This window comes from Gopherus evgoodei, chromosome 12 (genome assembly GCF_007399415.2).
Source record: "Gopherus evgoodei ecotype Sinaloan lineage chromosome 12, rGopEvg1_v1.p, whole genome shotgun sequence".
Taxonomy (NCBI): domain Eukaryota; kingdom Metazoa; phylum Chordata; order Testudines; family Testudinidae; genus Gopherus; species Gopherus evgoodei.
This window is the reverse complement of record NC_044333.1, coordinates 35,181,720-35,325,898: the sequence shown is the minus strand read 5'-3', so window position 1 is coordinate 35,325,898 and position 144,179 is coordinate 35,181,720. Positions and strand designations below refer to the sequence as shown.

The 144,179-nt window shown below is 41.0% G+C and overlaps 1 protein-coding gene across 2 annotated transcripts; it reads left to right on the top strand.

Annotated features, from left to right (window-relative positions):
* The first annotated feature begins 81,541 nt into the window (after window positions 1-81,541).
* MLYCD (malonyl-CoA decarboxylase) lies at window positions 81,542-134,783 on the top strand. 2 transcript variants are annotated; one of them, XM_030581539.1, is made up of 5 exons: window positions 81,542-82,020; window positions 96,528-96,640; window positions 98,903-99,059; window positions 99,784-99,933; window positions 133,976-134,783. In XM_030581539.1, exons 1-5 carry the CDS (start codon window positions 81,646-81,648, stop codon window positions 134,507-134,509), a joined length of 1,329 nt encoding a protein of 442 aa, XP_030437399.1. In that variant the 5' UTR covers window positions 81,542-81,645; the 3' UTR covers window positions 134,510-134,783. The 2 variants fall into 2 exon arrangements, with proteins under 2 accessions (XP_030437399.1, XP_030437398.1); XM_030581538.1 differs by having other exon boundaries at window positions 81,542-82,224.
* Window positions 134,784-144,179: the final 9,396 nt, after the last annotated feature.

The window sequence follows — 144,179 nt, the reverse complement described above, 5'->3', positions numbered from 1 at the left end:
TAAGCAAGACACAAGAAGTTCTGCTCTACTCTGCACTGATAAGGCCTCAGCTGGAGTATTATGTCCAGGTCTGGGCCCCACATTTCAGGAAAGATGTGGACAAGTTGGAGAAAGTCCAGAGAAGAGCAACAAAAATGATTACAGGTCTAGAAAACTTGACTTATGAGGGAAGATTGAAAAAACTGGATATGTTTAGTCTGGAGAACAGAGGTCTGAGAGGGAACATGATAGCAGTTTTCAAGTACATAAAAGGATGTTACAAGGAGGAGGAAGAAAATTTGTTCTCCTTAACCTCTGAGGATAGGACAAGAAGCAATGGGATTAAATTGCAGCAAGGGCGGTTTAGGTTGGACATTAGGAAAAACTTCCTACCTGTCAGTGTGGTTAAGCGCTGGAATTAATTGCCTAGGGAGGTTGTGAAATCTCTGACATTAGAGATTTTTAAGAGCAGGTTAAACAATCACCTGTCAGGGATGGTCTAGATAATATTTAGTCCTGCCTTGAGTGCCAGGGACTGGACTAGATGACCTCTCAACGTCCCTTCCAGTCCTTCAATTGTAAGATTCTTTAAAACACTGTCAAGCCTTTAAAAACACTGATGGCTGCTCTACATTAAAAAAATGTCCCCTCTACACTGATGTAATTGTCCCAATGTAGATGTGCTGTCTGAATGGAAGGTGGGCCCTACCCTCATGCAGTTCAAGATGGAAGTTAAATCTATGAACTCTGGTGCAAAGTGTCTTAGTGTGGACAGACCCAGAGATGGAGGTTTGATGTTCTTTAAGTGCATTTTCAATCAAATATGCGATTTGCCCAATTTACAGATCTCCCTAATCTACTCAACATCCCATTACGATTTGCATTCCAAAGTGACTTACCCAATGTAATGGATGCAAATCTCAAACAGCTGTGACCATGCCAAAAGATAAAAATAAAAGAAAGAAAAGCCTTACAGCCGGGGTGTTTCCATCTATAGCCCAGGAGATCAAAACTCCTGCTGCCAGAACATGTTGCTGCAACAGCACACTCACTATTAGCTTGAAAATGCCATGGAACAGGACAAAATGAGAGAGAGCGAGAGAAAAAGCTTTCAACAAACCCCCTTACAGAAAAAAAGCATTAAATACAACAAATTTCACAGTGTCAAATCAGCAATGCACAGCTTTTCACAGGCTCAGCATTAGTAATGGGGAAGCTGTCCAAGCCAACAGAGCATGGTATGAGAGGGATAGAAAAACAATCGCAGAATCAATACACAAGGAATTCTAGAGCCAAAGAAAATGAGAAGCAGTGGGGTGGAGATAAAACCATCACTTGGAAAGTCAGGTCTCCATTGCCAGGAGGGATATCCCTTCTCAATCAGAAAGATGACAAAAAACCAGCCTTCTCTCAAGAGGTGGCAGGATTGAGATCCTCCACTGTGTGTGCACTGGTCACAAAGAGGAAAAATGGATTGGGTTGCTCAGCCTGATGCTCTGCTTCTGTGGAGCAACTAACCCCCCTGCCACTTTGCCCTCAGATGAACTTCAGTTTTCAGTGCTGTGGTTCTCTGAAACTCTCGAAGTCTAAAGCTAGAGCTGGGCAAAATTTGTCTAAAACACAGTTTTGAGTTGTCTCCAAACTATTCATGAATTTAACACAGCTTTGCTAAATAGTTTAAACCAGATGTTTTTGAGGGGTGGGGGGAGAAGATTCACAAATTGGACAGAGAGGAAGGAGGAGGTGGTGGCTCTCTTATCACTTTTAGCCCAGTGATAAGGATGCTTACTCAGGTCGTGGGAGACCCAGGTTCAAAATCCTCATTCTGGGGCAGGGATTTGAACTCAGGTCTTTCCCTCTGAGGTAAATGCCCTAACTAATGGTCTATAGGCTATTCTGGGCTGAGTCTTTCTCAGTCCCACCTGTTGAAGCTGTTCCACCATGCATAAATAATATTCATTGGAGCAGGGACTTTAAATTGGGTCTCCTGGATAAGCGCCTTAATCACCCCATCATGTGACTCCCATAATGTAGTGCACTCTTTCCTCTGACCATGCCATGTGGTGCATCAAGGGAGAAGTAGTCCAGTCAGGGAGCCTAGCTGATAAGGGAAAATGGGAACAAGAGAAACCTGAACTACTACTACCATGAGGCAGTGCAGCACCATAAACAGATACAATTAATGTCAAACTGACTCAAAACAAAATGTTTCCAATTCGGTTCAACAAGACACAATAAAATGTTTTGATTAAGGAAATTTGAAACATTTAACTTTGATTAAAATATCAAATCAAAATGTTTTCTCATTTCCAAATTGAGATTTTTTGTTCCTCAAAATATTTTGGTATTTAAAATTTTTGTCCCGATTCAGCATGAAAACCAATGTTGAAATATCAAAATTTTCCATGGGACGGAAACTTTTATTTTTGCTTTGCTCTATTCAGAGTACAAGAGTCTCTCACACACATGCATGCACAAAACTCCCATTGACTACAGTGTAAGGCAAAGTTAGGCTAATGTAGAATGCTTTTGAAAAAAAACCTGACAGAATAGATGAACAAAAATTAGCAATGAGAGAGAAATGAAGCATTACAAAAACAATATCACAAATCACTGCAATACATAGCAAATACTTCTTCCGGTACCATAGTATAAGTCAATCTTCTATTGGTCTAGCAGAGGAAACAGATACATTGGTTGTATTTGGGAAAACTTTTCTGCTTGATATCATTAATAAAAATATGCAAAAAAGAGAAATTCACAGATATTAAATGAAAAATCCATCTTTCATAACAGAAAGTGAATATTTCTCCCATTCCTGATAATAAATGATTGATAATCACATGTGTTTTAGGAAGAGCCTTTCAGTCCATTCTCATTGCTGAAACTCAGAATATTAAGCTGAGGTGCTCCTGTAATCTTTGAGAGCAGATGATGATGTGATGAGCTAAGAATGGTCATTTTATTGCAGTGGGGATAAATAGATGGATCATAAGGGAGAAATCTTTTGTTTAAACAGTGATCATAATTGCACACTGGCATACTGGGTTCTGCTTGTCACACCAGCTCTGCAACTGAGCAGATATTTGTTTGAAATTACGTTACATGTGAAAAAATCCATCTTCTACCCCTTGTGTACAAGAGATGATCTTATAATAAAATAGAAAAAGATTTTGATAAATGATCAGGGTATGCAACCTATGACCATAGAGCCATTCAAGTGCCCAACTGTCCTTGAAGAGTCTACTCAGTAATAATATATTAAAAAAGAAATAAAAATCAGGAGAGAAAGGCTTCCACGCTATTGGTTAATCTTCTGTATTAGTTAAAAACAACCAAAATTCCTGTACATATCCAAAGCCCTCAGGAGGATCTAAAATTTCTGTTGGATTAGTTTAAAAAAAAGAGGTTGTTATCGGCAGTGAACTCTTTGGAGATCGTTGAATGAAAGTCACTGCTGAAGTGCAGAGCGTTAGTCTATTATTAAAATATATTTGCATAGACTCATCTGGTTAAATTTACCCAATGAAAGTCACATTAACTTCAGTGGCATTGTATCAGGGATGAAATTTGCCCCCAGATTTTTTCAAACATCATGTGCTGTACATATCCTGTGTCTAAAACTCAAATTATACCATTCCCTGGGCAACTTCTTGCCTAGCTCCTCCCAACCCTAAGAAAAAGAGTAAGAACAGTAGCCACAGCACAGCTTCACAAGCATTTCTGGCCACTGTGGAGAAAACCTGTTCTAGCAAAATTGGTATCTACTTGCTGCATTGGATGACATCATCTTCTGGCAGGACTCTCTTCTTCAGCATCCCCTCACCCATAAAACAAGCCAGGAGACTCTATCCTGAAGTTGTCGAACCTCTCTCCATGATCATCCAGGACACAGCAACCAAATTCCTACGCAACTTTCCCATTAAGAAACTTCATTAGGGCAGGACAAGAGGCAATGGATTCAAACTACAGTATAGCAGATTTAGATTAAATCTCAGGAAAAATTTCCTGACTGTAAGAATGGTAGGACAATGGGAACAGACTGCCTAGGAAGGTTGTGGAAGCTCCTTCACTAGAGGTTTACAAAAGGAGTCTGGATAGCCATCTGTCTTGGATGGTTTAGACACAACACATTCTGGATCTTAGTAGGGGGGTAGACTAGATGACCCTTGTGGTCTTTTCTACCCTATGGTTCTATGATTAGCTTCCTTTATTCTCTACCAGCGTGCAAAGAGAATACAGTTCAAGGTAGTCAGTGGTAAGGCACAAATGATCACTCTTTATGTGTTGAATTATGGAAGCGCCTAAAGACCCCAAGCGTGATCAGCCTCCACATTCTGCTGTCTGCTATACCAACATATTGTAAGACAATACCTACCCCAAGAGGGCTTACAATGTAAGTAGTGAGAGCAGACAAAAAGAGAGGCAGGTAAAGCAGAGAAAGATAATGTGGCCAGAGGAGGGAAGTTAAACTAACTTGACTGCTTCTGAGTCCCAATAACCAGTTTCTGTGAGTGCTTAGATCTTGTATCCAGAAAACCATCAACACAGTCCAATACAGTTTGCTCCCATCTCTTGCCTTGAAAGCGGTGTTTCAAAACTATTGCCATAGGTGTCAAAGAAATGCCCCTAGACAGACTAACTTTTGAGAGTGATGTTGCAGAGTCAGAGACATTGCCTGGTTGATGTATTTTCTTTTGTCACTATAGAAAATACTGGCTCATAATGGCAGTACTTCGGTGAATGGCCTCTTGGTGAAAGGCAGTCTCACATCCTGTATCTGATGTAACTGACAAATAAGGGAAGTAGTTTGAATATACCTTCAACTTACCTTGTCTTGAGTGTAAGCTCCTCATAGCAAAAGCCTTGTCTTCCTAATTGTCTGTAATATATTAACACATTTTGCTACTATAATTAATGTATAAAATAATATTTAGTTCACTCTCTGTGATCTTCAAAAATAACAAGGTCACATTAGCTCTTCACAAAAACAGTTAAGCCATACTGTAAGAGGAAGTGTTAAGGGTCTTGTGAATTGACAATATACTAAAATGAGTCTTTCAGACTTTCGAAAGGGTGGTTCTGCATTTGCAAGTATTAGATACATATCTAACTACACCTTCATAGCATGTAGAGCTTCTGAGTACAAAAAATAGGGGGAAATGTGTGTTAAGAAGCCTATAATTCTTATATGCAGTTAGGGTGACCATATGATCCTGATTTTGGGGTATTTTTCTTATATAGGCTCCTATTACCCCCACCCCCAGTCCCAATTTTTCACACTTGCTCTCTGGTCACCCTATATGCAGTAGCCGTTTCATTTGAATAGTAACCACTTGTGCTTGCCAATTAGGAAATAAGATGCCTTCCTAAACACAAGACTCTCTTGTCTTTCTCTTTATTTTCTGTAGTGTCACATGTTTACTTCTGGTTGTGACATTTTACACCCAATTTCAGTTCAGAAATAATTTTTCCATTAGAGTTGAGCAGTTTTTCAGGCTATAGCTAGATAAAGTAATGAGATGTTTGTAACAGTCAGATTGGCATAACCTTAAAATGATGGTGATATTAGTGGTGCCATGTATGTACGTCAGCAGCAAGAGAAGAGACATGATCATAAAAGCGCTTGTTAAAATACAATCATCTTTCAGTAATGAACATTAACAGTGAATAGAATGAACACAAACATGAAAGGTTAATGGCCTTTTTGTTAAAATGTTCCTGAAGTTTATTCCACAGTTAGAGCTTCGCCTTAGCACATGTGAAATGCTATTATTATTGTAAATAGAACTAGGCACTGAGAAATTATTATACTCAAATTGCAATTATAAGGGAAAGTATGCAACATTTTGGTTGCTTCATTTAGAGCATGCTTCGGGTTAATGATATGATTTTTATAATGAAGATATTTCCATGAATATTTAGGAGGGCTGCATTCAACTTATTTGATAATAAAATAAATTGATACACTGACAATTTCAGCATTTCATTAGGACTACTCCAGAATAAATGCCAATATTCATTAAAGTGCCCAGAGAATGCACTACCTCCAACTTCACTGCCTCCCACGTTTAATTAATAAGCCATTGTATTAAAATTAATCCTAGTAAAATGGCTAAAAATGAATATTTTGTATGATCTGAAAGCTTTTTAATGCATATATTATAAGCGATATCTACATTGTTCAAGTCTACGGCTTATAGGTTCAGCATTATCTACAGTAGTGTTTAAATACCAGGTGTAGACTCCTGCTAGTCCCTCCTAAATATTGAGCAATTTTCTCCTATAACTCCCTATGGAAATTCTGTCCTGCTCAGCAATGTGCCAAGTGATAATTTTAATCTTTCAATCCCCAGGATTGCCTTTAATCATTTCTAGAACTCCTATTTGTCAGACAAATCAAAAGGCAACTTGCTGGAATAAAACTTTGGTGCACACCAAGCAGCACAAACCCACCATCACTTCTGTAGCCTTTTAAAACAAACATCCCAGTAAAGGAGTAAATGATTTAAACCTTTAAAAATAGTTAAGTGTATTACCAAAACCATTGCCTAAATAAGTCTACTAAGATGCCACTTTATAGTACTTCATATGATAAGGCTCTGCCTAAATGATCGAGACAGCCTGTTTTGGGGAAGATCTTAATATATTCCAAAGATCTGATTGTGAAGAGGTGTCTGCTTTGAATTGGGCCTACCAGGATTCCTTGATTTAAAAGCTTGTTCACATGGGAATCTTGATGAAGCATCAAGCAACGGAAAAAGACATTAAATTTCAATGAAGTCTAAATTAAATAAACTATTCAGCCATAGAAACACAAGAAAGGGAGAATGAGTTCATTTCTATGATGTCTCTCGCAAGGCTCTTGGGGAACAAATGCTCTGACATTCTGCAAAGTACACCACAGCTTGAGTCAGCTTGCCTAGATGTTAAAATTGCCAATCCAGTTACAACAGATAGTGCCAACAAGCAGTATGTGATGAGAGTAGTAATCTACTTACTTAATATCATCATCATGTTCTCATTACGCCTCTGGCGTTTAGGGCAGCGATGAAGCTCCTCCACTCCTGTCTGTTTCTGGCAAGTCTTTCAATGCTTCCCCAGCTGTGCCCAAGGTTTTTCAGCTTGGCTTCCACAGCTCTTCACCATGTTGTTTTTGGGCAGCCTCGTTTTTGCTTGCCTTCATGTGTCCATCTTATTTCTACTCTGGTAATGGAATCAGTTTCCATCTGAAGCACATGGCCAATCCATCTCCAATGCCTCCTGGCAGTGATGGTGCTTGTATTCTCTTGGCTGCACTGTGTCACTAGATCGTGGCTTGAAATTATTCTGGATCAAAGAAATGGAGGATTTTTCTGAGGCAGGTTGAATGGAATGAAGACAGTTTGGACATGTCCTACTTTCTCATTCCCCAGCATTCTGTACTATAAAGTAATGTAGAAAGTACGCAGCTCTAATAAATCTTGAGGTTGGTTTTGGTGGTGTATTTTGATGATTTCCAGACTCTATTTAAGCTCCTGAAGGTGTTCCTGGCCTTACAGATTTTGTTCCGGATATCCTGGCTTGTTCCACCATCCTGGCTGGTGATGCTCCTCAAGTATGTGAATGTTTCTACATTGGTGGGAAAGTGATTCTCTATCTGTACTGGTGATGGTGAGGCAATATGAAAGGTCCATGATACTGTCTTATTGCAGTTGATTTTCAGTCCAATTTGCTGGCTGACTGTGTTGAGTCGAGTTGTTTTTTCTTGTATATTATGTTGGGTATGCGATAGGAGAGGGAGATATCTGTGAAGTCCAGTTCTTCAAGGGATGAGAAGAGTGTCCATTAAATGCCTCTTGGCATGTCTTCTGTTGTACGCTGCATTACCCAGTCGATGGCAATGCTGAAGAGGATTGCAGACATGACTCACCCCTGACGTACTCGTGTTTTGACTTCAAAACTGAGCTCACTGTGATCAACATTGCATGTAAAGTTTAAATAGAAGCTTTTGATGATGTTGATTATACGGAGAGGGATTCCATATGCCTGCAGAATGCGCCATAGACTGGTTCTGTGAATGCTATCAAAAGCCTTCTCAAAGTCTATAAAGTTTATGTAGAGTTGCAGTTGCCATTCTAAGCATTGTTCTATGATGTTTCATATTACTTCATATAGGCAAACTATATTTCTATCTGGCCAGTTTGACAGTAACTCACAGAACATTCTAAGCACCATTTTCCACCCATAGGAGGGGAATCAGATGGTGAAATCTTTGAATGTATTATTGTCTCATATCAGAAAGAAACATGGCTTCTTCACCTGATGCACAAGAGCAGTACAGCTAACCACATGGACTGAGATGACTGGTAGTTTAATAACCGCCCAGCTATATTTTATGGTAGGTCCTGGTGACCTAAAAGGCAGAGTCAAGCTCCTGAAACATTCAATCTAGTCCAGGAAGTTTAGCACCTTAGAGTCACACCAAAATGATAGATGCTGAGAATTTATCTTCCAGAGCAGTTCAAGCAGGTCATTTATGCTAAAGACTTTCCAAGCCATTAGTGGGTTAGGTGAGAGGAGACCTGCATTTCTGGGAAGCTTCAATATATATATATAATAAAAAATGACAGGTTTGTGATGGCTCTCCACATTTAATTGGTTGATGGGGAAAAGGATGTGCAATCAGAATACAGTGAACTATGATTTTTTAATTAAACAATAAATTAACTGTATGGAGATCGATGCTCAGTTCTGTTGGAAAATGCCATCTGAGTCCAAATGTACTAAATGTCACACAAACGGTGTATTAGCTCTCCCAGAAATAATTAGCAAAAGATGTTGCACTCCAGACTCTTAATTTGCTGCATATTTTGAAAAATGTGAGCAATTAGTTATTTTTGGTATTAGGAAATTAATAAAATGATTATTATTGATAGACCTATGATGTTAAAACAGCTTGAGAACTGGGGTTTCCAAGATGGATTCAGGTTTTGAAATGACAAATTATCATCAGTTAGATTTAAGACTGGCTGTGTGCATTTTGCTCTGGTGTTCTTTAACAGAAATTTCCAGGTGTGGTGGTGCATTTTCAAGACAGCCCCTGCCCCATGGAATTCACCCTCTCTGGAGGACCCTAGCCACTGTTAGGTGCCTGTGTTTATGCAGGACTTTGGGCAAAGAGAATGGCAGTGAAGAGAGGTCCACTGATAACAAATATAGCCGTTGGGCTTCTACATAAATGCTTACCTGACCAACTTAAGTATATAGTATTTAAAATAACGAGCATCTCCCGGATGCTACAGCAATAGGTGCCGTAGAAATAACTTTTCCTTTTGAGAATTAGGGAAATAAGACTATTAATTTAAGTGCTTCATTTCTCTGAATGACAGTGTCTGAGTGAAGTGGGCATCTGGATTAAGGACAGTAAATTCAAAACTAATCCAGGCAGGCCAAAGGCAGTGTGGAACATACTGATAAGAGACTTTCCACTGGTCAACTTTATGAGCTGCATTGCATTACTATATTGGCCTGCTAACTGCTCCTGACAACTAAGCTCATCCCCCTAAGCCCCAGGTAGAATAGCAATAGAGGGCAACTGGTGCAGTACACAGGTGTGCCTACCTTCTAATAAGGGCCAACTGGCAAGATCACATTTCACCATTGCTTCATACTACATGTTGGCTGCCAATCTAGTTTAGGGTCAACTGCAAAGTCATTGTCCTTATCTTCAAAGCCCTGAACAAGTTAGGACCAGATACTGTAAGCACTCCTCTTTCCACTTCCCTTGATGTATGCTTCACTCAAAAGCTGTCCATAGGATCTGGGGAGTATGCTCAGAGTGCAGTCAGGCCCCTCCTAGAGAACGTTCCCCAGTATAACAAAGGGAATTATGCCCTCAGAAAAAAAGTTGCTCATCATTTTAAGAGACCCTTTATATTTGGCTATATTTTAGGAGCTTGTATATTTCTGAAGCCCAAGCTAACCTAGGCAGATTCCAATTTACTCATACTCTGAAGGACTTAGCTCAGTTTGATGAATCCAAATTATCTGACATTCCCTGGGTTATTGATCAAGAAGATATTGCATTCTCCCATAAGGCTTAACAAGGGTTCTAAATGGGACTGAACACCCTGTAGAGGTTTTCTAGTGAATCAGAGGCACATCTGCCAACTCTGAAGTATCATTATCTTGGAAATGAGTAAGAGCCTGAAACTGTCAAGAAACAGATTCTCTCCACATAATTAGAGGAGCACGTATCTAGCTGGAATCGCACCTCAATATGGGAATAATAACTTAGCGATAACTCCATCATTAGTACACTGGTAGCCTGAGGCCCCAATTACATCTAATTTTTGGTAGTCTATTAAGTATTTGATGCACTGTTGAAAGGAAAGTGCAAAGAAACACACTGAGACCAACGAACAAACACAAAAACGATGCATGCATCTTTTATGAGAGCTTTTATCCCTTTACAAAGCAAAAGTCTGACCTACGACAGGATGAAAAATTGGTTTTGGTTCTGACAAAAGGCATCAGCTGCAGTGTGAAATCTAAGTGCGAGCCAGGCCAGAAGTAGATGTCTCTCTGTCTGACACCTTTGGCCGAATGTAAATACTCTTGTTCTCGCCTGGACCCTTTAATATGAAAGGATAATGCAACTCTAGGGTGGGAGAAAACAAGGGAAATGTACAGTCCCTCATCTCGGAGGAACTCACACTGACATACATACATTTATACTCTGATTTTGATTCCCACATTTGTATTTGCACAATTAGGGCCTGAAGGACAACTCACTAGAGTACCTGGGGACCTCACCAGATTGGGCCCTTAAAGCAGATCAAGCTCTTCCAAATCAAAAGGCCTGATCCTGCTCTCAGTGAAATCAGGAGCAGAAGTCCCACTGCCAGCCATGGTTACAGAATAGGCTGCAGTGAGGCCATTAATGAAATAGCTACTGACTTAAGGAATCCATGCACTTCAGACAACAGACACAATCACTTCACCAATCTCAGGTTTTCCTCAAGAAGCAGAACTAGAACATTGCTCTTTCAGTTACAGAAAACAGGCTTCTTCCACTTCCTTAGATGAGAGCAGTTGTGGATCCCATATCCTCTCTGTGGGCAGCCAAATTTCTGCATTTAAATTATAAATGAAATAAATTGCACCCGTGCAGTCAGTATGCATTGCATTACTGCTAAAGGTTGTAGTGCACAGGAATTGCATCGGGGCCATGGAGCACCACTTAAGGTGATGGTGCCCTAGATTTGCCCCATCTACCAGACCCTCCTCTTCCTCTCTCAGGCCTCTCCACCCCCACTTCTGGCAGCAACCTGACCCATCATGCTCATGAGTGTCTAAAACCCACCCACTCCAAATTTGAGTGAGTGGCTTTGTGACCTGCCACAAACCCGAGGGGTGCAGGGACCCTGTATGTCAGGTTGCAAAGCCACTCACTCAAATTTGGCCCGGCCACCTCTCCATCATCACAGAGGGGTGGCCAGCCCAAATCCGAGTGGTGCCACAACCCTGCACACCAGGTCGCAATGCTGCTCAATCAACTTTAGCCCAGACACCCCCGGAGAGATGGCCAGGCCAAATCCGAGTGCATGTCATTACAAAGTGATGTGCAAGGTTGCAGCACTACTCTGGTTTGGCTCAGCCAAAAAGTGGTCGGGCCATGGCCCAGATGGTACCCCCCAACTTCACAGCTAATGAATTGGGTAATATCCCTTTAAAGAGTTTGGGAGAGGGCCACCCTGTCTTCTATTTCAGAAGCTATCGGAACCCTGCCAGTGCAGCCGTGTGCATAGGTAGCGAAGCCTGGTATATTTGTACATAGTTTATAAACATGGTTATTTGAAATCCAGCTGTGCCAGTGTAGCATGCCCATAATTTAGTGTCTTTCATCAAAAGGATCTTATCATGCTTTAGAAACAGCCTAAGTCAGCCAAACCTTCCACTCTCACCCGCAGTCCCCAAAGACAGGTATTTTTATACCCATTTCACAGAGAGAGATACCGAGGCATGAAAAGGTAAAGAAATTAGCCAGACATCACAGCCAGTCACAGCAACAATGCTGGAACAGAATTCAAGAGCCCTAGTAAGTACAGGCATTATGCTCTAATCCAAAGACAAATCCATCCTCATTTACTAGCAGCACCAGGCAGCACATGATCGTACCAGTAAGGCTACGTCTACACTTGGAGTGAAGAGTGCGATTGCCTGCTTGCGGAGATATACTCTCTCTCACTCTCATTGAGCCAGCACACAAAAAATAGCCAGTTTGTATTCAGGGGGCCGCCATTGTCCATGCTACGGACGCTAACCTACTATTTTTAGCATGATAGCTCAATGAGCGCAAGCATGAGTATTTCTAACTCCAAAGGTTATATTCAAAAATGTGAAACATGCAACCAAGTGGACATTATTAGCTACGGAAACCACCAGCGCGTCTCTGTGTGTATTTACCGCAAAATTGTTCTTTTGTGCCATAAGCCTCGTTGAGAATTGACAGCTTGACAGAAAAACAAAATATCCCGATAAACTTTTAACCTCGGCTTTAAAAGACATTATTACAGTGTGTCCAAATGGGACATCTCAGGAGCTGAAAGTAAATGTTCCCTGAGAAGTTATAAAAAGGCATTTAAAAATGCATCAGACAGGGCCTGAAAAATTCAATGATTTATTGATGAGAATTATGCCTATCAGAAAAAACAATTACTGCCCACATGAGTCCATGGAAAAAAGTCTGAGACGCCATCTCCTGCTCTCATGCATAAGTGGATAGATCTATTTTAAATTTAAATGACTAGAGAGCCATTGAACTTATGCTAAGGTTTTTGATGTCTTCCTTAACTCGTGAAATCTCCAGCAGCTAGAAAACTGGGCTCCTCCTGTTAATGATGGGACTTCCAGTGCTGCAGCAAACGTTCAGTTGTTAACATATCAGCTCGGGGCTGGAATTGAAGCTTGGAAGCAGGACGGCATTTAATTCTGAGTGGAATAGACAGAATAGCTGAAATAATATAGCTGAAGGCTGGGCGCAGCTTTGTGGAAGCCTGCAGCTTTGCTGTAATCCCACTGCTGTTGGCGCTCCTTGTTGCTCCATGCGTCCTGAAGCTAAGGATCCTAAATAAGAGACAACTAGGGCTGGAACCACTAGATACAAAAAAAGGAAACATACAGGGATTGAATTGACTGATCACAGCTGTACTGGGTAGGCTCTTAGAACTTTAAACGCCCAGGCTGCAACATTAACCTCATAAAAGGAAAGCAAGTCTCTCACATCATCTGGGAGGAGAGATTCCTCAAGTGCACCGCATCGGTGCATAAGAGCTGTAAGTTATACCCTGTATACGCCTGAGTCTCTGAAGAGCAGGGGGGATAGATTCTATTCAGATAATTGGGAGCTTGGATAATCCAGAGGGCAGGAGCTACTTGGTCATTCAGTAGAGGCAGCAGCTTTCCCCATAACTAGGGTTTCCTCCTCCTCTTTGCAGTCCTGGCCGAGGGTCTCTGTGCTGCCCCACTCACTCACTCCTGTGACAGCGAGGCAGCAGAGGGCTCCCTGGGCTAGCCATTCACCAGCTGGGTGGCCTCCCCCGCAGCCGGGGACTCTTCTTCCTCCTCACGGTCCTGGTGGACCGTCTCTGCTCTATTATCTGAACCTCTGAACTATCCAAATCCCTTCCTTGTCCTCCAGCATGGGGACAAGGAAGGGGATTGGATAATGTTGAGGTCTGGAGAATGAGGTTTTGGATAAATCGGAGTATCTATAATAGCTAGTATTGTCTCTTTTAAAGCCATGTTTTACTATTTAGAGATTAGATTGAAATGACTATTAAAATCAATGTGTCCTTCCCCAAGTTTCTTCTATACCTGGGGGAGCACAGAAGCAGCTTTAGATAACGGTCCATAAGTAATAAGGAAAACGAATTCCTTTGTTAAATCCTACTTCCCATGTGAATCCATGAATAGCTCGCAGCAGGTCAGAACTCAGCTTTTGTAAACAATGTTTAATAATTTGGAGAGCTTTTAAATGATTCATTTTTAAACTATTTCTTGTACTTAGGCACCTGACAGGGACCTGGGCTGTATTCCCCGCTCTAGCACAGACTTCCTGCATGACTGTGGGCAAATCACTTATCTCTGCATCTCAGTTCTCCACTTGTAGAATGGAGATGGTAACATTTCCTTCCTCCAGCTCCATCTTATCTATTTAGATTGTAAACCCTTTATGGCAAGAGTTATGCCTCATTTGGAACACTTTACCAAGGATTCTAGTGGACTGTCCATCACTCTAAGTTTTTGAATCAAGACTGGATTTTGGTTTCTTAAAATATGTACTCTAGTGTCTAGTTCAAACAGGAATAATTCGGGGATGTCTTATGGCCTGATGAGGTGCAGTGGCTGAGCTTTTAAAGTGCTCAGCTACAATCCTGCAGGTTATGGGTTCCAGTCTTGCTCAATCTCACACAGAAAGGCCATCCGAGCCACAGGGTTAGGGCGGCCAAGGTGATGGTGGCCATATCCCTGTCATGTATGCTGTTGGCTATGAAACGAACGTGCCTTAACTGTATCAGCATGATGAGCCATTGGCTAGGGGGAACTTTGACTTTGATTATGGCTTATGTTAGGTAGGAGGTCAGATTGGATGATCACAGTGGTCTGTTCTGGTGTGTAACCAATGAATCTATGTGTACAGCGTCTGGCACAATTGGGCGCTGATCCCAGCTACTGTAAAGCAGATAAATCTTCTTTCATGTACATCACAAGTCAGTATCTAGATTAGTTATCTAAAAAAGGTTATGACTAAACAGATTCCATCTGGAACCACTGTAGTACTGTGAGAAATTGTCATTGATTTGTATTGTACTGCACTGGCTGAACTATACAAATAAATGATAATTTGTCACAGAATTATGATGGTTCTAGATGGCATCTTGTTATCTAAAAGGGTTTACAGGACAGAACTCCCCTTTCTTCCTATACCCACTACATTTGGGAGTCAAAAACCCTTCAGAAATTAAACTTCTCTTACCTATCTCTTCCCTCCCCGACAGCTGCCTAATTAGGGTTTGTCAGCACACAGACTCAGTAGGCACTGGCTGTGTGGTTTCTGCTACCGAACACTAAAAGTTCCGCTTGGCCAGTTAATGTGCAGCAAGCTAGCTGTGCAATAAATCTCTGCATAGACAAACCCTTAGCTGAATCATGTGAGTACATTGAACAAAATAGTAGTAGGAAACTACAGGGAATCTGGAACACTCCCAACACTTTATACTCATTTAAAATATATTCAGCCTTCCCCTTTGAAATGGCCAACTTTGCAACAAACTGCTGCACCACAGATCTGGCTAGTTGGATTTAGAGGACCCCTATTCACAACTATGTTTTCTCTAATTTGGAAGGCCGGTGAAGAATACAGAATGAAATCTTGTTGCTGAATGTGAGTGTCACTAGCAAATGAAGGCCTGTAATCCCCCAGGGAAAGTGAGCTTCCTGCTTCCTGATATTTAAATGCATATCACCATAGCAAGGGCCCCAAAGGAAACTCAAAGTAACACCAGTGTACACGAAGTGTGACAGTTCACACAGCTTTACTCCTGCTGTGGTGTTGACCCATCAGCCATTTCTCCTGACAATGGATATTCCTCTGTGGACACTAGGAATGTTCTAAAAGTTAAGAGGCTAATTCAGTCCAAGGAAAGAGTTTACGCAAAACTGCTGCAAGTAGTTTTCGATAGATCAGCTTTGTTGATTTTTATGGCTTTTTTTTTTTTTTATTGCCGTGAGCTCCGTGGCCAGGTCTTCCCAGACCCAAGGCAGTCTAGAAGGGATCTGGAAGATGCTCACTGCTTCTATTGCCTAAGCCTCTTTTTCTTCTCTATATTGGATGACCAATTATGGGGCCAGCGCAAATGATGTAAATCTGCTGATGTACACTGGCAGTTTCATTGACATTAGTTGAGCCATGCCAATTTACTGAACCTGAGAATCTCTCCCCTGTAGCTCTAAATTCAACCAGCAGAAGGATCTCAAGAAGGGAGAGATTTCTTTTTCTTCTGCAGCCCAAGAGCATCACCTTCTTGCTGTGCACATAGGTGCAGCACGATTTTCTGACTTTATCTTCTCCATGTCATAGCACACAGCACCCCCAGTGCAACATCTCCCTCTATAAAACACTTCATCTGAGAAAAGCAACGCATGCAGGGAGTCGCTGAAGGGGACACTGCTGTGTGGTGCAGTATATGGATGAGATCACTGGTTCTCACATTTGGTACTGGGGAGTGGCTACAGGGTTGCAACCAAAGGCCACAATCCTTCAATTGAATTAAGCAGGGTGGGGGAAGTCAGCCTGCCTGACGGCAGATTCTAGAACCCAGAGAAAAAGAGGAAAGAGAAGAAGATTGTCTCCTCCTCCAGGTGATGCTATGCCACTACGCGGCAAGTCTTCTCTCTCAGTGCTACACTGACTTCCAGGAGACCATATCATTTTGGGTTTGTCTACATTAGGAAATGTAGATGAGGTCAGCTGACACACTGTAGCTAACCTCCACCTTTTCCCTAGCGTAGACATAGGTTACCATCAGGGTCAACTTTAAACCACGTCTCTGTCTCCAGGTAACTGTGGTTATTCAACAAACCAAGTCTACTTTTACCCACCTCCAATCAGCAAAGCAGTTTTTTTCCGGAAGTCTCCCTTGCTGTGTACTCATGGTCTGGTATTTTGGCAAAAAATTGAGCTGCCTCTTCAGCTGTCAAACTCAATTTAATGGGTTTACCTGAAAGAATCCACAAGCTTCTATTACTGTTAAATGTGGATAAGTTACATTCAATAGCAGTTTAATCTAAGTCAAGAATATTAAACGATTTCTATTGGCAATGACCCTAAACTGAAATTCCAGCTCTCAACCCCTTGAAATTTTGGAGAAGTTTGGATTAAGCTCCAATTTTTGTGGCTCATCTCCTCTCTAGTTTTTACTGCTATTGGTTTGGTCTTATTAGTATTGCCCTTGAACTGTTATTTGGTCATTTCCATCTCAAACTTCAGAGTTTCAATGCCTTTGGTATGAGTGACCTGCAACCAAGTGAAAGGAGTTGGCGGAGAGATTAAGTCAAAGGAGAATGGGTTTGGGTCTGACCCTGATCAAAGGTTTTTGACCGTCTGTCGAGATAAAGAGTGTAGACTATTAACATTCACTGTATATCCAACATGTTTCCAACAGATCTCCTACATTTCCAATCCACCCAGAAGTCAAAAGCCACTATAACATGCAGAGAATCAAAGCCAACTATGTAAGTCATTCAGATCCCTGAAAACATTGACACTCTCCATGGGATTTCTGAGATCTTAACACTTTGCTTTACGCCTCTCCTAACACGTTGAGCCAATTATATATGAAGCATGCACTAGCTCCTGTGACTATTTTGCACATTGGCCGAGCTCACCAATGCAATTTGCCATCAAGAGCTAACATCATCTCTAGTGTTTTAAAAAGCAAATGCAGAAAAAATCCCTGGGGAGATAATTGCTGTAAGAGGATGGCCAGGTGAGATATTTCTAGGATTTACTTTTGTCTGCAAATTAGCCAGCATTGGTGGTGTTCAACACAAAGTTGCTAGTGGAAAGTGCCTGGACTGGATTCAGGTTTTTCTAACCACAACAGCCAAACAGAATGTTTATTTAAATTTCCAACTACAGTAAGTATCTTCTCATATCGAGGGATGATTTATCCAAATGTGAAAATGGATTTCAAATTAAATTCAATTCCTCAAAGCTACTTTATGTACAGCAGTCATTAGATGAATGGTGTATTGCAGGGAGATTTATTTTCTGCAATTCATGTGTTTTTGAGCTCTAGGGTTTAATGTAACGTGCATGTGGCATGGTAGATGAAATGGCCATTTTAAAAAACCTCATGTGAATTTAGGGCATGCGGAAGGTGCTGACTTGACAACCCTGGAGACTGGATTTTTCTGTTTATGCACAAATGGATATAGCACTGCCTGCAGCAGCAGAAGTATTGCTCCCACCCTGTCCTACACTAAACACCTCTAGGGTTAACACAGAAATGGGCAGCTTTCCCGTCTGTTCAAACATTTGTGTCTCTGCTGAGAGTGCCAATTAGCATTAATTGCCACAATGGCTATTGAGCAGTCATCTAGCCACTGGTAACTAGCCTGAGACTAAGAAACCCAAGACTAAACAGCCCTTAAATGGTAACTTCAGATCAGCACCAACACAGGCAGGATTTGAACCAGGAACCCTAGAAGTGAAGGCTCAAATTCTGCTTGCATTCCTCCTTGTGAGATTGAACAGATAAAACACAGCAGCATTTGGCCCGTGTGCATTATGTTGTACATGTATTTGATGGAGGAGGATTTGGGAAAGATGGATGAGCAGTATATGGTAACAGTGATGACAGCATGTCACATGCTGCATGCATAAAAGGGGAATTATTTCAACTCAATTGTTTTGTTTCTTTTAAGGTTAAATTTAAACTTTGCATTTGGAAGCTGGGTCTATAAGATACTAGGAGTGTTTGATTTTTATTTCATAAGCCTGAAACTTTAAAGCTATTACAAGTGCATGTAGTTTAATCAGCATGGTAAACTAGGAATATTTTCTACTGAAACTATAGAATCACTTCAATAGCTTTCCTTATTCAGCTAAAGTATGACATTACAGTATTACAGCTATTACAGTAATGCCATTTTGTCAATTACCCTTTCATCTTTTTTAAACATGAATCCATTTTTAAACCTACCATAGATTTTTCTGACATACTGTTATAATGTCGTTCACGCAGTTTCCACCTGATTTTTTATTTTTGTCCAGTACTCCAGAGCTACAATGATGTGTTCTATCTAACCGAAGCAAAATAAATCCCTTTTCACTAACGCAGAGGCCCCAATTTCAGTCATGCACACTCCTTATTTTATTTTACTTTGAAATGTAAATAATTTTAATGATGGAGGGAGAAGTTTGTGAGGCAGAGGGAAATTTCTGATATGATTTTTGTATTTAACATTTTAAAACGAAGAGCTGCATGCCAATGCCACAGCATTTTAGGAATTCTGTCTCTGATTCAGCAATAAGGAAATATGAGCCGAGCTGAGATTTATTTTACTGAAAAATCAGCATAGGCACCACATTACTGATGTAGCTTGACACACACCCATAAGCTGTGTGTACTATAAATACATATTAAGCTTCACTATTAAGAAAATTGATGGTTCTTCACATGAAGTCAGATTATTGGTCAGAAAAATTTTGCTTATTGCTCCTGTATGGAGAAATACTGAAACATTTTATTGCTCTTCCTAAAGCAGAAGACGGTCTCTTCCCCGCCACAAATTCCAGTGTATTCATTTTACGAGGCATTAAATTATAGGAATTATGGACAGTAGATCTGACCTTGTTGCAATTGACGTCATTGGCACCCATAGGTCAACCTTTGCAAAAACCACTAGACATTTGAGCCTATGTCCATTTTTCAAGTGAGTTATAAAATTAAATTAGTCATGAACAACTGTATTTTCTAATGCAGGTTAAAAGATAAAGTGGAAAATATACCAGAACTGGCACTGTTGAACCTAATACAATTTTAATATCCTCTTCGCGCACACATTTTTTTTTGTATTTAACTTTGAATCAATTGCTAAGGCCATGCTAACCTCAGTGGACATGCAATTATGCAACCTGATCTGAGAAACACTCACCCATTATATGAAAAAAAAAAATCTGCAAATTGGAAACTGTATTGTATAACTAAAAAAACTCTCCATGAGTGACACACTTAGATTTTACATATTGAAAGCAAAATGAAAATGCTCTAGCGCATCTTCAGAATTTGATTATGTTGGAAGTTTGGCATTTTAAAGTAAACTGTGTATGTGTTCCTATGCATCCGGGCATATGGAGACCACCTCGCCACACTTATAAATTGGGGTAACTCCAACAGAGCAAAGATTTGCATATACTGCTACCGGCATTGAACTTGGGTCCTTTTCCCTACACTGGCCTGTCTGAAATCAATGGAAAACCTTCCCTTGACTTCCATGGGCTTCACATCAGACTCATGTGTCTTATCTATACTATTGTGTGCATACAGAAGAACATAAGAATGTGCAAAAACACATCTATATCCCAAGATTTATCAATAAGCAATATTTGATTTTCCAGGGTAGAGGGGATTAGGCAGAGTGTTCAAATTAACAATTTAAACAGAGAATTTTCCCCTCATCCACCAGAATTCATGGCTCTTTTACTAGTAGTATTTCTATAGGATAAAGTATTGTTACTGCCAGGAACAGCACACACACATACACAGACAAACTATATATCCATACACACACAATCTCACTCTCTTTTATATATGAATATTGTACATATATATGTACAATATCTTCTTGATTTAGTGTTCAATTCTCTCTGAATAGATCAATTATATAAATTACCATACTCATTGCAGTGGCTACCCCAGTACCCAATAAAAATCCATATTGAAACAATTAGCACGCATGAGCTCATTACCCAGGACATTAATACCCACTGAGCAATATTCTTGCTAGGTAGCGATTACCATCATAATAATAACTTCACATCAGCAGGCAGTGGATCATAGGCTGGGGCAAACACAGGACCCCGGCGTTCCAGAAACTTCCATTTGATACCATCTTATTTCCTCTCCTCTCCTGTGCAATTCATAATAGAGGAAGTAAACTTTCCACAGACATCCGCTGGGAGCCACTCACAAGGCACATACATTTCTAGGAGCTGAATGAAAGAGTTTTCACTTGTTATTACCTCCAGCGGGGTCTGACGTATTTTTAATTTCCAGAAAGCCAATTCCCCAAGATAGAAACATCTAGGGTCATATTTTACTATTCTGAATGTTCTTTATTTACAGTGTGATGAAGGAAAGCACTGATACTATATCTGTTATGTTAACCCTCACTTTACCTGTGCTAGAATTTTGAAATCAAAAGGGATTATTCTTTGACCGTATCATGCCACTTGCTTTCTATTTTGCTAGATGTTCTTGTAAAGCATAAGCATATCAAAACTTTTCACCTCAGTACTTGATTCCAGCTCATCCTTTTATCTCTTCCCCACCAAGTTACCCTTATCCACCCAATCTTCCCTCTCCCACAACAAAATCAATGCAACTTCCTTGCACCTTCAAACTATGCAACTTCACCTCCAAGATCCCACACCCTCAGTAGTAAGGACTTGCTATGATTTTCATCTCCAAAGGTCTTACAAACACTAATGCTCACAGATCTTTGCTAAAGTATGTATTGAAATTGTACCTCATTTTATAAAAAAGGGAAAAAAGACTGGTTAAATGAATTGTCCAACACAACAAAGGATGTCTGTGTCCAAACTTACAACACAGGAGTAGTTCCTGGCTCCCAGTGCTATGCTCATACCATTAGGCAGCACCCTTATCAACATCAGGGAAAGTGAAAGTTTGAAAGAACCATAATCAATCAAGATTCCTATTGGTGAAGGAACAGATTTGATGCAAGAACCTAAGGTCCATTGACTTTCTATAGGAATTAAGCTCCTACATGCCTAGATCACTTCTGAAAATGTTAGGCAACATTCCTACTTGAGCCTGCTTTGGACTGTTCAACTGTTTCGGGAAACAAAGGGCTAATCAGTAATTTAAGATTGATCAATTTGCATGTCACCTAATGCATTATATACATTTAGCAGTTGATATGGGCCACGCTATTTGGATCGGGGCGGAGGGAAGGGAAAGAGTTCAGAACCAAGAAACGCTTTGCTTCGTAAGAACCTCTTTGCTTCACCGATATTGGATGTCCCTCTTTATTGTACACTGCAAGAAAGTGCCAATAAACAGATATACAATGTGCACAAGAGAGCAGACTGGAACCAGCTCTGCAGCAGTATGTAATGTTAATGAGAATCCGAGCATCACTACAATTTGAGGCTCCAAACATCTGTATAAGTACATCTGAGCAATCTGATGCCTCTTGATGTATCATATACATATCATATCAATAGTATTGTTCATATAAAGCCATATAATACACAAGGGCTGTTCACTTGGAAGATTTTGCTCTTCCCTGAAGCAATAAATACTAAGTGATGCTCAAGTACAGTTCAAACACCATTATTAGCATAAATAAGGAGCCACCGTGCTTACACTTAGCAAAGCAAAATTCTCCACCTGCCCAGACCTATAAACTAGAGTCAGCTTGCGACTGTGGTTGATACTTGGTCTCTGGCTGGTTTTTGTTTATTTTGGGATAAACTGATTATTACTGATGTGAGCTTTTTTCTTTTTCAAAAGGGATCCTATGAAATATTTTGAGGAAAAGAATTCAGCAGCGGGAAGGGACAAGAGAGAAACCCGGCTGCATGTACCAGGTCCGTACTCTTCAAGACTGCCCACATGGGTAAGCAGCTAGTCCTTTATATCCCTGCTCCAGGGGCATGAGGACCCCAAAATTGGAGTCCTTTGCAGCTTTTCACTGTACATGCCTTGGGCTAGCCCAGCACATAGTCACCAACAGTTTGAAGGCATATGTAACCCAGATAAAGACCCACACTATTATTAGTCCCCTGGTAGAAAAGGAACCATATGGAGGTTTAGGAGTCTGCTACTGCATTCACGCTAACAGCACTGGCCTTTTAATTCAGGTAGTAGAGGCTCCATGCTTTTAGATCCAAAAGCCTTGGGGTCAAACCCTGCGGACAAACAGTCAGGGAGTCATGTCACTGATACTGGGTACTGTCTCATATCCAAAATATCTCAGCTTCTCTGGTCTGGCATGTAAAATGCAGGTCCAGTAATCTCATGAGGACAGGCTCTCTCAATTATCTTCCCTGAATTACTTCTGGCTTTGTTCAGGCCATGTAACCTGGGAGGAATGTCTCCCATTCTACCCTGACAGTTTCATTTTGAGATTAGTCAGGCAATAGAGGCAGCAAAAACAAGGCGGGGGGAGGGGGGGGAAAGCAGAGTGAGGAGCACATGCTATCTAAACTTTTTTTAAAACTTCACATGAATTGGGATCCAATTTGATGTTTAGGCAATGGTTCAGGTCAGTACCTATTTTAAGTTTAGCCAGCATACCCAGGCCTACCACTTTACATGGAAATTCCTGATTAATGACATGTTGCCATGTCACCCTGTAGGCTTTAATGGAAAAAACTTAATTTAGTATTTCCAAGGGATCCTCAGAATATGGTATCATAAAAGCAAATGTTTCTATGATTTTTCAGAAAACTGTATGGCTGTTCAAGGAGGCAGTGAAGGATTGAAAAGATACAGCAGCCTGAGCTGAGGCATGAATGGTCAGGCCAGGGGTGGGGGGCAGTAGGTGCCTTTGTAATAAAAAACTGCAAAAATCGGGACTGTCCCTATACAATTGGGAAGTCTGGTCACCCTAGGCTAGCAATGGATGAGGATGAAAGGTCAGTGACTAGTCACTGGGACAGCTCTAGCCAAAAGAAAGATGGCCTATGGTAAAAGCCAGTTTCAAGGAGTGGCAAGTAGCCAGGCGAGCTTGCTTCTCCATTTACCAAGACTAGGGACAATAGGAGCCATGGCTCACAAAACAAAGTGCTGTGGGTTTCATATTTCTTTGGCATATTGCATGTCTATTTCATGACTCAGCGTTGCTGATGGAAATAATTTACAATAGTAAACATGAGGAATTTAATTCCGTGTGGGATGGAGGTAAATTGGGGTCTAAATTGAAGATGGCTCTTTGACTGCAGGACAATTCGGGGGTGCGCAGTAGCTCATACTGTGCAGAAAGCAAGGAGAAAGATTTGGACTTTGAAAGGAAAAACCAAGAGACAAGAGTCACAACCCAACCTCAGCTCTATATGTCAGAAATATTCAGGTATTTAGGACCAAACCTCAATTCCAAGTTTTCATAAAATTCTGAAGTGGAAGCACAGCTCTCAGAAGTATTTGAATTACATTTACATCCTGGGGGGACTTCTTCCATCAGAAAATGCCTCCGGAATGGTTTGTATGGGTCATTAGTCAACAAAAGTCAAGCAGACAAGATTTTTCACATGGGAGCAATTTTTTTCACTGCCTGGACTCTGGTGAAATGAGCCTGCAGGTAACATTTCAAGTCTTTTCCCAGGACATCAGAATGAGTTAATGTAACACTAGCAGGGTGTGCTGGAATATGAAATTAAAGCTCTCTCCTTAACTGTCATCAAAAAATCCAGAGTCACTTTCTATAAGTAAACAGTTTTAAAAATTATAACTCCTGTGAAGTTAATCGGGTAATAGAAGCATTTATTTATCATTATTCATTAAAATTCCAGGGTGAGAAAGTGTTTGCTGAAGTCCAAACTTTGCCCATATTGAATTTCCAAGAACCATCTGCTTCAGTCTGTTAGATTTGTATCGATTTGGCAGAATAACCTTTTTCTCTATCAAAAAATAGCATGTACAGTCCCTTTACAACTCTGAAATAAGGGATATCAAAGAGGAAAACCTCTTTTTTGCCACCAGTCTGTGGAAATAACATGAGATCCAAAACTTGCTGCATACTAACTCACTCCAGGGAGGAAAAAAAATAAACAAACAAAGGAGAATGTTCTCATCCATACAAAAAAGAAAGTAAAACACCATGAAAAGCTGAGACTAATTCCAGATATGAAGAATCACAAATATCACAGATGAAAAAAGAAAAAATACACAACAGATGCAGAATTCTTCAAGAAATAATGAGGGACACAAGGGACCACAAAAACAACAACCCTAAAACACAGATCTCAGTGAGGTTAGAGACTATGAAAGAGCAGCCGCCCTTTGAGGAATGAGTGATTTAGCTTTAAGAACAGAGACTCTCAACTGAGATAAAAAAAAAATTGCTGTTGTGGTTCCCATTAGCATTCCCTGAGTGTTGCTTCCAGAGTGCAATGCTTGGAGAAGTTCACTGAGCAGCAGATTATCTCCCCAAATAGTGACAGTGTAGCTTTCCATTACGCTATGTAAACTTCACTTAAAAGCTTTCTCCAAAAGTTGCATAGAGGGGGAAAAACAGCCATTTAATTTTCAAAAACATCTTCCTTGTCTTTGACAAAGGACCGATGACCTTTTGATGAGCAAACAGGCTCCCTACTTCCCCGAGAATCCTGAGAGTTTCAATGCAGATTAAAAGGGAATCCTTGCTAGGCCTCCTTATATTGACCTCCTGGACCCGCCACTACCGCACACAATCCCATTCTTTTGTGGTTGACCAATAGAGCATACAACAGCATCCGCTCTGAAACCAATTCTGCCACCCTTGTTAGATGCGAAAGTGCTATTAAAAGAAAGCAATAGCCTATCTGTATTGTCCATTAGAGATGGGGCAAGTAATGCCATTTACCCATGTTGCTAGAGCTTTGGGAAAAACTGTGAATCCAGATCTCAAAATTTTCCTGTGGTGGTTCAACCACCATTTTAAAATCATTTCTTGCTCTAGGTTTCTATGATACACTAATGCTGGGCAATAAATTAATTAATTAAATCGACTGAGTTTATTTCCTTTCTGTTCAGATTGCAATGTTTTTTGCAGACAATTTTCTCAAATTGTTGTTCAATGATTTTTTTTTCTTCCAAGTTCGTTTACTATGGCTTGCTATTCCAAATCCAAACTGTGCAGCTCATTATATGCAATATTGTAGTAGTTGTGCTGGTCCCAGCATATTAGACAGACAGGTGAGGTAATATCTTTTATTGGACCGCTGAGAGAAGACCCCCAATAAAAGATGACCTAATAAAAAATATTACCTCACTCATCTTGTAGCTCAGTTATGGTTGACGTGTAAGTCACTCATGTTATTGTTTTTATTCCCCAACTGGATGAGCATAGCTTGTCATCAGGTTGCTAGATAGAAGGCTCCAAAAAGCAAATGTAATGTTTGATTTGTATGAGTGTTTGAGCATGCCAGCTTCAAGATTCCTTTCTGGACCTGCTCCAAAGCCTATTGGTGGGAAAATCACCCATTGACTTCAATGGGTTTTGGAGCAGGCCCTCTATCAGTATTCAGACTAGTAAAACTCAGCTGCATAAGCACCAGAGGAAAGTGCTAGATGACATCTTGAGGTCCTTTCGAGTCCTATGAGTCTCTGAAAGTGAAAAGGGGTACACACATAGCTGAAGCAGAATTCACTTTCCAGTACAAATATCCACAGAACATTTTTTTCACCCACTTCTACTATACTTATGTACCCATGTATAGATGGCAGGCAAGACAGGTGATTGAACAGAGACAGGTAATACATAAATACATTATTCTTCTACCTACAAGCAATTCCTGCTTCAGAACACTTCAGGCTTCCAAGTTAAATATCAAACAGAGTAGCCTCCGCAGGTTCATGAAACATTTAGGCAGCGGTTTCTTCTTCTTGTTGTTTCTAAATACAGCTTCTCTGTTGAGTTCTCACTAGCAAAATCTTAGGCTGGAGGCCTCTGCTTTACCTATGGGGATGCCAGTGGCACTGCAGGTTCACCCACAGAACAAGTAGATGCACTGTGCTGCCATAAGTCACCTACTCAGATCAACACTGCTCATTTTTAATTATTCATCGTTAGGGTAGCACTGGCACCTCACAGCCCTAGTCATGCTAAACTCTGTGCTACAGGGGAGCATAAATCAGTTTTCCTTGTTCTCCAGGGAAACAAGGAGTCAGTCCTGGTCAGCACACTAGGCATGGTCTCACTCATTAGCAGCCTCGCCATGGTCAAATGTAGTTGCAACAGGCCAAGGGCTAGTGGTGCACCTGTGCTGCTGTAGCATGTCTGGTGAAGACTAGGGTGTCCAGACAGCAAATGGTAAAAATCAGGACATGGGGTGAGAGGTAATAGGAGCCTATATAAGAAAGAGACCCAAAAATTGGGACTGTCCCTATAAAATTGGGACATCTGGTCACCCTAGTGAAGATGCTGTATGCCAACAGAAGAGAGCTCTCCTGTTGGCTTAAGTCCACCTCTGCGAAAGGAAGTAGCTATGCCAGCGGGAGAAGCTTTTCCGCCAACATAGCACTGTCCACACCAGTGCATAGGTCGGTGTAACTTACGTTGCTCAGGAGAGTAGCTGAGCGACATCAGTTGTACAGAGTCCGACGTAAGTGGTAGAGCAGACCAAGACCAAGACTTATCTAGGAGGACAAATCCATGTTCTTCCAAAGCCATTTAAAGTAAGTGCAGAGAATCTGTTTGTTATGCTTAACGCTGAAGGAAAATGGAAGTAAATCCCATCCTCCCTCATTAGCTCAAGCTATAGTGAAATATTTACAGTAAATTCTTTAGCAGCGGAGCCTACAGATATATTTCAGTTTAATAAGACAGGGCAGAGAGAGAGAGAGAAACACCATCCCAGTCATCTACACATCCTCATACGCTTTTTGTTGGAAAGGTTTCTAAGGTCCTGGATAGAACTTCTGGTCAAAACAGCGTGGGGGGAGGAGGGAAGGAGGAGGAGAAGACAGCCACCCAAAATAGTCAATAGCCCTGTGGTTATTAGGGCTTTCACTTCAGAAGAGGGAGACCCAGGTTCAGGCTCTGCTTGATTTAGAGCAGAGACCTGAACATGAGTCTCCCTCATCCCAGGTGAGCCCCGTAATCATCATGCTGTCTCTAGCCCAGTGGATATTTAATTAAGTTATTGAAAATGAAACAGCTTCAACAAGCCAGATTAAGAGGGAGCGATTAATTCCATAACCTGGCAGAGCACTCAGGTAAGAGACCCAGGTTCAAGGCCCTGTTCTAAATAAGGCAGAGCCTGAATCTGGGTCTTCTACATCCCCAGTGAGTGCCTGCATCCCCCTGTTATTGGCTATTTTTGGACTGGGGTCCATTTAATTCCAATGTGGAATGAAAAACAAATGTCACAACCACGATAATTAAAAAGCAACAAAGCGTCCCGTGGCACCTTATAGGCTAACAGATGTATTGGAGCATGAGCTTTCGTGGGTGAACACCCACTTCGTCAGACGCATGCGAGTGCCAGAGTACCATAGGACTCTGTCACTTTTTTTAGATCCAGACTAACATAGCTACCCCTCTAATACTTGACAACCGTGATATGGAATTCTTGTTTTTCAGCCAGCTCTACTTATATACAGCATCTCTTCTAATACCAGCTAATCACACACACTTGTATTTTTTTAACATTACAAAGCAAAATTCCATAATTGTAGGATGCAGTACCCGGTATTATCATTATATAAGCACCTAGGACCAAACACCTGATGTTCTTAGGCAGGTTTTACTCATCCCATCTAATTCAATGTGATAGAACCCTACTGAGGACTTTAGGATATGCACAAGATTATTTTCTTTGTATAGCATCCTTAATACACCTTATCAATCTGACCCAAAGCCCATCAAAGTGAATGGGTGTCTCTCCATTCACTTCAAAGGGCTTTGTGTCAAGCCCTCTAGCCCAAGATGCTTTATGGAGTTAAAAATAACAAATGTAAGCAGATGAGAAAGATGCAGGCAATGAAAGAGTGCAGGTTTTAGTTCAGTTTGGAAATAGACTGATGGTACTCTGTATCACCATGTCCTTCTAGTGTTAGATGTTAATGCACAGACAAGGTGTTTACCAGTAAAAACTGTAATTTTAAAAGGCTAGTACAATAAATACTAACCCAACAATGAACTCTGATATTTATGAGGAATTTATTTGTGACATCAAAGCATGTTTTGATTGTTTCTGGGCATCGCATGGGGAAAACTATTAATTTTCTAAAGGTAACCACAGCAATTTGTTGGAAAGAGGAGGATCTTAGTTTGCTTCAGTAGAAAAAGATAGGAATAGAACTAGTAGGATAATAGAGAAAGTGATTTGAAAATAGTTTTTATGATGAAACATCGCAAACTCACCATTATTATTCACAGATTCATATAATCTGTTAGCAAATATTTGGATAGGCACTGGTTTGTCTGAAATATTCATGAATCCTGGAAATTGCACAAGTGACATTTCATCTGAAAATTCATACCAGAAGTGCATTCTTCAGCATTCGTTTATCTTCTGTGTAAAGTTTCGAAGTCACTCTGTCAAAAAGCAGAAGCAATACCTTGTGACAATTCACACAATAGATCAGACACTGCTTGCCAGCAGTGCAGAGTCTGGAATTTATTTGCAAAAGCTATTGAACACATATTTACAGATCTATCCAGATATGGAAAAGTACATGAAAGACTCGCAAGCAACAGGGGCTAAATTCACAATCAAGACTTATCAATAAAGTCAGCCTGATGTTGTCTGCTGCAGGCCTGCTCCAGAGTCTGCTCTAGATCACACAGTACATGCTGTGGCTTCCCTCCTTACAGCATACGCTCATAGCACACTTCTCTTCCTTCCACAGTACAGTGTCCTTTGCAGATCCTCTGTCAAAATTCTATTTAGGGCATTTCTGTCGAAGACTCCCATTGAATGAAGAACAATACGGTGCTTTCGAGGGTTTGGAACAAGATTAAAGGGATAAGCCACGGAGTTAAAACCAGCATGAACTGAAGTCAGTATGATCAGATTGCTCCCAGCAAATGAAAATATGACTTTAAAGAGAGCTAGTAAAAGCTTGTTTTTCCCCAGAACAAACCAGCATTATGAATCATCCAAACACACCAGATGTAGGCATGGGCAAATATTTGAGCACCTGAGCTATTTCTCCTTGCACTCGTGGATACAGCACTCCATTAGTCCAACGTGTGTTCATTTTGCTTGTCATTCATGCAGCTGGATCCATAGATATTCAGGAAAATTTGGAAGAAGTTCTGTTCATCAGTATTCACAAGAGTTTCATGTTAGCTTTCCATGAACATCTGAGCTTTACTAATGCAAATCGACATCAAATGTGAATTTTAGCACAAATGACTGAATATTTGCTAAAAGCAAATTTAAAATTGCATATTCAGTTGTAAAATTCACAATTCATGCTGCGGGGGTAATTAATGCAGAAGACACATCCCATGAATATTTGTTTGCATCTAATTATTACTTTGCTTCCCAGCATTTGTGCCATTTTCACATTTGTACAAGAGTCCATGAAATGAGTTCAAGTTTCATGAGCATGAAAAAGAGTGAGAGTGGAGAGTGAGTTTTCCATTGATCATTTGCTGAAGGAGCCTGAGGTCTGAACAGAATCCAAGAACAGAGGAATTTTTCAACAAAAAGGTGTTTTTTCATCAGAAAATGCAGATTTGTCAAAACAGAACCCTTTTTGCAGGAATGTACCAATTCCAATTAAACCTTCATTGGGAAGGTTTCTCAAGTTCAGGACAGGATTTCTGGTCAAAACCAGAGAGACAGACCCAGCCCAGAATCGCTAATAGCTCAGCCAGCTATTCTGAGATGGCGGTCTCTATTTTTCCCCACTAAAAAAAATATATATATTTAGAAAAACTCTAAGTTTCATTCTGATGCAGAATACGGAAAAAATTAAAATCTCTATAAAAAATATTTACAGGTCATAAAAACTATTTCCTGCTTAGCTCTATCCAACACCTTTCCTGTAGTTGCACTGGCTCTGCTATGCTGACACAGTCCAAGTGAGTACAAATTTCTCAGAGTTGGCAAGAGAATCCAGGAAATAAGTCATTTTTCTTCATAGGTTTGTACTGAAAGCCAGGACTGAGTTCCCCATGACACGACTTCTCCAGAGCAGGGCTACAGATGTTCATTCTGGCAAAATTTTTGACAGTTGCATCCAGTTCTCTCTTTTCACCCCTGCCCAGAACATGCAAGTGAAAATAGCAGCTCAGGCTGCTCTGCAAGTTCCCACATAAACTTCTAGCATTAAGGAATGGGACTTTCACCTGAGCATCCAGAATCCCCACTAACAGGCTACTTGAGACTTTAAAGTTTGTTCTCCAGCTGCATATTGGGCATATTACACGACATTTCTTTCCAGCAGAAAAATGGCTACAGCAGCCTTTTCACCTTTTAATATGTATGGCAATGTTACCTTCAACTGGCCAGAGACATCAAAGTACAATATCGGGAAAAGGAAAGCCATTTAACTTTCAAGTGGAAAAGAGAAAAGCTAGATATGGTTAGAATTATGTAGATGTTTCTATCCTCTTAAATAAAAACATCTGGGTTAGCTCCAGTAACCAGAGTGTGAAGTCTCATTTCACCTGGGATAAGCAGGGCAAAATAGAGGAGCAGAATTTCCTTGCAAATTTACTGGCATTTGGGTTAAAAAACATGGATTAAGTCTGGCCTGCATGTCTGTGAATGCAGTTCTGCTGGAGCAGCATACAAATGGGAACTAGAATCTGGCCTCTAGTCTCCAGTATGGTAGACCCACGACTCATTCACTTAATCACATTCTATTTCAGAATGCATATAGTTCGTTGTGCTGACACTGACCACTTGACCACACACCCCTCAAAGCCAGGAATAGAACCCCAATTTGCAATTCCCAACTGGTGTTGAGGAAGCAGTTGTATAAGTTATTGGCAAAATGTGTGCATTGCCCTGTCTAATGGTAGGGCCATATAGAGAATAACAGCCTATTGCTATCTATCACTCTATGTAAAGGTCCTAGGATATATTCTCTATGATGACCCAAACAGAAGTCAATAAGGTTCCACAGGATGGAATTTCTGCTCTTTCAGATTTTCTTTTTTTAAAGCAAACTAGAGAATTGCATACAAAAACATTCTGAAAGTATGTTACTATTGCAAAGTCAAGCATGCAAAAGTTACGAAATACCAGAATTAAGTTTGCTTAATCTTTCCCTTTGATCAAATGCATTTTGATATGGTCTTCAATTATATGATTATGTACTCTGTTGTACAGGAGCTCTGACTCATCAGCAAATAGGACAGACTGGGGTTGGCAACCTCTGGTACATGGCTCACCAGGGTAAGCACATCCCTCGCCCGCGCCTCTTTCCACTGCCCCCATTGGCCTGGGATGGTGAACCGGGGCCAGTAGGAGCCATGGTGGGCCAAACCTGTCAATGTGGCAGGTAAACAAACTGGCCCGGCCCGCCAGGGTGCTTACCCTGGCGAGCCGCGTGCCAGAGGTTGCCAACCCCTGGGATAGACAATGAAAGTGGCAGAGTATTGCAAGTAAGGAAAGGATGTTCTTTTATGTTGAAGGAACTGGAGTGGGATCCAATAGAGCTGAATTTGATTTCTAGCTCTACGAGAGACTACATCTGTCTTGACAGGCAATACCATCATAATGCATATGTGCAAGGGGTCTGAATTAAGGTTGCATAGACTCAGAGCCGACCAGAGGAGGGAAGGGGGGACAATTATATTATGCTTAAGAGGCCCCCAAAATGTCTATAACATCTGTGTATAGAAAGTGAAATGGGAGGGGATAGGGTCCCAGCAAACATGATGTACTGGGGCCCGACATTTATTTCGACAGTCATGCCTGGGCTACATTAATTCTGGCACACAGTAACTTCTGAGCTCTTGATTCTCAATGTTCTTTTAATACATTTTTTTTGTATGCAGCTACAATAGAGTTTGGGATGATTCTTCAGTATAATCCAATGTGAGTCTATGTGGTGTCTCAAGAATTTCTTTTCAAAACTGTTAGGCTAGTTCATGCAAGTCAGGAAGACTGAAGTGAGGTGGAACATCACTAGGAAAACAGAATAGGAAACTGGGAACTTGGTAAAAGATTCTGTAGCAAGGATGCCAGCAGCTACCCCAGAGTGTGTGCTGGAGCAATGCTGAACTTTTGAAAGAGGAAAGTTACTGACTGCCCAAAGAGAAATCATGAATCTTGTAACAATTTTATCTGCAAATACAGATAAGCAAGAGATTAATCTAATATTAAGAGACAAGTATTCACTTTATCTTAATTGTGTTCTACACTTTGGTAATTACTTGAACTCTACTAGAGGATTATACAATATTCCATTTCTTGCTGTGTCCATTACTGTCAGGAAATGCGGGATGTATGTACAGATGAAGCTACTGTACATTGATTTAAACCTCACCTGTGCAGACAAATAGAGTTGCAATACATTAATTTATTACAGAATCATGATTAGGAAGAAAATGTCAAAGTGGAAAGGTTTGAAGAATCCAGGTTGTATCCAGATTTTATTTTTGTCAAGCTGTCATTAAATGTGGACAGGAAATTGGATGTGTCTCTTCTTTAAGGCCTTTAAATCCCCCCAACCTCAGAAATATTCTGCTTTGCCCCGCCTTCGTCAGGAATTCAGGGCCTTTAATTCTGTTTTTTCCTGGAAGTCTCTAGATCCCTGGAGAATATTTAGGTATAGCCATTCCATTACCATCACAGTGACCCTGTGCTTAGATGAGACCAGTTTCAGAGCTGAAGCTAAACCCTAGAAAGACAGAGGTGATCATCATGGGCCGAGGAAAGCATCTTGAAGATGTTGTAGTCATGATGCAGTCTCCTTTGGTTGAAAGCACACACCCACAAATTGGTCCACTCAGTCTGTAGATTAGGAAAGCTCCTGAATTTCCCCACTAAAATGTCACATAGCACCATCTATGAGTAGTGCTTTCTATATTCTCCAGTTGACTAGGAGATGCTAACCCTGGCAGATGATGGCTTGGCCTCATTTAGTTATGCCTTTGTGTCCTCTCAGCTGGACTACAGCCACATGAGATACCTGGGCATGAAGCTTATGAAACTCCAGCTAGTACAGAATGCCACAGGGCATCATCTCAGCAACACAGGCTGCCATGAGCTGATCAGATCGGTCCTTCACTCCCTAAACTGGCTTCCATAGGCATTGACTCCGTGGGTGCTCCAGGGCTGGAGGAGGGCTGGAGTACCCATGGGAAAAAAAATGGTGGGTGCTTAGCACCCACTAGCAGCACCCCATCAATGCCTCTCCCTCTCCCCAGTGCCTTCTGCCCACTGGCAGGCCCCATCAATCAGCGCTTCCACCTCCCTCCCAGCGTCTACTGAGGATCAGCTGTTTTGCAGCATCAGGAGGTGCTGGGGGGAGAGGAGGGCAGAGCCATGGCGCAGCGTGCTTCGGGGAGGGGGAAGAACTGGGTGAGGAAGATGCGGGGCAGGGGCAGAGCAGGGACAAGTAGGCACAAGGCAGGGGTGGGGCCTTGGGGGAAGGAGTGGAGTGGGGGCGGGGCCTGGGTGGAGCCTGGGAGAGCACCCCCTGGCAGATTAGAAACTTGGTGCCTATGCTGTCTTCCTGCAGAATTTCAAATCAAATTCACTGTCTCGATCTTTATTTTCAAAGCACTCCCTGGCTTGGACCTGGGATATCTAAAATAGCCTAAAGTTCTGGAATGGCGATTGTGGTTGACAATGGAACTCTACAATAAGGGTAAAGCTCATCTTTGCAGGATCCGAAACTTTCCTCAGGGGCTGGTCTGAGACTGGAATGAATGTCCCAGAAGCTAAGGACCATCACAAACTTCACCACTTTCCACATCAAGTGCAAGAGAAAATGACAGTGTGTCAAACTCACAGTGTTTTGGGAAAACACATAGGATTTTACGAATTTTTGCTGCCCCCTAACTGCCAGAGTTCCAGCTGAAACCAGCCTGCCTGGTTCCCTGCTAGGTTTCCTAGCAGGGTACTAGGGACTCCAGGGGTTCCTGGGTCCATGGCCTTAGAGCAGCCCCACCATGTTGTCTTTCCCAAGGTCTGAGAGCCTCTAGGGCTTCCAGTCTCCCTGCAGCAGCAGCGGGAGACTGGAAATATTGGGAGATTTGACCCTAGGTGGAAATTGGCTCCAGGCTCTGCTGCAGGGAGCCTTAAAATCCAAGGGACTCCTGGCTCCTAGCTTGGCTGTAGCTTCCAGGCTCCCTGCTGCCGGAGCGGGAAGTATGGCAACCCCGGAAGCCACACCTCAAGCCTGAGATCCCTGGGTCTAGGATCCTAGCACTGCAGTAAGGACCTGGAAACCCTGAGAACCCCAGATCATGCAAGAACACCCCGAAAACCAAGGCTCTGAGGGCTGTCACTAAGCCAGACTTAGTGGACAGCCCGGAAGCCAGTTAGGCTGGGAGTTGGGAAGTCCATACGTCCAGACTGCCCACAGGAACCTTGAAAGTTGCTGGCACGGTTCATGTCAGTTTCCTTGCAGTTCACTACCAAATAGCAGCATGAATCATGTCAATTTCACAGAGCAGTTGTCCAGGATCAGGGGAGCTTATTTTGTTTCAGAAACACCATGTTTCAGGATTTTCAGAATAAATGTTTTTGGCCTCTTCAGTTGACAGTCAGTTTCAAACAAAGTTGGTTTCAGTCTAAATTGGACCAAACAGAAGGATTAAATTTCCCACAAACCAGATATTCTGAATTTCAGCCAACTCTAATGGAGATACAGAGTAAATGTTTCTGTAACAATGTAGTCCAAATGGTTTTGGTGCACTCATTAGCACTAAGTAAGCAATTTCTCACTGGATTCTGGCAGCATTTCAGCATGGTTATGTCTCTGTAATGTTTCTAACATAGGCCATGTCCACACTACAAACTTTTGCTGATGCAGGTTACATTGGCATAAAGCTGCTGCAATTCGTATATCACTCATGCACATGCACACTTGGCTTCTTGCATTGACCCTGCATGTACTCACTAGGAGTACTTATGTCTATGCACAGTGCACTGCACCATGGATACGTATCCCAGTGTGCAACTCATCCCACCATCCAGCACACTGTCTTTTGGGAAGTTTTGGCAATGCATGGTAGGTCAGAAATGAGTCACGCAGGAGTGACTGGGAGCAAGGGTCAACTTCCCAGTATGCATCTCTCACCATCCCCATATCACCTATATCCCATAATTTTCACACCTTTTTTAAAAAAAATCACAGCAACCCATGCAGTCGTCCTTGCTCTCTGCCCTCTCTGACAGAAGCATAGAGCTTGCATATCTCTGAACTATTGTCACAAGCATTGCAAGCACAGGACACACAATCTTCTGATATTTGCAGAGCCGCAAGAGGGACCAAATCAGCAGGGAACTTGACAATTTCATGGAGGACAGATTGATGTGGGACATCGCGTGAACTAATTCAAGGTTGTTGACGGCATTCATGGAGCAGCTGGAGATGGTGAAGCACCACTTCTGGGAGCGAGAAACGAGCGCTGACCAGTGGAATTGCACGGTAATGCAAGCTTGGGATGGCAAGCAGAGGCTGCAGAACTTTCCGACATGCAAGGCCACACTCCTGGATCTGTGTACCAAGCTCACCCCAGCCCTCCAGCACAGGAACACCAGAATGAGAGCTGTGCTGACACTGTCGAAGTGAGTGGTGACAGCACTGTGGAAACTTGCAGATTGCTACCAGTCAGTGGGAAATCAGTTTGGAGTTGTCATCATACAAGTGTACAGGGCCATTAATTGTCTCCTGCTATGCATGACTGTGACTCTGGGCCATGTGGATGGATTTGCATAAATGGGGTTCCTGAACTGCAGCGGAGTGATAGACAGCATGCATATTCCTATTTTGTCACCTGTCCACTTTGCCATAGCATACATCAGCAGAAAAGGCGACTTTTTGATGTTAGTGGAAGTGTTGCTGGTTCACTAGGGACTCTTCACTGACATCAGCATTGACTGGCTGGGGAACATGCATGATGCTTGCACCCTTTAGAACACAGGACTGTTCAGAAATCTACAAGCAGGGACTCCAACTGATGGATTATCACTGATGATGCTGAAACGTCAGTAATGATCTTGAGGGAACCAGCCTGCCTCTTGCTCCCCTGGTTCATAAGCTGTATACTGATCGCCTTGACAGCACCGAGGAAAGATTCAACTATCAGCTCAGCAGGTGCAGAATGGGCTTTTGGTTGATTCAAGGGACACTGGCATTGTTTAAATCACAAGATTGGATCTCAGTATAAAAAACACCCCAATGTTTATAGCTGTCTGCTGTGTCCTGCATAATGTTAGTGAAGCAAGAAGGAAAACTTGCCTCTGGGGTGAAGGGCAGAAGTGGAGCAGCTGTCTGCCGAGTTTGAACAGTGAAACACGGAAGCTATTAGAAGAGCTCAGTGTGGAGCTATACGGCTCAGGGAGGCTTTGAAAGAGCACTTTTAAACAGTGAGTCACAATAATGCATTGTGGTGTACTGTGCTTTACCTACCCCTGCTGTTTTGGGGCCCGTTAGGAATTGTGTGGTGCTTGGTGCACATCTATGAATAGAACACTGCCAATGCACCTATTAATTTTGTGATGCTTGCTGTACTTTTATGATTATTACTGTGTTTGTCACTGATCCTACGAGTTGTGTCACACTGTACAATAACAAATGAGTGCTTTCAGTACCGCTAGGCACTCTGCAGCATATGCTGTGGACTAATAAAGATGAATTATTTTCCAAACAACAGAATTTTATTGAGTAACAAAAACACTGCAAAAAAAAATTCTGTGCGAGTTAAAAGCAAATACATTAAGAACGAAATATGTTTATTAAACAGAACTTACGAAGGGGAAAGAACATTCAAGTACATTTTATCTACACATACAGCAACCATGGCTTTTACAGGTTAGTGTATTTGAAGCTGTGGTTGTCTTTAATGGCTCCCCAGGATGGAGCAGTAGGGGTAAGGATGTGGCCCCTCATACCACATGGAATGTTTGGGAGGGAGCAGGTATAAGGAGATGTTACAATGGACTTCTCCACAGACTGCAAAGGGAGTCGAGCCCATGATTATTGGACATGTAGGTCCACATGAGTCTGCAGCATCTATGTTTGCTGCAGGAGAAGCTCCATTATGTCCTAGTGCATCTCCCTCTCCTTTTGCTGATGTGACTTTCTCCTGTCTACTCTTTCCTTTTCCACACAGTCTGCAATATGCATCCTCCAAACTCTCTGCTCATGGCCTGATGCAGCACTGGCCTGTAGGATCTAGCTGAACAGGTCATCCCAGGCTCTCTTCTTTCTCCGGCTCAGGTGTTCTGACAGTGTGGAGAGGGACCCCCTCGAGGCCGCAACAGCAGCAGTTACAGCTAAATCACAGAGTTACCATTGTCAGTAGAGTCACAATGGAAAGTGAAAGTTAAGATTCAGAATTCCTTTCCCTTTTCCCCCTTAAGTTTTAAACATGACATACTTACTGACACTTCTGCTTCAGAGTGCTTGTGCATGACAGCACTCAGCACCAGCCATGGACAATATGGCCTGTCAAGAGTGAGGGAAATGAAGAGGGAATTGCTCAGTTCCATGAAATGATGAGTATACAGTGATGGCACTGACTACTGGCACCATTTTCTACAGAAGTTGGTGATTTTACCGGATACTTCACACCTAAGGGCGACAAAGGCACAGAGCACATAGTTACCTCGGGCATCCCAGAGTGCCTGTATGCCATTAGCCTGTTTACTGCAATAGAGCTCGCAGAAGTTATTGCCAAAGGGCATGGGAAAGCATCCCACAGCAGAGGAAGAAATAAGGCTGCCAACCCTAGAAACCTTCATGAGAGGATTGCAGAGTACCTCCATGAAAGTTGCATCAGAATCTCTCAAAGGGATTCTAGGGACTTCCCTCCACTTAGCTGTACAGGGGGATGAAAAGCAGATATTAACCCTAATGCTATTTATTGTACCATTATTTCTTCAAGGACAAGTAAATTAATTAAAAGTTGATAGCTGTCTGCATCATTGCAAAAGGAAATACATTTATACACTTACGTGAGGTTCCTTCCCCTGCAATGAGCTAGCCATACTTGACTGCCAATCCTGACTGGACTGTGGTGGAGACTCAAACAGGCCGTGACTCACAGCATAGATGAATCCCTTGGTTGTATGTCCCCAATCCTCTTCCTCGCTGTTCACAGGAAGGGTCTCTGACTCAGGCTCTTCAGGGGTATTCAAGGTCTGCAGGGTGGTGTTGGGGTCTCAGCCAAGCATGATATGCAGTTCTTTGTAAAAGCAGCATGTCTGTAGCTCAGAACTGAATCAATGGTTGGTGTCCCTGGCCTTCTGCTATGCCTGCTGCAGTTCCTTCGCTGTCACATGGCACTGCTACTGGTCCCAGTCATACACCTTCTCCTGTGTCCCCGGTGCAATCTGCTCATAAATGTCCACATCTCTATGGCTGGTCCATAGCTGTGCCTGCACAGCCTCTTCTCCCCAAAGACCCAGGAGATCCAACATCTGTCTACTCCAGGCAGGAGCGTATCTGGAGCTGAAGATGGCATTGCCAGCTGGACAGTTTCACTCAATAATGGAGAACTGCTAGGTGTTCTCACCAAGCTGAACTGGAAAAGGCATTTAAAAAATTGCAGCTTTTAAAAGTGGGGGAATGGGGAGGCTTCTGGTTTCCATGACCTCTGGGCAATGGAGTTCACAACTGTGACCAGAGAAGTCAGTGCTAGGCATTGTTGGACAGCTGCTGGAAGACTGTGAGGGTTGACATTGGTAATGCAGTATCTATACTAATGCTGCATCAACCTCCCTACATTGACCATAGCTCAATACTGCTCAGGGAGGTGGTGTTATTGCATCACAGTAATGGGACACTTACAGCGGTGGGAGACAAAACTTGTGTGTAGACACATGCACAACTAGGTCAACGTAAGGCGGCTTACTTCAACCTAACTTTGTAAACCAGACCAGGCCTTATTCTCTAAACATACATAACACCATGAGAGGTAAGCTTAACCATTACAGTTCTATAGCAGTGAGAGTATAATTTGAATAAATAGTGACATTAAGGAAAGCCATTTCACATAAAAGATCCACCTTCTCCCCCTGTTCACATAGTAATGAAGAGCCAGGACCAAGAGTTTCTCAGGATCAGTCTTTTGATTTTTATTTTCCGCCTTGTAGCGAGGAGGCATGGCCCCCCACGAAGGCGGACATGGAGGGAGCACTGCAAGCCACCTGGCGGGCAGAGCCAGGAGGGCCAAGCCCCGCACACCAGAAGCAGAGAGGAAGGACAGGAAGGGAAAATATAAAAGGTTGACCCAGCAGCTCAGTTGGAAGGGAGCTGCCAGAGGAGACAGATGCTTCTTCCCTGCTGTTGGAGATGAGCACCAAGGAAAATTGCTGTTGCCCCAGGGACCCACTTGAGCTTCTAGGGGGTGCTGATGTTCTCAATGTGGAGAAACTGCTACCGCTACCCTTGGCAGTCTATCCCGGGGGAACTGAAAATGACCCTTTGACACAGGTATGCCTGAGGGGGAGAGAAGGAAGCAACCCACAGGAACCAGGCAATAGTCTGGCAGACAGTGAGCCTGAAATCAAGTCAACGTGTTGTGGGCGGATCCCCGCTGACCCAGTGGTGGACTACTCTGCCACTGATAGCGCCCTAGGTTGGGACCAAGGGCGGCTCTAGACATTTCGCCGCCCCAAGCACAGTGGCATGCCGTGGGGGACGCTCTGCCGGTTGCCGGCCCTGCGGCTTCGGTGGACCTCCCGCAGGCGTGCCTACGGAGGATCCGCTGCTCCAGTGGCTCCACTGAAGCTGTGGACCCTCCGCAGGCATGCCCGGTGGCTTGAAGCCCCAAGCACTCGCTTGGCGTGCTGGGGCCTGGAGCCGCCCCTGGTTGGGACGCGGTGGAGTTGGGCAGGCCTGCATCCCCCCCGAACCCTGGGGTGGCAGTACTCTCCCTCTGTAGGCCAGAAGGCCTATGCTCCTCATTTCACCCCAAACCGGAGCCCCATCGACTGCATGTAGCACTCACCTGGAACCAGAGCCCCATACACTTGGCTGGTATGACCACCCTGCCTGATTGCAGGCCAGAGTTTAACAGGTGCCTGCCCCACCCTGTTTGAAGGCTGGGAGAATATGCTGCCACTGTCACAGCTCTACCTGACTGGAGGGCTGGGTGAGTAAACTGTTGCAACTTCACAAACCAGAGCCCAGACAGTATAAGGCCCACCCCATGTGAAGGCCAGTCCCCCTTGTGAATCACTCATTCGCCCCCTCTTTTTCTGCTCAGAGAAGGCTTTAATAGATACAGACTTTGAGATGGCATGGCCCTCCCTCCGGCACAGACATGGAAGGACAACATGCTTGCCTACACTCCTGAATACCAGCTATTAAAAGCTACATATTTTATTGCTATTAGCTTCACAACCCTGAGCTATCAACCCAAAAAAAGTAGTAGTAAAAAAGTAAAAAGACAACAGGGTGAACTACATGCAAAATAAAGCTAGATATATCTATATTTCTTCTTATAAATAGACATTTACTTTAAACTTCACTTACACATTTCCTCTGATATTACTACCCTCTGTCACTCAACCTTTCCATTTGTTGATCCTTTCATATCACCAACAATGACAAATCCACTGGTTCCCCTGGTAGCTTTTTCCAATTCTGGACTTTTCCTATCAGTCTTTTTTTGTTTGTTTGTTTGATAACAGTTAACCTAAGTGTTCTCCACTGCATCTTCAGCTCATTAGCTCATGCTCTCTCCAAATTGACTAGTGACACTAATGAATTTCTGTCCTTTTTACAATACCTCATGTGGGTTTTATAGGCACTCGTGTCTCCCTTCAGCTTTTCCTCATTAATCTGTCATGTCACATAATTGCACACCACTAAGCAAGAAACTTAGGTTAGCCACAAGAAATTTTGTTACTGCCTCAGCAAGTACTTTTCATAGGACTTATGGGTCAGATCCTTGGGCAGGAAAAAAAAAAAAAGCAACCCTAAAGCTGGTTTACCCGACAACTTGAATAATCCCCTTAGGGCCTGATCCAAGGCCCATAGAAGTCAATAGAAAGGCTTTCATTGACTTCAAAAGGCTTTGCATCACACCCCCAAAACACACTGAGGGACTTGCCTGGCACCTAGCAAGCTGAGTGAAGGTCCTTTATGTGCCTCTTGTCCTGAGCTGTACAAAGCATCTCTTAGCCATAGCTCAGGATTTGTCTGAAAGTATTTATGGAGTTGACCCAATGTTTACACTTCATTTTGTCTTGGCCTTGGATATGACAGTATTCTTCCTAGGGAATAGGACATGATATAATATTAAGAGGAACAACAGGTTGCCGTTGACAAAATAGCAAAGGAGTTTCAGTTATTGTACCTCCAGGGGTTGGTTTGGGACCATAGTCGGGTTTAAAAAATTCTGTAGTGGAACACAGTAGAATTCTACCCTTACCCTGTTGCCTTTACAGAATTTGGTCACATGGTTTTTAGGCTGTGCTTTGAAAAAATGTTATGCTACCTCAAGTTATACAAAGCGATTTAAACCTGCAAAGACAATTAGATGTGATGAAATACGAAATTTAGACCCTGCTTTTCATTTGTTTGGCATCTCTCTTCTCCAAGATGTATCTGAAAACAGGTAAGTGTATTCAACCAGAATTTTCTTTTATAAGTGCGTAACCATGATTATCAATTACAGAACAGATTATATTGTCAACAAAAGGCAACTGACATGTCTTAAATGGCAGTTTGCATATATTTACCTAGAGTGCTTAAGGACTGGAGAGTAGATTCTCTCACTGTGATGCATTACTGTTAAAATGGAATGTACAATCTAACAGGTATTTACCACCTCCACTGCTGTTGCTGTTTGTTTCTTTTTCTTCTTTACTTTCAGGGCTGAAGCAGTCTCTCCTTCTTACTTAGCTTTCTTTTTCACTCCTTTAGTTGTCTCTGTTTCCCTCTCTATTTCCTTAGAGGTTAACAGGGGGAACACTTCAACCCCCACCATAGCAACAGCCAGAATTAGTGAGATTTATTATGTTGTCTGAAGTACCCTACAAGGTTTCACACAGAAAAGGTTACACTCAGAGCTGACAAATACAATGTTAGTTTACTTAGTGAACTAACATTGAACAGCGACCAGGAAAACTAACATACTTCTCATTTTTGGTCCTTTGTTACATCAATCTCTCTTTAAAGTCCTGATTCAGCAAAGCGTTTAAGCACATTTAACAACTAAACTATTAATTCAACTTTCAGACATATTAAGTGCCTAGCAAGGACTATCAGATCTAGGTATATTCAACAGGTGCAGATCACACTTTAAAAAACAAACAAAAGTGAGTTTCATTAAATATTTAAGTCAATTAAAAAACCTTTCCACAAATTCCTCTAACAACTGAAGTATTAAACACAGAAAGAGACACTTGTAATTAACTGAAATTACAGTAATGGAAGGAGGACAGGAAGGTGTTTTTGATTTACTGACATGCATTGCAGCAGTGCAATTTACAAACATCTCCTGTCACAACTCATTAACCATACCAGCCTTCCCTTAAACAACTATGAAAAAGCATAGACATATTAGCAAGAATAACCTTAAAACTTTTTTGCAGATGAATTTTCTTTTCCTTAACTTAAAGGAATAAACATAAACAAACATAAAGGGCCAAATCCTCAGTGGATGCAAATCTGGCCAAGTTTTCTTGACCTCTGATATTACCAAGTTCTCTTTAAGGAATTTCATTTGATGATGAAAGATTTTAATGAACTTGTTTAAAATTGATCTTTTAAAATATTTTTTAAAAAACTGTTTGAGATCTAAATCTATGTTACTTCAACACTTTAAGGCTTAATTATAGTGTAATAATTCAGCTGCTACTGGGTCTTATTGCTTAATAGTTCCGCAGTTAGTCAAAGCAACTTAATTGAGCAATAGTGTTTTATTGGCAGGGGTTTACAAACTAATTAATGGCTCCTTTTGTGCTGATTAAATGCAGAGGTCATTGGGCCTAAGAAGTGTAATCAGCAGCATGGGAATGGTTTATTTCTTCATAAACTTCAGCCAGCCGATCATGGGTACCATGACATTACAAGTGATAATTGGTTTCACCATTAAAATGTATGGTGTAACTTTACTTCTTCAGTGGCGTCCTTTGCTAAAGAGGCATATGAGAGATTAATATGTTACACAGGCAGAATAAGTGTCACGTAGCATGATTTGATTAACTTCCTAAGTGAGCAGAGGCAACACCCCACTATCAATACTCAAGATCCAATTAGCGAAGATAAGGTTGTGCAGAGTGAACATTTTTGCCTCCTCTTGGAGACACTTTGATACTTCTGTTTGGCACAAATATTCAGTCATGTTTTTGCCCCAAATTAAATCCTGCATGACCTATCTGAGTAACAGGGTTGCACAGGGTGTTAATTAAGCAGAATTTTAGCCCATTGTGTATATGTTTTGATTTAAGACTTGGCTTCAGCAAACTCTCATACATGTGAACAATTTCTGTCTTGCTCAAAAATCGGGTTACTTACATGCACACTGGCAGAATGAGGTTTGTAACCAATTCTACAAAAATAACTACAATTTAGAGTACTTTGCCTTTTAGAATGGGCTATAGGAAAGTCAGGATGTTATTTCTCTAACCTTTAACAAGATTGACTGTCTGCTTGCAAGAGAAAGAAGTCATTCTGTAATGATTGCAAAGATAGTTATTCTTTTTACTCTCTTCAAAATGAAATAGATGAGGAATTTGTCTACTATGTATTTTTAGAATACTTCTTCCTAGAGTTCACAAAAGCATAAAAGAATACAATATGACTCTCATATTTCCCAGCTGTTTTGAAGCAAGCCTGAAAAAGGACATGGAAGAAGGTAGGTAGGTTGTTTATTACCCATCTTTTTCTTCAAATGTTTTTCCTGTATGTTTTTCTATAGGAATTGTTTTCTACTTCATAATCAAGAGCAATAGTGGATTATTTCACATTCATTTCCCAGCTTAGCGCTTCTATCCCTTATATTCCCTTTTGTTGTTAGAACATTATCTTCTGCTGGAAATTATAACTCTCTTGGTCTGAGACTAAAATGCTTTGGTGTAAATTGAGTACAGAGTGGCTTTTGCATTGGATATGGCATTTACTGAAAATTTACAGCAATCAAGAGGAAAAGCTTTTATAACTCACTTGGCTTCACTTCCCCAGCTCTCTGGAGAATATTTTTTTTATTTAGTTTTTAATTCCCTGTACTTCATGATCAGTGAGGCAACAGCTTGGCAAAACTCTCTTTGTATAAAACTCTTGCCCATTTCAGATGGTGCTACTGTGATATATCAGGGTACAATCCAAATCAGTGAGGGGCTATGTCACCCCCTCCCTGCAACCTTGGTTTCCTTACAATGCCTTGCTGTTCCCACCTGGCCACTCACAAACAGCCTTCTGTCATGCAAGTCACACTCTGAGTGTCTGTGTGTAACTGCAACCTGCCAACCACATCTGGGTTACACTCTGGCTTTTACCAGCCTTGATTACTTCCACAGGGTGACCCCAACACACTACCAAGTTCCAGATTTCACCCAGAAAGTATATCTTGTACTGCCCAGCCCTCTCCTAGATACTCCCTTTAAGGGAATAATATACATATAACTTGCCACCTTAAATGGAGATACCCAAACACTTTAACTTAAATTCACTGGATTAGATAAAACAAGAAAACAAGTTTATGAACTACAGAGAGCTAGATTTTAAGTGAGAATAAGCATAGACAATACAGTCAGAAATGGCTACAAGAAAAATAAAGATAAAATACTGTCTAATGCTAAACTTAAAACTATATTAGATTCAAGCAAATTTTCTTACCACGTGCTTCCAACAGAATTAGTGACCAAGCTTTCAGGTCAGAACCCCTCTTCCAGAGTCCAACAGCTGCTTCCTTTGCCTTTTCAGGTGCAAAGAGTGAGATGGACAGGGAGAGAGAGGAAGGGTCTCTTGGAGGTGTTTTCACCTGCTTTTTATAGTTTCAGCCCCTCTTTGAAAAGCATTTCCAGCAGAGAACCAAAAGACACAGGGCTATGGTGGAGGAAAGAGACCATAGGCTGCTTCTTTGCTAAGATGCAGACCTCTTTCCCCTGCCCCCCTTTCTTGCCAAAGAATGGCCACATAATAAATGATGGACCATTAGCTTTGTTGAAATCTGACTGGTGCATCAGCTTGCTCTTTGTTTTTGAGAAAATGGTTTAGCCACTCCCCAGACTTATCTGGAAAAGGCACTTAAGTCATGATCTCAGCTTATGTTGATAACTTTACACATAATGTGTCTACTTGCATTTTACCATAATGTTACTGATCAGCAAGTTATGAGTTTTCAGATGATACCTCACAAGACATACTTTGTACAAAGATTATTACAATAGTGCGTAGGGCATGAATAGAGGGGTGCCTTCCAGATGGTGCTATGACAAGGGATACATTATTTTCCCAATCAGAACTCTCAGAAGAAACTTAATAGCATCTGAATTCCAAACATAATTCTGACATCTTTGGAAGTATGCCAGCCTGGTGTAGCTTAAAATGGCCTTTTCACTCCAGATTTATTATTCATTGAAGCTAGTTTGATCCAAGAAAATTATGTTTCACTTTTTCTAGGAGCAACTGTCTAAGCTCCACTTGGAAAACCTTAGGGCTTAATAACTGTTCCACATAACTCATCCAATTCATTCACTTCATACATCAGAATGAGTTCATAGCTGGTATCCTGGTAGATTTAAGCCATTGTCTATTGTGGCTTCATCATTTTCTGATGGTTTAAAGTGTTCAGAATTTTGCAAGCTGCTAATTTCTAAGCAGTCTTGAAGATAAGAAAAAGCAGGTTCATAGTGGCTCTGTTACAAAAATGTTAGCTGACATTTATGAACCTACTACCCTCTTGCACCCAAATTATATTTAGTGTGTAATGGAGAAGAGGTCAGCAACCTTAATTTCTATATGGAAACATGAGGAGAAACATTTCTGAATAGAAGGCCAATGAAGCTGCTGGAATACAAAGGCTGTGACCCAAGTCAGAAAACTTTAGAAGTTTGGATGAGATGGTATAAATGTTAGCACTGAGGAAAAAATTAGGAAAATTTCCCAACTACAGTCACTTGCATTTGAAGCAAATTATGATGATTTGACAGTGCTCTTGTCCCTTACATGTTCAGTTTCCTTGAACATTTGAGTGCTTGAGATTTACCAACACAAATTCTTGAGAAAAGTGAATTTCTAGCTCAAATTCTGGAATAGTCACATGAAGTGAATTTCAAATTGCATAGTCTATTATAAAGATAGCAGACTGTGCTGTGTTGATTACATTCAGATGAGCAACCACCCTTTTGGGTTCTTCCAATCTTTTATCATGCCTTTAACATACATCTTTCTGCCACAGAACTCAGCTTGATTGATTAGTCACACTCAACACAACAGCACCTGAGTAGTCCATAGATTTCAGTGGGACTACTTGCAGACTAAAGTTTTGTAGTCTCTCTGAGCAAGGATTTACTCCATATGAGAAAGAAAGAGAAAAACAATCCATCATTGTATAACAGGCAACCTATTCTAATAATTCAAGCTGGACCTGATCCAAAGCCCACTGAAGTCAATAAGAGTCTTTTAGTTAACGTTGATGGACTTCGGTGGTTTAAATTTAGTGGAAAGGAAGAATTCCTGGCTTCTAGAATGAAGGTTCACTTATTTTTGCTTTACTTCTGAAAGTTTTGACCCTAGATGATTTTATTTAATTCACTCATTACCTTTAAAGCCTTTCACTACCTTTCACCAACAGAAGATGGTCCAGAATATTACCTCACCTACTTTGTCTCTTTAAACTGAATGACAGTCAAAGCTAAAACACGTTGAAAAAGTTCTCTTTACTAATGAAGTCAATGGGGAATCAGTCAGCAGCAATTTTACTTTAACCGATTGCTGGGGGAAATACACATTTTTTGCCCACAGAATTTGTCCTATAAGCCAGAAGATTGGAAAATACAATCTCTTGAAGCAGACAGATTCACTACTTACTTCATCATTCTAGTTTTTCTTTTGTGACATTTCCTCCTGTTCCTTTCCTGTCTTTAGATTTTTTCTCCCTCTGAAAAGTGCATATCAAACAATTGACAAAATGTAAAGAGCTGCAGAAGAAGAACCTGTATTCATTCACTGTAGATAAACAAAGGTATCAACCGCCTGCATTTTTTAATGTTATTTGAATTTAACACAAAGTTAGAAACCCTGAGCTGAAGATATCTTATTGGTGCAGCGGACTAGAGCATTTTCACCTTCAGAATCCGAGGCCTAAACTCAGGAGATTCACCAAGAACCTGTATTTATTAATGCCAACCTAGTTCGTAGCAAACATCTAACTACAACACAAAACCAACACACAGCTTGGCACCAATACAACACAAAAGGCAGGGTTTCTGTAGGTGCAGGGCTGAGAAGTCTTGGCAGAGTTGAATGGAGAGGGGACAGAGTGCATAATTTCACATTGCTTGGTTCTCAACCAGTGCCCTTAATTTCCTATTTTCGTATGCCCTTAACTCACATCAACTATACTAAAATAAAATGTTCAATTGGATTTATGTTGGCAAAACTGGCAACCTATGTTTAAAGCTTTAATGTGTGACATAGCAAGATATGACCTCATCCCTTTTTTATTAGATAAAGAGCGAGAAATTTTAAAGAGCCTTGAAACCAAAAGTTATGGTTTAATTTAATTATCATATTTGGTGCTTGACGGCATTACACATTTTTACATCATTCCTAAAATTCTGATGTTGATGTGGGATCAAGGAAAGAAAAAATAAGAACAACCCTGGAATGGAGCCTGCTGGACACAGAAGCCAGAAGAATCACTTTAAGCAGGGGGCTTTGAACATTGGTGTTGTTCTCAGATAATTTTCTCTCAATTGACTACTTTGTTCCAGCCACCCATTCCTGCCTCCCTACCTCCCAGTTTCTTTGCTTCAGCCTTGCTCCAGTTGTCCTCCATGACCTTCTTTATCCTCCTTGTGGCCACATACCCTCCTGGCATGCCCCTTTTTGGCATGGTTCTGTGTGGCAGGAGCTCTATCTATTTTCCACCGTGCCTTCAGCAGATCCATCTATCCTTCAACACCTTCTATGCTGAAGTAACTTAGCCCCCTGGCTAGGTCACACAACAGTTCCACCCCTTCCAGGGTACCCAAAATCCAAAATAAACACACAGATATGTAAAACTCATCCCTTCCATCAGGGATGCCTGGATAGGCAGCAGTCTCTCCCTGTTCCTGACCCCAGCTAGACTTCTCTCCCACTTGAGAGCACAAAGACTTCTCTTCCACCCAGCCAGGCAGCAGTTAGGCAGGGCTTCACCTTTTTAGCTCTTCCCTCTAGCCCCCAGCTGCCCATTAATCTTTTCCTGACTTGATGGGATGTACAAACCCCCCACACACCCCTGCTTGACTCTGCCTTCCTTTGTTTTCCCTTTTACCTAATCCTTTCTTGTCTACCCTTCTCTCCCAACTTTACCCTCGAATATATTTAGGATACATAATAAAAAGTGCCAAGCAGAACCCCACTCAAAAGGTACATGTACACACACACACACACACACACACACACACACACACACAAAATGTGAAATTTATATCATTCTTACAAGCTATTCATTCATCTTGTATGTTGAATCTACAGCTGCTCAAAACTCAAACCACCCTTTGTTCTGTAAACTCAAAATAATCTTTAGGTTTTCTTACATGTAGAAGAATAATCAATAGATCATGGACTGTATTCTGCTATGTATTGATATGACTCTCACATTCAATTAGCAATGAATTATCCTTCTGCAATGGCAAAAAAAAGATACTAGAATTATATTACCATCTAAACAAAGAGCTAGAGCTAGCCAGATTATTGTGGATCAACCACTGCAACAAACACCACATTTTGCTGTTTTTAGACCACCAGTATCTCAAAAGCCAGTAGAAAAAAACCCTTTGGATAAGTACCTTTATCACACCACATAAATATTACATTTTCTGCAATGTACTATAGTTTTCTCTGTACTCCCAAATGCCAGCATGTAATGAATAGAAAACATTTTTACAGAACCCTATGCCTGTCACAGCAAGAAGGATTTTCCACTTAATTTATATTCTTCAGAAAATTCCTCAGCTACAACTTTATACAGAATCTTCTTATTTTGTACTGATATTAAGATGCAATGTATTGAAAGATTCACACGGTATTCTTTAGCAATGGTATTAGCAAACCTCGGTCAGTCTGAATCTTCTCTTCCTAGAAATGGAGCCTGCTATTCCTTCAAAGACATTTTCTCTCTTCGGTATTCATTGCAAGGAGGCAAAGTGCTTTTTCTTTTCATAAACAATCCATACACCCCAAAATTGGACATTTTAACTATGACTACACCTCCATTATGCAGTGAAAATCCCTTTAATCCCAACATATATATATTTTTTAATCTAAACCCTGGCAATGTTCTCTGCATGGATCACTTTCCCAGTAGCTCAGCTGATTATCATATATCATGCATGGTTTACTGGTTCGAGCAAAGAACTGAAAAACAAGAATTATATAATCCAGGTCTCAACAGTGATTCCCTCTGTGGCCTTGCAAGCGTTACTCAACTTCTTCCTGCATAAAATGGGGATTATACTCTCCTGCCTCACAGGAATGTAGTCAGAAGCAATGTTTGTCAAGTAGCTGGAAATGAAAGCTAATGCACTAGGAATGAGAATAAACTCCCTGTAACAGTGTTCCTAGAGGCAGGGAAAGTTATACATTTTGGGGTATATTTTGGTTCCTGCTTGCTGTTAATAAAATTAGTTCAGGAGTGTGTGTGTGTGTGTGTGTGTGTGTGTGTGTGTGTGTGTGTGTGTGTGTGTGTGTGTGTGTGTGTGTGTGAGAGAGAGAGAGAGAGAGATTCAGCCTCTCTTCCTCACCTCCCCCCCCCCCCAAAAAAAGCCTAAAGATTGCAAAAAAGCACCAAGGCCAAGATCCTCAAAGATATTTAGGCATGTAACTCCCAGTTATTTCCATGTAAGTTAGAAGCTAAATACCTTTAAGGTTCTGGGCCCAAATAGTGTACTACCCACTATAACCAAAATGAAAGTTATACCAACTCCTCCCATCCTCTCTACTCCTTCTCCAGGAAGAGCTTCCTAGAACCAGAGAAAGAAGAGCTGAAGACTACACAAAGCTATTTGCATTAGTTATGATGCTCGACTAATCTAATTAACCTGGCTCACATTTGGATACTTCCGTGTTGTGCACCATTCCAAAACCTTTGGAGAGACTGGTGCATAGGTGCTAGAACTAGGAGTGTGGGCCCATTATAAACAGGTTTTACAGTTTGGTTCAGTGTCTCTCAGCACCTCCACTATAAAAACTGTTTCAATCCCCCTAGACGGGTGTGGATTTTATGCCTGGCTTAGACCAATCTCATAGAGGCCTTTGAATATCTGATGGATCTAGAATTGGACCATGTCCAGTGGGAATGCAGTGTATGGTAAGCTGTGTTGCTAAAGCTGAAGGGTACCAGTTGCCTTGTTTGGTACCAGCTTGAATATTTTCAGCATAAGTGGCTTCATTTGTTTGTGTTGGGTCAGTGCGTTGCTAATGTGGTAAGTCATTTACTATGCAACAGAGAAATGTGACAGGTGCATAGGCAAGAACCTGTATGTAGTTCTCATTCCTCTGTTTTTTGGCATTCCACTGTTTAGTAACTCCCACTCCCTTTTGCATTTCCAGCTGCTGTTCATCCGCGTCTGTACATCAGGTGCTTTTATATAGCTGCCTGATTACATGCCATAGAGATTTTCTTTCATCTGCCATATTGAATGAACCATCCACCTTCATTCTCCTGCCTTAGTCTCTAGTGCACATAGTTTTTAGAGAAATAGAGTAACCCACACAGCCATGTCATCCATTCTTGGCCTCTTTTTTCTTTTCCTTGGCTTGGATAGGCATGAAATCAGAGTCTTCGGATTCTTCTTTGATTGGTTTTGAACTGAAATGGACTTTCAAGTTTTGACAGAGAAAAAGAGATATCCTTTGATCCTTATAAAGCACCACAATACAGCAATATTAATACTCTTCCTTAAATTTCTTCCTGAAAAGGGGAGGAATACCACAGGAATGATTTGAAGCAATGAACATTTCTGTCACTCACTTTATAAACTCACTTTCCTTCTTTAATGTATTTGATCCTCTCTTGTTCTATTACTTAAGTACAAATGACAGATTATGTTAGATACAGAAATACAGATTTCCTTTTTGTCACCACTAAATTATCTTGCAAACTAAATTTTACAGCTGTTATTGATAGTTCCTTTATTTAAGTATCTTTTTCTTTAGCCTAGTTTTTCCTTACGATTTCTTTCCTGTCCTCCTTGGATGTACAGAAGGACTCTTCGTCTGCCTTTGGGAAGGTCTCCATCATTTTGTTGGAAAAGGAACACAATGAAGAGTCACAAACAGGCGTACACCAGACACACATTACCGATGTATAAATGCAAAAAAAAGGATATGTCTCACTTTACCAAAAAACAAAAACAAAGCAAAACAAAAAACCCAGTAACATAGGCTGCATTTAAAAAGGTTTAAGTTTGCCAGGTATTACATAGCGGCCTTCAACATAAATAACTGTTTCAGTGCTAGTTCTCTTATTCAGTCTTCATGGTTTAGAAAACCTTCCTTCCCCCCATCAAGTACCTATAATCCAGGAAGAGCTAAGAGGCAGCTTTCCAAAATGCTGGTTAAACCTAAACAATTCTTTTACTTTACTTTGGTGTCCTGTTCTCCTCACTCTTTCGTTTGTTTTTAAACCTCCGTCGAAAGTGAGTGGTTCAGCCAGAACTGAAATTGCTAAATTGTACCGCTGGACTACAGTAAGTACAGCTGTGACTCAAAACTCTGTTATCCTCAGCACAATCAGCCTCAGTCCAGGTTGCTCCTTGTTGAGATGAGAACTTTCAATACAAGGTCACTGACCAGGTGCCTATTGCTACCTATACTTAGGCCACAGAGATATCAATTCCTGGTCTTTCCAGCAATGTTTTTCCCCCTCCTCAAGTGTGACACTCTCTAATTTAAACCGAAATTCTCATCAGTGTCTTTAAAACAAAACCAAAAATGGCACTCACTTGGGAAAGTCTATTCTGTTACCATCACTGCCCAATTAATGGATATGTAGCTAGTCCCCAAGTCCTCTCTTTAATTATGCTTAACTGGAATGAGACAGACTCCCACGTGAAGGTGTATGCAATGCCAGATGTGCTGTAACAAATTGCACACCGAAGTCCAGCTATTTGCAACAACACATTGTTCAGAACCTTGTCATTCCTCTGAACTGCGTATTCCAATGTTTTCTTTTCAAATCCTCAAATCTCCACTCCTTTAATTAGACTGTTGTAGTGGAATCCCCAGGAAATTGTTGGCATCATCAAGCTTTGCTGATCCAATTACACTTGCAAACTAATAGGTTTTCTATATACACACACGCACACACAATTATAATCAAATACCAGTCTGAGGAAGATGAATAGTTTCTCCTGGGGTTCATACTACATGTAGTCTGAAATATCCCAGCTACAGTAATTCAAGTAATTGGCAAACGACACTATGGACATTTGCTTTTTCCCTTGTCACTTTGAACAGTAATAAATGTTTCAGTGATGGATCGTGCTACATTGCATATAGTGTGATGTGAAAGATGTATTTATAATAATGCAATTTGATATCTAGATTGGACTTTAGCTGAGGCTGCACCTTAAAACCATTTAGAAGCTGAAACTAGTTCAGGATGTGGCATCCCTGAAGTCCACAGGAGTACATGACTCTGATGTTTCATGAACTTCATTGGTTGCTGGTTGGCCAATTGATTTCCAGGCAAAGTTTAAAAGATGTTTAGATAGAGTCCAAAATGGTTCCAGTCCTGTCTACCCAAAACCACTTCTCCTCATGAAATAGAACAGTAGTTCCACAAGGGCTCCTGAACTCTGGAATTCCCTTTCTACCTTGATTTACCAAAACTCAAGTTTGATTACTTTTAGGACCAGAGAGATGCATCTGTTCTCTAAGATTTTTTCTTGGGTGAGTGGGAAAAAGGAATTGGTCAGGCGGAAGGAGGTTAGGAGGTTGCCATGGAGACTCCTAAGAACCTTCAAATAAACATGACAAAAAATATTCTACACCTCAGGAATTTTTCTAGGAATGTTGTTTTTTTAAAGCTTTTCTTGAGATGTATTTATTGCATAGTGTTAACATTTGAGATTTTTTTAAATAATTGGTCTTTGAGAGTGAGATAGATGCAATGAAACCTTAAATAAATAAAAGAGTGTGAGGGTTTCTTGTTGAGGCAATGCCACAGGTCTAAGAATTCTGAAGTAACATGATGTTTGGAGTGCTCCCTTGTCTGGCAATAACCCACAAACTCTTTTAGCTTTCCACCTTTTGCATAGTACCGCCAGTGTTTGAACTTTGAACTACGAATAGGGTTGGGCATGTTTATGGCAGCACTGAAAATTTCAGGCAAAACAGTAATAAGGCAACTGGTAATGTGGACTTTTTATCCTCTTTAAATCCCATACCTTTCAGTGTGCTTTACAGCATAAATCAAAAAGCCAATGGACCACAATAGCATCAGAAGGAAATAATCATAAGCATTTTTCACTCATGAGGGAAAGAATATCTCATTCTCATAAAAATGTATTCCTCCAGGGGCTTCTTGTAGAGTTAGTCAAATTTTATTTAAAACATTCACTGGCAGAAGCATAAATTAAATTGGACACGAACACTCAGCTAAACTTGTAAGAAATTGGGATTGCTAAAGGGCTAAAATGGGAGGAGGAGGTATGGAAAGAAAATGCAATTTAAATAAGAAATCCTAAGAAATTTACAGTGGCTGACCATACAAATTATCAGTAGCAGAAGCCTATAAAGTATAAAAAGTAAAGCATATATATTAAGAGTATGAAAATCTCTCTTTCAGTTCCACTTTTCTGCACTTCCTACTTATATCTGTACAATTCAATTAATAACCATACAAGTGAGCTTTGAAAGTCTGGCCCTAAAAGGTTCATGTTAAGCACTGGTGTGATGAAAAGAGCTACAACAGAAGCCAAGAAAATGCAGGAAACATGGATGAAAAACTGTAGGCAGACAGTGATACACAGGATCCAGTGACATGACTATGCAAAATTCAGGTAATCCCATCCGTACACATTTGGGTCTGGAAAAGAGCTATGTTTGAAATGCCAAATTGTGCACTACAGACAATTAGGGTTGCCAACTTTCTAATTCCAGAAAACCGAACCCCCTTTCCCCATCCCTTCCCTGAGGCCCCACTCCACCCCTTCCTGAGGCTCAACCCTTGCTACTCCACTCCCACCATCATTTGCTCTCCCCTACCCTCTTTCATGTGTTAATTTCACTGCAAGGCCCAGACAGCATAATACATCTGTCAAAACAATAATATGCTTAAGTTCAGGTTTTATTTGTTACAGGACGCTAGAACTGGCAGCAAAATAGTCAAAACGGGTAATTTAAAAAAAATGAAATTTCACAAAGGTTTTCATGATTCTTTTTCTCCCCTATTCCCATTTTTCGTAACCAGCTCCATGGTTTTTTGTTCACTAAAGTTATTGTAATTTTATGTGTGGAATTAGGACCACACATTATCATAGCGGCAATGGGTCCATTAAAGGCCCACTTCTGAAGCCCAAATACAAATCCATAGACCATATCTACAGAAATGCACCTGTCCAGATACCTATATAAATAAATCTGTAGAAATGGACTCCCACACCTGCATGCAGATACACGTGTATTCATGTGTACACATCTAGCATGCACTAACACATATACTTCCACATTATTTAATATTACAATTGTTGTTTAGTGCTTAGAGATCCCAACTAAGATCAGGGCCCCAGGGTGGTAGGTGGACATACACATGAAAAGAAAGAGTCTGCAACAAAGCAGGGGTGGGATAGTTTAGTGGTTTGAGCATTGGCCTGCTAAACCCAGAGTTGTGAGCTCAATCCTTGAGGGGGCCACTTAGGGATCTAGGGCAAAAATCTGTCTGGGAATTAGACCTGCTTTGAGTAGGGAGTTGGACTAGATGACCTCCTGAGGTCCCTTCCAACCCTGATATTCTGTGAAAGACATACAGTCTCTTATACATATACAATGCGTGCACACACTTGCCTACACAGAGACACTTTTTCAGGGGCTGTCTAAATCACCCAGCCAGGAAGGGAGGAGGAAAGATGTGTTGGGGGAGAAGAGAGGATTGAAAGGGAAAGAGGCCAAGGATGAGAGCAGCATGGGGATGAGAGGGGGCAGTGAAGGAGAGAGGAGGGGGCATGAGGAGTGGGTGGGGTGCAGGGGGAGGTAGAAGGCTACAGGGGCATGAGGGGTGGGTGAGTGGGTGGGGTGCAGGGAGAGGCAGAAGGCTACAGGGGCATGAGGATGTAGCGGACACAGGGGTGCATAGGGACATAACAGGACTGCAGCAGTGTATGGACGTGAATGGGGTGCAGGGCTGTGGGGGATGGTGAGGATTGGTGGGAGAGTGCTGTACAGGGCTAGGATGGGTAGGAGTGGGGGGCAAAACAGGATGGGACAGGAGCAGGATGCAGTGCAGGGGATGAGGTGCAGCCTGCTCCCAGCACTCGGAAACGGGGATACACGCACCTCAACTCCTGGATGCTGGTGCTGGGGTGACAGACAGACTGTGGTTCACTGCAGGGCATGTGTCACAGCTGGAGCCCAGCCACACAAGGCGTGCAAGAAGAGGAGGCCGGGCAGCCGCAGAAGAGGCATGCTCCACATGACCCCTCAACAGCTGCTTGCTGAGCACTTGTAAGTCATGCTCATGCTAGTTCCTCCTCTGCCCTGACCCAGCCAATGGGAGCTGCACCTGCAGGCAGAGGGCGGAGCAGCACATGGGACCCCCTGGCTGCCACTAAGGCTAGGAGCTGGATATGCCAGCTGCTTCCCAACCTGAGAGCAGTGTGGCGGCTAGCAGGGAGCCTGCCAGTCCCACTGCATGGCAGCACTGCCAACCAGACAGTCAATGGCCTGGTCAGTGACGCTGACCAGAGCTGCTAGGATCCTCTTTTGACCAGGTGTTCCGGTACAAAACTGGACACCTGGTCACCCTAAATCAGATGCGTTTTCTCTTCATTCATATATAGACATTACCTTTCCAACAACATTACATTTTTCCCATTTGTCCAACTGGGTTGAAAAGAGGGCAAGAAAGTCAAAATATGTGCCTGATATTCCCAAAGAATGGAGTGACTCAGAGCATATTAGAACTAAACACTCTCCTAGAGTAAAGTGATACAGACAAAACACCCCAACCCATCATTGGTTTTAATGAACTGTGATTCACAAGACTTTTTTCCCCACTTTAACCCTCTGAGGAAGCATGAGCTAGTGAGTTGATCTCAAATAAGAGAGACAGCAACTTGCATATTCAAATCCTGGCTCTGCCACAAGCTTGCTGTATGATTGTGGGCAAATAACTTAATCCCTCTTTTCCTTCAGCTTTGCTGTTTGTAAGATGAGGATGATTAACACCTCACAGTGGTGGAGTGTACTAATGTCCAAACAGTGCTGAGAAGCACTGCAGAATACAAACTGAAAAGGAATTATCTTGGGGAAGTTCATCTTCACAAAGGAAACAAAAATTAAAAACTCAAACTTAAACTCAGAAACCAGTGTGCGAGTGTGTCTGGTTTGGGACAGAAGCTACCAAATTCCACACGTTTTCAAATGAAACAATACATCAACTTCATTTGACACTTGGTGCATTTTTGCTGAAGAGTTCAAGATCATCAGCACACCTTTAGCTGGCCCTAACTCAAGTACCAAAGCCCTAACTCAGGCAAGTTCCACCCTGTTTTGAAATTCATCATGAAAGTGCCACACAGCCTGCTCCTGACTCAGCTCTTTTCTACAACCTCTGTAACACACTAAAACATTGATCAGAAAGCATCACTCTGATAGCACCTAAAATGCTAGTGAACCACTAATATCTGCGGGTCACAATAGTTCAGAAGCTGGTCACACAAAATCAAAGAAACATACTTTTTCCTCCTTCAGTGTTGCTAGACAACAGCATTGCAAAGTGAGAGTGGAGATGCGTGCTGTCAGAATTAATGCTCTCTATGCAGCCAGTAACCAAATGCATGTATATTTTGAAGAATATTTTCAGACATTGTAAACAAAGTTATATTACATTGTGTTTCCAACAATTGTAATTAAACTGTCATTTTTTGAAGCCATAGTTATCTAAAGTCAGCTCCTCTGCTGGCTCCTCATTAGATCTGTATTTAATTTTCTTTAGTTTCTTGCTAGTGTTGGTTTTATTGCCTGCTCCCGTCACAGTGAAGATACACAGATGAAAATGACACTTCTCCATTACATTCCTGACACAAACACTCTGCTCATAAAAGATATGAGCCAGCTTATCAAAAAAGCTATTTCCTCTGCTGAAATTAAGATAGTGTATTAGCTTGACCAAGAGCAGACTAATTATTAAGTGCCAGTAGCATGCTCAGCCCTGCACAAGGCAATCTCTGCCCCTAGAAACTTTCAATACAAGGGCTTTATCCTGAAATGCTTACTAATAGGTGTACTGTTTGTTACCAGCATTAGGTGTTTGCAGGATTAGACATTTTCTCAACTCAAATCATCATAAGAAGTTTCTGGTTTGCTTGGTTTTATTTGTTTAAATGAACTTGCTGTTACGGGTCTACTATTTTAGGATCAAGGTACATTTTCTGTAAATGAAACATGCTTAAGGCTTATGTATGGTTTAGATCAAGTCTTAAATGTTAGGCGGCATCTGCAACTGCAGAGAACTGCTGGCCGGAGAGATTTGAATTCCAATAACCAAAGCACTGTCTCTCTCCCAATCCCCCAAAAAACACCCTCCCTTCACTTCTCACAGGCACACTTGGGGCTCATTTTATTTTGCTATTGTTTTAATATATGCCACACACCATACACACTACAGCAATGGTGAATCCATCACAGGATCCAGCTAGACAGGCAGCCCAGGGATACAGGAGAATTTGCTGAAAGAGATTTACTAGAAACAATCAAATTAAAAGAACCTCGGTCTATGGGTTCAGTCTTCTGAAATAATAATGATTGAACGTTGCACCAAAGATCTTAAATTTGTTGCAGCAGTGATGCTTCTGGGCACGAATACAAGAGCCTCCAGAGACAACTTGGAGGCAGAAGCTGCATATTTTAAAGTGAGAAGTGTCATTTCTAAACAGGTCCTCAATGACCTTAATGAAATCCTTATTTTTTGAGGACTGAATCAATACTGAGATCTAGGTAGCCTCCCATTCCTGTTAAAATTCTCCTGCATCTCAAAATCCTAACAACAAGACACAACCTTTCAAGAGTGTCTGAGTGAAATACTCAGCTAGACACAGAATCAGAGGGGGAATGGAATATTTTGAATTAGCAGTAACGAACTTTAATAAAACTCCTTGAGGCTAGAGAACTGTTTAAAAATAAATAGTCAATTTACCGGGGTTTTTAAAAAAAAAACAACAAACATCACAGTTTGCTGTTTCCTATACAAATCTACCATTAATTATACATATCCAAGGAAGGAGGAAGGCAAGAGAAAAGGAAGACCTGTATGGTTGAATGGCAAAGCTCAAGAGGTCATTCATTCCAAACAGCTATACTTCAGAAGATGGAAATCCAATGCTAGTAAAACCAATAGAAGGGCTCTTAAAGTATGGCAGTCAAAATACAAAAATATGAAAAGGAAATCAGGAGGGAGGGATAGCTCAGTGGTTTGTACATTGGCCTGTTAAGCCCAGGGCCGTGAGTTCAATCTTTGAGGGGGCCGCTTAGGGATCTGGGGCAAAAATCAGTACTTGGTCCTGCTAGTGAAAGCAGGGTGCTAGACTCAATGACCTTTCAAGGTCCCTTCCAGTTGTAGGAGATTGGTATATCTCTAATTATTATTATAATACTAAAATGGATCTTCAAGAGTAGATAGTCAAAGTCTAGATGCGATAAATCAATCCCCAAACGCGCTCCCCATTGACTCCGGAACTCCACCAAGGCGAGAAGCGGAAGCGGAGTCGACAGGAGAGTGGAGGCCATTGATCTCGCACTGCGACGATGCGAAGTAAGTCAATCTAAGTGGATCTAAGATACGTCAACTTCAGCTATGCTATTCTCATAGCTAAAGTTGCATATCTTAGACTGATTCCCCTCTTCCCCCCCACCCCCAAGTGTAGACCAGGCCTAAGCATAACAGAAGCAGGAAGCCCCTTAGAAAACTGGTGGGTGTGCTGAACTATCAAGGAGTAAAAGGAACAATCAAAGACAAGGACATTGCTGAGAAGCTAAGTTACCCGCGAGACATCTACCCTGGACCTATTGTCTGCAGGTAATAAAGATGAAGCACTTTCAGATACTGAGGTGTCAGAATAGATAGTACTGGAATAAACTGACAGATTAAAGAGCATCAGACATATATTTAAGAATTCTAAAAAACGTAAAAGTGGTTGAACTGCTAACAAAAATACACATTAAAACCAAAAACTATACCAGAAGCCTAGAGAAGACCAAAGGTGTATAGACCTCTAAAAAAATATGGTGCTGGGGTTGATCCTGAGAATTGCAAAGCTATGAGTTTTGTTTTGTTTTAATTACCAGGTAAACCGAATGAAAAGATAATACAAAATAGAATATAAAACATGCTGATGAACGTGATATGAAACTAGTATGGTTTCTGTAGAATTTATCTTGTTTTTTTAGATTGTTAAATCTTCAAGGCTGGGAATGTTTCATTACATGTATATACAGTGCCTAGAACAATGGGGTCCTGGTTTTAGCTAAGGTTCAAAGCACTTAGTATAATGCAAATAGTAATCATGATATTCATTGTTTATCCTGCACATTCCTACAAGTTCTTGATACATTCAAATTACGGAGAATAGGCAATAAAAAGAAAACATCTTTTCCTCACCCTTCACACCCAGCCTCAGTGGCCTTAACATCAGATACATGACCCATTATCCATTCCAATTCTAGAGGAATGTTTCATTCAAAGCAAAAGCTTATAGTAGCCTGGTTATCCCTCAGTACAGAGATCTGTCTGCCTGCAGCCTAATGCTGGTTACGCATAGACATTAGGAAAAGCTCATTGTTTCAGCAGTACACTTCTTTTTCTTCCTTACTAAAACAAAATGATCAGTCACTGGCTAAAGGGCATTGCACTGAAACATATCAAAACACATTCCATCAGCCTGATGAGTTATCTGAGACATGTACACACCAAAAAAGCATAAAAAAATCATATTTAAGCATAAACTGAAGAGGTGTGGGTGTCAAAGTAAACAGGATCATAGTCTCACTGATGCCCGCAGTTAGTGAAGTGCAGAATTCTGCTCAGAAATACACAGTCCAATGCATAACCAATGAATATATTTTTATGTTTTTCTAGTGATATATTATCATTGAAACAACCATAATTACAGTATCATTATCACCAACACCATCATAGTGTCCTGACCCTCAGTAATAACTGATTTTCAAAACCTCTGCCCTCTGTAGCCTTTTCAGATTGTCGGCTCCTTTGGGTCTGAACAAGGTCCTCCGTGATATGTACCAGCATTGAGCAAATAAGTCAATAGCTAGTCACTGCTGAAAGCCTCCACAAGCTACGTTACAGCATCTGGGGCCACCGGCAAGTTTACTTTTGTTTACTGTTTTCTGCCTACGTGCTCAGTGCTGTACAAATCAGAGGCTTATGGGGCCATTAGCATAGGATGGCCCAGATCCTGCAAATACCAAGTCAATTGGACAATTCATATATACTTGCTTATCTTTAGATACAAGTGTTTGCATTATTGAAGCCTACATTAGGGAATACAGTGCTAGGACAATGCACGGAGTACGATAGTCTCAAAATGGTACAGATTTCTCTCTCTCTTTAAAGTTTCCATACTTCCATTTGAGTGTGGGGGAGGGAGGTATTGTTGATCAGATTAATAAAAAAAAGTGTGTTCTAAGGAAAGATTTGATTAAAAGAAAGTGATTAACTGTTTCCCATGGGCAACATGACAAAGAAGAACAACAGTCACGGGACAATAGAAAAAGGATGCTAAAGAAAATTGACCACAGGGTTTTGCTTAGTTTCTACTTAAAATCATAAGTCTGCCCAGCTTTGCTCAAAACTCTGCCCATGTTCTCCAATAGGTTTGCACACATCTGAAAACCTGACCTGAGTTTTGGATCAATATTTAAATCCCACAACCTGGTTTCAGTTTTTTTTCCAGAAATGTCATGCTGTAATTACAAATAATGAACTATGAAAACAGGTGAAAAATACAATTTCTAGAATTCAGAAAATAAAGGCTTTAAAGTAAATTGAAGTGACACTCCCTCCTGCAAACATGAAGAACATTAAAACAGAAAATAACTAGGTTAGATGGCTTAAATAAAAGTTACTGAGCCACACAAGTACCACCAGTAGAAAGGAGATATGGTAATTAATCCACAGGGCAGGGAAAATTCCTCAGGAAATAGCAGTGAAAAGAAGTGACTACACTTCTGAAAAAAAACCAAAGCTAACCCCGGAGATGCAGTTGGGAAACATTATGGTCAAACATGGTCTAATGGACAAGGCTTTGGAATGACAGAGAGGAGACCTGAGTTCTGATATTGCACAGCCTTGGACAAGCTACATCTCCTACCACCCTTTGTCTATTTAGACTAAGCTCTGCAGGACAAGGACTGTCTATTGCTATATTTTTGTACAGTCCCTAGCTCAATGAGACACTGATTTTGGCTGGGGTCTTGAGGGGCTATCAAAATGCAAATAAAATTATTGATGCCCAACAATTATCCTCCAATTATAAGATACCAGTGGATAGTGTGGTCTTTCCGATAAAAGATCTTCATACAGACTGGGTTTCTGCTTAGTAAGTTACTTATGTTCTTTTGATGTTCTGAAGCACTGAATATCTGACTTTTTAGTTTGATGACAGTTCCAATACTTAATGTCCTCTTATCCTACGTTAGAGTGCCAACTGCAGTCATGTCATCAAGGTCCACCACAAACACTGTTTTCATATCAGTAATTGTCATCCTGTTTTGTTTTCTGTTCTTCCATGTCCAGTATAGGACCATTTTTAGCAAATAGAATTCCAGCAGAAAGGGAGTAGGAAGTGTGCGCACTTGTGGAACCTGGATAGTAGATAAGTCACCGAAAGTCTGCTGTGGTTTTCACAAGACACAGATAAAGATTTTACTTTTGAGTCCTGCTATTTTGTCAACACCAAGCACAACAGACAGTTTTCATCTTTCCTAGTGCTGCTCAGGCAATAGTCTCAGAAGGCTAATACTGTGAAAGTGTGTCAGATCCCAAGACAGAATATATGAAAATCAATTACAGGATGAGACACAGAAAGCATGCCTAGGTAAACACCGATAATAGCCAACTCGAACCTCTCAACTTATAATTGGGAATCTTCTCAATGAGACAGAGTGGATAAAGAAATGACACTTCTGGCAAATGATTACTCTACAAACACCGAGTTAGAAACTCTGCTTGGAAAAGCACATTTCTCAGTGCTCATTTACCTAGATCAAGACAAAGAAGAGCTGACGAGGAGTGGGCCAGGCTTAAACAAAAAGACGCAAGTGCGTTTCGAGTCTGTTTAAATGTAACAATGGAGCCCTCCTTTATTATTATATATGCAACAAATGACCAGATATTTATTTTTATTATGTCCCATTAAGTAGATCTAAGAACAAGGGATTGAGTGAATGGCAGGTACATTCGAAACAAACAGCACAAAAGTTCTTCACATGCACCAGGAAGTCATCTCATAGAATGCACTACTGTAGAATGTCAAACAGCAATGCACCGTACAGTACAGGATTTTTAAAGCTTGGTCGATGATATTATGATCCATAATGATATTGCTTCTTCATAAAGCAAATGAGACCCGGGATTAATAAGTAGAGAATGGCCCAAGATCCCAAAATTAGGCTGGTGGCAACCTCAGGTTATGATTCTGCATTTGACTCATGCAAGCACAGGGAACAACCGATATGCAGTTATAGAATTGAGACCTTGGGGTATGCTAGCATCATCTGCTTACAGCTTTATTGTACATTGAACGAATTAGCTAGTGTTTACAGAACACTGAAGATTTTGATATAAAATTCACTGCTGGTGTAAATAGGCTCAATTCTGCTAAAAGTTAGTAGAAGAATTTACTTATACCAGAGTGGTGGATTTGGCTCTTAATGTGCTCCATAAACTAGGCATTAATTGTATGGAGGGCTATTAATTCCCCCCTAAATAACGTTTCAAATGTCTGTATTGAAAACCACCATTCCTTTCAGCATTTTTATTAGTGCCTGGAAATGTTTAACACACACTAAATTCAGAAGTGAAAGACATTTTAGAAAGCAGAGCACTATCCTTTAACATCACAGTGCACAGCCATGAACTAGCTCCTAAACAACATCCCAGAAGATTTCAAAAGACCAAAACATGTATTTCTAACATAGTACATATATAATGGCAGTTATAGTGGCCCTTCATTGCATGCATCATAAAATACTGAGTACATTATAAATAATGTATAGCTCACAGTTGCATGCATTGACCCAGACTGCAACACACAAACTTATGGTAGTCAAAGTTAGCTTGCTAAAACTCAGTAAGTGCTAAAAAGGGTTAGAAAAAACTCCAGATATGATTCCTTTTAATATGACTGACTTGGCAATTATTATATAAGGAATTCCTATAAAGCAAGCTCAAATAACTGAAAAATAAAGAAGAATAAGATTTTGTCCTTCAATTGTTCTTCTGAAGTGTTGTTGGGCTCTGAAAAAAAATTCTGTTATGTATCAGTTAGTTACTATGATACTCCCATTTTTATACTTGTAAATTTAATGATATCAAGTAGTAGAAAAAGAATTCAGTGTGTTTATGGATTGTTCTACTTTTTAGTAGGGTATCCAGACCATCTTAACACATTTCAGCTTAAACCATTTCATATCTCAAACACAGCTTTCCTTGAGGGCACTGTCTGTAGTAGCCATCATAAGTGTCAGAGAAAATTATGTATCATACTCCTACATTCTCCATGTGAAAGAAATACCTCAGTTGTTGTTCCCATGATCTGATTTATAGCTAGAATGAACATCAACACTAATAAGATATTTAAGAGCCTAAATGTATGTTGGCTTGCTATAGGTCACATTGAAGCATTTGACTTGACTGAACAGTCCACTTAGATGTGGCATGCAGGTTTAGCATTTTTAAGTTCTTCCCATGAGTGCCATGCCAGATTTTCATAATTAAGTGGTTACACTGCTGACTGATTACAATTGTGATCCCTGATGAGGCTATTGTACTAAAAACTTTGTATTCTCTTCAAAACTACCTACTGGATGTCAAATTCCTTAATCATTTCCTTTGTAGTGGCTGTTTCAGAAAGACTTGTAGCAATTTATTATTAAGGCAGCCAAATAGCATGGATGCCACTTTTACTTACTTTCTTCCCCTTCCGTGATAGGTTTAGGAACTTTAATTACAGGAATAATTGAAAGAAAGCAGAAACAAAACTAGCTTAATTTGAGGCATAGAGACAAGCCTATTTTAAACATCTTAATTGGTTGAATAATTAAAAAGCAAACAAAAAAAAACTTAAGTGGTTTTTTTAAGGAGCGAGTGGCAAACTCACAGGAATGGAAATACTGTGGGACTATGGCTGGCACAGCAAAACACAAACTGAATTCTAAATGTCATCAAACCTTTCACTACTTGCTGTAAAAAACGCCACACCATCACATATGAAACTGTTCTCCCTCAATATTTCATGCAAGTCTGATAAAATGGAATGGCTCTTTTATACAAAGGCCTTGCTTCTTCATCTTGCCACCTCATATGATGTCTTGTTGAGACACAAGAGCAAAGGTGGAAGATTCTTCAAATTAGAGATGCTTGAGCAAACTGGCTAAGTTCAGTAGTGGATCATAAAACGTTTCTGCTGAAAAATATATCTACTTTCCCTGGCTTAGAAAGTGACTTTCTACAATCACCTACATCTTCTCTGTATAACAAAAGACGGTGGCAGGTGTGTGTGCCTCTATTTCTGCTTCTCCACCCATTTTTAGTTTCCACAGTGAAACATGGACAGCTACGGAACAAACTGCACATCTAATTATGTCTTAAAAACACAACTGGGGGAAGGAAAACAGAAGCTGTTATTTTTTTAAAGGAATCTTCAGCCAAGGGGTCAGCAAAACATCCTGTAAAAAGTGTCAACATGACAAACTTCTTGCTTTTGTTTATTTCACTTGAAATTAGTGAGGACCAGCAAAGTCTCATCTGAATTCAACTGCTTCCAAAGCTGACAAGTTGTATACTATAGTCTTTGCGAATCTCAGATAATGTGTTGTGCAGTGTTTAGAGAACAGGACTTGGGAGCCAAAGCTCCTGAGTTCCATTTTCAGCCTTGCTAATGAGTAGCTGTGCAGTCTGAACAAATTCAATTTGTGTCTCTCTTGCTACTCCTCTGTAGGATAGACAATTGTGTGTAAAACATTTCAAAGATGTAAAATGGCACATTAAAATTAATTATAGAATACTTAGCTAGTACACTGATATTTTACAACTGAATTATCTATTACGTGCTTTGCGATTCTGGATATAAGGTGCAATAGAAAGTACAATATCTCATCAAACTATTCAATGTTTAAACACCAGGGCTAGTCTTTGTTAATCCACACAAATGCAATTGAAAGACCATCTGGAAATAAAAAGTCTTTGAATTTAAAATCAAGTGGTACTGCAATCAACGTGTAAAAGATGATTGTTTAATTGCTTCAGCCTCTCATGCAGCTATTATTAGTTTGTCTTTGTAATAATAATGAATTATTTCATTAATATGTGCACAAAGCTACATTTTCAAATTTAGGTGTATGCAGTTGCGCACATAAAAATTGTAGATACCTATATTATATATGCAAATACCAGATATGTTCACCTGACCACTAGGCACCTAATCCGCCATGTGCACACCATGTAGATGTGTGCAGTTATGTGCATGCATCTGTGCACAACAAAATTTGAAAATCTCCTCCATAACTGCAATGTGAAACTTGTGGATGAATCATAATTGCTTTATTCTCTATCAATTCTAACAGACAATCCAGAAATTCAGCACATCCTCCATACAACACTCAACTTCAAGAGATGAACAGTGGCGTATTCAGAGATCCAAAACAGCATTTTCCTCCCACAGGAAGCATTCCCCATGAATCCCTACAATTTACAATCTCTTTTGTGCTATAAATTGATCTTGTACCTATATCTCTGTAATTTGCCTACACATTTTTAAATTTTACCAGCCTCCAGTGCAGTATTTTCAAGAAACCACTAGTAGCAATAAGAAAGGCCTCAGAGAGTTCTTCTCCCTCTGAATAACTATATTTACTGCCACATTAACTGAAGTAAATCTCTTCACCACACACATTTAGTCTTTCATGCTCCAATCTGCTGGTAATTTTTCCACTGTCAGTAATCAATGAAAATTTAAACGAGAACTATGAATTCGGCTAGAGTTGCATTTAGATTTTCAAGTATTGACATAACCTAACACCTCCACACATTCGTGCAAAATTCCAAACGTTTTTTCCTTCTTAAATTGGACTCAAACATTTTCATTGCAATTTCTGCTTGCAGACCTCATGGGCATATACTAGTCACATCAACTGTTTATAGTTCTGCTGAAAAAAAAAATAGACCCTGGAATAAAGAGAGCACCGCAGCTGAAATTTCATTCTGGAAAAGCTTGTTGCAATGAGTATGTATTACATTTGATCCCTAGAGCCATGAATCCATTGACATAGTAGCTTGTGGTGTGCACAGTTATTTCAAGGACAGTGCAACACTGAGTTTAAATTGAAATCCATGTACCTGTAATGTAAGGTACATGCACTGACACACAGGTAATGCTGGTACTTTGTTAACCAATGACTTAACCACCCACAGGATGGTTCAGACAGATCTTTCAAATCCCCTTCCTGGACATACACACATGCCTCATGTCTCCTTCAGTTACATGGGGTGACCTAAAACAAACGTGACATCTGCAAACAGACATCGTCACCAGGAAAGCAAAAGCATAACTCATTTCAGGTAGAAGTGGTTTTCTGAGAATTGTGAAAAAGAACGGAGGATTCTAGAGAGGAGGCATTTATATTTACCTGTTCTGAGCTGTTATAATGGAGAACTAAAATACATTTTATTCCATAAATTATTTAGCAGCTATTTTTTCAAATATGCAGCTTGCTAATTTCATAAATGCATATGTTATATCCCTCTCGATCTTTGGGCCAGGGACCATACATTACTTTATGCTTATGCCCTGCCATCACAATGTAGCCTAGATCTTGACTGGAGTCTCTAGGCACTACTATAGTACAATAATAGTAAAATGAATGTCTATCCACTATTGAATGAGGCATAAATGCTCAGCAGTGCCAAAACAAGTCATCCTCACAGCAGTTACATTAAGCAAATAGTGTCTTTTCACTCATACAACACCTTTCATCTGAGAAAACCAAAGCAATTTATAAGAATCAAATACAGTGAAACCTAATGACAATGGACACTAGAAGGATTTCTGTTTTCCTGGTCAATGATGGGTAGTCATAAAATGGTGGGATTGCTGTGGAGAAACCTTCATGAGAATGAAGATCTTACTGGCCATTAGAGCAGGTGACAGATGGATAGGTCAGTGTTGCACAGCTTTCACTGTAATTAAGCTTCAACACCCTTGTGACTAGGGTATTATCCTAATTTTTCATATGAGAAAACTGAGTTCCAGCAAGGTGAAGGTCCCAAACATGCAAACATTTGAGAACAAGCTTAGCTTTACACATATGAGCAACCTCAATGGGACTACTCACACGTGTAAAACTACTCATATGCTTACATGTTGATAGGATCAGAGCCTAAATGACTATGTCAAAGCCAGTGGTAGAAGCCAGGAATGCTGATTCCTAGTCCCCTGCCCTAAACCCTCCGAAAAATTCCACAGTCAGACCTTATTCAACATTGTTTTTCTTCCAATATGCCCATAAATATAGAACACATCATCTGCAGATATTCAAAAGCCATTTTTTTGGTGTAAAAAAACCAAAAGCTTCCAACCACATTACTTCCAAAACATTGCACTACATGCTGCAAAGAACAATAATGAAATTAGAACATACTTTTTAATTTCTCTCTCTCATTCTGCTTCATTTAATTCTACAGAATGTTTTTGGATACATGAAAAAACTCTATACAAAATAAAGTTGTACTGGACTGTAACCAATAGTTTACATTCACCTCATAGATTCAAACAGTAATTGTCAGAGAAATAATGTTTATGGAGTAAACAGAAGCCTACAGTACATCATAAAACTGCTCCTCGTAAAATTTGCTAAAGTCTATGCTCTTGAACATGTCTACTCAGCCAAGGCTAGGGCTGAATCATGGAAACTAAATCACCCTAATCTCAAGGAGGCAGAGAAAGAGATTGGTCCTCCCAGGGTCAATGCTGAGGTCATTGGTGGACAATGTATCAGCTCGCACTGAAACTGATTACACCCAGCAGCCCTCTGCTTTAATAAAGGACTTTGATTTCCAGGACTGCAGGCCATTTATCCTCTAAGTGCTACGATATACGCAAACTGAGCATTGTCCAGTTTGTATTGAACTGTTAATCTAACTGCTCCTCTATTACGTTGAGAGAGAGAAAAGTGAAGAGGACTGCAAGGAATTAATGCAAGATTCTAAAACGTGACTTGTTACAGCAGGGATGAATCTGGTCCAGTATCTACAACCAGTTCATAGACACTGGGAAGATGAGAGTGAAAGGGCTGTTATCTGATTGGACAGGGCATTAAGCCCATTAAATTCACCATCTGGCTTCTGTGATGAACTTTGTGACAAGGCTACAATGTAAATTCTTTTCCATATTCAGTTTTTATGCAGAGATTTAACTACACTTCCCTCTGCCCCCCATTTTTATAATCCTGGTTCCGGTCTGGAACAAAGTGAAGGTAGTCTACCCCTACACTAGTCAGTTTGGTTATTGCAGGCTGGCATTCAATCCAATTAAGAATTGCTGCTTGGAAACAAAAATTAATGCAATTGTAAAAGAACTAGCTCAGTAATCAAAGATAAAGAATGTGACAAGTGGATACAAAATAAGCAAGTGCAAGGTGAAAATTGCTATTGTCCTGTAACATATGTACACTGATTTTAAGTGATTTACACAGAGGAATAGCTTTAACAAGACAGACTCTCCTTCTGACCTTCAAATCTGACTTGTGGAAGGCCTATCCCAGAATATTTCAGTAGTTAAGACAAGTTTCCTAAGAGGTAGGAGACCTAAATTCAAATTCTTCCTCCACATCAGGCAGAGGGAGGATTTGATCCCACATCCTGTTCTAACTGGTAGGTTTAAGGTTATAAGGGTGCAGCAACAGTAACACCACAACCACTTTTCTTGAAAGAAAGCTGATTTGGCTTACGCACCTAACTCCAGAAGCGAGTTCATAGTTGTGAATCCCAAGTGGAAACAGGCACCTCCCTCTGACCTAGACTTAGGCTACGTCCAGACTACCCGCCGTATCGGCGGGTTAAAATCGATTGCTCGGGGATCGATATATCACGTCTAATCTAGACGTGATATATTGATCCCCGAGCGCACTTATATCGATTCCGGAACTCCATCAACCCCAAAGGAGTTCCGGAATCGACAGGGAGAGCCGCGAACATCGATCCCGCGTGGTGTGGACGGGTGAGTAATCCGACCTTAGATATTCGACTTCAGCTACGTTATTCACGTAGCTGAAGTTGCGTATCTAAGATCGATTTCCCCCCCGTAGTGTGGACCAGCCCTTAGGCAGCTAACTCCTTGGAGAAGCTGGACTTTTCCCCCACCCTTCTTCCCAGCATTTCCTTTTGGCTAGTTTAGGTAGCTCCCTGCTTAGTATGCTGACTTTTGTGAATCCCATTCTTAGGCACTTAACTCTCACATGCATTGTATAAGGAGCCTGACCACCTAATTCAGGATTGTGAATTCCACTAGATAGCAGGGCACTTTAAAGCTAAGCAATGTTGCAGCATCTAAGCCTCCCTTGTGAATCTTACCCACAATACTAAACTATTTTGCAGCATTTGCCAACACACTCAAAACATTTAATAGCTTTATCTTTAATTTTTCACTAATAAAACGGTGATTTTTACTGACCTCCAGATTTGAATTTTTTAAGTGAAGCTGCAGAGATTTCAAAATAGACAAAGGAAAAAATGTTTTATACAAATAACTGCACATGCATGGTATTGAGCGCCTTGCTATGGGACTACTCAAGGTAGTAAAGTTAAGCATATGTATAAGCATTTGCAAGATTGGGGCGATACGGCTGAACTCTGCAATTCTTAAACAGAATTCTATTTGAAAGTAATGTAAGCTTTAGAATTACAATTTAGCCTAATGTTATTGAGAAGTAGAGTTGTATTTAGAGCTAAATAACTCTACTGATGTTACTGGACATACCTAAAATTAAGCATTAGTTGCAGTTATGAGTACAACTTTATCATTTAATTTTAGGAAACAACAAAAAGCTTTTGGATTTGTAACTAAACAGCCCTTAATCCTACCAGCTTTAACAACCCTAACTGAAGGGTTTAAATAATTGAAGGCCCATTACTACAACTGAAAAAGTTCTGCTTTCTACAAAATAACTACAGTGTCAGTTTGTTTTCAGTAATGCATTATGAGATTTATGAAATCTTCAGAACAAAATCCTTTCTTGTTTAAAATTATCCTAAAGGCTCTCCCAAAAATCCACCCACAAATATGCTTAAAACACAACTTACTGCTGTGCTGTGAACCCCAAACTACTGCTTCCACTTGTAATTTACCAAGCACTAAAAGGGGAACCTTTTATTACCTCTTAGCCTTGCTACTCAATCTAAATGAAAAAGGCTGCTCTCAATTAAATACACCATTAGGCCTTTTTAATGTGTTCTATTGGTTCAACATTTATTTCAACATTTTTAGTCTGAAAGAAATGGAAAACTCCTGTATGCTTCTAATTCTTGATGTATAATGATATTTTAAAATCATTGTGCCTTTTTTTGGAGGTGTGGAATAATATCTCCTTACCGAGCACTTCAGAGACAGCACTATATACCCGTGATGAATGGCTTTTCTCCTAATAAGACATTTTGTCGGGTACTTTGGGTTTGGTCTTGCTCCCACTGAAGTTAATGGAAGTTTTGCCATTGTCTTCAATGGTACCATGGTCCAGACCTCATTGAAGCCCCTTTCCTACCAAAACTTATGTAAATATTTAACTTTACACATAAGTGCCAATACCATTTCTTTCAAATGGATCACGTCTTTGGATATGGGCTGCAACTCTCATCTGCAAAGTTCAAGTGAAACTCGTTTCTTTTTCATCTTGTGATATCCAGTGCTATAGTTTTGACTGAAAATTTAAAAAGGAGTCTCTTATAAAATAAAACTTAGAACCAGAATCTCAGATGGTGTAAATCAGCTTCATTTCATTGACTTAAACAGAGCTATGCATATTTCTAGTTGTTGAGAATCTGGACCACAATTTTTTCTGTATTTTACATCTAAAATGAGGTAGTAAAATTAAAAATGAGAGTATTTTAGGCAGGATTGGGGTCTTTATCCCTATTTGGGACCTAATCCTGAAAATGCTTATGTATGTGCTTTACCTTATTACCATGAATAGGTTCACTAGTCAACGGGACTACTCACAGTGGCAAAGTTAAGCATGTGCATAAGTGTTTGCAGGATCAGGGATCTTAATGATAACCTCTTTATAGTTAAGTTTAGAGGTATCTATTGAAGATGGAAATTAAGTGAGTGAGATAGGGAAATGGATTTCATAAGTATTAGAACTGTATACTGACTACAACTTGCAGATGGAAGAGGATTAGACAAGATAAAAACAAAAACCTCCAATTAATTTCTTTTAAGCATTTCAGTCTGGAGTTAACTTGAACTGTGATGCATGTTTTTATTTAAAATTTAGATACTCCATAAAGTCAGAAATGATTTTCATATATAAATGGATGGTTACGGCAAATAAACAGTTTAATGGTTTGATGGTTGAATTTGCTCTTATAGGATAATATGATCATTCAGTAGACATTGTATTAAAATTTAGCATATGAGTGCTTAGCAAGGGGCTCAGTGCCAGGTAGGTGCAGTTATTTTGTACAAAACAATATTTTTCCTTTGTCTATTTTGAAAACTGTGCATCTTCATTTAAAAAATAAAAATCTGAAGGTTGGTAAAAATCACCCTAGCAATTGAATGATCTGCCTGAATTTTCACCAGTTACGCTGCTAGCTTGCTTTTTGCTGGGATTGTGAAACTTTACTGCTTCAAATTACAGTTACTAAAGTGTAATTACATTCTATTTTACTTTCTGGTTTTTAGAAAATAGCACACTATTACTATATTCAGGTTTTTCAGTGAAGCAGGGGAATTTTTCGCATGTTTAAATGTCATGAAAACATTTTTGTTCATAGTGATATTTATAAAATCTTTCTGATTTCAAGGAAAATACATTTTTGGACCTGAAGTACTTGCTTACTTACCTTTTGGATCTAAGCTCAAGTTTCCCTCTGAAGAAAAATATTTCTATTTTAAAAACCAACAAAAACACTGATGCAAGTAATTGTTTTTCCTGAAAAAAAAAAAAAAGAATCTACTTAATAATAAGTCTAGCTTTTTACAGACAGTTCTCTCACTTACTTCATGATGGTATTTGTGGGTGAGCAATACATGTTGGCACATTTTTAAATGGCTTATAGTTTATGTAGAAACAAATTGTTGTTGTGAGAATAAGGAAAAGGACCAATCTAGATAGTTAGAGTGAGGGGAGGAAAAGCACTATATACCTATGTAATTAAGTTTAAACATTGGGCCTGATTCTATGAGGCATTGAGACCCAGATCCTCAGAGGTATTCAGTGCCTATCTCCCATTGAAATTAGATGGAGGTAAGTCCCTATATACCGTTGAGGATCTGAGCCTACATGCTGTCAACTCCCTCTGCTGCCTTCAGTGGGGGGCATGTATTAGTGTTCACGTGACACTATCCGTCAGTACCTGGCCCAAGCTGGGGAAACCAATAATCTAACTAAGGGACCAAATATGGTGATGAATCCTGGTCATGTGCCACCCGAGGCAAACGGTAAGAAGTGGAACTGGAGCTTACTAAGGGCTTGATCCTACACTTTTGAAGTCAGAGGGAATTTTCCCATTGAATAGTATGGATGCAGAACCAGAACCTAAGGCCTCAATCCTGAAGACACTTGCACATCTGCTTAACTTTACTACCATGACTAAATCCATTGATTTCAGTGGGATTACTCATGCTAGTTAAATAAAACATATGCTTAAATGTTTGCAGGATCGGGCCCTGTGTGGTTTGCAGGCGGCACTTGTTACCTAGCATGGTCACATCTCTCATGACAACTGTTTTTAAACTAATTGAGCTAGATGATTCGGGGGAGGGGGGAAGGGAATGTTTTTTTTTAAAAAAAAAGCTCCATCTTTTTGGTTTCATTTTTGTCAGTAAAACTGTTGTCCATTCTGTTTTTTAAACAAATGTTGCTATTTGATACTCTTTGTTTTTTGTTCAAACTTAAAAAGTGATCTTTTTTTTAAAAGTGCTTGTGAAAGGTGCCAGTTTATTTGACACCATTTAAAGCTGCAGTACCTCTATCAACTGAGCAGGTACAAAAATGGGCATGTTGTACGTGCCAGTGATGAAGTGGAAAAAACAAATATAAGGGTGAGAGGGTAGCTCATTCTCCATGATCATTCTTTCCTTAGTCTGCCCGTGGATATCTCCAACAGAAATACCAATGGTGGAGGATGTTAAAGATTAACAAACTCCAAATCTGACCCACTGACAATGGAAAATGACTGCATCAGGGACCCTCAGATTCAATTCTGTAGTAGAACACTTTTTTTTAAAAAGAAATATTTAATAACTTAATAGTTTCTTAACAGCTCTTGCCATGTTTTTTTGGTATTGAATCCGCACAAGATAAGTACTTAGCAGTTTGGGATTTTGACCCCATATTTACAATTAAATTAAGTTTGAAGACAGACATTGACTTTGATTAACACTGTGCATTAGATGTGACTGTATCAGAAAAACTTGTCAAGTATTTAAGAGCTGTGACAGTGACACTAAAATAAATTGAATAAAACATTCCTCCTGTGCACGTTTTACTGCAAATTTAAAGAAATAATTTATCTGAATGGATCAATATTACCTTAGTCATGAAATTGAAAATCCACAATCATATTACAGAGAAGGGGAGAAAGGAATAATAATGTAACAGTACAGTCTTTCAGAAACTTGATATTTGTTCCAATATTAAGTCTAAGGCCTTGCAATGAGCTCCATCTAGTTGGCCCCTCTATCCCCATGTGGAGCCACAAGGAAGTTAATGAGGCACCTTGTGGGCACAGAGCAAGGCATCATTTCAGAAAACTTCTGGGGATGGCAAAAATAGATGAATAATGAATGCCTGCTGGCATAGCAAAGGGTTAAGATCAAAGTTGGGGTGCAGGAAGTGGAAGCCATAATGGAGTATAGTGACCTATAAAAAGCTGGCACTTGAGTAAATGGACATCTGGTCCCATAGCAAATGATCCCACATAATTGAACTCATTGCAGGATCAGGACCTAATAATTTAAGGCCCAGTCATGTGCTCACTGAAGTTTATTCTCAAACTCAAATCTCAGCCAAGTACTTTAACGATGCCACTATATGTGCTTTTTAAATAAACTCATGTGGTTTAATGGAAACTGTGTCGTGGAGGAATAAATGTTCTATATAATCATACAGCCAGATTCCAGGTTCTGATTTTCATCTCATGACAGGGTAAATCAGGAATACCTTCGTGGGAGTCACACACCAGTGTAACACCATGAGATCTAAACCAAGCCTTGGCTGAGTATAAATGGGTAATCTCATTTTTGCTGATCGCCTTGCTTAAGTTTTTATTAAGGTGATAATATTAGCTAATTGGCTTGAATTTGGTAAGAACATGATTCATGGGCTATAAAGCTTGCCCCAGCTTTGAAAGAGTCAGTCTGGCCTGGGAAGGTTGAGGCTAGACAGAAATCTGCTCCAGGTTGGGAAATACAGCTAGCCTGTGACTAAATTTAACATGCGAACCTGACTCACAGAGGCTTGCTCTTGTCTTGAAAGATTGATGCCTGGTCTACACAAGAAAATTAAGTTGGCTTAACCACGTCACTCAGGGAAGCGAAAAATCCACTCCACTGAGCAGTGTAGTTAAGCTGATTTAACCTCCAATGTAGACAGTGCTAGGTTGACTGAAGGGGAGGTTGATTACCTATGCTGATGGAAGAACCCTTCCCATCGGCAAAGGTAGTGTCTACACTGAAGCGGAACAGCAGTGCAACTATGCTGCTGTAGCATTTCAAGAGTAGACAAGCCTAAGTGTAGTCTTAAGATCTGACAGAGGGACTCACCTGCCTGAAAAGATTTGTTTAGCCCAGATAAAGGCTCGTTGCAACTCTGGGGGCTTTAACTTTAGCCAGTGTTATACTGTTATGAGGTTGCTGTGGGAATTTCTGTAATTCAATTCAGTTAACTTTAGATTCTGTCTCCACACACTCTAATAGAAATGTATTTTCCTATATTTTAATGCTCCTGAGTCTTGATGCCTTTTCCCCCTTCAATTATCTGAGTCTATGACCCATCCTGCACACGTGTGAGACTGCTTTGACAATCTTGTTTTCTGTTCTTCCTGTGTGACCCTAGAGTGTCATTTTAGAAACATTTAATTACATTTCATAATATAAGTGACAATAGTTTGCTCTTGTGTAGTGCTTTTCACTAGTATAGATGGCTTGATCTTGCATGAGGACAAGCATCCTCGACTTCCAGTGAAGTACATGGGAGTCAAGGACACTCAGTGCCTCTCAGGATCAGATCTATGGGGCCCAATTCTGCTCCCAGTTATATTAATGGCCAATTTATACAGAATTAAAATTGGGCCCATAGACACTGCAAGCAACAAGCACATGCTTAACTTTACTCACAAGTAGCCCTACAGAACTCATTACAAATGAGTAGCATTATGCACCAGTTGTAAGAGTTTGCAGGTTCAGGGACACAGTTTGTGTTATAGGGTATTTCAATTTCAATGGAGGTGCCACAGATGCAGAATTTACAAGATTGTGCTCTTAGAACTTGATTCTGCAGCTGGATCTGTGAAGCTGGCCTCTCATACCTGATGAAATCAATATATATGGCTTGGGACCTAGCTAATGGTGAGATGGCCTCTGTGCTTACATATTGCTGAAACACCTACAGTCCTCAGATTCCAATGTAAGGGGTGGTGGAGGTAGGCTATTCTTGATGGCGAGACCTTGTCTAATGGTATTCAGTTCTCCCTCTGGTCTGACAGAACTCAAGTTTGTTGACTTGTACAGTATGGCCCATTTCTTGTCTCAGACTTGGTCAAGGTAGCTATGTCACTCAGAGGTGTGAAACATTTACATCCGTGAGATATACTTAACCTGATTTAAACACCAATGCAGACACAGATGGCTGTCAGCCTAGCTACAGCCTCTCGAGGGAGTAGATTTACCATAGTGAAGGAAAGACTCCTTCCAAATGCCTACACCACAGCACTACAGGGGTGAAGCGGCAGCACCACAGCTGTGCAGCGTTTGTAGTGTAGATACACCCTGAGGTTTTTGCCTAAGCAGTAAAGGACTAGAACAAAAGGTAACTCAGGGAATGGGACGGGGGCTATGGATGACAGTATGAAGTGTAGCTAGGCGGGGGCATGCGGCATGAGTTGTCTGGTGGCAGGGAATGGAGTAGGGTGACTATCCATCCCTAATTGGGTGGGACAGTCTCAAAATGTACATTTCTCAAGTCCCAGGCTGGATGACTCTGGGACAGCAGGATTCAGTGGAACAAGTAGAAAGCATTTCTTGCCAGGACTGCACTCATGGGAGAGACACAAGGGGGGACACATGATCTCCCGAAGTGACCCTCCATGTGACTCCTCCCAGCCCCGGACCCCCGCACTCTCCCTGTCCCCTCCGACACCCTTTTGACTGTCTAAAATTTCAACAGATGCAGTTGTAAAATGATGCTTTGGGTCCCTGGTGCCACCTGTAGTTCCAGGTGTCATTGAGGAACCAGCAGCACTACAAATTAAAAGCTTCTTAAATGAAAGAAGGATAGGAAGGACAATCACTCCACTTTCCCTTAGTACATTATCAGTGTCTCCTTTATGTCCAAACTAAGCTTCTGCCAGCTTGCCTTTATCTAAATATTGCTCTCTGCAAGGCACTAGGAAAGCAAAGATACTGTGCCATCTGGGTTTGATGGAAAAGAGGCATGGAACTGTGTGTGCTACGTACACCTTGATAGAACTACAGCCCAAATTGTTTTGATATTTTCTTCAGTATGACATACAGGAGGGGCACTCAAAATCAGCCTGGCAGAACGTGCATTAGAACTGTTTCTGGAGAGAGAAGCAATTGATCAAAATCACATTCTCTGATCTCTTGGGGCCAAATCCTGTTCCCATTGAAATTTAAAGGAGTTTTGCTATTGAGTTCAATGGGAACAGGCTTTGACATTTGGAGGAAAGAAAAAAAAAAACACTCAAGCAAGGGCTATGTTGCTTATACCACAGGTATCAAAGGCTGCTGACTCATGTGAGAAAGTCATTAGACATCTGAACTTTGTCCATTGCAAGGGAGAAATCAGCAATCAATGAGGCTAGAACAGTCTCTGTACCATATCCAACTCATAAGTCCATCTGCAAAGGATCAAGGAAATATGAAGGCTCCAGATTACCTTAAAGTCCTCAGTCCCTTGGTTAGAATACTCCCATTAGTATATGTTCATAGTCCAGAGGCTAGAGCAAGAAAGAGACGTGAGCAGGAAAGAGGCAAAATGATGTTTCAAGGCCAGGGCCTTTTAGCTTTTGCCAAATGTCAAGTAAAGGGGGATCTGTTCTCACTGTGAAGATAGTGTTTGGAGTCACATGGGCAAGTTAATGTCCATCTCCCCCACCCATATTCTAGTTAGAACATTCACAAAAAGTCCATTAAGTGTAGACAGGCGTTTTTCAGGGTCCATTGTGAGCTAAGCGTTCCTTAATGGGCCATTCAGCTTGACTTGTCCCTTCATGTGCTGGCTAAATACTTTGTGGGCATTTCCACACGAGCAAGCAAACGTGTAGTAAACATTGCTAATATTCATAACTTCAGATACCAGGATGAAATATACATGCATAAAAATAGTCTAATCATAAGTTTCAGCTATTTCACCTACATGTCTATTCCCAAAAGAGATTCTGAAAAATCACACCATGTACCTGAGACCCTATGTGCCAGCACCATGCCCCAGTGGAGTTTTGTTATGTTATGTAACAACAGAGATGGAGCCAGTGACATGACTCTAAAAGGGCAAGGTTAATTTTTAGGTGTTCAGGTGTGACTGCACCTTTAGTCAGTGAGGGCATATTGGCTGGCACACATTCAGGTTAATGGGCTTCAGTGTTCGTTTGCAGTTAACTTTTTAATGTTCATAAATCTGGTATGTGCTGAGGTGGTTTAAAGCATAGTATAGGATTTTAGGTTTGCAAATCTGTGAACCTCTGCCTCTTTGAGATTATTATTATTTTTTGGTCATAATGTGGGAGGGTATCCCCTCTACCCTCTGCTCATGAGGTTATGTACGTCTTGTAGCACTCTTTTGAACACCAGTTGGAAGGAAATTTCTTTTCAGCAAGTGTGGACTGATTCTTTTCTCTTATAATGCATGTAATTATTTCAGGTACACACTGATTGATTAACACAGAAAACAATTGGGGCTGTTAAACTTTCTTCAAATTCCATAGAAAATTAAGTTCAGCTATGTTTTCCAGTACAGTGATGAAATGAGTATTTGTATATACAAACATCAACATGCTTAACTACACACTTTCCCTCCAGATATGTAGTATTTCAGTCTGTTTATACAGAATATGGGAGTTGGGTGAGGAGCCATTTCAGCATATGTATGACTTATTAAAAGACAAATTTTAAGCAGAACTGTATCCTAAACTGCATTATGGTATTGTACTCAAACATTGATTTCAATGGGACATTCAACTTCCTTTATAGGAACAGAACAGACTCCTTAAACTCTTACCACAAAAGTGGTCCATAGTCATGCAAATAGTCCCATTGTCTTCAATAGGATTGATCAAATGATTAAGGGTTTACAGGATTAGGCTCCAAATTTGTAAACTGAAATTGTTATGGATGAAACTGCCAATGCGTGAGCTGTCAGATCAGGAACTTCATTCGAATAAAGGTGGGCAGATGTGTGATAAGTCCTAGCTCTGTTGCTAAGATGAGGAACATATTTTCAGCAAAGTTCTTTGCAGATTTCTCAGGCAGCTGGTTTAAGGCCATCAGTGTCCAGTATTATCATCTTCACTTATAGTTCTCTCACCCACAAAGCTGGAAAATGAGACATTTGTTTTCTTTGTTTTGCTGCTTCAGTTAACAAAATGCATGTTAGACTAGGTTGGCTGCAAAGAAGAATTCTGTATACACTGGGGACAACACTTGATTCCTGTAAGCCTGCAGAACTGGGCTGACATAATCCAAACATCCTCTGGTCAGTGCAAGCAGAGGCATTCCTCTAATGATTTGGACTTGATGTGTTGCATGATGAATGTCATGGATAATTCAGACCAATGGGGAGAAACAATAAAAAACACTTTTTAAACACCTTCCATCCCCCCCAACCTCTCTCCTCTTGAAGACTCCTGACCAACTTAACAGCACAATACGTATGCTAACAAACTTAAACAAAGCCTTTGTTGTGCTGTTAAAGCCATATAAAGAAGCAGAGTACAGCCCCAACCCCTGAGAGGGGGGCTAGCCCCAAGACTTTCCTGTACCCCATACCCACTAAAAATCTCTTGCTGGTGCTCCATAGTGGAGGGTGCCACCCTATTTGCACTACTGCCTGGATCCCCTCCATGCCTGCCCAAGACTCAGGGGTGGGACCAGCCTCTTCCACCCAAGGCCCTGCCCTGGCTATGCCAAAAGCCAGAACTGGAGAGTAGTAAGAGCTGCCCAGGGATCCCAGGCTGCTGTGGGAAGCCCCAGTCCCAGACCCTCCATCTGCCCTGGGTGGTATGCTCCAGGGAGTAGGAACACAGGCCGAGGCTACACTTACGCACCCCACCGCCCTGCACAGGACCAGTGGCAAGCTCCCCACAGCAACTGGGCCTCTCTGGCAGCTCTTAACAGGAGCTGTCTCTGGCATTTAACTGGGCCAGGGGGCGGGGCCTCGGGGAAGAGGAGCAGCCAGGGGCGGGGCCCCAGAGGGGGGTGGGGCTCCTGCATGTGTCCCGTTTTTTCATTTTGAAAACGGGATCCCCCTAGAAGGGAGTGAGAGGGATGAATGAGGGGGAGGGGGAAGCTGGAGGACGAGATGGCGGCCCCTGCTACCTGAGGAGAAGGACACAGCGGGGGAAGGGGACAACAGCGGGGGGGGGGGGGCTGATACAACCTGCTGCAGCAGGGAAGAGACTCGAAAATGGGTGCGGAGGGCAAAGTCTGGGCGAGAAGAGAGGCGGGACGCGGCCATTGCTTCCCCCCGCGAATAAGAGCTGTGTCCGGCCCTCCTTTAGCTTTCCAGGCCACACTCAAGATGGTCGCCAGACCCAGACAGGCCACACTCTAATGCCCCACCCACTCCATCTCTGATTGGCTGTCGCCACCAGCAATCTGCAATATCACCCAATCAACGTCTTTGTTTGGATGCCACCTGAAAGCGCTGCGGCCTAGTCCTGCTACGGTATAGAGAGAAGCCTGGCACTGCTGCCGGAGGGGTCCTGGCCGGGTGCGGGTTGGCCACTATGAGCCGGCTGGGCCCTTTTCTGGTTGCGCCGCGGCTGCTCCGTCGGCCGTGGGCCCTGCCGAGGCGGCCTAGCGGCGTTTCCATAGTAACGGGACCCTGCGCGGGCCTAGCAGGGCCTGGCGCCGCCGCCTCCCTGTGCTCGGGCCCAGCGGCTCCGAGCCTGGCCATGGAGGAGCTGCTGAGCCGCTCCGTGCCCCCGCTGCCCCCCTACGAGACGAGGGAGAAGGCGCCGCCGCCGGCCGAGCTCCGCAGCGCGGAGTTCATGCGCTCCTACAGGGCCCTGGAGGCCGGGCCCCCGCGGGCGGAGCTGCTGACCCGCCTGGCCCAGGACTTCGGCGTGGACCACGGACGGGTGGCCGAGTTCAGCGCCAAGGTGCTGCAGGCCCGGGAGCTGCAGAGGGAGCTGGGCGCCCTGCTCCAGGCCGAGGACCGGCTCCGTTACTACCTCTGCCCCCGCTACCGGGGCCTCTTCCAGCACTTGGGCCGGCTGGAGGGCGGGCTCCGCTTCCTGATGGAGCTCAGGGGTGACCTGGTGCAGGCGCTGGCGGCGCGGCATGCAGAGGGGCCGCACGTCAGGGTGAGAGGAGGGGGGCCCACGGGTGGGGTGGCAGTGGCTCGCGGGGAAGTTCCTAGGTGCAGGGCTGATGAGACGGGGGCCCAGAGTTCCTCAGCGCCTCCCCCAGTGTCTGTGTAAATGCAGTGAAATGAGAGGCGGTGGGCCCCAGCGAACAGGATGTACCTCGGGCCCCCGATTACTGTGGAAGGGCCTGTCACTGCAATACAAATAATGAGGATGGTGTGAGGGGTGGGACACCCAGGACGCTGCGGAGGAAATGATGCACTGCTGAGGTGACATGGGCATGGCACAGGGAAGGCCATGGCGTAGGCTGCAGATGGGAGCTGTTGTGTCTCTGCTAGTAGTTAGATGAGCCAGAAGGAAGGGGCGGCATTGGCATGAAGCAACGTGCTTGTGGACATCCACGTCCAAACTGCAAATTCTCTCACACCTTGCAGGAATAGCTGGCTTGGTATGACATAACTGGTGAGGTGAATGTACTCTGATGCCAAGGATGTGCTTTAGCTACATTGGTACGACACATGCGTATGTCTACACAGCATTTTGGAGAGAGCCTGCCAGCTCAGGTTAACACACTGGGGTTAGTGGAATTCACACTAAAATAGCTAGAGATTTGTAGTTGTTGCTTGGGCTCTGAAGCGTAGAGAGGGGTGTGGGCTTCAGATCTGGAGCCACAACTTCAGAGTGCTGTCTAGAGAGCTATTTGTAGAGTACTAGCATGAATACCATTGTCCTGAGGGTATGGCTACACTTGCAGCTGTAGAGCGCTTTAAGTTAAACCAGCCTTTGTAGAACACACTAGGGAAATCGCTCCAGTCTGTCCACACTGAGTGCTGCAAGCACAGTGGCGTGGCCACATTTGTAGCAGTTGCAGTTGCATTGGGAGCGGTGCATTGTGGGCAGCTATCCCAGCATTCAAGAGGCTGCAGTGTGCTTTTCAAAAGGGTGTGTGTGTGGAGTGCAGCCTGCACTGCAAACAGAGCTCCCCACCTCTATCTCACTCACTCAAAGGCAAACAGTAGCTGTTTGTTTTTTTTTTTTTTTCTCGGACCAAATAAGCATCCCGTCTTGGAACCGGAAATCTGAAAGGGCACTTGCGCCTCCCGAGTTCACAACAAAGACAAGAGAGACCACTTCAGTTAAGAGGATTATGGGATGCTTCCTGAGCTCAATCAGCATGTAATAACGTTACTCCTCGTTTATACTGGAGCTGCAGCGATTCACCCAATACACAACAGCTGTTAATCATCTTGGGGAGGTGGAGTACCAAGACTGTTCTAGCCAGGGAGTCAGAGCGCTCTCCATGCCTTGCCAGTGTGGATGAGGAGTAAGGTAGAGCGCTCTGGGAGGCTTTATTGTGCTATAAAGTGCAAGTGTAGCTAAACCCTTAGTATGTTGATCTTAGCTCAAGGGCACACTCCAAAACACTGCATAGAGATGTGGTAATGCTAATGAAGCAAGATGTTAGGAGAAGATGTCACCTTGAGGTACCTTGGAGGTGGCAAGCTGGCCCAAATGCCTGGGTCTGACGTCAGGTGTCTAGCCCAAGCTGCAGCTTGGCAGCAACATGGATACTGCTATTTTTAGCATGCTTCTCAAGTGGCGTTAAAGTTTGTCTGTTACCAAGGCTGGGAGGCATGCTCTCAGTGTAGACCTAACCTAAGAAGCTACTACAGTAGAACCTCAGAGTTACAAACTGACCAATTAACCACACATCTAATTTGGAACTGGAAGTATATAACTTGGTAGCGGTTGGTCTCTCTCCCCCATCCAAAAATGCAGTGCAGTACTGTGTTAAACATAAACTACTAAAACAATAAAGGGAAAGCAGCATTTTTCTTCTGCATAGTAAAATTTCAAAGCTATATTAAGTCAATGTTCAGTTGTAAACTTTTGATAGAACAGCCATAATGTTTTGTTCAGAGTTACAAACAATCTCCATTCCTGAGGCATTCATATTCTTGTAGCTGAAATTGCATATCTTAGATCAATTTCTTCTCCTCCTCCCCTCCGTAGAACATACCTGACTGTTTTGTGACTGCTCTTAACTAGTGAAGTCATGACCTGGACAAGGTTTGTGAATTTGAGCAATAAATGTGGGACAATATATCCGGTTCTGGACCATGTGCACAAACCTGGGATGTTTGCGAGGAATCTGTTTGAAATACTCTAAAATATATACATATTGTAGCATGTTTGGATAATGTTGCAATTTTAAAACAACCACTTTTTTAATGTTTTGGCTAATTTGTTTCTGATACTTGTGAATAGGGCCCTGCACAGGCACAAAATTTATATCCACAGATATAAAGCGGATATCAGAGGAGCTGCAGGGCTCTACCAGGAACCACAGTGGCGAAACTGCAGTAGATGCAGACCACTGCATGGAAGGGACTCCTGTCTGGGAGTGTATGAGTTGCTTGCACGCACTAGCATTACCAAGGGCAGCTGCTGGTCAGGCTGGTGCCCACCCCTGCAGCCCTGCTCACTGGTGGTACAGCCACTTCAGAGGAACTGCCCAGGCTGGGCACTAGATCTTGCAAGTGGCAGTCCAACATGTTGCTGCTTTTGCTGCTGCAGTTCCTGGTAGAGCCCTGCAGCTCCCTGGATATCCACTTTATTTCCATGAATATCTGCATCTGCAGATATAAATTTTGTATCTGCGTAGGGCTCTGCTTGTGAATACATGTCAGTGTATCCTCATCAACTAATCAGACTGCTCCCTTAGTTCATTCTTTTAAAGGTTTTAATTTTTGAAATAATTATTTTAAAGATAGTGTGGTAACTGCTAGCTTTTGTTTGCAATTCTGCAACTCCTGTTTGCTCAGTATGAAACTATTGATGCATATTTCTCTTGTTCCCTGCAGGATTGGCAAACTCCTTCCTCTAGTGCAGTGATTCCCAAACTTGGGACACTGCTTGTTTAGGGAAAGCCCCTGACTGACCCAGACGGTTTGTTTACCTGCCATGTCTGCAAGTTTGGCCGATCACGGCTCCTACTGGCCACGGTTTGCTGCTCCAGGCCAATGGGAGCTGCTGGAAGTGGCGTGGGCCGAGGCATATACTGGCTGCTACTTCCAGCAGCCCCCATTGGCCTGGAGTAGCGAACCACAGTCAGTGGGAGCTGCGATCAACCGAACGTGCGGACACAGCAGGTAAACAAACCAGCCCGGCCAGCCAGGGGCTTTCCCTACACAAGTGGCATCCCAAGTTTGGGAAACACTGCACTGGTGAATTTTATGCAGTCTTTATCAGAGCATCTATTTTTCCAGCAGTTTATGGCTCCATTTTTTCCGGTTGGGGCATTATGTCCAAACAGCTAGCCTATTCATTAGTGAAATCTTATCTCATGTGTCAGCACTGTAATTCTTATTTTTGCACTGCCTCCCCATCACCACACACACACAACTTGATTGATAACTTCTCTGATTAGTGATCTGATATAGCTAAACACATTAAGTTAACAGGAGACCAGAGGATGTCTCTTGATGTGATGTGGTTTTTTTTCTCTTCATTTTAAATGGGTTGGGCACATCCCTCCTATTTTTTCTAGGTTATTATTGGCAGCCTTTCTTCAGGAAAATGATTTTGGCGCCGTCATATTATGCATTGTTTCCTTTAGTTCAGTAGAGAGGATTTGTGCAATGGGGTTTCCTAACTCAGCCTATGATGGTATTTCTGTTTAAAGCTGAAATTATCTTGACTTGATTTTGATCACAAATCTTGTTTGGAAAAAAAACTTTTCTTGAAAATGTTTACAAGATGCATTCTTGTCTTTTATAATCGGTTATGGAGTATGACAACAGAACTACATTCTGAAATGCACAATCTGACATGCCATCTTCTGAAGTAAAAGCACGTGGAGCGAATTCAGTATTATGAAATGTACCTGTAACATAACTTCCCTTGTATTTGACCCCCTGTGTAGTCTGTGTTTTGAGTACTGAAACTATCAAAATATTAGATTTAAAAAAAAAAAATCAGATTCAGAATTTTTGTTTCTATTATAGAATGCAGTTAACAAGGAAAAGAGAAATTCAAAACCTAAAATCAATGTGCATTTTTGACATCTGGATGTGAGTATCTTGTGGACATGCAGAACAGAATTCAATTTAGTGCTTAGTGATACTATTCAAAGGTAATTTTTTTGTAAATTTACTTAATTTTTTCATCCAGTTACATTGAATTTGTTTCCAAGAATTAACATGTAAAGAGCATTTGTGACGTGCTTATTTTCAGCATCTCTTTTTTTCTTCTTCAAATGAGTGGAATTATGGTTCTGTGGGAATCGAAACATTCTAGGTTTGTAATTAGACTAGAGATTTCATTGCCTGAATTTAGGGAAGTGTTTTCCTGGATCTGTCAGAAGCTATTCACTTTAACTACAATGTTAAGAGTCTCAATCTAATGTTTTAGAGCACAGTTATGGAAGTCTTGGAATAATTGGCAGTGGTGGAGGAAGTGCATCTTGGAAGAACTGCATCTCCTGGAAGTCTGGGCCACATACGCAACTGTCCAAAATGTAACTGTAACCACTTCCTGATGGCTACTGCTCCATCCAATCACTTCAAAAAAACAAAAACAAACAAAAAATCCTTTTTGAAAAATGTAGGTAATAAGCATGCATGGTTCTCAAAGAGAAAGCCTAGGAGAATGTTTCCACTCATCTCACAATCAGGCAGAATGCAGTTTAAATACAATTTAAAAGTATATACAGCATTTGAGTATCTTGAGAGCAATTCTTCATTCCCGGTATTGGTTACAACACCGGGATGGTTCAGTAACCAGTGAGCCTACTCCTGCAGATGATTAAAAAAAAAAATCCTACTGCCCCCTATTGTCTTCCTCCTAGCTGTAGGAGGAGTGCTAGAAAATGGCACAGAAGAGTCTTCTCAGAACTTAAGAGAGCTGGTAGCTGGATTCTGCAATACTAGAACTAAATATGTGACCATTTCTCCATCAAAATCTGCAGGTATTGTTTGAAATAGAAGGATGGCAGACCATTTAGTGATCATTTCTCTACGACAGGTGCATTGCTATTGAATTATTAGTGTAGTAGATGGTGAAATGGATGCAACAAGTATCATTCTATAGTTATACCTGAGAATTTATATCTTCAGTGTGATGGATAACTAATAGATTTAGTTGGTCCAGTTTTTAAATCATGCCAATTTATCCTATTGATGGTAAAAACTGAATTAAACAGAAGTATTCGCATAAATTATACCGGTTTTGTTCACTGTTGAGATAATCATTAAGATGCAGAGAGGCAAGTCTCCCTCTGTGTTCACCTCATTTGATTCAGTTCCATAATGACACGCTGCCCAGGTATTGTGTGCCTGGCTGTATCCCTCTCTTAGATACTGTTGTTGGTTAATGGATGATGGTAGGTGCCATGCCCTGATGTGACTGAACTGCCTCTTTTTATCCATAATTCACAGTGGTGATATTTTTTTTCCTAAGTGGCATAGCTGTCATGAGCCTTATCAAGTCAGCTTTAGTTCAAAAGACTATTTTATTTATAGCGAACAAAATCTAAGAAACTGAGTAGAATAGTCCCAATTTTCAGTGCAGGAAAACCAAAGAATCTGAACATAAACATTGAACAAGGCATTGTACATACACTGAATAGAGGATAGTGTAAAGAAAAGAACACCCTGCAAATACAGAGGAATTTGTATTCAGGATTAGTATTCTAAGGTAAAACAGTCAGCGGAATCATGACTAACGACCCAGAGAAAATGACTAGACTCTTCAGTGACTAGTTGCTAAGAAACAGTACGTCTTCCCTGTAGACTTATAGAAGATGATAGATACTTCTGACCCAGCTGCAGAACTTCTGTTTAGACATATCTAGCAGCAAATGTTCAGCTGTAGATTACGTTGGTAGTAACTATAGAGCTCTTCCCCTGTGGGTACACAAAAATGCTTTTTGGTTTTCTGAGGGAAGAAGGGAAATCTGTTTTACAATCTGGGAGTTTTTCTTCCAGGAGATATGCCCCAGTGTTTCCATTAAAGATCTTGCAGGTGTGATAACTTTAAAGCATCAAACATGAGTGTAGTCAAAATAAAAGTAAACCATGTGGACAATTGAAGAACATTGTTTTTGAAAATAGTACTGACACAATACTCAATAAATGGATTGTTTTGAATGAAGCAGGCATTCTGAAAATCATGGAAATCAGTGCCAGCAACAGAAGCTTATATGAGATGTTTTCGCTGCTGTTTAACGCTGACAGGATATATTGTTTTTTCTTTCCTACCAGTTTCCCCTTCTTCCCACATTCCTAACAGAAGCTGAACTTTTTCTGTGCCCCATAAAGTCGTTAATTTCTTGATAGACTCCTGTAATGCACACGAGTGAAGCTTGTTGAGAGTCTGTTTCTTGAGCTGGATTCTCCTTTTTGCTGTTCAGAACCCTCTCCACACTTTCCCTATAACTTTTCTCTTTCTGAAGATTAAATTATAAACAAACGAAATAGTATTTTTCAGTTCACCTCATACAAGTACTATAATGCAATCTCTTTATTCTGAAAGTGCAACTTACAAATGTAGATTTTTTTTTTTTTTTTGTTATCTATGGTATGGTTTCATCAGGAGTAGTTGAGGTTTGGGGGGTTTGTTTGGAATATATAGAGTATAAGAGCTGTGTGGGGAGGCTTGCAAAATATCATATATTGTGCTTGAGTTAAGTTAGTACTCTTGGTCCCTAGGAGTATGTCTAAGCTGCAAAGAAAAACCTACAGCATCTGGTGTTACAGCTGGGACAGTTGATTTGGGCTTGCATGGTTTGGGGCTGCTGGGCTAAAAATAACAGAGTAGATGTTAGGATCTCAGGCTGGAGCCCAGGCTCTGAAACCCAGAGAGCAGGGAGGGTCTCGGAGCCCAAGCTCCAACCTGAGCATCTACACTGCTATTTTTAATCCTGCTGAGCCCTACAAGTGCTCTGAGACTTGGTACGGTAGGTTTTTCTTTGCAGTGTAGACATAACTTTTGAGAGTTTAAACTCTTAATTTAAGTTTTCTTTTTGCTCACATCTGTATGTGTCTATTTTGTTTTGTTTGTTAGTGAGGGACCTTGGAAGGTTCTGATTATATTCAAAGCTTCCAATACGTGTTCTTACTAGCTGAAGAACTGGAAGTACCCTTTTTGTCCGTCTTCCTTTCCATGTCACTGGGTTCCTTTTCTATTGAAGATGAGACAGATGTAATGGGAAGTGGGGCAGTGCACGCTCCTGCCCTCCGACCTCTTCAGTAAAACCTAGTATTCATAAAACTAGTGTGAATAGTAAAGTCCTTTGTTTGTATTTAAGTTGTATTTAAATTAATGAAAAAGGCCAACCATCAGAAAATATTACATAAAATTCTGTTGCTGCAGTGCTTATCTTTTAAAGGCAGGCTGAAGAGTATAAATGAAAATAATGCAAACTATGATGCACTTACAACTTTACAACAGATTCCTTTTTCATCATTAATTTTTTTCCCCCTTATTCCTCTGCAACAAAAATAGATCTATAGCAGGGTTTAGGTAGTATTGTAAAATGTATGCCTCAAAAAATCCCAAACAAACAACTTTCCGTTTCAGCATGTGTATGGAAGATGCCACTAAAAGGAAGTAGTCTGAAAGTCCATGAGTGCAAAGGAGTCCTAATACTTAGTCTTTGGAGGTGAAAGACTGCTTTGTTTTAGGGTCCTTGAACAGTCTGTACTGCATTTGCTTTGTCACTGGATCATGCCAGCCTCAGAAGTTTATGCATTGTCTAACATAGGTTAGTAAAGGTTAAAGTTGTGGGTGGGAGGAAGTGAGAAGGGAGATTTTTGAATATGCATATTTTTTATGTGAAGGAAATGTGACAAACTTGATTGAGTCTGCAAATGAGGTCTGGGAAAAAAGTAAAGATTTGGGATTTACCTTGCAAACTCCATTACTGTGATTATTATCAACAACTTTGCTCTAGGAGTTTTTCTGGGAAAAGCTAATTTAATTATAACTTTGGGTAGATTGGCTGCAAGAAGAGTCTGGAATTGCAAAATTAGAGTTTTACTAGCGTGGTAATTTAAGGGATAAAACATGCTTTTTGTGATTAAAAGCTGTCTTCATTTTGGATTATTTGTATCAATTACCTTGGCCAACCGTGTTTTCCTTTGATGTGTGCCTTTTAAAAACATTTCCACTTTTATTTTAATTAGGATATTATAGGAAATATTCACACACTTTTGGAAAGTGTTTCAAGAAATAGTTGTTTATAAAAATCTTCTTGTGAGCTAGAGTGCACCGGAGAATTATTTTTATCTGAGTGCTGTACATAAGTTAAATAGACCTGGTATTCATCCTCAACTGTACTTAATCGTAAAAAATGCTCTGTTCAGGCCGCGAGTAGCTTGATGCTTTTTAAATATGAGTACAGTGTAATATAAACTACTATAAAAAAAATAGTCACAGAACATCACTGAAGGAGATTAATATTTTGGTTAGGATTAAGAATTAACACTTCAGTTTGGAAAGTAATTCTGCATCTGCAAATCTTCTGTAACATAGATGAAGGCAAATGAAGAAGATAAAATTCATTATAATGTACGATAATAATATAACTTTTTGAAATTATTTTATTCAACCGTGTACTTTGGTGTGTATTGTTGCTACAAAGCTACTAACCCCATTGCTGACTTTATATTCATATGCTGCTGCTTCACTTGTCCGTACTCAAAAAAATTCCAGATTTACATGGGGTTTAGGCAGCTGACTTCTGTTAACCTCTGCATGTGGCCACATCCTATTTAAAGGTTTACATCTTCTATCCTGAAGTCCAGAGATCTTCTAGTAATGGGATATGATGCACATTGTAGAAAATTTTGCTATGGGGATTTTGAGCCACAGCAGCCGTAAAAGTCTATTTCTTTGATCTAGTCCACAGAAAAGTGATAAACTTTCAGGTTATGGTTTTTAAGTTCACTATATTTTGTTTTCTGGTAAAAATTATTGCTGAAAACCAGGTTTAAGACTAAACACAATGAAGGATCTATTGTACTTATCTCAGTGTTCTCTTAGAACTGTTTTTTTTTTTTTGGAAGGACTGAGTTATAGAAGTAAAATATGAAGTCCATAACTTACACTAAGTGAATTTTTGTTAGGAAAAAGATCTCAGAAAAAAAGTCCTCACATTTATTTGAAAAGTCTTTAGTCTCCTTGTTGATCTTGAGAAGTTTCTCTTTTAAGAATCATATACATTTTGTCAGTCATAATAAAAGCTGATACGTTATTTAAAGAATGATTGAAGTTACAAGGTTAGAATTAACAAAATGGTCTCTACACATGCTATAAATTTGTCAATAGCTTTACATTATTCACTAGCTCACTATAACTAGCAAAACTAAAGATAACTAGCTTTGTTCATTTGTATATGGGGATACATTTAGTTTGATTACATTTCTTTTTTTTGTTATTTTACTGGCATAGACAGATGTAATTGCTTAGACTCACATTAAAATCAGTGGAGAAAGATAACAGGCCAAAATGTTTTGTATGCAAAAAATGTGGAAAAAAAAAAAAAAAAAAGGGCGTTCATGGCTCCCAGAAAGTAGAGGTTCTTAAAATAAGACCATCATTAGATTTCTCCACCCCCACCCCTGGCCCCATCTTCGACAGTTGCTGTCCATCTCCTTTTCTCTGGCTGTTCCGCCAGTTTTTTTGTTTTCCTTTTCTTCCTTCCCCTTAACCTATTCCCAATTTTATTTTACTCTTGAGCATTTCAGCTGTTTCTCTGACGCAAAATGTTCAGCCATGTCAAGCTGTCTTTTATTAAAGTGCTTTATTAAATGGAAGATAGGAAATTAGAATCTGATACTCCAGAAAAAACTCTTCTTCTGCGTGAGTATCTGATATAACCATAAGAATTGAAAGTAGAACACTTCATAAATTGTTATTGTTCTACTAACTAGATCAGGGGTCGGCAACCTTTGGCACGTGGCATGGGCCGGGCCGGTTTGTTTACATGCTGCGTCCGCAGGTTTGGCTGATCACAGCTCCCGCTGGCTGTGGTTTGCTCTTCCAGGCCAATGGGGGCAGCGGGAAGCGGCATGGGCTGAGGAATGTGCTGGCCGCTGCTTCCTGCTGCCCCCATTGGCCTGGGATGGCGAACTGTGGCCAGTGGGAGCCACGATTGGCCAAACCTGTGGACGCGACAGGTAAACAAACCAGTCCATCCTGCCAGGATGCGTACTCTGGCGAGCCATGTGCCAAAGGTTGCCAACCCCTGAGCTAGATAGTGGTGCTTCCTGTGATTGGTCACAATTAATCCACCTAAAACTAGCATTTCTGCTGGGGGGGGGGGAACGCTAAAGGGGAAAATATGAGGTGTATTCAAACAGACAAAATCCAAAGGACCCGTCATCTATGGTCATAACTGGGACAAAAGTCATGCTCAAATATTACTAAAACCAGAGTATTAAACGTAATGCCAAAGTAAAGTCTTTATATTCTAAATTACATGTGCTCTGGTTTACAGCAATGCAGAGTGTGGCTGCTTATTTTTCCTGGTACTTCCAGTACAGCCCCTTTGGGGTCTACCAGAGTAAAGATAAGTAAATATTTTATGGAATCCACATTTCTAATGCTGTAGGTTCTGTACCCTGTAAAAAATGTAATAGTGTGAAGTAAGACTTTTGAGCCATGTCTGTTCGTACTGTTGGTAACCTTACTACTGCTGCCCAATTGCATATGTATCTATAGTGCAAACAATAAAAACAAAGATACCAGGGAATACAAAGATGCATCAGTTAGTGGCTTGGCTCTTTCCAATAGGTTAGACCTTGGTCAAGATGGTCCATTCTGAGGTGAAAGAGAATGATTGGGACAGATGAATTGCAGGTGAACTACATGTATGATTTTGAAATTCTTCAAGTAGGCCTCTGTACTTTTCCAATAATGGGAGATGTGCTGCTGATGTAGCAGGATTAATGGAAAATCTCCACCTGTTGGAGCACCCATGCACTCTCCCTCAGGGCCCCAAATGTTCTGCAGGCAAGGATATAAAAAGAGACTCAAGTGCCTCGGTTTCATCAGACTGTTCAGTATTGCACAGACCAGGAACACTGGCTGAGTGTCAGACCTAGCTCTCTGGAAACAGTTTCCAAGTGCCTACCTTTAGATAAGTTAATTGTTAGTTCATAGTTTGTAGATAGTAGTAGAAAACTTGGGGGCCATTAGGTGCAGACATGCTGGCATTTGTTCTCAGATCTGTGATGCAAGATACTAAAGCTAAGAGATGGGAGTTCAAGAGGTGTGCTTTATGTTCAGTTTGTAATCCCCTTCCTGACCTGATCTGTAAAACTGCTAGCCTCTCTTTTATACCACCTTTCAAGATCTGTTTTGCCCTGGTGCTCACATGGAACTTGCCAACAATTTATTGCTAAGCTCAGAGGCCATCTTGCAGGTGAGTGATGGGTAGTTAGGGAAAGCTAATATTATGGTATAAATTAATATGTCTATAAAATGAGATTTGTCTCGTCAACCCACACCCTTCATAAGTTGATTTCCATTTTAAAATGCAAGTAATTTGGGTCAGGGACATGCCAATTACTATGTTTATAAAATATTTTGTACATTGAAGTCCTGATTAAAATCTCTTGACACAACCATAATATGCATATTTAGCTAAATAATTAGGCATTGGTAACATACACTGGGTGATTATAAATATATAATCAAAATGTATAAAAATGAGGTGCAAATATCCTACTCATGCCAGCTTTATTAACTGGTATTTCTAAAATTATTTTTTGTTTTTTTTTTTTAAGTAGTTTTGGGATCTTTTTGAAGGAGACTGTGGGGCCAGTTCATCCAGAGTGTAAGTCCCTTGAAGTGACTGGAGCTATATCAGGAATGAGTTTGCCTTCATAATTGTGGCAATGAAACTTTGCATGGAATAGTCAATGTACATAATTACATCTGCTCTTCAACAATGTGCTTATATGTGGTCCAATAGATAGCTTCTGAAATTTTATCCTTCTTGAGATACAGGTCACTTGAATCCTAATTGTTCATTGGAAGTCTTTGCAGACCTTACACAGCCAGGGTGTGAGTACATTTGTTATTTGAATCAATCAAACCTACCCATTACTATTCTTTTCTTAATGATATTTTTTTCTTTATGCCGCAGAATCTTTTTTTGATAACTTATTTTATTATGTTCCGCTTCAAATGGGAAATGCAGAGGGACAGTAATACATAGCACATTACAACTAAAGATCTTGTAACTTGGGATGCAAAATTATTTGTGCTGTTTAATGCGTGTCGTCATGATATGAAACTGAGCACCTATTGTATTTAAGTGATTTCTGATGATGATCTGTTTGCTAGTGATCTAGAAAATGGTGTGTGGTGGTTTATTTTATATTCATTTTTTTTAAAGTATTCCTTTAGGCACAACAGAGCAGCACCAGTGAATGAATGAAATATTGGGGGGGGGGGGGGATTCTCTGGTAACTTGGTTACTGACTGCAATACAGAATACTCTGAAGGTCAGGCAGAGTATAGCAATAAATTGGAACAAACTCAAGTGTTGCATCTTCAGAGAGAGTTTTACTCTGTTTCCCTAGAGGTCAGTGTGGTGATATACTACAACATTTCAAAGATTGATATCCCAACTAGTTTATCTGTGAACAGTATTCCCTACCATTTCTTTGAGGGACATCTATCTAAAGCAGAAGCATCCATGTGTGAGTTGGATAGGTTTACCATATGTCCAGATTATCCCGGACATGTTGGGATTTTAAATAGCCATCTGGGAGGACTTTGTAAAAATCTAAAAAAGTCCGTTATTTCCCTCCCAGGGTAGAGTGCAGCACGTTTGACAGAGCAGCTGGGCTGGATTGAGCTGCTTGCATCGCAGCCTCCAGCAGCCAGAGCCCCTCCCCTGCTCCCCCCTGCCCTACAGCCCCAGCGTGCCATGCTGGTCTGAGCAGCCCGGTAAGGGAGCTGAAGGGTTGGAGAAGGGGCAGGGGGTCCTGGGTGGCAGTCTGGGGACAGGGAGCAGGGAGCGTTGGATGTGTCTGGGATTCCAGCGGGGGAGGGGACGGCTGTTAGGAGGCTGGGTTGTGGAGAGGGGTTGGGGCAGTCAGGGTACGGGGAGCGGGGGGGGGGTTGGATGGACCAGGTGTTCTGGTGGCACCTGTTGGGGGAAGGGGGTGTGGATAGGAATCAAGGTAGTTAGGGGACAGGTAGGGGTGGAGTCCTAGGGGGGCAGTTGGGGGGGGGTCTCGGGAGGAGGCAGTCAGTGTAAGGGAGAAGGGAGGCTTAGATAGGGGTGGGATCCCGGAGGAGGCAGTCAGGGGTCAAGGAGCAGGGGGATTGAATGGATTGGGGATTATGTGGGGGGCTATCAGGAGGCAGGAAGTGGGAGGGAATGGATGAGGCGGGGCTACCTCCCATGGAGTGTCCTCTCCTTTGAAAGTTCAAATATGGTAACCCTAGAATTGGGTTGCCAGAGTTTACAAGCAGACTCAGCTAAGCTTTTTTCACCTGACCTATATAATCTTGGTCCTGGAGGTAACAGTACAGAAAAGGTTCTTCCTGCTTTGTCAGTGCTATAGGGAGCATTGGAATAGATAATACTTACCCATTTTATTCTTTGTGCAGCCAGCAGTGAAGAGGTGGTTAAAACAGTTCCAAAAACAGTAGTGAACAAAGAGTAATATGCAAGTGACTTAAAAATTCTTCAGTGGTTTGCTTGCTTCTTAGAGAATCTTACTCTCTTTAAACCTGGTTGACAAGTGTTATCTATGAATGTTGACCATAATACTGATCTAATGCTAATAACCTTCCTAATATGTGAGCTGCTTAGTATTCAGCAGAGATTGAGGCAGAATATTATATGAGACATTCAGTCTGAAACCCTTCTCCTTGATTTGTTTTTGGCGTCCTAATTGATGCATCTGAGCAAACACGTGATTTGAGATTCAGTTTTTGTCAGTGTTGAAGACCACTCAGATACTGTTCTGGTGTGTTCTTTTCAACTTAACTATTTTGGGTTTTATCTGCAGCACGCCATAGAGAATGTCTGCATAGTATCTTGTAAACATTTTCCTCATTTTAGTTCTAGATTAAAATTTCTATTTATTCGAGTTTCAGATAATTTGCAATTAGCTTTCTCAAATGGACCAAATAACTTGCTTAAAACTTCCAGTGTGGTAAGGGTAAAAAGTAAACAAAAAATCGTTAGTGAAATAGATGGCCTTTTCCTAGATTGAATAAACTGAGTGCAAGATAACAAAGTAATGAGTCAGTTTTTCCCTTCCTGTTTCAAGGAAATGAATGGCGTGCTAAGGAGCATGCTTTCGGAATGGTTTTCTACCGGATTCCTAAGCCTGGAGCGAGTCACCTGGCAGTCACCTTGTGAAGTGCTTCAAAAGATTAGTGAGTAAGTGTCAAGAATTTCCAATGTTTGTTGATGTAGTTTGAACAATGGGTTAGCCCTTTTGCAGGCCCTTGTGCAGGTCCTACTTCAAGAAATTGCATTCCTATGCTATAATGCAAAGTATGATTAAAGAATTGCAACCTTATGAATATTATTTAGCATATACATTGATTTTAACAGAATTATGTAGATCATAAACAATATCCTTGGGGTGTGAGATGATTCATACTTATGGTCTTTTTCAACATAAATTAGAGCTGTAGGCTCTGGGAGAGTATGCTTAGAGCAAAGAATATCTCTTGTGATGGCCATAAAAGACATCCAAGTCTATTCTGCTGCTGGTGAATTCTACACAGTAAGGAGGCAGTATAGTGTACCAAGACCTTACATCTAATCAAATATTATTGTAATTCTTCAGCAGTTATGTATAGTGGTCATTTAAAGTATGCAGAATCCAGTATAAAATATGCAGTTAAAGCTTTGTTATCCAGCATGTTTGGGGAATGGGTAAGTCAAAAATTCTGGTTAATTCAAGGGGAAGGAGTTTGGAAGCGGGGGGCAGCACATGGAGCTGACTGGCCGAGCCTCTTTGGAGATGTCGCTGCTTGTAGGGAGCTTCCTGAAGTGAGTACCACCCGGATCCAACACCCCAAAACCCCTCCCACATTGCAACCTCCTGCCCTGAGCTCCCTCCCACATCCAAACTGCCTCCCAGACCATGTACACTGCACTCACTTCTGAAATGCCGGTTTATAGAGCTTTCCGGTTTGCAAAGTGCTGGATAACACAGCTCTTCTTTGTAAATTGAGGTCAAGTTTGTACAAGTGCCTTGACAATCAACAATATTTATTTCTATCTTCAAAATTGATTCAGCTGGAAATGTGTGAATCGAAGTTCTATTGTGTTGAATTTTTTTCCCATAGTTGAACTCTAAGAAAAGCTTTCAAGAAAAAAACATCTCTAAGAAAGAGTTGTGAGGGCAGATAACTTCACCTGTTCTTTGTATCACAAAGAAAATAAAATGAAGATATAATGGTGGTCTGCAAAACAAAAATAACTAATTGAAATCCAAGTCTTTCAAACTAGAGACTGGAGCATAACAATTTTAAGACTAAAGTGTTTGTTAAATGAGTATTGAAAAAGACGACTAAGGGAATTTGTGTTCTACAAAAACTTCTTAATAAAAGTTATTTAGTTTAATTAAAACTATATGTGATTAATCTGTGGATACTGATAAATTAAAGGATTTGAATAGAGTACTACAACTAGTTGAGGAGAGACTTCACGTTCCTGTTTCACTATTACATGAATCCTTTTGAAATATTAATTTATAAAATCCTTTCACTAATATCTAGATTCCCTTTTCTAAAAAAATGATACCATTCTGTGCACATGCAACAAAAGTATTAGCAATAGGATGGGATGAGGACGTTAGATTTTTAAATGTATTTGAAAATAGCATTCCATTAGGCTACACCAGTGGTTCCTAAACTTGTTCCGCTGCTTGTGCAGGGAAAGCCCCTGGTGGGCCGGGTCAGTTTGTTTACTGGCCTCATCTGCAGGTTTGGCCAATCGCGACTCCCACTGACAGTGGTTTGCTGCTCCAGGCCAAGGGGAGCTGTTGGAAGCGGTGGCCAGTATGTCCCTCTGCCCACGCAGCTTCGAGCAGCTCCCATTGGGCTGGAGCAACGAACCACAGCTAGTGGGAGCCGCGATCAGCCGAACCTGCGGACGCGGCCAGTAAACAAACTGACCCGGCCCACCAGGGGCTTTCTCTGCACAAGTGGCAGAATAAGTTTGGGAACCACTGGGATAGACAGTAATATTAGGAGGAACCATTTTGTGCTTAATGTAGTGCTTTTCATCCAAAGCTTTCAAAGTTCTTTACAAGGGTGATCTCTATTGTACTGTTGTAGAAACTGATGCCTGAGGGGATGTGATGTACCCAAGGTCATTCAATGACTCAGTGGCACAGTGGTCTAATCTGGTCTCCTCTATAAAATACAAACTGCAAGTTGGAACTTATGTTCCAGAGAAGGCTACAGACAGAGGGTGTGTGTATGTGAGAGATATTTTACAAAATCTATTATGTTACAGTTTGAGGGTGAATTTCATTTTCTCATTTATAGCCTGATCCTGCCCTACTGATGTCAATAAGAGTTTTGCCATTGACATTAATGGAAACAGCATTAGGTTGATACAGTGGGTTGGGTGAATTCTGTTTTTTTAGATGAAAATCTTAACTTTTTTTAACCTCCTATTCAGCTCTGAAGCAGTGCATCCTGTCAGAAACTGGATTGATATGAAGCGTCGAGTTGGATCATATAGAAGGTGCTACTTTTTTGCCCACTGTGCAATCCCTGGGGAACCATTGATAGTCTTGCATGTAGCACTAACCAAGGAAATCTCCAGCAGCATCCAGGTACAGTCAGCATATTCCATACCTACTCCAATGTTTAAATCGCTAAATAGGCTTGTTTTAAAAAATTGGTTCAGAATGGATCAGAAGCCTGTGTTAAACTCTCATTTTGGAAATCCAAGTTAAATTCTTGGTGCTGCTAATGATGCTACTTATTCTTTCAAGAATAACTCTAGTGAATGATGTAATGTGAATTGTAATACAGTTTTAGAATAAGTGGCAGGAATCTTTGTTCATTGAAGAAAAATTCTGTTTCGGTTGTTGTATTAATGATACCTGCCAATAATGGGTGGTCGGTCTCTTGCCGCCTTCCCCCTCACCCCCTCATGTTCCGCCGCCTTCTATAGTAATGGTGACAGAGCTAGCTTTCAAAGTATAGTAAAAGCTGTGTTATCTTTACCAACCAGCAAGCTCTATAAACTGGCATTTCTGGTCTTCAGTGAAAGTCTGGTTGGCGAAGGCTCCCTACCTGGCTCCACGTGGTTCCCTGGAAGTAGCAACATGTCCCTGCTGCTCCTAGGCAGAGCAATGGTCAGGGGGGGATTCGGAGTGCGGGATGTGGTGATTAGAATATCTTTTATACTGTGCTAGAGCTTGACTTTGTCTCAATAGATTGAATACAGTAAGAGAATGGAAAAACTGTTGTTAATAAATTAGAAAGTAGTAAAATGAAATACATCTTGTGGTGACAGTAACTCTTACTAATTTTTTAATTCTTCTTTCACAGGCCATAGTGAAAGAGGTTCCCCCTCTAGAAAAGGAAGATATGAACAAAATTACTACTGCCATTTTCTATTCAATCAGTTTGACTCAGCAGGGACTTCAGGGTGTAGAACTGGGGACTCACCTCATCAAACGAGTTGTTAAAGAACTACAGGTAGGTGTGGTAAATTGCACATTGGGGTTTTGTCCTGCTGGAGTTCCACCCCTCCCCTTTTTTTTTTTTTTCAAGTAGTCACTTCCTCATTACTAAAGATGTAGAGCTGCCGTGGATTCCCATTAAGTCTTGGATGACCTTCTGAGGGCTCAAAACGTTTTTTTCCATCTGTATCTAGTAAATCGGCACTAAAACTTAATATTGGCTCCTTGATTTTCTGTTTTTTAAGAAATACACGTCTCTTCAACTCATTTGGTAGCTTTCTTTCGCAAAATACCTCTTAGTTGACATAGTTATAAGGGATTTCTCTTATCTGAATGCAGATTTTTATGTTTTGTCATTGATAAGATAGATAGATATACATACCCCTCTTCTTTGTTTTTGACAACTAATAAATTAGATGTTTGAGGTTCAGATTTTGAAAATAATGAGGTTAGAAGCTGATGTAGAAGGTGTAAAATAAGACCCATTGTGGTCCAAGTCCAGGGTACAACTCCTCCTCCTCCTCCTCCTAAAAAATGTCTTTTCTTTACCTGATTGTTTGTTTTAAACAGTCAAAGTTGAACTCTTAGTGTAGATATTTAGTTTCTACGTTGGTCTAGAATGTAGTATTTTGGTATAGTACAGAGAACTGTGGAATAGAATATTGCAGATAAGTCTAGATTTATTTATTAAAGTAATTGCAGCTATTTATTTATCATTTGCAATTTCTTTGTATTGTTACAAACATTTCACTGCAAGGTGAACAACTAATTGATCAACATGTCTCCTATTCTAACTAGAGCTGATCAAAAAGTGGAGTGTGTGTGTGCACGCACGCAGAAATCTTCCCTTTTTAAAATTTCCCAACCACCTCTAATTATAATAGAGTAGCACTGTATTGTGAACCCAAATAATTGATGTGGAGTATGGATTGAATAAGAATTTAGAAATAGCATGTGAAAGCACTAATGGATTTGAGCTTTCAGTTTTGTTGTAATTGTAAATAAAATGTCTCTGTGTGTCTGCTATTTTACCTTTTGTAACAAACACATACACCTTTAACTATTCTAGACTCTTGGAGAAGAGTTTATTTTTCTTGTAGCTGTTAGGAATAACTGTTGGAGGATCTGTTCTTCCTATTAAGGTGAATTAACATTTTTGAAAGTGTTAGTTTAGTAAGATAAGAGTATTGGAGCATATACACACAGATATATAAGTCCATACATAGATTGGGGCTATCAGAAGTACATGTATTCTGACTCCCATTTTAATCAGAATCATACATAGTGAAGTAATTGAACTTTAATGGGTCAGTTAGTTTTGTAGAGAATTTAAACAAAAGAATAATTCATTGATCTTTAGTGTTGCGCTAAACAATTGCTTTGAACTGTAAGCATGGTAGATAAAATATAGTGAAAGCATTAATAGTATAAGAAATGTTTAGTATTAAACAATACTCTACTGAGAGAGGAATTAGGAAATCCTGATTTCTCATTTTATTAGGTTAATATTTAAGCAACCTTGGCATGTGATCAGGCACTTATGTTCCCAGGGGTTGCTCAGAATCTGTTGTGTGTTTTGGAAAAATTTTGGCTGTCTATTCTAGGATTAACTTCTGTATGAACTTGTGTTAGATCAGACACTTATGTTATCAACTTCTTAAAAGTAATGTTTTATTCAGCAAAATTAAAATATTAAAATGCAGTCACGTTTGCTTTTTTCAAGATGGTACTGAAAAGTTTCAGTGCAAATCTATCAATTTAAATGTAGGGCTGTTTAGTGCCTGAGAGGCAAACAAGCCTCTTTTTCACTGTAACTACAGTGAAACCCCGCTATAACATGATAATCGCGATAAATGCAGGGTCACGTTATAGCAGGGTTATGAAAATTTACCATTTCAAGCCGATCAGTTTCTCTTGGGCAGAAAATGACTTGCATTTGCGAACTGCCCATAATGGTAACTGAATGGATGTAGCAATAATTAGTGATAGCACAAGCTAATCAACCTATTAAACGAGCCAGAACCAGCCTGAGAATGGCTGGATTTGGACTTTGAAAACTGGAGTTTTGGGACCTGGCAGACTGGTGCTGGAGCAGCTCTCGAGGGAGCTGTACAAAGGTGCTCAGCTGACTCCTCTCCACCCAGAGAGCCGATTGCAGCTTTTGACACTGAGGAGTTGCTAATATTCAGAGCAAAGTTCATGCCACTGTTTCTGTAGCATCCTTCCCAACTGTCAGTTTGCTCCAGCAACGGGGGCTCTCAGCCATGCAACAAGAGAGGGAAACATGTGGGGAGAGCAGAGGAGATGTGCAAGGGGCAGAGAAGAGCGAGGAGCAGCTTGGGAGGAGAACGCTCTTCTCGCCAAAAGAGAAAGTAGGAGTGGGAGTGAGGGGGGAGAAAGAGGCAGTGGGGAAGGCACATTCTTTCTTTCTTTTTTTCTTTTTTTTTTTTTCTTCTGCTTCGGTGGCACCCGGAGCCACCTTATGATTGCGTTATATCCGAATTCGCATTATAGCGGGGTTTCACTTTATCTCTTCCTAAATGTGGAGACTAAAGAACTTAATCACAAAAGGATCTGGAAAAGATGGGGAGTGAAATTTACACACAGTGTTACAGCCCTGTCATACAAAGTGGTGTTCTCTCTTGATTTTAATGACTGCTGAAGAGTCTCAGCAACTTAGAGAATTAGACCCTACAAAGTTAGAAATCCTTTGCTGTCCTGAATTGGGAGTCATAGTGTTACAGAGAAATTCAAAATCCAAGCATTATAGGCATTAAGCATTTTAATTTTGGCTTTAGACAGGCACTTAAGAAGTTGTCTCATTAAAAGTTTAGCTTGCTATGTTAAGTGCCAAACTAAATTGCTGTGTTTTGCTCTACCTGCTGGGTGTCATTGCCATAGATATTAATATTATTAGGCTGTAATATTATTCTCATGCCTTGATTTAAAAAAATAATTCTTGGGGAGAATAAACAAAGAGTATAATGACAATGTGGGAAAATATGTACTATTATTTATTTGTTTACACTCCACTGTATATGATTAATTCAAAATCACTTAATTTCAAGCCTCTGTAACTTTTAATTTCCTAAGGAAATGACCATGTTCTGGATGTTGCCATCTTGAAAATGTTTAAATGTAAAAATTAGTGAGAACCTGATAGCTGAGCATTTGGCAGAATACTTTAGCTATAATTTAATTGTGTATTGGAATCTGGAAAATTTTAGGAACAAATTGATCATCTGTACACAGTGCTTCCGAACAATGTGTTTTATTTTGGAATATAATCACTGTGCTTTTATGTATCAGTGTGCTGAAGATTTTGATTGTGTAATCATGATCTGTAAAAGCCGTTGTGATGGATGGCTATGAGCTATTTTCTGTTAGTCTTGGTGTGTTCTGTAACTAGGTTTTTAGATCAGAGGTAATAGGGAAATATATTTAATGAAAACCAAAATAAGTGAGCAGAAGGAACACTTTCTCAAAAGAGCCCCAAACCTTCATATTTGAAGTATGCAAGAGAAAATTATTTCAAATAAATTCTTGCCAATGTGTTGGAAATAGAAATACTTCTGATGGATTTGCATTATGGAATAAGTATAATGAGAGATTTCTTGAAGCAAGATTTTAAAGATTCTAATATTCCCCACTGTGGAAATACTAGTGCTGTCTGAAAATGGTTACTAACTATTTTTTTTATAATGGTAGGGGATTGTATGAATTGTATTTTTTTTCACCATCTTGGTTTTCAGACAACTGAAACGTTTTTGCTTAATCTTAAAAAATAACAGAATAAAAACCCAAACAGTGACTCAAACTGAGAACAGATGTGACTGATTTCAACCCGAAAATGAAGAGATTGGAGTGGGAGGGGAGGGATTGTTAGCAATTGAGAATCAACCTGTAAAATGGAAAAAAAACTTGACATTAATTTTAGACCTCACAGCACATCTATAATTATGCTTTGTATTCATACGTGTTGAAGGATGTTACATAATATTTGTCAATTTATTACTTTTCTTTGTAAAGCGCTTTGAGACCTACCAATGAAAAGCTCTGTATGAGAGTGAAATATTTGCGTATTCAGTGTTTTTTAAATTTAAATGGCACATGGGGTTGCCATCAGTTTTACTGTTTCAATCTGTTCTAATGTCATAAAAGAATAACCTTTAAGTAGACTACAAACTGAGTTGAAAGCTTGTTCAAAATGATTTATGAAACATTTTCTTTGTGAAAATTTTTGTGAAATTCCAAGTTCTTCATTGCCTCAGACTGAAAAACTTGGGCTTAATTTCAGCTTATGTTTTCCAGAAAGTTTCATCTTTCTAATAATAAAAAAGGCTAAGTTTTTCAGAAGAGCACTTAAAAAGTTTCCCAACAACCTGTTTTTTGTTGTTGTATTCAGGAAGTTATATATGAGTTGGATAATCACAAACTTCAGTAGAATCAAGAAGAAAATGATGAGCTTTCTTCAGAAAGAAATAATATAGATATAGCAGCACTGTATTGAATGTAAAACATCTCAGTCTGTTGTGGCTCCACTGGCTACTACACAGCTCAAATTTAATGTAATGAATAGCAAAGGGGCCAAAATGATGCTGATTTGCTTGAAGAGAAAGGTTAGGTTTGTGACCAAGGGAACAAGTCAAGTTGTCAGCTCACCTAATGATTAGGAAGGAAGAGTCAGCAAATGCTATTCATTCAAATGAAACAAATGTCTTAGTCATGGATATTCCAGAGAGGATGGATGGAATTTTACAGTACACTTAGGGCAGCTCTGTAACTTTTTAAGTTACAAAGAGATCCATATTTCTTTTAATTCACATTTACAGAATTGGTAGACTCCCGTTCTCTTGCAGAAATTGAAAGATAAATTTCTTAGAATTTATTGAATAGTCACACACTGTGGAAAACAGAAGCATGAAAATATATTTAATCATTACTCAATATACCTACCTTTTCATGGTTGCCAGACTGTCATTCCCGTAGATCAGATGTTTAAACCATATTTGTTTAAACAAAAATACTCTCCCCTCTGCAAATGTTGCTCAATGTAGAACTATTTCACCTGCTTCATAGAGTGCGTGTTCTCCTAAAAGTCTGATCAGGCAGTGCTTAAAACTTTTGGTGATGCTGGAAACTATATTATTTAAATAAATGTTGTAGGAAAACCACTGAGAATTTGACAGATTCATGTGAGTAATTTAGATCTTTTATCGTGTCTCAGTACTGCTTTCCATTACGTCTGTGCACATGTGATCTCACTGCAGTCCTCCAGGTCACTGGAACAGCATGTGTGCTTAACAGCTGGCATCGCAGGAGATGCTTCGTATTTTGAGTGGCTCTGCCACAGTCACAGCATCTCTTGATCGTTGCATCTCTAGACTGACCAGCTCCAGTGCGGAGTCATCTAAGGCAATACCGTGTATTCCAGAGCTAATCTGCACTGGGTGGTAGGTGCTTGACTATTGGGAGCTGGCTTGCTGAGAATGTTGTTTCATCTGCTAACCTTGGCTTTAGTTTTCTCAATATGATCTCTAAAGGAGAGTGTGCAATCGAGAGTAACACCAAGGTATATGGGATTTATGGAATGAGTAAGTTTTTTGTCCCAAGCCAGCTGCCCTTGAATTCACATTTGGCGACTTGTTTTTTGAGATGAAATGCGCTGTCTTGCATCTCTGCTGGGCTTACATACAGTTGGTTGGCTGCATAGTACTTATCTAGGGTGTTTAGTGTATTCACCAGAGTACTGTCTAATATTCCAAACTCCTTGGGCTTTGTGGTGATGCATGCTTTATCTGTGTAGATAAAGCATCTTTTGCCAGGGTAGCTTGATGGGTCATTTGTGTAGATGTGGAGTAATGTAGGTGCTAAAACACTGTTTAGCAACCCAGATTACCAGGGGTCAGTGTGCTGAAAATGTACTGTTCCAGATATTCCTATTATATCATGACAGATTCTTCTATTATTGTATGTAACATGATTAACAGTAGTTGATTTTGAGTATGTTGGAAGTGTTGCCTTCTCTGATAGAGATTGGATCGATGGCCTCCTTTGCCCATCATTAAAATGCCACATGCTGCTATGCAGCATTATTACTCAAGAAAGCATGATTTTGATTGAGATTTACACAAGAAGTTTGGAATTAATGGACTGAAAAATTGTTTATATTACAGTGTGACAAAAATTAGGAACGTATATGCAGTTAGCCTTCCAACGTACTTTACCAGGAAAAGTGTTAAAGTACATAAATGAGATGCATGGAACGCTTACATAATTGTGCTGTTTGTAAGAAAGGTGACCTAATTTTAGCAGAGTTGCCATATAACGGAACAGTGTGTAGCAAAGAGATGATATGCTATTTTAATGTTGTCCTCTTTCAGCTTTTTGGCATTAAATAAAGTAAAAACTTTTTAAGGTATTGAACGAATGATGCAGCAGGTTCATTGATTTCTTGAAATTTCAGATTCACAGACAACCACCTTTCTCTCCTGCTGGTGCCTCCTTGTAAAGCTGCCTCATTGTATCTTATTTTAGCCACATGGGCAATCAATTACAATATATGTGATGTGTTCAGTTAACCTCTTGCCCCATACCATAGGGATATTCTTACTCTGTGTGAAGCTCTGGAAGGAGAGTTTTGTTTCTGCTGCTATATCCACTATTTCACTGCAACAGAAAAGTATTCTCCTTGCCTGCCAGAAGTTATCTCACTTTTTCTACCTCAGAACAGTATTTTGGTTTGTCTCCATGATTTTGGATGAAAACCATGTAAAAAATAACTGGTATCAAAGGGAACCAATGTCAGAAAGCTGAAGTCAGACAAATTCAACTCTCTGAATCTATGAAAAGCCACTTTTTAATCCCACATCTGACTTATTTATTTTATTTATTTATCTTTGTAAAAACAACTCTTCCTTATTTGGGTTCTGGCTGTTTTATTTTTCTGTAGTGCCAGGAGGCTAGTTGACTTGCAGACTTTAATTGGCTCATGAAATTTTGCTTTGCACTTTTCTATCTCCTCACATAACACACCTTTTACAGCCAAACTTTAAGAAGAAATGTTTAAACACTTAAAGAACTACCATTCTTAACAATTTCTTTTCAAGTTTTAAATAGTCCCAGATGATGATGATGATGATGATGATCTTACAATATTGGAAACTGTCACAAGAATCTTATAAAATTCTGGAGGCAAGCAAGATTAATTGATTCCAGCACCAGAAGGGACCATTGTGATCCTCTAGTCTGATCTCCTCAATAAAACACAGACCATAGAACTTCCCCAAATTATTCTTGGAGCATGTCTTTTTTAGAAAAACAACCAGTCTCGATATTAAAAATGCCAGTGATGAAGAATTCCCCATGACACTTAAAAAACTGTTCCAGTGGTTGATTACCTTTACTGTTAAAATATATGCATTATTTCCAGTCTGAATTTGACTTGCTTCAACTTCCAACCATTGTATTGGGTATGTTTTCTCTGCTAAACTGAAGAGCCCATTGTTAAATACATATTCCCCATGTATAGGTATTTATAGACTGTAATCAAGAGACCCCTCTTTGTTAAGCTAACTAGATAGATTCAAGAAGCTCAATCACTATAAGGCATATTTGTAATCCTTCAGTGATTTTCATGGCTCTTCTTTGAGCCTTCTCCAATGTGTCAATATCCTCTTGTATTGTGGACACTAGAACTGGACACGCTATTCCAGCAGCAGTCTTACCAGTGCCAAGTGCAGAGGTATAATAACCTCTTTCCTCCTCTTCAAGAGTCCCCTGTTCATGCATCCAAGGACCTGATTAGTTCTTTTGGCCACATTGTCTCACCGAGAGTTTATGTACAGGCAGTTATCCACCACAACACCCAAATCTTTTTCACAGTCACTGCTTCTCAGGTTATAGTCCCTCATCCTGTAAGTGTGGCCTACGTTTTGTTCATAGACAGATGCATTTATGTTTACCCATATTGAAACACGCATTTTGTTTGCTTCTGCCCAGCTTACCAAGATATCCAAATCTCTCTGGAATAGGACACATCACTGATAATTATTTACCATTCCCCCAATTTTTGGGTCATCTGCAGACTTTATCAGGGATGATTTTATGTCCTCTTCCAGGTCATTGATAAAAATGTTAAAGAGCATATGGCCAAGAACTAATTCCTGCAGGAACCCACTAGAAACACTGTGAGTATCATTCATTACTGTGCTCTCTAGGAGTTTCAAAGTGTTTTAAACTATCCCGCAGTAGTTTCCACCCATCCTAGTATTTCTGAGACTATCTCACATTTGCAAGGTGATGAAGCAGTCCTGCAAACCTCACTTTCAGAATGTCAACATTTTTGTTTGTTTTTAAATAACAAAATGCAACATACTGCTGATACTAAAATAGAACATCATGTTTCACCACAGTGTTTCAGTGCAACATCGTGTTCATGTTTGTCCCGTTGGCCTTCTTAGTTATGCATAACTGTTCTCCTGTTACCTTGCACCTCTACTTTTTTTGTTTATTGCATCTGTCTGGGACAGAGAGTTTAGTTGTTTTGTTTTTTTTTTTTTATTCAGCACCTAGCACAACTGGGTCCTCTGCCTTGATTGGAGCTCTAGGTAATTACAGAACTACTGTTAGGCCAGACTCTTATAAATGGAAGCCTTTTGACTCATTAACGTCAAGAAAATATAGATCCGTATCCAATAATGTTGGAAAAACAAAAATTATTAATCCACTTGTCCTTTCTCTTTTCTGTGGTGTCAGAAGTGCATCCGTGGCAGTCATGATTTCCTTCTTCTCTCAACTGCAGAAACAGAATTACTAGCTTCCGATAGGAAATTAAAACTACAGGTAAAGGAATAATAAATATTTAAAATGTCATAGTAATGACATTTCTAGGTGCATATTGTCTTTCCTGGGATGAATACACCCTTTAAATCAATAAACTAGCAACTTAATGATCACAGTTTACTAGTTGTTATATTTTATGAATGTTTCTCTCATAGAGCACACTATTGTCCCTGCCTGCAGGTATATGGGATCTTGGGGAGCAATTACCACACAGGTGGGGTGCCAATTAATTTATTTATTAAAGGAAAAAGGAAGTGGTGGGAATTTAACAATAAAATACGATGAGATGGGGTGTATAGGGTGTTTACAATAGACAATGATGGGGGGGGTTTCTTATTGAACAGTGTAGGGAGTTCTAACAGTGGGGCACAGTAAGTGGGGTTCAGCACAATGAGATACAGTACAGTCAATAAGCGTATCAAAAGACATGCAAAATAAAATGGTAGCTTCTATATAAAATGGTCAACAATCTTAGAATGTATTAAGTGGTTAGTGGCCTTATACACAATGTAACACAATGGTATCAATGCAAATACAAAGTATATCGGAAAAGTGGAAGCAACCAATGGGGTGTTTATAATTACAAGTAAAATGTGAATATAAGTGAACTTATGCAATGTAACAGTATAAAAGAAAAGTAATGACTTAATTTGTGAGGCTAGGATAGCAGATAATCTGTGAAGGAACAGGAGGGGGGAAGAGAGTGAATGATTAGTGGCAACTGATGAGAGGAGAGTGCGGCTGGAAGCAGCGAGAGACTCTGAAGCCCTGCAGGGTAAGGACAACGGAGCAGTGTGATCGTGATCTTCGATAGGGGAGGGGCAGCGGAGAAGTGTAAGAAGGGCTAGAGAGAGGTTTAAGCAACAAGCGGACACCAAAAACAAAGGAAAAAAAGCGGCAAAGGGTTTGGGAAGTTTCACAGAGGGAGAAGCAGCAAGGGGTTTGGGAAGTTTGGAGGGTGCTGCAGACGCGGGGCGGAGGAGCAGCAAGGAGTCAGGAAGTTCGGAGGGTGTGGAGATGCAGGTGAAAAAGCAGCAAAGGGTTATAACGGAGACACGGAGAAGCACACAGGGGGAGATTGGAGCGGGGGAAAAACAGACACGGGAAAGTTCAGGGAGAGATCGGAACAGCAGGAAGACGAATTTAAGCAGCAAAAACCTTATCTATCTTAACCAACGACTAGGCAAAACAACAAATATCACAATTCTAAGCAAAGCTATAATAAGCAACTATACGGAGCAACAAAACAGTAAACTATAACAAGGCAGGTGAACTTACAAGCTCTACAATTTTAACAAACCAGGGCTTATTAAACTAAAAAAAAAAAAAAAAAAAACCTATGGTGCACCTTATGCTATGGGGAAGTCACAGAGGGCAGAATGGTATGTGCCCAGGATACAGCTCCCAAGGAAGCCAAGGGATGGTGGCTGAAGCCAAGGGATACAGCTGAAAGCAGGGACCCCCGAGGCAAAGCCCACAGGAGCAGAGCTTAGCAGCGGCACAAACTTATTTTTAGCAGCAAAGCGCTGTGGAGTTTAAGAGAGGTTTTAAGACACAGACCAAGGTTTAGCTTGAGTCTGTGTGCTGGGGAAACAGAGCCAGCAGCTAAAATAATAAAATAAAAGTAGGGAAAGTTTCACAGAGGGATTTTTAGCAGTCCCCAAGGCAGCAGCAAAGGCAGAAGCAGCAAGAACATCAGAAGGCTCGGTACGGTCTCGATAATCAGGAGATCTCTCAGGCAGCAATTCGTTCTTCGTGGGGGGGGCGGTTCAAAAAACAGGGTTACGCTCAAAAAATAAAATGAGAGCGGAGAAAGGACCCCGCAGAACCCCTGGCTGATCAGACCAGGCAGCAGTGCAGGAACCTTTCTGATGTTTGTTTCAAAAACGTTTGTTTTTAAAGGCAAACTCAGGGAGTTTCCCGCCAGTAATCCTGATAGGCTCCCTCTGTCACAGGGGAGGAGGCACAGGGAAAAGATGCAGGTGAGCACAGAAACATGTCTGGGCAGAGTCCTGTGCAATAAGTGACTCAGAAGCACATGAGGCCTATGACTCATGCCCATAATCTTAAAAACACAATAGGTCTTGCAGCTCTGGACATTGCCTGCCTTACACCGAGCCCAGGTTCAACGAGGTGATAACAGGACTAACCCTTTGGACAGGGCAGTGGTCCCATTTAGCACGCAGCATAAGTAGCCATCCCGTTGAGAAGGGCAGTGACCCTGGTAAACAACAGCCAGGGAAGGGCGGCCACAGGAGGAGAACAAAAACAAAATGGAGTGTGGGTACAGCTGTAAGAAACAAAATGGAATAGGGGGATAGCTGTAACAGACAACTATATTCTGAAAAGATTTAATTTTCAGTATGAAATATGGTTAAAAAATAATTGGGGGAGGAGGGAGCAAGGAGAGAAGGGGCTTACTCAGCAGGATACCAGGAGTATTTATATTAAAAATTTTTTTTTTTTTGAATCATAGCAATCAAAATGTGGTATTAGCATCTTAAATCCAGTTTTTGTTCTGAAACTCAGACTGAATGAATGGCACCTCACTAATCAGTCTGTGATTTCTAACCAACTTCAAACAGAGTAATTCTAACCAGTTCTTGTAGATTAAAATCACTTGTTTTTAAACAGATGTTTTGTGTTTCCAGTCTTACAAAATCCGAAGATCATCCTGTTACATTGGCTATATTCAATGAAAATAATGAAGGGGACTTAATAATCAAAAGCTTTTTCTTGTCCTGAATTTTCAGCAACATTTCTTGTTTAAGATCAAAGCATAGCTTTGTTTACTTTAGTGTAAAAAGGTATGCTGACAACATAAACACCCAGGTGCACAAAGGATCAGTATGTCTACTGAAAGGATGAGGAAAAAAATATAACATTTCAAAAAATCTTTTTGTAAGCGTATAGACGTTACTTAATAGAACATTTGTTCTTTGTCAGCTTCAGGAAATTTTTGGTAAGAACAACTCCTTTGTGTTCAGTAGGATTTTTTTATGTCAACCTATCAACAAGGACTGCTGAAGTCACCTTGCGTGTAGCTACCTGGCCAAAGACCCTGATTTCCTCTTTTAACTCTGCAGGATATTGAGGGGAAGGATGACATTTAATCAAAGGCCATTTAAGCAGCATTAATAAACCGAGACAAAATTTTGCTAACAAGTCTGCATAACTAATAGGTGGAGAAGGGCTCAGTGCTAGAATTTGTGAAATTTGACAACATTTAAAATGAAGGGCTATGCTCTCATTTTATTTTTTTTGTCTGATTACTTCTGTTGCCCCTCTTCTCCACTCATATCATTCCTCCCCTTTCTATTATGTAATTTGGGTAGGTTGTTGGCAAGAAGGAGATGGGCCATAGAAGGCTATTAGAGCCAGTTGTTTGTCTCTGAGGGTATGTCTACATTACAAAATTAGGTCGATTTTATAGAAGTCGATTTTTTAGAAACCGATTTTATACAGTTGATTGTGTGTCCCCCTCACTAAGTGCATTAAGTTAGCAGAGTGCGTCCACAGTACTGAGTTTAGCGTCGACTTTTGGAGCATTGCACTGTGGGTAGCTATCCCACAGTTCTCGGAGTCTCCGCCGCCCATTGGAATTCTGGGTTGAGTTCCCAATGCCTGATGGGGCAAAAACATTGTCATGGGTGGTTTTGGGTACATGTCATCAGGCCTCCCTCCCTTCGTGAAAGCAATGGCAGACAATCGTTTCACGCCTTTTTTCCATGCAGATACCATACCACGGGAAGCGTGCAGCCCACTCAGGTCAGCCACCGCTGTTGTGTCCTGGGTGCAGCTGGCAACAGATGGTGCAGTAGGGTGCAAACCATCGTCATCAAACGACTGCTTCCACTGGCACTCTGCTTTCCTGCACACGCCATGCTACAATAAGCATGGAGCCCGCTGAGATCACCACAGCAGTTATGAGCACTGTAAACACCACACGCATTATCCTGAAGTATATGCAGCACCAGAAACTTCAAAAACAGGCGAGGAGGTGACGGCAGCGCGATGAAGAGAGTGATGAGGGCATGGACTTGGACTTCTCTCAAAGCGCAGTCCCTGGCAATTTGGACATCATGGTGGTAATGGGGCAGGTTCATGTCGTGGAATGCCGATTCTGGGCCTGGGAAACAACCACAGACTGGTGGGACCGCATAGTGTTGCAGGTCTGGGATGATTCCCAGTGGCTGCAAAACTTTCGCAAGCGTAAGGGCACTTTCATGGAACTTTGTGACTTGCTTTCCCTTGCCCTGAAGTGCAAGAATACCAAGATGAGAGCAGCCCTCACAGTTCTCAAGTGAATGGTGATAGCCCTCTGGAAGCTTGCAACACCAGACAGCTACCTATCAGTCAGGAATCAATTTGGAGTGGGCAAATCTACTGTGGGGGCTGCTGTGATCCAAGTAGCCAACACAATAACTGAGCTGCTGCTATCAAGGGTAGTGACTCTGGGAAATGTACAGGTTGTAGTGGATGACTTTGCTGCAATGGAATTCCCTAACTGTGGTGGCGCAATAGACGGAACACACATCCCTATCTTGGGACTGGAGCACCAAGGCAGCCAGTACATAAACTGCAAGGGGTACTTTTCAGTAGTGCTGCAAGCACTGGTGGATCACAAGGGACATTTCACCAACATCAGCGTGGGATGCCTGGAAAAGGTTCATTATACTGACATCTTTAACAACTCTGGTCTGTGTGAACTGCTGCAGCAAGGGACTTACTTTCCAGACCAGAAAATAACCATTGGGGATGTTGAAATGCCTATAGTTATCCTTGGGGACCCAGCCTTCCCCTTAATTCCATGACTTATGAAGCCATACACAAGCACCCTGGACAGTGGTCAGTATGTTTAAAAGTGTGCTGGTGCAGTTTATTGACTCAGTTAGTTAGACCTCAGTGAAACCAATATTTCCGTTATTACTGCTTGCTCTGCGCTCCACAATATCTGTGAGAGTAAGTGGGAGCCGTTTATGACAGGATGTAAGGTTGAGGCAAATTGCCTGGCTGCTGATTATGTGCAGCCAGACACCAGGGCAATTAGAAGAGCACAGCAGGCCGCTCTGCTCATCAGAGAAGCTTTGAAAACCAGCTTCATGACTGGCCAGGCTATGGTGTGACAATCTGTTTTTCTCCTTGATGAAAACCCGCCCCCTTCGTTCACTTTACTTCCCTGTAAGCCAACTGCCCTCTCCTCCTCCCATTATCACCACTTGCAGAGGCAATAAAGTCATTGTTGTTTCAAATTCATGCATTCTTTATTAATTTGTCTCACAAATCGGGGGATAACTGCCAAGGTAGCCAGGAGGGGTCGGGGAGGAGGGAAGGACAAGGCCACGCTGCACTTCAAAACTTACTGAATGCCAGCTTTTTGTTGCTTGGGCAACCCTCTGGGGTGGAGTGGTTGGGTGCCCGGAGGCCTTCCCCCAGTGTCTGGGTGAGGAGGCTATGGAACTTGGGGAGGAGGATGGTTGGTTACACAGGGGCTGCAGTGGCGGTCTGTGCTTCTGATGTCTTTCCTGCACTTCAGTCATACGTTGGAGCATACCAGTTTGATCCTCCAGTAGCCTCAGCATTGCTTCCTGCCTCCTCGTCATCACACTGACGCCACCTATCCTCTTGCGCGTCCCTCCTGTCCTTGCGTTCGTTTTGTGCTTTCCTGCACTCTGACGTTGTCTGTCTCCATGCATTCTGCTGGGCTCTTTCTGTGTGGGAGGACTGCATGACCTCAGAGAACATTTCATCACGAGGGCATTTTTTTTGCCATCTAATCTTTGCTCGCCTCTGGAATGGAGATGATAGGGGGAGCATTGAAACATTTGCAGGTGCAGGAGGAAAAAAAGGGAGAGTAGTATTTAAAAATACACATTTTAGAGAACAATGGGTAGACTCTTTCACAGTGAACCAAGCTGTTAACATTACATAGCCTATTATGTTGAGGCCTTGCTGGTTTGGTGTGAGAGATCACACACACACACAGGGCCAGTGGGTAACAGAATTCGGCTTGCAGGCAGCCATGGTAAGCCACAGTCTTTTGGCTTCTTTAACCTTCATAATGTGGGAATGGTTTCAAATAACAGTGCCCTCATTTTCCATACCAACCACACTTTGGGTTGGCCATTTAAAAAGAGAAGCTGTGGTTTTCGAGTTAACGTGCAGCACAAACCCAACTAAACCCCCTCCCACGCACCCAGTTCTCTGGGATGATCGCTTCACCCCTCCCCCCACCACGTGGCTAATAGCGGGGGTGATTTCTGTTCAGCCACAGGCAAACAGCCCAGCAGGAACAGCCTTCTCTGAATGTCCCCTTAATAAAATTCCCCTGTTTCAACCAAGTGACCATGAATGATATCACTCTCCTGAGAGAAACCAAGAGAGAAACCAACAGGACTCCACTGGCCATCACATACAGCCCCCAGCTAAAACCCCTCCAACGCATCATCAAGGATCTACAACCCATCCTGGACAATGATCCCACACTTTCACAGGCCTTGGGTGGCAGGCCAATCCTTGCCCACAGACAACCTGCCAACCTGAAACATATTCTCACCAGTAACTGCACACCACACCATAATAACTCTAGCTCAGGAACCAATCCATGCAACAAACCTCGATGCCAACTCTGCCCACATATCTACACCAGCGACACCATCACGGGACCTAACCAGATCAGCCATACCATCACTGGTTCATTCACCTGCACATCCACCAATGTAATATACGCCATCATATGCCAGCAATGCCCCTCTGCTATGTACATTGGCCAAACTGGACAGTCTCTACGGAAAAGGATAAATGGACACAAATCAGACATTAGGAATGGCAATATACAAAAACCTGTAGGAGAGCACTTCAACCTCCCTGGCTACACTATAGCAGACCTTAAGGTGGCCATCCTGCAGCAAAAAAACTTCAGGACCAGACTTCAAAGAGAAACTGCTGAGCTTCAGTTCATCTGCAAATTTGACACCATCAGCTCAGGATTGAACAAAGACTGTGAATGGCTTGCCAATTACAGAACCAGTTTCTCCTCTCTTGGTTTTCACACCTCAACTGCTAGAACAGGGCCTCATCCTCCCTGATTGAACTGACCTCGTTATCTCTAGCTTGCTTGCTAGCACACATATATATATACCTGCCCCTGGATATTTCCATTACATGCATCTGAGGAAGTGGGTATTCACCCACGAAAGCTCATGCTCCAAAACGTCTGTTAGTCTATAAGGTGCCACAGGATTCTTTGCTGCTTTTACAGATCCAGACTAACACGGCTACCCTCTGATACTCTCCTGAGGATAACACAGAGAGATAAAGAACGGATGTTGCTTGAATGCCAGCAAACACTGGGACCATACACTGCCATGCTTTGTTATGCAATGATTCCAGACTACATGCTACTGGCCTGGCGTGGTAAAGTGTCCTACCATGGAGGACAGAATAAGGCTGCCCTCCCCAGAAACCTTTTGCAAAGGCTTTGGGAGTACATCCAGGAGAGCTTCATTGAGATGTCTCTGGGGGATTTCTGTTCCATCCCCATACACGTGAACAGACTTTTCCAGTAGCTGTACTGGCCGCGAATGCATCCAAGTCTTCAGGGCAAATTAATCATTAAACATGCTTGCTTTTAAACCGTGTATTATATTTACAAAGGTCCTTTCTCCGCCTTCAAGGTCCGGGAGCCCGCCTTGGGTGGGTTGGGAGGGTACTGGCTCCAGGGTGATAAACAGTTCCTGGCTGTTGGGGGGGAAAAGGTTTCTCTGCTTGCTTGCTGTGCGCTATCTTCAACCTCCTCCTCATCTTCCTCGTTCCCAAAATACCCATCCCTGTTGTATGAGAATCCATTGACAGAGTGCACACACAGGGGTTGGGTAGTTGTAGGGGGACCCCCTAGAATGGCATGCAGCTCATCATAGAAGCGGCATGTCTGGGGCTCTGACTCGAAGTGACCATTTGCCTCTCTGGTTTTTTGGTAGGCTTGCGTGAGCTCCTTAAATTTCACACGGCACTGCTATGGGTTCCTGTTATAGCCTCTGTCCTTCATGCCCTTGGAGATTTTTTTCAAATATTTGGGCATTTCATCTTTTGGAATGGAGTTCTGATAGCATGGATTCCTCTTCCCATACAGCGATCAGATCCAGTACCTCCCATTCAGTCCATGCTGAAGCTCTTTTGTGATTCTGGGACTCCATGGTCACCTCTGAGCTCACCACGCTGGCCAAACAGGAAATGAAATTCAAAAGTTCATAGGGCTTTTCCTGTCTGCCTGGCCAGTGCATCTCAGTTGAGAGTGCTGTACAGAGCAGTCACAATGGAGCACTCTGGGATAGCTCCTGGAGGCCAATACCATCGAATTGCATCCACACTACCCCCAAATTCAACCCAGCAAGGTCAATTTAAGTGCCAATCTCCTTGTTGGGGAGGAATACAAAAATTGATTTTAAGAGCCTTTTAAGTCGACAAAAATGGCTTCGTCATGTGAATGGGTGCAGAGTTAAATCAATCTAACGCTGCTAAATTCAACCTAAAGTCATAGCGTAGACCAGGGCTGAGAAGAAGTCTCTCTCTTTGGTTCCCTGTCCTTTCTTTGTCTCCTAATGTCTCTTACTCTTCCTCTTCTCTCTTCCTTCCCCCTCTTTCTTGCTGTTTCCTTTTCCTTCTACCTCTTGCCACTTGTTCCTTCCATTGCTCACAGTTTTTTCTCATACCTTTCTACCTGTTGTCCTTGTTAAACTCCACCTTACCATACTTATTACACATGCTCCCCATCAGCACTCTTCATTATTAGTGATTGTGGTGCCTATAAACTACAAGAATTTATGGCCCTGTGCTGCCTTAGAGGATGCAATTTGTGTGAAGTTGGTTTGGGATTATATGATCATGGCACAATCCTGCCTAATTAAATGTACATGGGCTAGAATTGAGAGCTGTGTCAAAATTTAGTACGTTGAGACTGAGCCGATCTCATTGCTGTAATAATTTAGCATAACATTAACATTGCTCCTGCATTCTTAGGGGAGAAATGGACATGTTTTAGTATTTATTATTTCTTTTAGGTACTCCAGTGTGATATCTAACCTTTATGAATCTGTAATTTTGTTGGGAAGTGGTTGGGGTTTATGTAGGAAAGGAGAAATAGACATCTCCTGCAGGTGTGGAAATTGATGGCTTGCCTGAAAGGTTTTGAAATGCTGGCATAATTTAATGTCAGGATAAGTCTTATGTTATATCTTTGGAAGTGATTTTTGTGTAAATTGGGATAATTAATTGCTTGGCTCACAGGTAAAGCAGGTATGGAAATTACCCTTTTCAGTGGTGATTACAGGTGGTTGTGTTGACACAAAATAAGTAGCAAAGTATACTTAGTTTAACATGACTTTTTTTAATGAGAGAATGTTATTACTTGGAACTCTGAAGTACCAAATTTAGCATTGTGTACAATCTTTGTACAGCCACTTGGAAATGGGTTAGATTTTGGACAAAGATTCTTAAATTGTTAAATGGGATTACTGGGTATTCATTTTATTTGTGGGAGAACTGATTTTTTTTTTCCATATGGGGAACTTCCTGTGTCAAATTCTGCAAGACCAGACAGGCTCTGTTCTGTACCACCATTACATATTTTACATCCTTAAAAAGCTGTACACAATCCTATAAATCAAACTAACTGTTTTTCATTACATGATTACCCTCTTGGTAATTTCAGTCTCTGACTTAACCAGGGTCAGGTGATTTCAGCCAATTGATTTTGACAATGTGAAGGGAAAGAGCCCTTTTTTCCTCTTTCTCTCTTAAGTTCTTATACTCTGTTCATCATTATGGTGTCTGAGTGATACTACTCAGTGATTCTTTGTTGAACTTGGATATGTGTATTTAAGGTTTACCTTGTCCACGACCTCATCATGACACCCGTAACAGTAGGCTTTATTCCCCTCCACCTCCCAAACTGAGCTACGTGCACCAGATGAGGGGAATCTAGTGCATTACAGCCTCAAAGCACTTGTCTTATGGAACCTCTTCTGCAGAGCTGTGGCAGCCAGGGCAAAAGAGGAACATCTAATCATCAATATTATTGGCAGCCTAATTTTGGCAGAAGGGCTCAGCTTTGTGATAATACTCCTTCATTGCATTTGTTTGCTCTGTATCTTGGGTCAGCTAAAAGTGAAGGACTTTCCAAGGCTGTCTGAGTTCACTGCAGACGTTTGTTTGGAGCACAGTTCTATCCACAGTGACTTCAAAGGGGCCAGCAATATAATTGCAGTGCTGAGTCAGCTGTGAGTTGACGGCAGCATCTTAAGAATTTTGTTGCTGTAAGATACTGCATGCCATCAGTGTAAGCTAAGTTATTTATGTGAACAGTAGGTGGATTTGGGAGCAATGTGCGGAGACGGAAAACTTCTTATATAATAAACACAAAGATCTTTTCAGCCATTATGTGCTAAAAGATGCAGTTTAGGAATGGTGAAAAAGTCTTTTTAATTTTGCTGCCAGTAAAATATTTGGGGGAAGAGGGAATATTATGAAAGAACTAAGTAAACTTTTTAGCAACATTCTATTTTTTTCCTGTACAGTTTAAACACTTCATGTTTAATACATTTCTATAACCCTTCACATGTTTTGAGTTAACCTTTGTGGACATCTGCTTGAGCAGCAGAAGGTTATTCAATTCATGATTTCCCAAGGCATTGCAATTTTTTAAAACTTTTTTTTTTCAACCTCCAGTAAAACTCTTCATTTTTTTTCTGACTTTGCCTTAACTTAACCCACTGTGACACATCTACTTGTAAATGCTAGTATAACTTCAAAAATGGAACCTCTGCTGTCATTTTTCAAAGGGAAGCTGCAAAACATTGTCATGAATGATATCATTAAATCAGAAAAGAAACAGCCACTGACTTAGGAATATGTTTGTTTGTAACTACTCTTTGCATTTAGTTCTTTATTTAGAAGGACTTTGGAAAATTTATAGAAATATGGGAATTGCTAGTGGTCTGTGTAGTCCAGTATCCTGTCTCCAACAGTGGTTTGTACCAGACACTTTAGAGGAAGTTGCAAAGTAACCCTCAAAGTGGGCAGTTAGGTAATAACCTGCTTATGTTGTAAACTTCCTCCTAATCTCCTTGATTAGAGGTTGACCATGGCCATGGCCATGGCTACACTGGAGAGTTGCTGCGCTGGTGGTGGGTTTACACCGCTGCAACTTAGTAACTGTCCACAGCTGCAAGGCACATCCAGCGTTGCAACTCCCTGGCTGCAGCGCTGGCTGTACACCTGGTCTGCTTGGGGTATAACGATTGCAGCGCTGGTGATGCAGTGCTGCTCCGCAGGTGTGGCCACCAAAAATGCTGTAATTGGCCTCCAGGGTATTAGGAGGTATCCCAGAATGCGTGTTCACAACAAACCAGAAGACCGGGCTCCCCGGAGCTGCTTATCTAAAAAACAAACACAGCTCCTGTTTGCTCGAGAAGAGGCAGGGGAATTGCTTTGGAATGTTAACAGCGGTTTGCTTGAGTAGAGAAGCCACAGGGCGGAGGAGGAGGGGGGAGTCCATGTTGGAGCTCTGAGTGCAGAATTTGCATTTAGTGAATAAGAGAGGGGTAGGGGAAGGGCTCAAAACTTTTAAAATGATTGCAGGTTGGTGATGTGTATGTTCCAGTCCTTAGAACTTGCAAGGCAGGGAGCTGACAGCTCCAAAAATCCACTCTCTCTCTCTCTCTCTCTCTCTCTTCCTCATGCTCCCCCTCATCCCCCTGTTTTGAAAAGCACATTGCAGCCACTTGAACACTGGGATAGCTGCCCACAATTCACCACTCCAAACAGCGCTGCAAATGTGTCCATAGTGCAGCGCTGCACTATCTGTCAGTGTGGCCACACTGCAGCGCTGTCCCTACACAGCTGTACGAAGACAGCTATAACTCCCAGCGCTGCACATCTCCAAGTGTAGCCATACCCCATGTCTACATTACAAACTTCTGTTAGCATAGCTATAGCAATAAGGGGTATGAAGAGGTATGATATCTGACTGACCGCTGTGTCAGCAAAAGCCCCTATTATAGACACATTTATATCCTCAAATTGCACTTTTACTGATATGGCTTATTTCATTCAGGGATGTAAAATTGGCTGGATTAATCTGTATCAGCAAAAGCACAGTTTTGCTGGTAAAGTTGTTTCCGCAATAGGAACAGTTTGGCAGTATAATATATTGATATAGCTATACTAGAAAACATTCCTAATATAGACATGGCTTTGTATACTAAAGTGTGAGGACATACAGGACCAGGTCTCTATCCAGTTTGCAGGTGCAAACAGCTGCACGCACACTTTTTGAAGTGTATACCCCCATTAGGATGTTTTTTCTAAATATGAATTTTCATTACTATTGTTTGTACTATTGCAGCCCAAGAGGCCCCAGTCAGGTTTGTGACACCCAAAGCACTGTGTAATCACATAACAAGACACATTCCCTGCCCAAGAGAATTAGTCTAATTTAAAACAAATGGAGGAGATTATGAAGTTGATGGCAAGACTAACAGTGATAGCCTGTGTGAACACATGTTCGTAACTGAGCAATTAACAGTTTGAATGATCTTTAAATATTGGTTGTCCTTACTAACCATTATCAGCTGGCATTTTACCATAGGCATCAAGATAGAAATGTGTTTTGAGGTATTTATAGGAGATCAGAACAGTGGCTTTAGAGATTGGTTTGTTCCATGCATAAAGGGAGTCATGGGAGAAAGTATGTTGCACTAAACATTCCAGTCTCAATATTTATCTTGGTTCATAGAATGAACCTAACTCAATGTACTAGATTCACATATAAATTAGAATAGTTGTTAAATATAAATTAAGGCAGTGTCCGCTAAAATACTCCCTACCCAGTCCAACTCCCTCTAGACAAATAGGCTTTCAAGATATGGTCCTTGTCAGCTGAGTCAGGCTTACAGGGCTATGGTTGAAAAATTGCTGTGTAGATGTGTTTGGCTCCAGGATGGAGCCCAAGCTCTGCGGTCCTGCAAGGGTGTGTCCTGAAGATCCACAGATTTGGACCCTGAGCTAAGGAGGCAAACTAATTCCAGAATCAGGGCTTGTTGGAAGGCAAATGAGATCCACTCCCCTTTAGCTTTAAACAGTTCTAGTAGCCTTTATTTTGAACATTTTAAGACAATGTTGTTAGCACCTATGAATTACATATACATTCAAAAACAGATAAGGCAAGATAAGTTACCTTTCCTGGGGACAAGGCGACTTCTTTCAGATCTCTAGTGTCTGCTGTGTTCTTCTCGTGTCTTCTCCATGCTTGTTTTCAATCATTATCTTTTATACCCTGTTCCATAATGTTGCCTCATCCTTCTAAAGCCAACTAAACGTTTGTATACGTAAATAATAATAATTAACCTAAACTAATACATTTTTGCTTACCTTGCTAAAATTTACTTCTGTGATTTATTCTTTGTTGTCAATCCCACTGGCACCTTCAAATTGTTTTTTATCTTACTGGTCTGTTTTTGTGGCCTTGGGTTTTTGCATGTTAACTTGTTTTGTGGGGGAATCTGAAGTTAACAATTATCTTGTGATGGTTTCACCTGTTGTTTATATAGACCCAGGTTTTACAGAGTAAGACACACAAACCAGTTGTCATGGTTTACACAATCATTTTTAAGCTAAATTCAGAAATTCTGCATCAGTAGGCACATGTACAAGAACAAAAAAAAGTCCTTTTATGTCTTCCTATAATATAGATAATCATTTATCTAACATTGTTTAGTTATTAATGGGTTGGGTTATATGTTTGACTAACACAATTCATTACGCAGTTTTCCAACAGCTTCTCTATTGACAATACTCTAGCACCAGTTTTCTTATGTACAAATCTAGGAGCTGTTAACTTGAGCATTTTGTCTAGTCTCAGCTTGTAGGTATAATAAAGGGTGAACAGTCTTTGGGAATAAGTGATACAAACCATGCAGGGCTTAAGTTAAAACTTGTGTTGCACCTAGAAATGAAAACCAATGTAATTTACAGAGCACTGATGAAAAATTTCTAGATAGGTAATCATATGGACAGATGCATTTCTCTCTAGCTCAGGGTTTCGTCCCTCCAGTACGTCCCTCGGCCCATGCCGCTTCCAGCAGCTCCTATTGGCCCGGAGCAGTGATCCACTGGTAGGAACCACGATCGGCTGGACCTGCGGACAGGGCAGGTAAACACACTGGCCCGGCCTGCCAGGGGCTTTCCCTACAGAAGCAGCGACTCCTGTTTGAGAAACCTTGCTGTAGCTGAAGTTTTCAAATATTCTTCACAGAATATGCCTTGTAGTAATTTCATCTGCAGGTGACGAAGACATGGATAACTATGGTGAGGTCTGCATTTGAGAGAACTGGTAAAGCTGATAGCCAGTGGCATATTATTATACCTGCAAACTGAGACCAGACAGAATGCCCAGGTTAACAGTTTCTAAAATACATAACAATTGGGAGCAGATTTTGACTTTCTGGTTGGGTTGTTAATTACTACCTTAATTTGTTCAAGGTGACTTAGTAAGAACTTATTTTCCTACACAATCTTTGCTTTCATTGGTGAAAAATGTGACCTTGGACTGTTGCTTTCTTTGTTCAGTTGGTGTGGAATGCAGCAGTTTCAGATGAGTCAGGAGTAATAAGATGGGATTTGCAATCTTCTGCAAAAAACAAACAAACAAACAAAAACACCACCACCACCAGCAGCTGGTGTATGATAGTACTATAGCTGCAAGATTGGATCAGTTCCCCAGTTTTTAATCAGTCTTAAAAAAAATACATGATTTACTCTCTTTTATTATTTTTTTCCTTACCATAATGGATTTCACCAGTAATTTCTTTTGAGAATGTTTTGGTTTAGGGTTGAACTACTTCTATAAGTCAGTGGTAAACAAAGTACAATCCCACAGCCCAAGAAAGCCACCTGTATACTATACTTCAGTAAATGTTAATAGTTATCAGGGAGGTATGATACAGACATCAGAGTTAATCATAGAATATCAAGGTTGGAAGGGACCTCAGGAGGTCATCTAGTCCAACCCCCTGCTCAAGGCAGGACCAATCCCCAGACAGATTTTTACCCCAGTTCTGTAAATGGCCCACTCAAGGATTGAACTCACAACCCTCGGTTTAGCAGGCCAATGCTCAAACCACTGAGCTATTCCTCCCACAATACATAAATAGCAAGAGGAAATAAATGTTCATGTTCAGTTTTGCCATTTGGCAGTGTGTTTCCTTTCTTCTGCAAGGTAGGAGCCAAATCTGTCAGTGTGGGGAAAACAAGGGCTGGCTTTTGTCTTTCATAAAGCCCTGTATTCTGCTTCCAAACAGCGCTGAAAGGTGGCCTCCAAATCTCCTGCTCTCCTAATCTGCATAGCAAAGTAGACCTCAAAACTTTGCTAATTTACCTTTTGACAAAGTCTTTTCCCTTGATTCAGTGGGCGGATTTTGTTTGCCTATTTTCCTTCCAACCTAAGAGGGATCTGTGTCACAGCTTGCAGCAACCCCTCCTTATTTCCAAAGCTGTAGGCCCAACATAGTAGACAAGCCTGTATAAAAGAATCCGAAACACTGGAGGCACTTTCAGCCCTCCTTGAGTCCCTGTCTGGATGAAGCTCTGTTTTTGTTTATATGGGAAGTCATATTATAGGAGAAAATGGTTTCTTCAAAGAGCTCTGCTTATATTTTTTAGCTCTTGGTGGTGGCAGTTGTACTGTCTCTAGCACCATCACCTTACTCAGACAAACTTTGCTACAAGCAAACCTCCTCAAATTCTTAAGAACATATTTTTTTTAATCACTCATGGTTGGCCAAAGAGGACCTTTGAGTCAGTCAATATATAATTGAGAAACCAGCAACGAGGACCTTCACACTGTAATCTTGCAGTGCTCATTACACTTAACATTCTCAATGAGAGTGCTGGTCTCAAAGGAAAGCTTGTCACTATAAACTACAGGCTGGCATTACAATTCCTGGGACCAACATGCCTACAACAGCCCTTCAGACAGTAATGGAAGATGAGATATTCTTGCTATGAAAGTCACCATTTTGTATCAGCCAAGTCCCCAGGTCTTGTTCGGGTTTTTTTTATGTTGTTTTTCTCCTTGATTGCAGCTACTTCTTGCTCTCCGGTTTTCCTCACAAGGAGGGGTTAATTGAATTACACTGCATATTCCCTGCACTGTTCAGTAGAGCTGTAGACCAGGGGGAGCTGGTGAGATGAGCCACAGAAGCTGGCTAGAAGTTTCTTTCTTCCCTGGTACACAGGAGGGAAGAAGGATCTGAGCTGTGGGAGCAGAGGCCAGGGAGCGTGTGGATGTAGGCTGTCCAGAGGGCATAGTAAAATAAACTGTCCCAGTAAATGATCAGCTAATTTGACAGAAATGATTTTCAGCTGTGAGACATTGCATAAGGATGGAAATGAAAGATATTTCATTACAGTAAAATAAGTAACAATGTAATGGAATTTAGGGGTGGCAGCTTCAGAATTTGGTCCTGTTATGTGATGATGTATGTGGCATTCTGATATTTTTTTCTTTAATATTAAAGTATGTGATCGGAGCCCACAGAATGAGAATGTTTGTAATTTATCTAAAAATTCCACACTAGACGTGCTTTGCCCCTTTCTGTCCAGGTTTGCTGATAAAGGTTTTAGTGTTACCCACTTTTCTAAAATCACTTTTATAGAAGATGTTGCTGTTTACACTGCATAGCTGAGGTGCCTAGCCATTAATCATCAGATTAAACAGATCTGTCACAGAGCTGCAGGGTGGGTGGAAACTTGTATTGCAATTTTCAACCAGTGTAGTGGACGTGCAGATGGAGAAAATTTCTATTCCCTCCCCTGCCCCTGTGCTACTATATGTAAACAGATTTTTCTTATATATGTCATCTTATTGCAAATAATAGTATAAGACTAAGAGCTGATTCTCCCCCCCCCCCCAACTTGTTAAATGTTTTCAAGACATTGAACCCAATTCACTGTCGCATTGTGGCCTTGTGCTGTTTGCTGGCACAAAGATGTCCAAAACCTAGCAGATATGTTCATCTAACAATTCCATGTTGACACGCAGCTGGGTTTGTAGCTCCACACCACTCCCTTGCAGCTCCTTGGATGGGAGCAATAACTTGGAGAGAGGTGTCCACAGGCACCGCCCCTGCAGCTCCCATTGGCTACAGTTCCATGCCGAAAGGAGCTGCAGGGGTGGTGCTTGGGGTGTGGGCAGCGTGTGAAGCCTCTTTGCTGCCCCTACGCGTAGGAGCCAGAGGAGGGACATGCTGCTGCTGCTTCCAGAAGCCTCACGAAGCAGGGCAAGCCCCAGACCCCGCTCCCCAGTGGGGGTTCGAGGGCTGGATTAAAATGCCTGGAGGGCCAGATGTGGCCCCTGGGCCGTAGTTTTGCCCACCCCAGCCTAGATTCTTCCATGAGTTTTCTCTCTCTCTAAAGTTCAATGCTTATTTGCAAGGTAAATATTACCTGAAGATTTTTCTGTAAATTGTTATCTTTTCATAAATCAATAACTGGGTATTCATAGTGGATATCACTTGTGTAAATGTTTTAAATAATTGATCTGAATGTTACTTTCTTTAATGCTACTTTTTCATTAATGCTAATGTGGTAGACACTTGTCTTTAGGCTACATTTATAGCTTCTTTTTAATTCTTTTACCCAACTTGCAATTTAATTTTTCATGCTTATTAGCTTGTAGGATAAGAAGTGGTGTTAAGATATTGAGCACCAACTAATTTTATCCCCCAAATTACTAAAATCTGTAGTCTCAAAAAACAAGAAATGGTAGGCCAAATCAAATTGCTTCTCTTAATATCCATTCTGGAGTTTGACTCCCATTATCTTAATCCCCTGGGGTTGTTTGCCATGGTTTCGGGAACACCACAATTAAAAATAATCACTATTATTATTTGATTGTATTAAAGAAAGGAAAAAAATAAAAACAGAACAAATATACAACGGTTACTGCAGCTATAATCTTCTTTATATGTTTCTCTGTGGCAAATTTTTAACCAACATTGCACCTTTGAGAGTGAGCCTGCCCCGATGGGGCACTCTTATCCAGATAAGTTATGACCACAGTATATTTTCAACACTAGACATGTGAGTTGTGTTGTGTTTTTATAGATGGGCAAATGAATTTTTGTTTATGGGTAGGTGAGTGTTTTTTTGTTTTATTAAAGATAACAGAGAGATCTTAATTAAGTCTTGTGAAAGCAAAGAAGGTGTTTAAATTAGATTACTTGAGAGAAGTTTATTCAAGGAGCTCTCTTGAGACAGGATATTAAGCATTCTAATATTCAAGTTAAATCCACTGCTTCTTTCTGTTTATCCAGGTTAGCGTATGGCTCCCTTATGGAAATATATAGTCTAAACCATTTTGGTGTTTAACTGGAGAAGCCATTACTATCACAAAGTAGAACAGCTTTTCAATATCCTATTTAAAATCATTACAAGAAAAAATTAAATGTAGTGCAGGGATCTCAAACTCAATTTACCTTAGGGCCAGTGCCAGTCCTTGAATCCTCTCAGTGGGCCAATGTCACTCATGCCGCCCAGAACTTGCCTCCCACAAAAAATCCGGCCCCCACCTGCCTAAAGCTCTGGAACGGAGTTTGGGTGGAGGAGGAGGTCTGGGATAGAGGATTAGGGTGCAGGCTCTGAGAGGGAGTTTGGGTGCAGAAGGAGTGAGAGATTGGGCTCTGGGAAGGCGCTTAGGTGGGGGAGGGGGTCTGGAGTGCAGGCTCTAGGAGGGAGTTTGGGGGCGAGAGGGAGTGCTGTCACAACCTAATGGCCCCCTTCGCTTAGGGATTCCCCTGGGAAGGTAGATCAGCACAGCCTTGGTCCACCCCGCCCCTCCCCTGGGCTGCAGAGAGGGGCTGGCAGCCACTGGAGTGAGCCGGCCAGGGACCCTGAGGCAGGAGCGCCCGGGGGCGGCAGGTGGGGCTAATGAACAGACATGGCCCCAAAACTGCTGGAGTCCTGTGTGCTACATTGGGGAGGCTCGCAGGCTGCAGATGGCCTGCGGACCAGGAGTTTGAGACCCCTGATCTTGTGCATTGGCAATCTTTCACCCTTGATGCTGAAATCTTGGTCATCTCATTGTGTTCCAGAAGCAGCAGTGCTGTACTGGAAGGTTGCTCCTTCCTAATGCTGTGTGGGGTCTTCTTTGTTCTTTGTCATCTTGCTGTTGTTTGCGTGCTCTAAAGAGATGAGATTAACAGGGTGAAGAGGATATGAATGTGACAGGTTTGCCACTGAAGTTGACAAATGGGAGCAAAATTCATGCTGCTTGCTTAATTCAGAAAAATGTTCTCCTCTTTCATAGTTTGAAGACACACCTCTTTTAGGGCATTCTTCAAATTGATTATTCACTGCTGTCACCTGTTCCGTGATGGAAGACATTCATGAGGTGGTTCTGGTAGCATCTTTAGAACATGAATATACAATCTGTAATAACTGTCTTTGTTCTTCTGGAGGGAGCTCTCAGAACGTCTTAGGTTAGAGTTTTAACTCTTGTATTTAGCCTATTTTCTGAGATATTCCTGTAGCTTTTTTAGGGTTTAATAGGAGTTGAAATTCTGTTTCAAATAAGTACAAATACTCTTATATAAAAAATGTCTTCAGTTTCTCAAAATTGCCTTTTTAAAATTTACAAGATTCTTAAAGGGTCTTTTTAGCTTAAATAGTCTTTACAGAAGATACTTCTTGGAAATCTTTGGCGAGGGGACTTGTATTTCTGAGTTTGAGAGGGAAATTTCTGAGTTTGAGAGGGAAATTGCCAGATAATTAATTTCCCAATTAAAAACTTATATACACCTCTACCCCGACATAACACAAATTTGGATATAAGATGGTAAAGCAGCGCTCTGGGGGGGCGGAGCTGCACACTCCGGTGGATCAAAGCAAGTTTTGATATAACGCAGTTTCACCTATAATGCGGTAAGGTTTCTTGGCTCCCAAGGACAGCGTTATATTGAGGTAGAGGGGTGTGTGTATGTATGTATGTATGTACCGGAGTGCGCAGCTCTGCCCCTCCAGAGCGCTGCTTTACCATCTTATATCCAAATTTGTGTTATATCGGGGTAGAGGTGTATATAAGTTTTTAATTGGGCAATTAATTATCTGGCAATTTCCCTCTCAAACTCAGAAATACAAATCCCCTCACCAAAGATTTCCAAGAAGTATCTTCTGTGAAGACTATTTAAGCTAAAAAGACCCTTTAAGAATCTTGTAAATTTTAAAAAGGCAATTTGAGAAACTGAAGACATTTTTTATATAGGAGTATTTGTACTTATTTGAAACAGAATTTCAACTCCTATTAAACCCTAATAAAGCTACAGGAATATCTCAGAAAATGGGCTAAATACAAGAGTTAAAACTCTAACCTAAGACGTTCTGAGAGCTCCCTCCAGAAGAACAAAGACAGTTATTACAGATTGTATATTCATGTTCTAAAGATGCTACCAGAACCACCTCATGAATGTCTTCCATCACGGAACAGGTGACAGCAATGAATATTCAATTTGAAGAATGCCCTAAAAGAGGTGTGTCTTCAAACTATGAAAGAGGAGAACATTTTTCTGAATTAAGCAAGCAGCATGAATTTTGCTCCCATCTGTCAACTTCAGTGGCAAACCTGTCACAGTCATATCCTCTCACCCTGTTAATCTCATCTCTTTAGAGCACGCAAACAACAGCAAGATGACAAAGAACAAAGAAGACCCCACACAGCATTAGGAAGGAGCAGCCTTCCAGTACTGTGTGTGTGTGTGTGTGTGTGTGTGTGTGTGTGTGTATAATATATATTAAAAAAAATTGTGGCTTACTGCCTACAAACTTCTGTGATTTTTTTTTTAAATCTTTTTTTTATTGGACTTTCTTTGTGTACCCTTAACCAGAGATGTGTCCCTAGATTTAATCCTCAAGGGTCACTGGTTTCTGTAACTTGATCACTGCTCACTGTCCATTCTGCTTTCACTGAGATTCTTCAGAACCCTCATGTTTTCAATTCTTAGCATCTGTGAAACAGTTTGTTAGCTCTCAGGCAACTAGAGAATATGGCAAGGATTTTCAAAGGAATTTAGCCTCTCATTTTCCATTGATTTTCATTCTTTTTGGGCCCCTTTGACAGTTCAAACTGTAATTTTATACCATATCTAAATTAAAATTATGTGTACATAGTCATGCAGCTCAGTGCTTCACAGCCTTGATTCTGCCAGTGCTGTATTGTATTGTCTATGTAATTTGAGTTCTTTGGCAATCTCATTCTTGCTTTATATTGAATTGTGTGCTGGGATTTGATGGGAAGAGAGAGATGATTCTAGGACTGTCAGTCATGGAAAATCAGTTTATGGTATGAGTCTTTACTGTAGCAATTAATAAACAATATAATTAGTAAACAATGTAAGTCATGTATTCCAGTATATTGTACAGTAGACTTATATTTTTCACCAGTGTTTTTAAACTGGTTGCCATAGCTACAAGAAGAAACGTTCAATCTTCAGTAGTATACAAGTTTTCTATTGTTTTCTATATTTCTGTAACTTAGTTAAATTTCTAGAATATGCTAAATGTTTATCTGCAGAATTAAGCTGTCCTGCAGTGCTTTAGTGGAAAGATTAATTAGAATTACAAGGATTGTATTGGTATCTCTGATTTATTTTTCATTATAGAGCTGCCAATATAATGATTATTGAAGCATTGTTTTGGTGGCACTACTGCAACACCATTAAACAAGTAGGAGGCAAATACTTCCTTCTTTTGGCTAACAAATATTTGGCATTTTTCTCAGACTTTTACAGAGTGAACATTTGTGTTTCTCGCTAATAGGATCTTTATTGAACAGATCATAGAATCATAGAATATCAGGATTGGAAGGGACCTCAGGAGGTCATCTAGTCCAACCACTTGCTCAAAGCAGGACGAATCCCCAACTAAATCATCCCAGCCAGAGCTTTGTCAAGCCTGACCTTAAAAACCTCTAAGGAAGGAGATTCCATCATCTTCCTGGGTAACCCGTTCCAGTGCTTCACCACCCTGCTAGTGAAAAAGCTTTTCCTAATATCCAGCCTAAACCTCCCCCACTGCAACTTGAGACCATTACTCTTGTTCTGTCATCTGGTACCACTGAAAACAGTCTAGATCCATCCTCTTTGGAACCCCTTTTCAGGTAGTTGAAAGCAGCTATCAAATGCCCCCCTCATTCTTCTCTTCCGCAGACTAAACATTTCCCTCAGCCTCTCTTCCTAAGTCATGTGCTCCAGCCCCCTAATCATTTTTGTTGCCCTCCGCTGGACTCTTTCCAATTTTTCCACATCCTTCTTGTAATGTGGGGCCCAAAACTGGACACAGTACTCCAGATGAGGCCTCACCAATGTTGAATAGAGGAGAATGATCACGTCCCTTGATCTGCTGGCAGTGCCCCTACCTGTACAGCCCAAAATGGTACTAGCCTTCTTGTCAACAAGGGCACACTGTTGACTGATATCCGGTTTCTCATCCACTGTAACCTCTAGGTCCTTTTCTGCAAAATGTTACATAATGATTGGTCAGGACATTTTAACATTATGAATAGCTTGCTTTGTTTCCCACTGACTAATAAATATACTACCTCGGTTGCTGGATTGTGATGTTTGGCAGAGGATATTTGTCACATTAAGCCAAAGTGTGGGTTTTGTTTTAAGACTTTTTTGGCAGGAGACAAGCATCTAAATGTTTGATGTGGGAAAATCTATTTTTGAATTACGAACTGAATTTGAATGTAATATGTACAGATGTGTATATGTGATGAGGTGTATGGACCCCATGGTGGCCCGGTAACAAAGGGGTTAATGCAGCAACCAGCTGTCAGTGCTGATCAGCAGCTTCACAGCAGCTGGGAGAATAAAAGAGCTGAGAAGCAGAGGGGCAAGACAGCTTCCCGGGAGAAAGCAAACTGGAGAAGGAAGGTCCTGCCAGCAGGCTGGTGAGAAGCCACCCAGAGACAACTCCAGCAAAAGGATAACCAGATCTACAGGCTGGAAAAGTCTATGGAACCAAGGGAGGTAGGAAAGAACTCAGGGCACAACAAGATGAGTTGTTGAGTCTTGATACCGCCTCTCTAGTTTAAGGGGCCCTGAGCTGGAACCCAGTGGCATGAGTTCACCTAGGTTTTGCTATCCATCTCTCAGAGACTTAAGACCCCAAGGGTTTTCTGGATGCTCTGACAACCAGGACCAGCTCATCCTGCCAGGTATAATGGGAAATCTGAACACCACAATAGGACTGAGACTAACACACTTTATAGTACAAGCATGGGACTCCGATAAGGACTCAGGCAAGAGCAGCTGACTGACTGCCCTGCCAGACCAAGTACCTTGAGGGGGTGCTGTCATATCATTTTGCATGCATATTTGGTATTGGCTTGCGCAAATAGCCACTTATACGTTTTGACTGGAAAGCTCTTTGCACAAATACTGACTACTGTATGTATTTAAAAGTAATTGACAAACAGATTAGGTGTGGGCAATTGAACGGCTGCATTTTTCAAAATCAGACCTCATATTATATTGGGTATCAAGTACGCTTAATTATTTTTTAACAGGACCAATGGATATAGAACTGTATTTTGATCTTGATCTCTTGGTGACCAGCATAATATTTTAACCAAACACTTGATTCCTTTATTCTTGCAGAATTTGTATTGCTTTTCAGAATATTAAATTGTGTAGACACGTTTGGGGGTTTTGTGTATGTTTCATATTTCAGGTTTCTTAGGCTCTAGTCCTGAAAGCTGTTCTGTATGACTGGATCCCATCAGAGCCTCTTTCACTTCTTTGGGCATCCACAGGGACTCAGGGGATTGGTTCTTAAATTTGGAAATCCAGGAGTTTAAAAGGGCTCTTCTTCCAGTGTTTGTATCTGACACTTGATAGAGCACTGTTATATTTTAAAATGTACAGGGTAAATTTGCTATGCAGTGCCTGCCTTAGCAGCATGACTCCCATTAGCATTTGACAGTTTAAGATACTATCTGAATGAAGATGATTTTTTAATGATAATCTAGAAAATACTCAAAATAGAAAAATGTATTGTGAAGGCAATTTTATATTGACATTAAGATGTTATTGTGAAGTCTATAAATGTCTGAGACCTCTTCCCCCTCAGTGGGAAAAGTAATTTTAAAAAGCACTCTGGGTTGTTGTACTTTGGCTTCTTCCTCCCTCCTTCTCCCACCAGGCTTGATATGCAAGTTAATTCCTCATGTGTTAAATCCAAATGACAATGAATTTGGTGGCCTCTTCTAGTCCTAATGTCAGCACACCTCAAAACTAGCATGCAATTTTGTCATAATTACCAAAGGGAATGGCTTCTGTTCACATGTCCGTTAGCACCAAAGAGATGCTTCAACTGATGCGATAAATGTTGATTGATGGGATCAACTCTGTTGTTCGCAACATAAAATTTTATCTTAAAGTGTTTGCAGTTCACATGGATAGTATGAAAATTAGCTTCCAGTGGTACATAATCACTTCTCACACTCCAGTAAACGCTGGATTCAGAAAAATTCATAAGTGGCACCAGTTCATGTGAAAGAACCACTGACATCAAGACTAAAAATCTAAATAAGACATGCTGCCTTTGGTATCTAATAGGAAGAAGTCTCCTGAGTTTATCACAGAAATTGAGCCTAAGCCTCATTTCACCCCTCTCCCCCACTACCCATACATTTCTTCATGTCAAAAGAGGGAAAATTATAATAAAAATGCAGGAAAGTCATAAAATGGCCAAATTCTTCCACCTTATTCCTCTAGGGAGGGTCATTAATGGACACAGTACTATGTTGATGGGCACAACACACATACCTATAGACCTAGCTGAGCTTTATTGTGAAGATTATAATTATCAGCTGTAAAGGAAAAGCATTCTCAGAATGGCAAACTCTTACTTGAAACTAATCTGTTATTGACAGAGGTGATTTTATATGGCATTTGCACACACATTAGTTTGTGTAGTAAATAATCCTTTTGGCTAAAGAAGATAATCTTTTCTCAAAACCATTTGTCCCTACTGACAGTAAATTGTCCTAAACAATTTTTAGAATATTTAGCAATTGTTCCTTGAGTCAGAGTTCTCATTCATTTAAAAAAGCAATTGTCATGCTTGATTTGTGATTTTTTTTTTCTTTTGGTCTACAGGGGGAATTTCCTCAGATCAAAGTGTTTTCTAGTCTGTCACCTATCCCAGGATTCACCAAGTGGCTCATTGGACTTCTGACCTCACAAACAAAGGAACAAGGGAGAAATGAACTATTTACAGATGCAGAATGCCAAGAAATCTCTGAGATCACAGGGGACCCTGCTGCTGAAAAGCTAAAGAGGCTCTTAACTAACAATGAATGGGTGAGATCAGAAAGATTGGTCGAAGCATTGCATTCACCATTTATGAGGCTCTGTGCTTGGTACCTGTATGGAGAGAAACACCGTGGATATGCCCTTAATCCAGTAGCAAACTTTCATCTTCAGAATGGTGCTGTACTGTGGCGGATAAATTGGATGGCAGACACAAGCCCCCGTGGGATCACTGCTTCATGTGGCATGATGGTAAACTATCGGTATTTCTTAGAGGACACAGCCAGTAACAGTGCAGGATACCTTGGGACAAAGCACATCAAAGCCTCAGAGCAGATTCTTTCCTTGGTGTCTCAATTTCAGCAAAATAGCAAACTTTAAATATACAAGAAGATTTTAAGAGTGAGCATTTCTCATTTGAATGAAGGGGTATGATATCTTGGGATGTCCTTATTGAAAAGTGAATGTTTGTAATAAAACAATGAGCTCTGTTCTTAGTCACAGCAGGATGCAAAATTACATTATCTGCCAAAATTACTATAACTTTCTTTCTTGCACTGCCAGATACTCAAAGTCTGATACAGTATGGTTGAATTATTGCGATACTTTATATTCAAATGAGCTGGAATTGTGTATTAAAGGCTGTGTAAACTCATCTCAGTAAGGTTACAAGCCAGCGGTGACTTGCGTGGACTGTTCTGTGCCCCTGTTGTCGTTCTCAGGATCAATATAGTTGTTTAAGCTACATCTTCAAAAGCACAGAGGAACTCCTCAATAGACTAATATATTAAATAGATAAAAGCAATGTGCAAAGACTATTTTTTATTCAATATATATAAGCTCAAGAGCAATCTGCAGCATTTCTTCACTAAGGTTTTTGTGTTGTTTATTCCTGACATTTTTTGGTAAAACCTCTTGATTTGGCCATTCTTTTGCTTTTTCAAAGTAAAGTACAAAGTGCCAACACTAACTCATTGCTCTGATCAAGCAACAAGATACCTTGTATTTCTGTGACTTTTTCTCAAGGCAGTAGGTATGTGCAACAGTGTATTTGCAGATTGCTATAGCTCATATTTACAGTTCAAAAAGTAAAATCAGTGGCTCTAAATAAGAGAAGAAAGTCTGTTGCTTATAGGACTTAATTATGAAGCTTTAGGTGATATATAATATCTCCATAAATTATATTGGACATTTTAGAAATTGGACTTTAAAAAGCTTTTTATTTATTTATTTATTTATTTAATAGTAAAAAGCCAGGTTTGGTCTTTAAAGCAATAAATTAAAATAAGTCCCTATAAACGTTACATGATATCTCTCTCAAAATGTACCATATTCGGGTTAGTCACACTTGATGTTAGTGTCTCCAGTGAAATAAGATCTCTGACTTCAATGGATCAGATATCAGCAGATTTGGAGTGCAGAATTCTTGGCTTCTTCAGTGTATAATGAAATCCTGACCAAATTCCTGAGAGAATTACACAAACATTTCTATTTCCCTATGCAAGTAAAGGTGAAGGGATCCCTAAGTGTCCAGATGTACCATTTCATTCCAGGAGAAAGGACAATCAAACGAATTGTGTGTGTTCACTAAACAGAAATCTTCCCACCTACTAAGTGGCCTGTTTTAAATATCCGCTAAAGAGATTAAATGTTCCCTGGCTTCAGCTGATGGCAGATTTCTCAGTGAGATGATGTAGCTGGATGCACTACACACTATTCCCTTCAGAACAAAGTCATTTTTACATAGCAGCTGGTCTTCACATTAGCAATGGCAACTAGCCTAGCCATGCTGCTTTCATTATAGTTTTAAGAATGGTTCCAAAAGCCATCACATCTAGTGAGCAAGTATCTCTTATGTCAACAAATTAAGGCAAACCCATGGGTTTTGATCAGATACCAGTAAAAAAAAAAATTACTGCCAGCGTCTTGTGGGGGAGGAATCTTGTATTGCCAACTTTTTTAAGGAAAATTAAGAGTCTCTCTGCTCAACTTGAATTGTAGTTTTTGTGAAAATGCCAGAGGGCAATACAGTACGTGCCAAAAGATAACTTTCACTGCCTCTGAATAACATTGCACATGAGCCAAAAAGACACTGTGTAAAGTTTTTGAGAAGAGATCAGTAAATTCTTCAGTTTGCCTCTGCATTTCCCACTTATGGAATTAAGTACTCTAACTTCTGGAATCTCCTGGTATGAGTAGGGTCCTCTGGACACTGTCCTTTGTTTGGGCAGTGGTGGGAAAGCAGCTCAGCCTAATCAATCAGTCAGTGGCCTAGAATAAAGGTAACCGCCAACGGGATAAGAAAACAGTTATTTTATTTCTAAAACTGGTGCTTCACTGATGGGGTGAGGACTGGGGTACTGTGACTTTTTTTTCTAATACATGAGAGCAGACAGACCCCACTGTGTACCAACTTAACTGGTGAGCGTAAACGGTGGGCTTGTGTACACGTGAAGGTTAATGTGGAATAAGGTTAGGTGTGAATTTAAAGTGAATTACCTATTCCTGCTTAACTCCATTTGTGGAAACTTTTATTCCATAATAACAGTACCTTATTCCAAATTAGCTTACTCTACTTTAAACTAATTTGGAATAAGGCATTCTTATTTTGGATTAAGAGAGTCCACACGGAGTTGATCAGGAAGAGCTATTCTGGAATAACTCCTGATGTGTGGTGGTTGGGACTGCACTTGCCTTTATGCCCTCAGTTGAGGGATCACAGGCATGCAGGGCACATGTGTGGCCCCAATGGACACTGCCAGCTAAAAGACCATGAGAGGGATCCACACGGAAAAAGCATCTCAAACCAGAGTTACTGTTAGGAGTGACCTGCTGTTCCCTAGGTTTTTCAGACCTGCTCATCACCCGTTAAGATCAATGGGAGCTGCTGGGTGCTCAGCAGGTCTGAAAAACCTAGTCACTTATTTATATGGCTAAAAAAAGAGCAGTTGGGTACTGAACTCTTTTTTGAAAATTTGACTGCACCCCCCCCACACACACACACGAAATCAGTAGGAGTTGAGGCTTCTGCACCTTACACCAAAAGGTATTATAAACAGGGGCTTAATCCTGCTGTTGTTGAAGACCATGACAGGTGCAGGACTGGGACTTCACAGGATAAATGTAGTCCCTCTGGAACCCATTAATATCAGGTATGAATGACAACACATTTACTTCTTGATGTATTTTCACAGTGCAGAGTGCACTCAGTCCTTTCTAGTCCATCATTGCTTCAGCTTGTCTAAATTGCCTGTCGATGGCTCTTGGAGTAAATTTCAGCATTTGCTATGTATAAAATGTCAGTTTTGCTTAAAGGGAGGATATTATCCATGTTTAAAGACTCTCAAGGACTTAAGAGTTTAAAAATCTGCTAAATGAATTCAGCCAGACCTTGCACTGGAGTGACACCCATTAGTGTTGCCATAGTGAATAGTCAATTGCACCTTCGGTGTTAATACCCCAGTTTTCTAGGGGTTCTAGCAAGACCATTTTGAACTTTCATCCTTCTGAAACTTGGTGTGCAAATTCTCAGCCTGAAACAGATATAACCTCATTTTTAGACTTAGAGCAAAAAATGGGAGTTTAAATATTTTCTCTAAGGAAAAACAGCTTAAATTTAAGAACTTGAAATTTTTTAAGCATATATTCCCAAGAGGCACTTATTCATCTGAAGTTACACTGGCTAAGATAAGAATTATGAGTATTTACAAAGGATAGTTCCAGGGAATAAGCTGATGACTTAGTGGGATGAGGAAGAAATCTCCCTTTTCGAATAGGTGCACTGTAGAAGTTTTATTAAAAGTCCCCTTGATTTGACAATAGTTTTGATACCAGACTAGATGGATGAATGATCTGACTTGGTATGACTTTTATCATTTTCATGCTATGGGTAGACCGGTGCCTTTTAAAATTTAAAGACTAAATAAACAAAAACTGTCATTTTCTGTTTTTCTGTAACAACATGAAGGAAAAAAAAAAGACCCATTTTAAATAAGGATCTGATTTTCAATGGTGCTTTCCTAGCAGATGCACCTGCAGTTGCAACTGATATAATGAAACACCATTGCAGGTACAGGCATTAATATCTCTACTGCCTGCCCATATGGCAATAGTGGTAGGAAAGTGCCCTTGAAAGTACGTGCAAGCTCATGGTTGCCCACCAGGATCTAAATATCAGGCCTAAAGTTGTGGCATAAAATTGTGACCAGAGTAAGAAAAAGATGAGTAAAAAGTACGTTCCCATTTTTGTGTTTTCCCTATTATTTCTAGAACGCTGCAGCCTGTTTTGTGTGTAACATCATTAAATATTATCTTTACATGGAGCCCTGAGGGGGAACATGTGTACATAACAGTTGTGTGGGTGCTGAACTTTCCATGGCTGCTGTCAAAAGAGTGCTTAGTCTGATAGACACTTAGGAAAACCTTTTTCAGCAAACACATTACTGCTGGGCATGACACTTTTGTTTTCAACAGAGATCAGAAGCTAGATGTATTTATTTTTTCCTTCTCCAGAGCTTAGAAAGTACAATTTAATTGGTATACTCCTGGTTTTAAGATGAAATTCAGTTTTGTGTATGAAGAAATACAGCTGTTTGTGAAGGAAAAACCCTATATTTGTTCTCTAAAATGCCTCTGGTTTGATGAAGTCAAATAAGAGACTTCTATTAAAGATAACAGAGATTTTGAGTGATGCAACAGGCTGATCTAAATCAGGCTTATAAAGTGTGGATTCTAACACCTAGACAGAGTTTAAATGCCTCCATGGTCTGTCTGTTGGGAGATCATAAGCAAAGATTTTTAGCATCACATTGGAGGTGCATTATGTGAATGTATTTTCTATATGACATCTGTTCTCCACAAGCCCTCAAGCACCTGCAAAAGTATTTCACTTCATCAGTTCGCTTTTTGGTTCTCTTCATCTGTTACACCAGTAATCTAACAAATTAGGCTAAATATTCTGTCATTTAATTGTGCATCAGAAATGTAGTTCAATTTTAAAAGAACCTTTGTGAAAGGATTGTTGAGGGTGAAGTCTTTGGTCATTACTGCCACTGGCTGTTTATTCCCATGAGTTTTCTTTCATTGGTTGTTGGCCTTAAAATGACCATCAGAGCTTGGACTGTCCAGCTTACCCATAAAAGTTGCTTTAAAATGAACAATGCTGTAAGTGGAAAAGAAATGCTCACCATATGTACTAGTTGCTGGGGCAATGGGCATCTCATTGGAGAGGTTTTATTCCAGTCTTTTGAAATGCAGCTTCATTGCTCAAAATGCAGGGATAATGCCTCCCCTCTCCGAGTTTGCGGAGTTAGTGAAGCCTATTCTGAAGAGCACACATGTAACAAAGAGGAGGTGGTAATAGTGTATAACACAGCAAAACTTGGGTCTTCTTCCAGTGTTTGTCTGACACCGACCAGGGCACAGTTATATTTTAGAATGTAAAAGGTAAATTTGCAGTACAGCGCCTCAACGGGATGACTCCCATTTGCTTTTGTCAGTTTCAGCTAGCTGCTGAACGATGATGCTTTTTTAATGATAATCTAGAAAATATTCAAAATAGAAAAATTTATTATGTAGCCATCATAAAGGCAAATTTCTATTGACATTAAAATGCTATTGTAAAATCTATAAATGACTGAGACCCCCTCCCCCTCAATATGAAAAGTAATTAACACTCTGGCTTCTTTCTCCTTCTTTGGTCCCAAGCTGAGGAGTTTTCATGTGCTATCCTTTTCTGATAGCCTTTTATCATTATAAAACTCTCATTGGGCCGAAGATTTAAACACATGCTGAACCCTCTGACACAACACCATCTGGCTAGAGAATAACAAACACCAAGGCACCAAAGGGCTAAATTCAATTAAATAGTAGTGTCGTCTCTACACATTCAATCCGTGGCTTCTCTGTGAAGGGGCCAGATCCTGTTGTCTAGTCAGGGCCAGAGGAAGGTGTGTGTGGGTAGAGGGAGGGCAGAAAGGGAGAGGCAAAGTGTCATTGTCATAAACAGATAAGAAAAGTTAATAGCACAGAAGTACTTTATATCTCTTTGACTGTAAAGGGTTAACAAGTTCAGTAAGCCTGGCTGTCACCTGACCAGAGGACCAATCAGAGGACAAGATACTTTCAAATCTTGAGAGAGGGATGTTTTTGTGTGTGCTGTTAGTTTTGATTGTTGTTCACTCTGGGCGCTCAGAGGGATCAGATGTGCAACCAGGTTTCTCTCCAATCTCCCTGATGCAGTTTCTTATAGATCCAGAATAGTGAGTACGAGGTAGATAAGGCAAGTTAGGCTTATGTTTGTTTTCTTTATTTGCAAATGTGTATTTGGCTGAAAGGAGTTCAAATTGGTATTTTGCTGAAAAGATTTTAATTTGTACTTGTATACTTAGGCTGGGAGGGTATTCCCAGTGTCTGTAGCTAAAAGACCCTGTACCTATTACATTTTTTTAAATTTACAAAGATAATTTTTACTTTTTTTTCTTTCTTTAATTAAAAGCTTTTCTTGTTTGAGAACCTAATTGTTTTTTTATTCTGGTGAGACCCCAGGGGACTGGGTCTGGATTCACCAGGGAATTGGTGGGGAGAAAGGCTAATTTCTCTCTGTGTCAGGGTTACTTTCTCTCTCAGGAGGAGTCTGGGAGGGGGAAAGAGAATTGTCCTCTCTGTTTTGTGATTCAGGGAGTTTGAATCACAGTGATCTTCCAGGGTAACCCAGGGAGGGGAAGTCTGGGAGAGGCAACGGTGAGGGAAAGGGTTTACTTTCCTTGTGTTAAGATCCAGAGGGTTTGGGTCTTGGGGGTCCCCGGGCAAGGTTTTGTGGGGAGCAGAGTGTACCAGGCACTGGAATTCCTGGTTGGTGGCAGCGCTACAGGTTCTAAGCTGGTAATTGAGCTTAGAAGAATTCATGCTGGTACCCCATCTTTTGGACGCTAAGGTTCAGAGTGGGGAATTATACCATGACAGTCATTAGTCAGTATTTCCTCAAATTCTGGCACCAGGCTGTTCCCAAGTGGAAATCAGAGCAGACTTTGGGCAGCTGGGCATTAGTTGAAGCCTGCAGCCTATCCCCTGGACTAAGGGCCCCTTGTTGCTGAACAGCATTCTGGTCTTGTCCTTTATGCCACTATACCAATCCCACACCATTGAAGGATTCCCCAAAAGAGGGGGAAGTCACAGGAAGCTCGCTGAAGTACCTTTGTCTACTTTGTGCCACAGAAGCTGTAATGTGGGTTGTCTGGTGCAAGGGAGCTAACGAATAGTGATTGTATTAATGGGGTATTTGCTCTAAATAGCTGCCCACACTATACTGGATGGAGTCTACAAACTCCATTTCAGCGAGAGTGGTGGGCTGGGTAATGACTTTTAGTCTCTATCATAATGAACTGGGTTGGAACCATTAACCCAGAGAGGATTAATGCTTCTCTAAGGCTTTCCATTGCAAAATCAATTTGTAAACCATAGCTGGTTGTTTTGGAGAACATACTGTTGAATCTGGGTGTTTTACAGGCCCGCTATTAGCCCAGGTACAGATTTATTTTGAGGAGGAGGAGGAGGAGGAAGGACATAAACTGATTTTGACATGCATTCGTCTCAGATTCGCAAAAGAATGTTTTTAAACACAGTTGCAGATGCTCAATTAAAAAAAAAAACACATACTATAAAAATGGCTTGAATTTAACCTAACAACACTTTACAGACACACAGTCCCTAATGTGGACTGCTGCCTTTTGTTGCTATCATTCCAGTAGTAATAAACAAACTGGTCTTGATGGGAGAACTCAAAGACCAGCAATAAAGCAAAGTTGTGTCATAGTTTTATGAATGGAAAATATCTGAAAATGAGTAGATAACAGATCTGTGTATTTTTGCAGAATGCCTAGAGCAAAATGGTCTGCAGGAAGGCATGTTTCTTGGGTTGCTGTTGTAGACAAATACAAGAAACTGCCTACACCACAGAAAAGGCAGCAATTTTATACTGTTTTAAGAAACACTGATGGCCATCTTCATAAAGGCCTTAGTGATGGCTCAGTATGTTCAATTTGTGTCTTGAGTGTCCCTCCTTACATTATTCGCACCTTGTAAATAGTATATTGGAGTGATGTATGGGCTGCCACCTATTGGGGACCCACACAAGAACACACATCCTCCCTAAGTGATGCAACTCCTGTGGAGGGAGCTGGACTCCATTTCAGTGGTGACAAAAACAGTGGTGGAAGTTGAGCAGAAAATGGGCCTAAGTGGCAAAGTAATGTAACTTGCCTTGATTCTGTTTCAGTGGTGGGATGTAGAGGTGAAATGATGATGCCTTTTGTTTTATGTGCTGCACTTCTAAAATATACCAGCACAGCAGCTCAGCCAATGAATCCTTTCCTTGGCACACAGGAGGGGTAGAGGCCCTAAGAGAGGCCACCTGAATAATTTAGCGAGAGCAGAGGTCCAGGGAGGTGGAGCCAAGCTGGCTGGAAAATTCAACGATAAAACTCATATTAAGAAATAATGGGTATTTCTCACTATGAGACATGGGTAACAGGGTATTTCATGACAGTAGAATAAGTTAATGTTGCCACACTGTTTAGGGTGTGGTGCTTTGGGATGTGGGTGCTTTGTTCCCTACTTGCTCCAGCAGAATGAGATGCTGCACACGTGCAAAAGGGTCTGAAGAGGAGGACGGAGCAGCAAGACAATGAATGAGGTGGAAGGAAGTAGCCTCTGCCCCTCCGTTAATTTATGGTTACATCATTCTCATTATTTTTCTGAGGGTCCAAGTAACTCCTGGCATGAAAGTTCAGCTCCTATGGACACCAGTGGATGTTGCACTCGTTTTAACAGGTGGGTTTGGTTCCAGGAGAAATGCCAAATTGAGGCAAGTTATCCCCACTTACACCAACTTCTGGGCTAACTTACAATTCATTTTGGCCAAGAGCTGTATGATATGCATGGGACCATTACACTGAGCAAACCTTGTGCATCATCGGCTTGGTTAGGATGTCATGTTTGCTGTGTTCATTATATTCCTCCAGTAAATAAATGAAACGAAGCACTATTTTGATGATTATGCTGTCTGGGTAGTGGCACTATACACTGCTGTGCAAAAAGTCACTGATAAAAAAGGAGTTATAGGCCTTGACCCTCAGGTGGTATAAATCAGTGTATTTCCATTGACTTCAATGGAGCTACACCACCTTAGTCTCTAAGGCCTAATAGTCTTTAAGGCCTAGATCCTCAAAGGTATATAGGCTCCTCACTTCCCTTGAAATCTGTGGAATTTAGGAGCCTAAATAGCTTTGAGGATCTGGGCCAAAGGGCTTGGCAGTACCAAAACTTGCACTGGTGTAGTGTAAACCCATGGGCACCCTTATAAACCTGTTCCAAATTGGCTTAGTCGAAAATTGCCACTCAGACTAGAATAAAAGTGTGAAAACAGGAGTTTACACTGATGTAACTATAACCAGTGCTTAATTTGTGCCAGGACTTGCCAGGGCTAAGCCCCGGCACGTCTAGGCGTGGCAGTTCATAGCTGCGGCACCTCCAGGCTCGCTGCATCAGGTATGAATGTAAAAAAAACTGCTTGAGTCCTGGCACATCTTTAATTACAAATTAAGCCCTGACTGTATCAGTCTAAATTCACACCGTAGGTTATACTAGTACAACTTCCCTGTGTAGACGAGGTCTAAATAGTGTAAGCACAAGAAATAAGACCACAGAGGCAAGGAAATACAGAGCAGAGAGTCCTTGCAATTTGGGAGTGAGGCCTATGGATAGAGTACTGCAGGGAGTGTGCACTGGTAGTGTCATACATCTTCTGTGCATAAAGAGAAGCATTTGGTGCCTGATCATGTGAGATGCTAATCAGGGCATTGTCCTCTCATGGGATCAGACCATTGGTGGTGTGCTGGTACCTGCTTACAAATAGTTCAGAAAATTCTCGGGCATTTTCCTTGACATAGTGATTGTAGTGATACCATTGAAACCTCATTGCTGATGATAAAAACAGTATGGAGACTAGCTACTGAATATGCTCTGTCGTGGTTTTTCAAAGATAAATGTCTTG

Coding starts and splice junctions, on each gene's coding strand:
- MLYCD (XM_030581538.1), top strand. CDS start 81,646: ATGAGCCGGCTGGGCCCTTTTCTGGTTGCGCCGCGGCTGCTCCGTCGG. Junction 82,225..96,527: donor CAGAGGGGCCGCACGTCAGG/GTGAGAGGAGGG, acceptor TCCTGTTTCAAG/GAAATGAATGGCGTGCTAAG. Junction 96,641..98,902: donor GTGCTTCAAAAGATTAGTGA/GTAAGTGTCAAG, acceptor CCTCCTATTCAG/CTCTGAAGCAGTGCATCCTG.